Source organism: Myotis nattereri (assembly GCF_964212035.1).
Source record: "Myotis nattereri genome assembly, chromosome: 4".
NCBI classification, from domain to species: Eukaryota; Metazoa; Chordata; class Mammalia; order Chiroptera; family Vespertilionidae; genus Myotis; species Myotis nattereri.
Genome location: NC_138079.1, coordinates 37,594,314 through 37,717,344, shown reverse-complemented (window position 1 = coordinate 37,717,344; position 123,031 = coordinate 37,594,314). Strand labels below are relative to the sequence as shown.

The window sequence follows — 123,031 nt, the reverse complement described above, 5'->3', positions numbered from 1 at the left end:
CATAGATGGCAAATCCCAACTCCCGATGAGCCAACTCAGCAACACAAAACGTAAGACAACACACACCTGAACTTTTGCCACTTTTGTATTTTATTGTGGAACTGCGGTGTTTTTTTTTTTCTTTTACATCAAATATCCTCAATGGAAGAGGGGATATTGCACACAAATATCATAAAAGCACTACATATTACTTCCACTGGAAACTAATTTTCTACATTAGATATGACTGGATAGGATAGAAGTGATGCAGGATTATAAGACATAATACCATACACAGCTGCAGACTGACACAAACACCATTCAGAACAAGAGAGAGGAGGGGGAGGTGCCTCTCTGCCAGGCTCAAGACCACCTCATTCCAGGGCCAGGAAGAGAAGGGCTGCCTTCCGCACGCACGCAGGTGCCCCGGACCTGGCCCTGGGCAGGGTGTTCCCGAAAGGGCAGATGGTCTGGATGCCTCATCTCGATGGTCCGGCTCTGGGAGCTCCGAACGAGTGCAGAGAAGCTATTTTCCCCCTTCCTTTGCAGTTTTTGATGCTGCCTTTTAAATCAAGAAAGTCACAGATTTTTTAAAATAGCAAATCGTTTTAATACCAGGTGAATAACCTAATTGCTTTCAAAGAAATGCTCATCCTTAGGCTGCTTTTGGTGTGTTGTTCAGTTGGTTAGAAGATAAAAGCTTACAGTTCCTTTCAAATGGAAGCAGGATCTTTTCTTCTACATCTGAAGCGCAAGAAAAATAAGGTTATTAAACCTAACTCACAACGTCATCACTGAGCAAGAACCTCCTGTGACAGACAGGTGACTAAGAGAAGCAAGAAAAGCAATTCAGAATCATAGAACAGCTCCCGAGAGCTGAAATTTGGTAATACAGGAACAATGGAAGGTGGTAAAATTTCCAATTAACAAATGATTTAACCTTATTAAATGACTATTGAAAAGCTTCTAAACTGCATAAGCTATTGGAGACACTTAAAACATTCATATACACTGGGGAAACCATTCACTATGATATGTAAGGTTAAGAAAAAAAATTTTTTTTTAACTCCATGGAAAATGGTGTTTGGGGAGGGGGGTCAGTCATTGTATCCAGTCCCACAAGGCTGAGAAAGCATGCACGAGGGTTGGGTTTTGAGAAAGGGGATAGAATTAGTTAAAATTGAAAATGGAGGGTCATCTCTAACATTTAGTCTCTGTAGAATTTTGCTTAAGAATACTACCAAAAAGGTCATGATCATGAGTGCTAGCTCGATGGAATCCCATCACTTAAAGAGTATAAATTCCTTCCACTCAAATATCCCATGTACACAATTGGATCAAGTAACCGACATGAATACAGCTCCTAGAAGTCTGTGTCAATCTTTAGCTCTCACCATGAATGTACATGGTACATTGTGATGGCTCATGCTAAACTAATTGTGTATTTATGGAATCAGCAAAATTAGGTTAGTCACCCAGGTAGAGAAGGTTTCTGGAAGGACAGGAGCAACCTGTAATGCAAATATTGGTTTTCCTGGTAGACTTGGGCTCTGTGGTCATCACTGAGAACAATGAATGGAGAAAGGTACTGATATTTCATAGGGAAAAGACCAGCTGTATATTTTTACAAAGACCAGCTTGTATATGTTTCCCTTAAATCCCAAAACAAAATTAGAAAAAAAAGGAGTGGGATAGAATCATTATAATTGAAGATTGGTTATAATTCTCCTAAAATGTTTGTGTATTTTAAAAGCAAAATAATGTACATGTTAAATAAATTTAGTTTGAGAAATTGGAGAATAATTCCATCTTCTATCAAAGAAAAGTCAACCAGAGGTCTGGATTTGGCAAGAAGACTGGGAATCTATTCCTGTTCCCATGCATTATGTGGGCTAACTCAACCCCCAATCATTAAATAATTGTCCTGGGTATCTTAGGTTGTCTCATTAAATAAGTTTGAAGCAGATGAGTTTATGCTCAATTAAATTCATTTTTGTCACAATGAGTTTTCCATCGTGCGGTAATTTTTTGTACCCTTAATGTGTTGTTATTAAGGACTTGGGGGGGAAATGGAGTAATAAATAAAAGCTGCATTTCTAGAGAAACCTAAAAAAAATAGAATATTAATTTTTCTTAAAAAAATTAAACATTTGAAAATGTAATTCACAGCATTAAGTAGACTGCATAGGTCCTCAGTGAATGGACCCTGAAGAAGCATTGTTTAAACCCTCATAGTAGTTAGCAGTGCAAAACATACACTTATCAGACAAAAATAAACTAAAATGTTACTTTTGAAATAAATAAAATGAGGTCATTGTTCACTACTCCGTAGATCTCAGAATCTGCGGGAAACGCCACATGACAGAGCACAGCACAGTCGTCACTGAGAAGTTTGCCACACCAGAACACCGGGTGATGGATCTGTCACTCGAAACCTGACGTCAGTTTGAATCATGATCTGGCTTCCCAGATTCATAGTTCAATGATGGGAATGATCTCTGAACTCTACACGATGAACAGTAGGAGTTGGGAATTCATTTGTTTTCAATGTATTGTTTTTTATTTATTTTTTCCAGAAAAATCCCAAAGCAAATTTTCGCTAGGGTTCTTTGAACTTGTCTTGGCTCTTTTACCTCATGGTTGAAGATCTTGAAAGAAGAATGTAGGATATCACTGGGTGATGCAGAAGCCTGGAAAAGTAGCCTACCACGCCATTCTCCCCACTCTCAAATAGCACATACTCAGATTTTTATGTTATGGGAAGCAGGGTGGGAGGGATCACTTCCTGGCAGTTGTGTGTTTTAATAAATATTATCACTGCAATATCAGACTTCAATCTCACCAGAACTTCAAAAAACATTATTCATTTTGTCTTACGAAACACTTAAAAAAAAAACCTGTCACTTGAAAATTTTCTTTGTATTTTCCTGCAAATGAAAACATTTATTTAAAAGTTCTTCTATGAAAGGTCCTGACATAGCAAAAAAAAAAAAAAAAAAATCTTCTGTACACTTGTTCCCATAATTATACTGAACTTAACAAAAAATAAAGAAAAAAAAAGCCAATGTAAGACAAAGGAAAGTAAATACTGTACACTTGCTGAAAACCTCTTCCACCATATGATTCAGTTTTCCCAGTTCTGATCATAGAAGCCACTTCAATCCTGAACTTGCAGTAGTAAAGAAGCTATTAAAGGCTCAACGTGTTTGGCTGAGGGGCCGCAGGGGCACTGAGGTGGTAAACCACACACATGACTCAGCATCAAACTGTTGCACCAATCAGATTGGCTTCTAGTACCCCCCACACCCGCACACACATGCTCCTGTAACTGGAGTAGCTATAATCCTACACGGATGTTTTATACGCTTGCTGTCTCGCATTAAAAAATAATAAGTGCATCAAGTATCTTTGTACATTCAAGTCACTTTCTAAGGCAAATTGTCTACTGTATGTACTCCCAACTGCTTTGGTATTTGCTTGTTGATTGGGGTGGAGTTGGTTGTTTCCGCATGCAGGTTAATTGACTCAGAGTGGACTAAGTGGGTACACAGATGCTGGGAGCATGCCTTAGACCAATCTACTCGTGTGTTGGAAGAGTCAAAGTTCCGAATGGGGTTCAAAGTGTGTCCAATCTACACTCACTACGTTATGTCGTGTGCAGCCTTCAAACTGAAGGAGCTTAATTAAAGCATGAAAAGCTCACATGCCCTCATAACAAGTTTTGCTCTTTTTGTGTTCTTCCTGCCAGCTTGTTTTAGAAAATTAAGACCCTTTTTGATGACTCAGACTGCCACAAGTTGAAAACTTTGCATATAGAGACTACAGAATATAAACTGCCTAAGAAAATGCAGACCAAATTATTGGTTATTTTCTCTTCCTTACCCCACCCTGTTCTCCCTTTCCCTCCTCTGGGTATCTCACCAGCCCTCTCTACCATTATATCTCCTTCCCTTGCATTCTTTTTCTTTCTCATTCTCTCTCTCTCCTGCATTCTCTCTCTCTTCCTCTCTCTTTCTCTTGCTTTCTCTCTCTCTCTCTAAGACAAATGCCTCTACCTAGCAGAAGTCAGTTGAGTTTGCTAGTGCGTGAATTCCAAATGTTCAGCAGAGATGAACTAGGGTAGGTCATTTTGCAGTAACTTGAACCCTATTGTGGGAATACTGTTACTTCCCTTAGCAATCAGCAAAAACTGAGAAATACCAGTGACTTGCACCACCATGACACAGCATAGCGTTTGGCAGGTAACAGTTCAGTGACTTATTTAGATGAATTGACTTTTTAGAAAAAGTAGTTTCAAACTGAAGAGTTTCTGGAAACAAAGTTCAAATCCTGTGGTGTGGCTGGCCTTGGTCTTTACAGTTCGATCTTGCATGCGGGGAAGGATTCATCTTGCATAACCACGGTGCTGCTGCTTGCTAGAACCATGATGTTGAGGTCTTGCTGTTTCTCATGTGTCTCCTGGTACCATTCCCTCATCACCTCGGAGTCATGAGTTGGGATCAGCGTCACCTGCAGGGAGAGAGCAAAATCACTGATTGAGGGCAGAGCTAGAAATCAGATAAAAAAAATAGAACAACAATAAGGTATTAATCAATTAGAGAGAAGAAGGGTAAAGAAAGGAAAATTTTATATTTTCCTCAAGAAATGCAAAGGACTTTTCTTCAACTGACATTTTCTATGAACCAGAATAAAGCTGCAAGAAAATATCAAGATTTTGGGGGGAAGTTGAAGACTGGAACCAAAGGCAACTAATGACCAGTCAGTCAATCGGTTCATCTATATTCATTATCAATTTCTCAATTCTTTAGTGTTAAAGGAAGAAGTGCTTCCGTTAAGGAGGAATTTCTGTATTTCCTTTAACACACTTGGTGAATTTTGCATCAAGGACAATGCATATTTAATGCAAGGAGCTTTGGTTATTATTGCAGCTCAAAGCTTTCTACTGTGTGTAACTAACATTTTGTCCTGAGAACAAAAATTTGTATCTTTAATTTGTGGGGGAGGGGGGAGAGTGATAGAGGAGTGATATGGGTGGGTGGATGGGTGGGTTTGAATAGTAAAAAAAATTCCATCCAGAATTCATTAAGAGGCCACTGGTGCTTCTTGATTAGATTTCGTATGATTAACTAACAAACAAATCTATTTACTATTATGCAAATACAGTTTACTAGGTGACTTTGCAGACAAGTAAAACTTAGATAAGCGAAGATCACAGCCAAAATAATAGAGTGGTCCGTGGCCAGCCATGTTGGTGAGGTGGGAATATCCTGTTGGCGACCATCTTTAGCAATGCCCCTCCTGTAGAATTTCACATGGACAGCTACTTTTCTACTTGGCCACACTGCTAGCTTTGGTCTATTCATGAAACACAAGGGAGTAAAGACAATTCCTTAGCAATTCTCACACAGAAATATGACCACTGTGATTCATGCATGCTTACTCTTGGTTTATTAGCAGGAAGGACAAGTAATCTTCAGCCCATTTGGCAGGTAAATGAATTACGCCTGCCTTAGTTAGGGTGGGAAAGTGGCTTTCCTCCCAGGACATGGCTGTTACTGGTAGCAAGAATAATATTTTAGACTATCTTCTGTGTGTGAAATCCACTCTGTCCTCAGGATATTTCACGTGTGACAGACCGTGAGCACTACACGTGGATCCACAATCACAACGATGCCTCCTTACACACGACTCCTTCCCTCTGCCCTGGGCACAGCTCCACAGGCTGTGCAGACACTGTCCTGGAGCTCTTACCTGCATGTTGCTGCCCCACTGGGCCTTCCCTTCCAACAGGGCATCCAGGACAGCCCGGCTGGGCTCCTCGGCAGCAGGGTCATTCCCACTCACCACGTAGTAGGACGACCTCACTCTCTTGAAAAATTCAACATCAACATTCTTACTATTGCTGTGGTTGGGAATATAGCACAGGTCCAAGTACACAGGCGGGCCTGGAGGCACAGCTGAGGGCTTGGTTGTCTTGGTGGTCCCTGGTCCTTTGGCAAATAGACAAAGAGAAAGCCAGGGTCACAGGAAAGCGAAGAGACCCCCAGACCCAGGACACCTCCCCTACTCATCCACAAGAAGGTCCACAGGACGTGCACAGGGAGATTGGGCATCTCCCTCTCTCTGGTAGAGGGCATTTTAGCCCTGGCATTTAACCATTTTGATCTGCATTTGGTAAACCACAGTTAAGCAAAGTTAGTAATCCATGTTAGGAACTCATTTGAAAGCAATATTGCCCATAGCTGAATATTATACCCTAACATTTGACCTAGAACCTGGTTTAGATCTTAACTTTGTATGATTTCCAAGGCCCTCAGCACCTCAACTTCATTCATAAACTGTTGAAAGGTCACTTTCCTTAGCACAATACTCTCAAAAGTGAGACACTTCTCCCTAGGCAAGGCGGGATACCAAACTTAGTGAGAGGAAGGTTCAGAAAGACGAGGCTTTCTCTAGCCAATCAGGACATACCAAACTGGTGAAAGGGGTATCTGGTTGCCAGAATTCCCAGTCTCAAGTCAAAAAAGCCTGGGCAAAGTGAAGATTCAAATGAACCCCAGAGTTTCTTGGCATCTTGTTAGGTGAGCTGGCTTCCTGACTTGTTCTGGTCAGAAGGTTTAAACGTTTTGAAACATTAATAGAACTAGCATTCTAAGGCAATGATTCCTCACCCTGGCTGCATAATTAGAATCAACTAATACTTATTAGTACTTAATTCTTCATACTGATGTCCAGGCCCCACACCCCAAAGTCTAACTTAATGGGGCTGGGGTGGAGGCCTGGGCACCACCATCTTTTAAAAGCACCCCAGGTAATTCTAATGTGCAGCTGGTTTGAGACCGCTGCTAAGTCATTCTACATATTTAATCCTATTTCCTTTCTCCATAGGATGTTTAAAGACGGTCACCCGGAGTCAAAACCACCAGTGAACTCCATCAACTGTCCAGTTTCATTTTTAAGGTTTTGGGGGAGTGGTGAGAATCAGCCAAGCTGATATCTGGATACACTGACTCATTTTAGTCATCTGAGCTGAAAGCCCTCAAATATCCACGTGTAGACCTCCCAAAGACTCTGACTTACAGCAGAAGTTTGTGAGGTACAGGTTTTTTAATAATTAAAAATGCCTGGCCCTAGCTGGTTTGGCTCAATGGGTAGAACATCGACCTGCACACTGAAGGGTCCCAGGTTCAATTCCGGTCAAGGCACATGCCTGGGTTGCAGGCTCAATCCCCAGTAGGGGTGTGCAGGAAGCAGCCAATCAATGATTCTCTGTCATCATTAAAGTTTCAATCTCTCTTTCCCTCTGCCTTCCTCTCTGAAATCAAATATATATATATATATATATATATATATATATATTAAAATACCTACAATTTCCCCTTGTACACTAAATTGCTACCATCAACACCCAATGAATGTCACTCATACAGAAGCACAAACTGAGGGAACTGACAGAAGTTTACCCAGGTTTGTTTTAAAAATCAATTAATAGTGCAATTTTGTCTTTTTAGAGATCTGTTAGAAAAGCATCTTCATGCTACAAAAATGAAGCCATCTGAGACCTGTTCCATCAAAAACCCAGGTATTGCTGAGAACTTGATAAATCTGAGAATTAAGACCAAAACATGAATGATCAGAAGTCAGGCATATTGCTCCTGCCATGTGCAATTTAATCCAAAATAGAATTCTGAGTCTCAGTTAGCAAGACTGTGAGGTAAGGGGGGTATAAGAAGAGCCTTTGATGCTCTTCTCTCAATTTGTTCAGAATACCCACTGGCTGACTGAAATTATGGTATTTGTTGGCCAATAAGAAAACAGCATTGTCTTTAATGGAGATGTAGCTCTAGCTTGGTGATTTTTTTTAATTAAAAATTTTATAATTTTAATTTTAAAATGTTATAATTTAAAAAATTTTTAATTAAAAATATTAAATCTAAATCTTGGGCCTATAGTGGACATTCCAGGGTTGGCTTGGAACTCTAGTTCTCCATAGGCCTTTGGGAACTCTGTCACCTGAGCTTCATTCTGGGGCCAGCATGGCTGAAGCCATTGCCAACACCATCTTCCAAAAGAGCCTGAAACACTTCCTTGGTTCTGAAGACTTAGAACAAAGCTGCAGTAGCTGTGTTGCAGAATGAGCTGCTCTGGGCCATATACTGAGCTGTCCCCAAGCTTTCGGACAACATTGGGCTGAGATTGATACCTTCAGGCAGAAGAGATAGTAAAGGGGAGAACACCCAGTTGTGCTCCCTCGTCTTCCCAGTACAAAGTCAAACGGAAAGCCAAAGGCTCCAGTTAAAAGTGAGATGGCTGTGGGATGCCAGCACCTTCCACCTACCTGCAGTTGCAGTCTTGACTGATTTGGATGCGGAGGCATTGGCAGCATTCTTGGTCTCCTTGTCTTTCTCTTCCCCACGTGCAGCTTTGACCTCAGGTGTGGTGGTAGGTTTTGTTGCTTTTTCCACTGATTCCTTCTTCTTAGGAGAAGCCACTCTGGACACCTTATCTGAGGATTCTTTCAAGCCCCCTGGTTTGGGTGAAGCTGCAGAGGGCTTGGACTTCCCATCACTCTTTTTGACAGGCGAAGATGACTTGGTCTTTGTACCTGGCTTTTTGGTTTTGGTCTTCTCTTTCAGGTCTTTCTTCAGAGCTTTCCCCAGGTTCTGCTCATTGGCCAAGGCCTCTGGGTCCATCATGGACACATCAGGGTGGCGTGGAGAAGGGCTGCGGTCCTGCATGGGGGCTGGAGGTGGGTCCATGTGTTTGTATGTGACGGTTTTGTCTGTGGGGATGGTTTCTGATTCATCTTCAGAGTCAATATTTGCATCAGCTGTGATGGAGGGGCACTCTTCAGTCTCTGGCGGGACATCGGAGTCAGTCTGAGATGGGGCCGACTCGCTGACTGAGGTGGGAGGGGTTTCATCACATTGTCGCCCCTGTGGCTTTCCTCCTGGAGGCGGTGGGGCCCCCCCTGATTGGGTGAGGGGCCTCTCGGATTCTTCAGTTGGCTCTTCACTGGCAAACCACTCGAGAGGATTGGGATTAATGAAGGAGGGTGACAGCTCTGTCTTGGGATGTTTGTATTCACAGGAGGACACAAGGCATAAGTCAACATCCTGGCGGGCCTCCGAGGGGGACTTCTCTGTAGTGTAGCACTGGTCTGAAGTCTCATAGGAATATGTATTCCCCTGGGGGGTTCTAGTGATTTTCTCTGAAGTCTCATAACAGTATGTGGAAGCATCAGGGGTTCGTGTAGTTTTTGTAGATGTCTCATAGGTGTAACTTTCAGACTCAGGGAAACTGGAAATTTTCTCAGTGGTCTCATAAGAGTAGCTGGAATCTCCAGGTGTGTTGCCACCATCTTCAGAGTCATCATAGCCATTGCTGATGTCATCCAGCAGTCTACTAGACCTCTCAGTCTTTTCGTAGCTATACCCACTCAGTTCAGGGGTTCTTGTTGTCTTCTCACTTATCTCATAAGAGTACCCACCCTCTTCGGGGGCCCGTGTGGTCTTTTCAGTAATTTCATAGGCAAAGCCACCATCTTCTGGAGTCTTGGTGGTTTTCTCAATGGTCTCATAGGAATAGCCACTGTCACTTGGGGCTTTAGTGGTTCTCTCTGTCTTCTCATAGTAATAGCCACCCTTATCTGGGGTTCGGGTGGGTTTCTCATAAGACTCGTAGGGGTAGCCTTCTTTATCTGGGGAACTACTTGTTTTCTCAGGCTTCTGGTAGGCATAGCTGAAGTCACCAGGTGTCTTCCCTCCATTGTCCTTCTCCACACCAGGTGTGGTCAAATCTCTATTCAAGGCTAGATGGCGTTGCATCGTATCAAATAGCATCGAGGCACGGAAGCCATAGGGCTCTGTGGATGTTGCTTCCATTGATGGAGGAGCAGAAGTATCGTAAGCTGCTATGTTCTCTTTGACTGCAGAGGTAGAATCTGAAAAACTAGGTGAATATAAAGGAGAGGACTCTCTTGGGGTGAGTGGAGAAATATCGGATTTTGGTGATAAAGTCTCTCCTTCCAGATTTCGCACTCTTTCAGAGGTGAGTGAGGCATATAAGGATATATCTCTGGGAGGAACAACATCAGATAGAGTATCTTCTTGGAGAGGAGAAGCTATCTGAGAAGGGGTATGCGCAGAAGAGGTGGATGGGGAGGCCTCGACCTGAGACACTGAGATGAGCTCTGAAAGATCATTATCTTGGGTGTAGGATGGCTCCTCCATTGGTGCTATCTTATGTGATAAACTAGAGTCCTGCATGTCAGAAGGACTGTAGTCCACCTCAGTTGGCCCATTTTCAGTGATGTGAAGCACACTTGCACCCATTGTAGGGTGATCTGGAGACTGTCGACTAAAGTCCATTGCAAGGGAGTGCTCAGGAGATTCTTGACCAAATTCAATAGACATCGAGGATTGTTCAGACCTATGATCTTGAACTGGTGTCCTGGATTTGGCTGTTTTAGGGGAAAAGTCTGGTGGAGAAATAGACATTGGTCTTGGGCATTCTTCTTTAGATGGAGACATTTCTGTTTCCTGAAAAGTGGTAGGCGTTTGCACGACAGACACGGAAAGGGAGTCGTCTACTTCTGTGGAATGGGGGGAACCAACCTCAGCATGCAAAGAAGGAGACACGTCATCTGTTGTTGGCTCTGGAAATGAGCTTGTAGCCACGGAAGCTGTGGAGACTGAGGCCACACCCTCCATATGAGAGTATGTGTCTTCCGCTACACCTTCATCAACAGGAGTAGCTGACTTGTCTGAAACAGTACCTTCAGAAATGGACATCTTAGTGTCTTCTTTAAAAGATCCAAACTGACTGACATCTATTTGTGTAGGAGAAACATCTCCTCCTAACTTTCTTTCATCTAAAGCCAGTCCTGATTGAGAGCTCATGGTTTCAACATTGTCAGTTTTCTTTTGTTGACCAAAGTCTTCCTTTATTGGTATAAAATCTGTGCTTTTCCCTTGCTGTTTGTCTTGGAAGAGACCAGTGGAAGTCATGTCAGAAACTGGACTTATTTGGTCTGGAAAGCCTTGTTTTCCATTCTTTCCTTCAAAGGGGCTTTCAGTGTATCTACTAGGAGCCTTGTGATCAGCACTCAGAAAACTTTCATATGCAGACTCGGATCCAATTAGGGGAGGGCTCCGTAAAGGAGACAAGACTTTTTCAATAGGAGACTCCGAGTCAGGAACAGGTTCATCCATGGGGCTTATGGAAGCCCTTTCATTCTCATCTTTGGCTTCATTGAATTCAAAGCTCACTGGAACTGCTGATGATTTTTCAATGACTTCTGTGGGAAGGTGACTGGTTTTCTCATCAGTGGGAGACTGGTAGTAAGGTGTGTGGCCAGCACTGCCAGTCACAGACTGAGATGGAGACACCACTTCCAGGGTCTTATCCTCGGGACTAGCACAATGTTCTTCAGCTACTTCTTGGGTCACTTCAGGAGACACTGGGACTGCTTTTGTCTTTGCTGAGACTTTAATCTCATTGGGTGTCAGAGAAAAGTTCACACTACGTTCACCCAGGGGGGTCTTTTCTAGGGGTGATGGTGGAGACGGGCTCAGGGATGGGCTCTTGGGTGGACTAAGTTTTTCATCTGAAACTGCTGAAACAGTGTCTTTGATCACCAACGTGGCTTTCCTGTCTTTCTCTTCAGCACAGTAAGCATCACGTAGAACAGATTTGCTAAATTTGTCTTCCTCCATGGATGAAGGTGGTGAGATGGTGGAGGCTGAAGCATTGTAATCTTTCCCATCAGTGGCATCTGTTTTTGACCCTTCAGATAATCCATTGAGTGATGTGACAGCAGGTTTGGTGTATTCCTGAGAATACAGCAAAGACTCGTATTTGGTGATGTTTACAAATTCTTGAGATGGGGATTCTGTCTCCTCATTGTTGGTCTCATCACTCATCACATCGCGAGGAGTAGACATCTCATCCATTGGAGTGGGCTCACTGGATATCTCAATGGTAGACTGAGTGTAGCCAGAGGTGGCAGTGAATTCTTCAGGCTGATCTTCTCGATTCTCCTCATCAGAAGCAGTGGCCTCACTTTCCGAGCCTCCAGGCAAAGTCTCATCCTGAATTGTAGATGCAGGTTCCTGGGCAGGAGACTGGGCTCCCTGTTGCTTGGTTGAAGTGGTAAGGAATCCATACTGATCCTCAGCACCACTAGCCTCCGCAGCCTTGTCAACCACAGCCATCACATAATCTTCAGCTTCAGCTTTTTCGGGCTCATATTCTTCCTCTCTGGCATCCTCAGCTTTGTCCTCCTCCTCCTCCTCCTCCTCCTCAGATTGTTCAGCCTCTCCTTTCTCCACTGCCTCATCCATGTCTTCTTCTGCTCGGTCATCACCACTGGCCACAGACTCCCTCTTCTCCTTGATGTGTGCATCTGCCTCAGCCTTGGCACTTTCCTCCTCCTCCATGAGGCTGTGCTTGGAGGTGCTCACACACACATTTTCTTCACCATCCTCTTCTGGCTCCTCAGCCTCTTCAGTTTCTGCCTTCTCTTCATAGTCTCCAGTCTCTGAAGATTCTTCAAAACCTGCTCCTTCATCTTCAAATTTTTCTATGTCCTCCACCCCTTGCTTCTCAACTGGCTCCAGCTCCTCTGGTGTTTGCTCACATTCACCCTCCCCTTCGGTGGTGGTGATTCCCTCATCAGGGGACTCGGCAGAACCTTTGACTTCTGTCTCTTTTTGAATGACATAGGCTTCGACTGGCTCAGTTGCCTTCAGTTTCTCTTCATCTTCAATCAGCCCCAGCTGAGGCTTGATGTCTTTTGCTACATTGACCTCTTCAGCCTTTAGTTCTTCAAAGTCCTTGGTTAGATCCTCAGGGGATGACATAAGGGACCTCTCAGCTTCCAGTTCTTTGGCAGGGCCAGTGGCTGCTATTCCAGCTGCTGCCACCACGGCCGCTGCAGTGGCCACAGTGCCAATGGCTGCCGCTGCAGCCTCTGTTGTCTTGCCTTCCTTCTTAATGACTTTAATTTTCCCCTTCTCCTTTGGCTTCCCGGCAGCAAGAGAATCTTTCTTGGCAGATTCTTCCTTCTTAGGTACTTTTGGTTTTAATGCAGCTGGTTTCTTTGCTTCAGATAGAGGAGTAGATGATTTCTTTACATCTTTAGGAAGTTTCTTAATTTCTTTTTTGGGTTCCTTTTCTTCCTTTTTCATTTCTTTCTTGTCTTCCTTCTTAACTTCCTTCTTGGCTTCCTTCAGGGGTGTTTCCTTCTTAACCTCTTTCTTGGGTTCTTTTTTCTCTTCTTTCTTGATTTCTTTTTTGACTTCCTTTTTCACTTCTTCCTTTTTTGGTTTTTCCTCCTTCTTGATAAGTGTTTTGTCCTCCTTTTTAGCCACTTCTTTCTTTGGCTTTTCCTTCTCCTCTTTCTTCTCTTCAGACTTAACTTTTGTTTCCTTTTTCACCACCTTCTCCTTAGTGACTTTGGGTTTGACATCTGTGGCTTGCTTTTCAGCCACCTCGGCTTTCACCAGAGGCTGTTCTTCTTTGATAGGCACCTCCTTTTCGGTCACTGGAGGTTTGGTCTCTGTTTTTACTGGCTTGTCTTTTTTCACTGTTACCTTTTCTTTGCTTTCCATCTTGGGTGGCTTTTCCACGTGATTTGCTTTTGTGACCTCAGGAGTTTCTTCTTTAGACTCCTTTCGCACAGATTTGCTGGCAAGTGGTTTTGTGGCTGGCTTCAGACTTTCTCGGCTTTCAGCCCTCTGTTTCAGTTTTACTTGTTTCACAGCAGGAGCAGCCACCTGGCCAGTTAGATCCTTCTGGGTGGCCAGTGGCTGTTTCAGGAAGTCTAAATGTTTGAGCTTTTCCAGTCCCTCCAGAATATTGTATTGGGTGCTGTTTCCAGGAAACAGGACTCGGATGATTTTCTCTGCAGGGTTTGCTGGATGCCATACGATCAAAGACGAGACTGAGGTTAAGTAGGAAATTGGGATATCTATCTCTTGACCATTAGGCAGCATAAATTCAGCCTTGTCTTTGTTGGTGCCAGTCCACTGCTGCATAAAATACTGCATTTCCTTGCTGCTCTTGACTGGGTTAAGCACATACATCTCAAGTTTACCAACTCCCATTTTTTGGAAAAGAATGACAGGATCAATGGTGTTGCCTACGCTTCTGAACAGAGGTTCTGGTTTCATGGACAATTTGTTTAGGTACTGGAGAGTGAAGCAAGCTTCTTCTATGCTTCTCTTCATCTTGATGTTTGGCTCTGGGTTTTTCAGATTTTCTGGGACATTGAGAAATACAACTCCTAAATCAGGGGAGATGAGGTTTTTCATCCAGTCACTGTTGGTGGTGGAGCCTTGGGACTGTTCTTCCTCAAGCTCTGCGATTTTCCGCTGCAGCATGCTGTTTATTCCAGGCAAATTGTCATCCCCAATGTGGGTGAGCAGGATGGAGTCTACGCGGTCCAAGTGTCGGATGAGCTTCCAGAAGCAGGATTTTCTTTCTGACCCTCCATTGATGAGCATATTGAACCCATTCACTGCAAACAAGGCAGAATCACCTCTCCCTCCTGGAAAAATGTAGCAACAGGGCTTGGAGAGCTTTAGAAAGCCACCCGATGTGGGGGGTTCCAGGATATCAAAGGGAGATGGGACTTCCACTGATTCTGAGAGATACTCGGTGAACTCGGAAAGTCCTTCCATTTCTGGCAATATAGAAGCTGAGTTGAGTTTAATATTGATGAAGTCTTGGAGATTGTGTCTGTCAAGGTTGGAGTTCTTCCAGTCCCCTTCTTCAGGGCAGAAGAGGGTTAAACTAGCTTTGTTGGCAGGATGGGTGGTACTCAGTAATTCCCCAATCTGGGATTTAAAAAAATAATAAACAAAGAAAGAAAAGGCTTAAGTGAATGTTATCACTGATCCACCATCTCCATGTATTACTAGATATTATAGGATCATTGGATGAACCAAGGACTGACTTCAGGGATGCTGGTTGTTTAAATTCTGAAACATTTCCACAATGGTAGGTGAACAGCCTCCATCCTGACCACCCCACACACTGCTCCCATATGCCTCAACCACCTCCCAGAACACCTCTACATAATCTTTCTTGTGCAGCAGGAGAACTCCAGAACTCTGGTCCAGTTCTAAGACCAGTGACCATTTGGAAGATCAGGGCCTGTGCTACAGTGGTGATGAAATACTTCGATATTACAGTGGGGCAAGCAGGAGGCAGCCTTTCCCTTCCTCTCTGAAGAATAAATATGGGGAAGGCTATGTGAGTCATTTCACCACTGATATAAAATATTTTCTTTTATTCTGCTGGGCTTGGCAAAAAGGCCTGATTGATACATTGAATGAATTTAGTTTTGGTTCACTTATTGTTGTCTACTTTTAGAATTTTGTAGGTGTAAAAGAAAAAAGTTTGGTGTGCTTTCTTCCCCTCCGCCCCCTCGGGAGACAAGGAAGTTATGGATTGCTCCTTATTACAAAAAATATTAGTCCTGGCATCAGTTCACACTATTTAAAATATCAGTGGTTTTGCCTGGCTGTGATGGCTCAGTGGATTGAGCATCATCCCATGGACCAAGAGGTCCTGGGTTCAATTTCCCATCAAGGCACATGCCTGATTTACAGGCTTGATCCCCAACAGGGGCATGCAGGAGGCAACCGATCAATGAGTATCTCTCATCATTGATGTTTCTATCTCTCTCCCCCTCTCCCTTCCTCTTCAAAAATCAATAAAAATATTTAAAAAATATATCAGTGGTTCATCCAGCAGATTCTCTACAAATATAAATACTTTTATTGAAGCCGTGATGATGAAAGCAACTGGGCCATTATACAGCAAGCATCCCAATTTATCCCCATTTACTCATGTTTTAACCCAAAGTGAGACATTCTACTCTCTCACAATTCCTGTTCTTTTCAGGGCAAGCTGGGTATGAGTGGCTAAGATCAAATGTGGCTTAAAAAGGTGAAAGGATTAAGAAGTACAAATTCGTAGTTACAAAATAGTCACCGGGATGTAAATAAAGTGCAGCATAGGGAATATAGTCAATAATATTGTAATAACTATGTATGGTGCCAGGTGGGTGCTGGGGGGAGGGGGCACTTTGAAAAGTATATGATTATCTAACCACTATGCTGTACATCTGAAACTAATACAGAATAATACTGAGTGCAAATAGTAATTTAAAAATATTATTTTAAGAAAAGAAATAGTTGACCATAAATCAGAAAAAAAATTGGGGGCTCAAATGTTTTTTTAACACATTGTTTAATACTTCCCATAGGACAGGAGTGCAGAAGAGCAAATTGTGACCAAAACAGAGATTGTGGTTCATTGAAAATGTATTTTTGTCTCATTCCATATTATGGCCATATGTTTCATGGTCTTAGCTTACTAAGTAGTAAGGGAGAATCATGCCATAAACTCCGGTCTTCTTTTGGCTACAGCAAAGCTCATAAGTCAGCCCAGAGATTCAAAAAGAGCTCCTGACCTTGAAGGCAAATTATGAAGGGCAAAGCAAAGATTCCATGTGGTCCAGGCATCCTTGAGCCAGCAGGTCTGAACTCTCACCTTCTAGTTTTAGATTGATTTCCTCTGTCTCATACAACCTTCTGGATACCAATATTTGAGGCTACCAGTGCATGTGCACAGAGTAATTTATAGAATCTGATTTTTTCTACCTAAGATTGCAGTAAAATAGCCATTTTTGTTTTGTTATGTCTATTTGTCCCACATTTCATATGAAGGGTCTCAAAATAGCAAAATAATAAATCTTTGATTTTGCTGTTTCCTCTGATTTGATCATCTCCTATAAAAAGGATAGGAATCAACTATTTTGGAAGCTAAGAAAACTGAGAAAGTCAAAGGTAACCATCGTGACTAATTGTTGCTCAAATTATTTTTTGGCCAAAGCAAACATGAACACTATATATGGTTTCTTGTCCAATAATTAGCATAAACCTTTATCACCACCACTATAGCACAATTAGGAGTCTCTCAATCCTAATTTTCATACAGAGAACATGCAAACTATTCGTGTTTTATAATACATTTTAGAGGAGAAATCTAGACTAACTCACCTGCTGACTCTTCTTTTTTTTTCAACTGCTGACTCTTTAACAGTGAAATTTTAAATTTTCGTCTATTTTAATTTTTGAAATTCCACCCTTACTAAAGGGTGTGGCAGCCCAAGGGTTTGATCCTGCTGTGTGTAGGAGGTATTCAATCACTAGCTCTTTTTATAAGATTTGTAATCACCAAGTTCAAAGAGTAGGTAAAAAGACTCGAGGAATACCTCCCACCTTCTATCTTTTCACCTCTATCCAGACAGCCTATAAAACGAAGGAAATGACCCCAAAAGAAAACAAGGTTGCAGAGAATGCTGAGGAAGTCGAGGACAATGAAAAACAGCAAAGAGGCTGGTGAATGGGAAACTATGATTTATGGGAGAAACAGAAAAAAAAAAGTCAGCATTGCTGGACAAGTTTCTTTTCAGAGAGGGAAAACTCCATCTCTCTGAAGCAGCAGTGGCAGGATGAAACAAGAATGCAGAGACTGAGCAGAGCCCTTCACGAAGGAGAGATGAATGGACTAGGTAAAAAGGAACAACTACTGCAGCAAGTGTGTCAAACTCAAAGGCTAATACGGGCCAAATAAACGAGGCATGTGGCCCGCAGGCCGTGAGTTTGACATGCTTATTATACTACAGACTTGGAGCTACACAGAGGAAATGAACTCCCTGCTTCCCCCTGAGCAGCCTCCAGGCCTCTACACCAACATACACTCCAGAGACCAAGCACCTCAAGGCAAAGGCTGGGTCTTACAAGTGTCCAGCCCATAGTGGCACTCAATCAGCATTCACTCAATTATCAGATGAGAGCCATAAGGAGGATCCAACAAGCGAGCAGTGGCAAGGGAACTTGTGACTAGGTCTTAGACTAGGAAACTGAGGCTTCTAAGAGATTGGAATCATCATCAAAGTAAATGGGAGCTATTATAGCCAATATGCGAAAAGTTCCTGAATAGGAGGAAACACATGTTGTATCTCTCTGTATCATAGTTACCTATGTTTCCCCAGCATATCATCAGCTTCAACAGATGTTCCTTGAACTGCACTGAACTTGATCAATTCAATACGTGCTGTCCTGGAGTGGACACTTGAGAAGTGACGTGAGCCTGCTCATACTTCTCAAGCACACTGATTGCTACCCTCCCCTTGTTCTTACAAAAATGGATGAGAGACATGACTGGAAGAAATATTGCTCAGGGCAAAGATAGTCTTTTTGTCCATTTCTTTTTCTAATTAAATGCAGGCATACTGGAAAAGGACAGAAAATAGAAGAAATAAATTACTTTAGTGCAGATAATATTAATGAAATATGATTTGAATTTCTAAGCCATGGCCTCCTAACTGCATTTCCTTTTTTGATTAGGTTACTTGCTTGGCTAATGAGGAAATACAGCGGACTGCGTATCTCTGCAAGACATTTAACAGGATTTCTGAACAGTGTGATAGCAAAATCAGGTGGATTTGTATGAAGCTATATATACAGTGCTGCTTAGTGTCAACCTGGGAAGAGGTTTATGGTGGGCTGCCTCAGGGCTCAGTTATGTCATGTCGTGTATTGACCTGGATAAAAATGAATACATGATTATCAAATCTGTGATGGCATGAAAATGAGAGGCATGGCAAAATGTGGGATGGCAGAGTTCAGACAGTTACAAAAGCTCTGGACGTTAGGATGATGATGGCTAAGTCAACTGTAACAGGGTGGTGTTCTAAAGGGATAAATGTGGGGTCCAATAAACCAGCTGGCTAAAGTGCAGGATTTGGAGATGTGGCTTAACAATATCCATAGAAAGGACTCGGGGATGTTATTTGACAGTCAAATGGATTTAAATAAAGCTACAGAAGCTTAAACTTCAAGGCCCCTCACTGGCATGGGCGCCTCCAAAAGCCTTGTAATTGTATATTAACAATTTTGTTTTTTTCTTAAAAGGAGTTCCCAAATCATGTAATTACAGAGCTCCTCAAAGCCTACACCCTCTCCCCATTGATATTTAATTGTGGATGGTAACAGTCAAAAATTACTTTTAGACTTACTTAATAGAGCACTGTATTGAAAACTATAGTCATCGGCTCTCACAACACACCTGGTCAATGACCCCCGGAGTATATGGTGTCCAGGGTGAGTCATGGCATTTTAGAGAAACTAGACCATAAACAAATAAGCAAACAAATTGAAAGAGGTCGCCTTACTGGCTCCTTCTTCTTGGCCTTAACCTCTCTTCTAATACACTGCTCCTTCTAAATTACTTTATCTATTTTCTCATATGCTGATGGCTACCAAATTAACATATCCAGCCCAACTCTTAGTTCTCTGAGCTCTGGGCTCATATATCCAAGTTGGCGTCTGATAACACCAAGGCACTAAAGCATGACCAAGACTGAACTCCTGAATTTTCCCCATACCCACTCCATCTTCCCTTCCTACCAATGAAACAAGTTTGAAGGACAGTGACCAGGGAATACAGGGAATCTTTAATATCTTGGTTTATGTAGAACAGTGGGTGGAACCGAAAATGATTATTAATCTGGAAGAAAAAAAAATTGGCATTGCCAGTGAAGAGTGTCTAAGACAGTGTCAGGTGGAATAGGGATTACAGTTCTTCCTTGAAGATACAATGAGACAAATAAGGAAAAACTTTCTAACAGAGAATGAAAAATGTCCCCAGGAGATGATGATTTCACCATCCTTGGATTTCAGGAAGTGGTAGGTTAGCCAAATGACTGTTTTAACTCTGAATTCTGATTTGGAAGTTGACCTCCAATGACTAAGACTCCCAAAACCTGAAGCTCAAAATGCACTGATAATTCTATTTTTAAGTCCTTTTTTAAAAAAACTATTCTCATCCAAAAATGTGTCATTTTTGTTTTTCCAAAACTGTGTTTCTGATTTCTCTGGAGTGATAAGTAGATATCAAGGAGTGGATAAAAGGAAAAGCACTGGACCTTTAAGGTCCCTTTGTTAGTGAGTCATTCTATACTCAAGCCCTTTTTCCAATGCAACCACAGGCAATCATAGCTCTAACAGGCTGGTCACCACTGGTCCTCTCCAGTGATTTTCAACCCACTTTAGCTGTAGCAGCCTTTCTTCAAAGTCTACAATGCCAAAGGAATAAAGGCCGAGTTGCTCTGGTTGTGGCAAGAGGGAGAGTGAATTCTACCCAACATTCTCCCCTTCTCTTGTCTTCCCCCACCAGCCCACTGATGTAGTCTGTTAGGGAGAACTCCAAAGATCCTTTTGTGTTGAACATAACTGTCTCCAAAATAATTGGTGGTGTTATGGGGCAAGCAGAGGAGACTATGGCAGAGCCTCTGGCCTAAAGGACACCTGGCTGAGCATAAGAAAGGTGTATGCCCTTCAGAGCCCATCCCAGTGACTGCAAATCCTGGGAATCTGCCCTTACACAGAACTTACATTCTTCATTTAAATCTGGTTCTTTTTCTTTGGTAATTAGGGGTAAATTCTAATATGTGCAGAGCCTATTGTGCTAAAATTCTACTTTGTGGGCTAATAAAAAAACGATTTAAGCAGCAACTTCATAACACTATGCCTTATTTAAAGAGAGAGAGGGATATTATTTGGGGTCAGATGGATGAAGTATGATACCTGCTTATTTAAGATTTGGGCAATGACAAACCCTTTTCTTTACATTCATCCTTTGTTCAATTTTATGGCAAAGACAAACCAATGACATGGGATAGAAGCCAGCCACCAGAAACTAATTGCAGAACTGCTAAGGTATGCAGGGGAGGTGCCCATGCATATATATGAGCTGAGCGTCAGGCTGAACTCAGGCCAGTGTACCACCCACCCGTGCTATTAGGCCACTGGGCAATTTCCAGGCCTCTACAGCTCTCTCTCTTCGCCGGGGCAAGGCGCTGATAATGTGTGCAACCTCTGACTTACCAGACAAACGCCCTCAGGCACAACATGCACTGGAGAACTCAATCTTGCAAAAGATTCTGACAGTTTTGAGGTGGCAGGTAGAGTGAGAATTGTAGTTCTAGATTGGAATTTCAGTGCAATGAACAAAAGCCTTTCCACTGTGTGGGTGCCATAGATATGCCTTAGAGGAAGACAGATCACAGCCTCTGGAGAAAGACAGGGCCCTGTGACCCCCTCTCACTGTGAGGAGCCAGGACTGTCTGCCTCCGGACCCAGATGACAACGATAAGTAACATGTTCCTTTTCATTTTGCTAGCCCTTCTCTCCCAGTGGGTGGGGAGTGAAACATGGTTCTGTCATCTGCCAAGTCTTTTTATAGAAGACTCCAGGTGAGCCAGATGAAGCTGGGCAGTTTATTTACAGCTCTTGCCAGTGATGAAAAGTACACAGAGACCTCTCTGTGAAGCGCAGCCTCAGGAAGATTAAATGCAGAAAGACAGATGGCCCTTCACGACACCCAGGAGGCCGAGAGGCCGCCATCTCAGGAAGTTCTCAGGAAGATGGTTTTAAATAGATGTGATAACTCCTCCTGTCAGCACATCCCTCAACCCTCCAAGTGGAAATCTGCTATCAGCTGCGGGCAGGCCCCAACCTGCTGCGGTGACAGCCCTGAACGTGTCTGTAACGACTATAAACAAATAAACACATTGAAAGAGGCACATTCTTTTGGAAAGAGAAGTTGCCCAGCCAGGATAAATTCTCCAGCAGACATAACCAAATCAAAATCTTCACTCGCGTTTTCCCAAATTCCATTATCATCATCTAGCTTTCAATACCTCACAAGTATCGTCCTTGAATAAGATACACGCATCAGAAATATTAAAGACCCAGCTTCAGTCCAGCTTCTTCAACCCTCTTTTTCTTGGAGCATGAATGTGAACCATGAACCAAGAATCTGCCCAATTTTCCTACTTGTAGCCCTTCCTTGAGCCCTCTCTTTTGGGGGCTGTTCAAACAGCCCAAGTTCAAACATTGGGACTAGGCATTAAAAGTAAAAGAAATCAGAAATAATGAGATCAGGGAAAGGAAGTTCAAGCACTGAAAGAGATCAGGGCGGTTAAATCCTACCAAAAGTCCAAGGGATTTTTGGAATATTCTTTCAGAAAACAGGAAACCCGGGTTTTCTTTTGGTTCATTTCAAACGTTTCCATCTTTTTTGCCATCCGTAAAATGTTGACTGTTCCAACACCCCTCCATCTGTATCTCCGGCCATTAAGAATGCTTCCGATTAATTATAGATGAGTGCTCTAAATTCTTTTGGTGATGAGTCACGGTTTTGCTTATTTCAAAGGAGATGTGACATTCCCTCCCCTTCTTCTAGCTCCCCTGAGTGCTTTCAAAGAGCAGCCTGAAGCTACAACAGTAACAAAGCAATTATAAAGCTTAGATACTCCAGACAGGAGCCCACCTCTTGATCGGTGAAAATTTCTATGAAGTTCTGGAAGGAGAAAGAGCCGGACTGGAGAATGAGCTCTCCAGTATTTTCAAAGCACTGCCCCGTCAGCACGAGCAGCTTGTGTCGGGCAGCGTCGGTGATCATCAAGCGCACCTGAAACAAAGCACAGGCAGCAGGAGTCACAGCAGCTCCCACGTCCCACCTTAGGACAGGGCTAGCCCTGCGAATGCTAGCCCTGTCCTGAGGTTATTACCAACAAAAACCATTCGTTCCCTGGTTATTCACTTCCCTCCTGGGGAGTTGGACAGAGCCAGTGACTATGGTCACCAGATCGCCCGTGACCGCGATTTTCCAGGTCTGGCTACAACCAAGACAGTAGCGGTGGCTGGCCTTCTCCCCTAGTTTCCTTGTCTCTTTCAAAGCAGCCTCCATAGCTGGTGATGATTTGTCCCACAGCTGTGTCTGCTAGCAGCACGTGGTCTGCGCCTTAGGAACATCTCACAGGCTGAGTCACCGAGTACAGTCCAGGTCCCAGCATGGCTGCCTCAGAAAACAGGTTTCCAACTAAGGTCCCAAGTCAGCCCCTCCCATGCAGGATCCCCTTCCTTCCAAGCCACACACCAAACACACAGCTCCCAATGCAGCCTACAGTGGCATCAGCCAGGTACCTAACCTTGAACATCAACAAAAGGCTGCCCCTGAACGGAACCTTTTCAATAGGACTGTAAATGGTTGCACTAAAGAACTCTCTGAACTTGAGGTGGCAGGTCGCCAGCCTGTGTCCTGTAGCAGAAATGCTGCTCTAAGCCCCAAGGTAATCATTCTATGCCCATTCGCGCAGGGGGGGACACAAAGGTAAACAGGCCACGAGGACCCACTGCCCCCAACACCCCCCAGTCGAATCAAGGAAACGCACCTGTGCTGAACTAATTATTCCAGCTCCACCTGTTCCATAAGCAAGCCTGAATTCCTTAAAGAATTCCCTATTTTTTCCCTTTTCCATGTCTCACAGATGTCTGGCTGGGTATACAGCTTTTTTCAAATTATATTTCACTTCCTGATTCTGTTAGAGAGAGAGAGATAGCCCATCACTTGCCTCAACTTTGTACCTTAATAGATTGTCAGAAAGATCCAAGAGGACCTGCTAATCTGAAGCAGGAGGAAATGGGATCAAGACAGGCTACATAATGCCCAGCCAGTGTGGCTCAGTGTTTGAACGTCCACCTATGAACTAGGAGGTCAGGGTTCGATTCCTGCTCAGGGCACATGCCCAGATTTTGGGCTCTATCCCCAGTAGGGGGCATGCAGGAGGTAGCCAATCAATGATTCTCTCTCAGCGCTGATGTTTATATCTCTCTCTCCCTTTCCCTTCCTCTCTAAAATAAACAAAAAACATATTTTAAAAAAACAAAAACAGGCTTCATAATGATAGCCAAAAAGGGGAAACAACCCAAACCCATCAACTGATCAACAGATAAGCAAACTGTGGCATATCCACACAATGGAAGAGTACTCAGCCATAAGACGAAATGAAGTACTGATATAAGCTACAATGTGGATGAATCTTGAAAACATTATGCTAAATGAAATAAGCCAGGCACAACGGGCCACATATTGTATGATTCCCATTACCCAAAATATTTAGAATAGGTAAACCCATAGAGGCAAAAAGTAGGTTAATGTTTGCCTACAGCTGGGGGGAATGGGGAGTAACTGCTAATGGGTTCAGGGTTTTTGGGGGGTGATATTCTGAAATTAATGGGGATAGTTGCACAACTTTGTGAACATACTAAAACCCACCAACTCACACACTTTCAAAGCATGAATTTCATGGTTGTAAAATACCTCGATTTAAATTTTAAAAAGGTTGCTGAACTGGTTTGGCTCAGTGGATGGAGCATCGGCCTGCGGACTGAAGGGTCCCAGGTTCGATTCCGGTCAAGGGCATGTACCTTGGTTGTGGGCACATCCCCAGTAGGGGGTGTGCAGGAGGCAGCTGATCGACCTCTCTCATAGATGTTTCTAACTCTCTATCCCTCTCCCTTCTTCTCTGTAAAAAATCAATAAAATATATATTTAAATTTTAAAAAGGCTATAATCACAGAGATGCTCAAAGCATGGCAGAAGAGACTCTTCAGGTAATGCAGTCCCTCCCCCTCCCCAGGGCCTATAGCTACCTCAATGTCCAAGAAGCAACTCAATAAAGGAAACAGTAAATGAAGATACACTAAGTCCTCTGGCTTAGGTCCCCAGAGATTCTTGGCTTCAGCCAAGTTCATACCGTATAGTGGTCTCTGAAATAATCTGTTACTCTCTCTGGCAAAAATTTCATATGATGGAAACAGTACTATTATTCATCAGAATAGTCAGTTTATATATCAGTTCTTATGTGCCATGCTGTGTTCTAACTGCTTCACATTTCTAAGCAGCACACTAAACATGCAAATTAAATGTAAGCACTGTACAATCTCCATTTCACAGAGGTGGCCAGGGAGGCCACCAGCGAATGAGTGGAAGAACCCAGGCATCGGCACCACGGCCCCGCTCCTTACTGCATGTCCCCTGCCTCTGGACAGTGATAAGGGGTCGGGCAGGATGGATCTGAAGGGGCTCGCATCTGAGATGCTGTTCTTTCTCAAATTTGGGTCCTGATGTCCCAGCCTGAGGGCTTGCCATCTATGCCCCCTGCTGCACCCTAGCAGAGTCCGTCCCAGCAGCACACCCTCCATGTACACACAAGAGTTCTACCCACTAGCCTCAATGAGATATTCCAGTTCCAGAACAGTCTTCCACTTTGTCCTTATTGGGAAGGGCAGTCTGGGGTGGTGCTGACACAGAGAACCAGCCACTGATGGGATGGACCCAGCATCCTGGACCAAGAACTTTCCTCTCCCCTCTCCCTCTCCGGCCACCTGCCCCAGTGCCTCCGGTAGGCTGGGTCCTGCAGCTGTGTGAGGCCCTGCCCAGACCCCGCAGAGCTGAATGCCCACCTCAGTGCTGACGGCTTCGTCTGACGGGTTGATAAGGACCACCGTTTCTAACACGTCACTTCGGTGATGAAGGATCTTTTGTCCTGCGGGCACAAAAACACAGACAAAAGAGGAGACCTTTAGCTTTTCCGGATTAAAACCGCCCCACCAGCTTCTGGGGCGGCTGAAGCATTTCTGCTTCTGACGAGGCACCCGCAGCAGGATTCTCCACGTCGTCTCGGGAAACACAATCAGTGTTACGAAACAAGAGTGTGCAGGCCCCGGCAGGTTCCTCCAGGAACGGGGTCCGTGTGGTCTGGGGCTCCTCAGGCTCTCATCACCCCTTCGTTTCCCAGGTTGATCGCCAGGCTGCCTGTGGGTTAATGGCAATTTTCATCTGAGACAGGGTTGGATGCCAGGAAAACTCAACGGGGCTCTCGACATTTCCTTTCTCATGGTAATTGGGGATGTTTCTGTGTATCAGCCTTTCTTCTGGTGAGAACGGTGCTGAGATTAATTAGGAGCCTTATTGTGAAATGAATGACATTCAGAAACCTGGGCTCACAATTAGCCCAACAAGCAGAATGGCTGTCTGAGGCAGGCTTACAGTCTGCTGGGGTATTCATTCATTAATTCTCTTGCTCATAGAAAAGTGGAGAAACTGGGAGAAAATGAAAAGTGGAGAACAACTCTCCTGCTGGACAGGGAACAACACAGCAAGGTGCTGTGGGAAGGAGGAAGCCTGTTGAAGGGGGGCTGGAATTCTGCCGTGTTTGTGACTCCGCATCCCCGACGACTTCCCACACCTTAGAGGTTTTAGGGCATCCTGTGGCGGAAACCACCTCCAGCCGAAGTATACTGGGGCCTATGGATGACCTACAAAGGCTCCCCCTCCTTGGACAATGAGATGAAAATGATCAGGCGACGTGTAGCCAGAGTGGGTGATATATGCTCTGCCAATCGATGAGGGACAAAGAAAGACATGTGAGAGGGAGCCACATGGTTGGGAGGGGAGACAAGAACATGTGTGCTGATTAAAGTATAAGAAAACTTGGATAAATGGGAGGAAATGGAATAGAATCTGAGGGAGAGAGATACCAAAGGAGAGATATATACAAGAAGAGAGAATGACCAAAAAGCAACTGTTTTCCAGGAAAATTATTGGGTGTTTCTTCTAAAAGCTAAAATAGAACTACTATATGACCTAGCTATTCCACTCCTAGGTGAATTGTAGTGGGAATTTGAACAGATACTTGTATGGGAATGTTCATTGCAGCATTATTCACAATAGCCAAAAGGTGGAGACAACCAATGACCACCTATGGTTGAAACAACATATGGTATACCCAACCAACGGAATATTATTCAGCCATGAAAAGGAATGAAGTTCTGATACATACAACAACAAGGATGAACCCTTAAAATACAATGCTAAATGAAGCCAGACACAGAGGGACAAGTACTGTATAATGTCACTTACATGTCTAGAATAAGCAAATTCATAGCATCAGAGAGCAAATTAGAAGTTACCAGAGGCTGGGAGAGAGGGACTGGAGAGTTACTGCTTAATGGGTACAGAGTTTCTGTTTGAGGTGATGAAAAAACTTTGGAAATAGAGGTGATGGTTACACAACATTGTGAATGTAATTAATGCCACTAAATTGTACATTTAAAGATGATTAAAATGACAAACTTTATGTTTCCTATATATTTTACCAGAACTTAAAAAATTAATAATGTAATAATGCCAAAACCTATGAAATGGTACACTTTACACGGGTGAATTGTACGGTATGCAAATCTCAATAAAGAGGTTACAGGAAAAAAAGCAGTGCAGGGTACACAGCTTAGTTAGGGCTTTTCCCCTTCATCTCATCAGGGACTAGCACGCTGTGGAAACGGCAGCATGATGAAATACCACCACTGCATCATCAAGCCTGTCCCTCCCACTGTCTTCTCTTTCCTAACAGTAACATTTCCCAGTGGCCCCCGCATTAGACATGGAAGAAGCCCAAACTAAACAATAATGATGCCAGGCACTGTTCTAAGCACTGCACTTGTACCAGTTCATTTAATCCCCAGGAGAGCTCACGAATTGAGGAACCAGGTCCCCTTTTACGATAAGGACAATGAAGTCTACAATTAACTAGCCCAAAGTCACACAACGAGCAAGTGGTGGAGGCAGGACCCGAACAGGGCACAGGCGTTAAATGCCAAGGAAGAGCTAGGGAAAATCCAGAGGAATAAAATCAGAAATGTGCTTAAAGAAGCAAGAAGCATCAGGAGAAGAATATTAGCAAAAAGAAAAAGTGGCAGGACACCCCCATAAAAGAGGGTACATTTAAGAGAAGGTGTATGATCCTTTACTCCCAATGCCTGAAAATACAGAAACCCCAAAACAGAGCAATGTCACACAATTTGGGCAGGCGAAGGACTGAGCCTCAAGAAAAAGAATTCAACTCAGACATAGGAGAGAACGCCCATGTGTGAATGCCAGAGTCGATAATTTGCTGGACATCGCTTTTTGGCTTGGGTGCTTTTGCTTTTACAACCATATGCATTTAGAGCTCACGCAAAAGAAGATCCAACTGAATAAGCAAACGATAAAATGACAACCAGCGAAACACAGCAAACTGTCTCCTTTCTAAGTCCTCCCATCAGTGGCCTCCGTGAAACAAACAAAGACTTCGGGGGCTTCTAAGGCACTGAGTTGAGACAAAATTCAGCAAAAGCTTAAGACTCAGGAGAAATGAAAGGTCGTTTCCTTGATCAAACTGTGGACCTGTTTTCAGGCAGCAGAATGCCACAGTGTGAGGGCACTGCGAGAACCCCCAAAGCAGGCTGGGCTCCTTCCCCCAGAGATGGTAAAGGACGCAGAGCTGCCTTCTTTCCTAAGCGATGTCCACCCGCCCCAGCTGCTCACTGCATCCTTCCAGATGCACATCTAAGCCACAACCCAGCCAGCCCGAGCCTTGGCCCACCCAGCCTGCCCTTTCTCGGACACTCCCTGGCAGGGGACGTCTTACCATCCACAAGGTCCTTTCCTCTGTGGCTTCATCACTTCCAAACAAAACAGATGCCATGTGACAGTGGCTGTGACCTCCACTCCTTCCCAGTCAATTTCCAGACCTGCTTGCGCAGGATTTCAACTGAGGACGTTCTTTCTGTCCAACTTTGGAAACACTGACACAGACGTGCACCGAAATACCCTGGCTGCTCCTTCAACAAAAGCCTTTTTATAGGATTGAATTTGAATGAAGGAGGGGATTTAGAGAGAGAGAGAGAGACAAGCTTCAAGCTCTTGTCACAGCCCAACTGTTGGCCAGATTCTTCTCCCAGCAACGTAACCAGGGGCCGGGTCTTCCTGGCATCGGGCAAACCCAGGGCCTGCCGGAGGGGCCGGGGCGCTGTGCCCCCATCCCCGCGTCCCCACGGGATGCCAGCTCCTCTGGCAGGAGGCTGCTCTGAGCTCTGGCTGCCGCGACGCTTACAAAGTTGCATATTTGGGGAATGTTTCACACTGGGAAGCGGGCCAGGCATTCTGAAGAGAGGCCGCCTGCCACCCCCGCCTGAAAAGGTCTCATTCAATTGCTTCAAAGAATAAGTTCCCAGGAAAGAAAGACAAGCCGGTTGCAGCGCTCTCTCCACCATTACAGATCGCATGCTACAGAAACAGCTTGCGGGGGAACCATCAGGCAGCCCCACGAATAGGTAACTCCCCTCAGCACTGGTCTGAGGGAGGCAAAAGCCGGGGTTTGAGATGGAATGACTGTCATCATTGCTTTGATAAGATAGGCTTTGAGGGCCCCCCACAAATTCAGTGTAATTGTGAAGGCTCCATCCGGGGGAGGGGCAGGGGGGGGGATGTTATGTGACACAGAAAAAGGGGTCTGCTCCACCTTAGAAACAACAGAGGATGGTCGGGGACCCCCTGAGGCAGCAGGGTCCTTGGAGACAATGAGACTTTTGTCGATATACTCGAAAAGGCCATGCTTGAAACTCAATAAGCCTGTTATTGCTGCGACTTTTTTTTTCCTTTTGAATATTGAATCTGTCTTTTAAGGTTGGGCTATTCTAGTGGCTTATGTTTTACTATATTCAGGTGACTTTGAAATCTCTTAAAACAAAATGTCATTTTTTAGGTATATAATTTTTAGGATGCTTATGGGGTCTCTTCACAGTTTTATATGCATTTAATCTAGTCTCCCTCTCTCCCTCTCTCTCCCTCCTGGTTTAGGAAGACGCTGACCACGGCTGGATTCAAAGTCACCCGGTCCTGAGGCACAGCCACAACCAAACCTCCGTAAACTTGGCATCTTCTCTCTTACACAGCTGACGCTTCTCTCCCACACCCATCAGCCCGGAACACAGTGCTGAGGCGGCTATAACATCGCTGCCGGGGCCAGAGCAACACCCAAAACTGTCAGCCCAGTTAGGCAGCTGCTGGATGAAGCAGCCTGGCCCAACAGAGAGAATGCTGGACCAAACGCTGCAGCTGCGCTGAGAAAGGGGGAAAGCCCTTGACGAAGATAATAGCTAGTAAAGCTAAATGAAACCTTTTAAACTGTCTTCCAGTGAACGATAACTCTGTATGTCTTAAGGATAAATATTTAATTTCTATTCCCATTAGTGATCACAATCCAGAAGTTTATTTCTATAACTCCCTTTGCCTGCAAAATGAATACATTGCAACATAATCCAGAAATGGGAATTGAAGAAAGAAAGCCTTCGGTATGTATTCAGTATGGAAGGGAGAAGATGAGGGAGATTCTGAGTCATTCATGTGGATGGAGGTGACCAGAACTGAGTCATGGCTGGGCCTCCAGCAGAAGGGCCCTCGCACCCACCAACCTCTGCCCCCAACTCCCGCCGCTGCCCCATCTTCACCCACCGCCTTTGCCCAGGTGGAACCAGAGTGGATTCTTTCTGGAAAAGGCATCTGACATTGTGACTCAGCATTAGAAAGCTTCCAATGTAAAGAAGCAGAAATCTTTGGGTTAAAGAAGTTTCTAGAGTTAGAAAGGGAAATGTGTGGGGTAATGAAGGACTAGGATTATTTAGCTAAAAGTAAGGGTTGGTAGACCAAGAAAAGGCCAGAAGCACAAAATGTCCTAACATTAAAGTCTGTCGTCACTGGGAGGAAAGGAGAGAGGGAGGGAGGGAGGGAGGGAGGGAGGGAGGGAGGGAGGGAGGGAGGGAGGGAGGGAGGGAGAGAGGGAGGGAAGGAGGGAAGGAGGGAGGGAGGGAGGGAGGGAAGGAGGGAGGGAGGGAGGGAGAGAGGGAGGGAGGGAGGGAAAGAAAATGAGAGCAGTGAGAGTTCTTCAACTCTGCATCTTCATCAAAGTGGATTTGCAAAGAGGAAACATCTCACCTCCAATCCCACATGCAATAAACACTCCCCAAGCTAAATTCAGATAAATGGATAAAAGCAAGAAATGAAAAGTCCTCAGTGCTGGAACTAAACATTAATTACCAGCAACTCTCCCAGCAGCTTTTCATAACAGCCTCTCGTTTGTAATAACACCAGGCCTCCTTTCAGCAGGAATCCACATAATAATGTCAAGCAAGTGTGCTAAGAGGTGGGGCAAGTTTGAAGAGAACGGGTGCTGGTGTGGAGGGAGGGGAGTCACCCGCATCAGCAGTTTTGTAGTGAAGCTCTCTTCTTCAGGACCCTCACAGATGCCCCTCCATCCCTCTCAACCAAGGCCAGGCCCAGAGCAGGCCCTGGCCCAGCCCCCGCCTCGGGACAAGGTCTGCCAGGCTCCTGGAGGGCAGGAGCAAGTCAGAAAGCCTCACAAGCAGCACCACGGCCTGTTCCCAAGAACCTGCATGGTCTCCCTGCCTCCTTCTATCCCACCTCTTCATTTCTAAGCAAGAAAAACAGAGAGACCGACAGGGGAGCATGGCTTTGGGAGACCACAATCAGCAGGTCTTTCCCAGGTGCCCAGAGTGAGGGCTCAGAGGGGGGACCGGGTGGAAGGCGGAGGAGCCTGGCCTCACAGAAGCCTCCCCTTGTTCCCTGGCACAAGAAATCACTCCAGACGTGGTGGAGGAATGACCATGAGGCAGGACTAGACAACTCAGCCCCTGGCGTGTGCGAGAAAACTCCGGTGCTGGGAGACTTGGCATCTCCTGGTGACACGGGTCCCCAAAGACCAGGTGGCGGCAGAGAACACGAAAGTCAGCTGTTACCTGAGACTGTACAGATGCCCGCTCCAGGGAGGTAAAACTCCTGGCTGGAGGGAGTTTGATTCCCCACCCTCCGGCCCTCCCACACATCAAAATCAACTTGTTACCTGTCACATCTGTCTGTTCTTGCAGCTCTGAGCCTGAGGCTGGAAAAAGGGCCCCTCCTAAGCTGTCCCAGAGGCAGCAAGGGACATGGGTAGAAAGACCACAGAAACACGCTGGTTTTCAGGTCACACACACATGTTGGAGCACCTTCCATGTGCCTGCACTATCCTACCTGGATCAAAATTATATAGGGTGTCCCAAAACTCACGCAAGATTTGAATTTTGCGTGAGCATTAACAACAACAACAAAGAAAAGCCTAATTTTACTTGGTTTATTGAATCAGATTCTAATATCTGTTGCCCTTTTATTTCAATCCCTTCAATTTGATAAGCATTACCAAGTACCAATTATGGCCCAGGAGCAGGGACAATGAAGACCACGGCTTTGCGCATGTGCCAGCAAAGCCGTGGAGGCCATTTACCCGATGTGCTATTCTATACATAACCCTATACTGTATACTTTATGAATCAATAAAAAATTTACAATTTTTAATTATAAATCTGTGTTTTCTATCAAAATTACTTCTTGCGTGAATTTTGGGACACCCTATAGCTAGGTGCCAGGTGAATGTATGGCGGTGTTTACTAAGGGCTCCTCATTCTCTGAACTCCAGGCAGCCCATTGTTAAGAACATAGCAGGAAACCCTTACACATATAGAGAGCATTTTATCCTTGGATCGTACCTCATTTAATCCTCCTCACTTTCCTGTGAAGTGGTGGGGACAAGTAATATTATCTCCTCTTCATGGACCAAAGTTCTAGTGACTTGCTCGAGGCCTCGCAGGCTGAGAGCAGAACGTGGCCAGTCATGACCAAGGCTGAGACACTATTCTTTTCTCCATCTTTTCCTGATTAAAATTAAGGTTTTCATCCAAAATCAGGGTTTTCAAGGTGTGAGGCCAAGATTCCCCTTTGTAAGAGGTAAACACGCAGCCAGGTCAGCCACTGGTCAGCCAACACTGGTCAGCCAATGCTGGTCAGCCAATGCTGCTGAATCGCTGCCCGCTCCACGGGCACGCGGGCCTCCCACACGCACCGAGGCCAATTCTCTCTTTGTTTCGGCTGAACAATCAGAGCCCAGTTCTCTCCCACTTTCCCCCTGATATTCCTGGAAATGGCGTTTCTTTTCTGTTGGAAATAAATTTTGTTGTTTCTGCATTTGTTTCATCTCTGATGTATGTCCCTGCTTGTCACATAGCTCTCCAAATGTTTAATGCTTGTTTTTTCAAGAGAATAAGATCAGGAGACTTTGTAAAAAAAAAAAAAAAAAAAAAAAAAAAAAAAAAAAAAAACAACAACAAAAAAACACCACCTTTTGAATGTAATAAGTTGATCATTGCTTGGGAATTAAACTTTTTTTTTTTTTTTTTACCTTAGATGTCTTTTTGTTACAGAGAATTTAGTTGCTATTGAATTTGCACCTACCCCTATTTTTCTCTCTATTTCCTGGAGTTAACTAGTTTTCCTTTTTGTTGTCATTGGTTAGTTTTTTTACGTGTCTGCTAGTGCTTCCACCCCATCCTTCCCTTGGTTTCTCTGCCATCTTCTGATTTATATTTCTCTGTCTTGTAGATGCCCAGAAAAGCAAACAACTAAATACCCCAGACTTCCAAGGTTCTCTCCTTGTCTTGAATGTGTTCACTACAGGCAGAGACAAACTGAGCCTTCACGTGACAGGCGGGGCGGCCTTGCTCCTGGTGGTACACGGAGGCTCATTTTGCATTTCACATCCCCTCCCGGTCCAACTGCTCACCCCAGGAGAACTTGTCGGGGGTGGGATGCCAGGTGACAATAGGTCTGATTCCTTTCGCAGGGTTCTCATCGCACCGTCTTTCTAAATCCTCTCTTCAGGGTTTTCCTACTGCCTAATCTATTCTCTCATGTTCTCCTCCCCCCACCCCCTTTGTAAAGTCCTCAAGGCAGAGGAATGAGAACCCAGGCCTACAAGGGTTAGCATGGAAGAGAGTGGAAAAAAGAAGCTTCAGAGAATGTTTTTAATCTCACGGGTCTTCTTCTGCCTTTCTAAGTGATGCTGTATTTCCTGTTTGTTAAGATGATGTGGATTATTTACAAAGGCCACAGTTTCCTGGAGTTGAATTCAGGCAAATTACTGCTACCTTCATAAACCGGTATTGGAGATTAAAACATGAATGCGATGCTCTCCCTGTCTTGGAGAAAAGACAGTTTAATGGGGAGACCTAAGAGTTTTGACAGTCTCTAATTTGGGAAATGCAAGTCAGAAGTAGTGTTTGATACACAGTGAAAGCTCAGTCAATATTTGATAAAGGAATGAATAATAAACATGGCTAAGATATATTGAATACCTGCCCTGGGTCAGGCCCTGGCCTATGTTCTTGATGTGCGGTTATCGCATTTAATTTGCACATTAAGCCCATATGGAGGGCACTAGTCCCATCTTCCAGATGAGGAAAACGAGGCATAAGGCAGTTAGGCGACTGCTCAAGAAAGTACGTAGTGAAGCTAGGATGGAAGCCCAGGTGGTCAGTGCCCAGAGCCCAGGCTCTTGGTTAATACGCCATTTTAAAAGGGAGGATGGTGGACAGATGAGAATGAGTTTGGTTTGGGGCACATTGAGTTTGAGGTCCCTGTGGAAGATTCAGGTGGCTCTGCCCAGTAGGCAGGCAGAAGTGTGGGTCCGCTGCTGGGCAGGAGGTTGGGCCAGAGGCACAGCTCTGGGAGGCATCAGCGTATTTTCAGGTGATGCTCTAGGTCTAGGAGAACACAGAAAGAGCCTTTTCCTGAGAACAGTCTTGGGAAACACCATTATTTAAAGGATGGGCAGCCCTGGCCGGTGTGTGGCTCAGTTGGTTGGGCATTGTTCTGTGCACCAAAGGGTCTCCAGTTCGATTCCTGATCAGGTCAGTCATGTCACATGCCTGGATATCGGGCTTGATCCCCAGTAGGGGGCATACAGGAGGCAGCCAATCAATGTTTCACTCTCACACCAATGTTTCTCACTCTCCCTTCCTCTCTCTCTAAAAATCAATTGAAAACATTAAAAAATAAATAAAAGATGGGCAAAAGCCAGGGAAAGCCCATGAAGGTGATGGAGAAAAGCATGAGAGAAATAATGGTGCCACGCCTTCTTTGCTCACCTTCACCCCCAGCCCCAGGTGACCTAGAACCTCAGTGCTGTCCTGATTTGCAAGCTTAACCCACCTTTGCATACAGGAGAGTGGAGGCAGAATATTCCAAAGACATTATCTAATCCAATACTCACTTTGACCTACACGTCCACTGCTCTGATACAGTGCTTAGCCTGTGGGCGTGGCTTTATTTCCTGTCTGGGAGACATCTGCCTGGTTTAAGAAAAAGACTGTAGGCTGGCAGTTCTCAGAACGTAATATATGACCAATGTCACCCAGTAAATTTAATAAAAGAACATAATATGCCCCACAACCACCTGAGCTACTCACTAAAAGTGCAGATAAAGGAATGGTCACCCTCAGAAGGTCTGTCTGATTCAGGAGGTGGGGTTGGGGCCTGAGGCTGCATGTCTGCAATCTCTCAGTGATATCGATGGTTCTGGTGCCTTCTTTGAGAAGCCAGACGGGGTAGATGATGAATACGCTACTGATCAATAACAACATGGCAAGTCACCTTATTTAAAATCATCCTCACGTTGTTTTTATGTGATGCTATCCTAGTGTCTGAACATACTGCTAGAATTATTTCCCTTGGGAACAATGTGGTCATTAAGGGCTCACACAACTTTTCCCGGTAAGTATCGATTCTCTAATTATTTGACAGTTTTATCTGACATTTAATTTGCCATCAAACTCCAGCCATTGATCAAATCCAGACAAACGGCTGACCTTTCCTCCTCCTCTGTTAATGTTCAGAACCAAATCATCACACTACTCACCCTCAAAGCCAGCTGCCTTAAAAACAAAAGTCAAATGAATCCCTTTGGTACTGGCTATTGAAAAGGAAACAGGAAAAGAAAAATACAAACAGCTATCATAACCAATATCATACCTGGTATCTATTAGTTACCAGCCCCTTGGAAGCCCTTGGCCCTTGGCCAGAGAAAAATGTCATGAGTTGGTTTTTCCCCAGTAAAGTCCCAAGGGGGCAATGCTACCCAATAGTGGCCGAGTCAGTATAGGGCACCGCAACCAGCTGGGTGAGCTGCCAGGAAGGGGCTTCCTAGGGTCGAGATCCTGCCCCGGGAGGAGGAGGCTCAAGGGACCTGAGGTCTGGTCTTAGCTGAAGTGGGGCCTCACTGCCACCATCTGTAACATGTAATGGAAGGCAGATGGATACTCGGGTCCTGTGTTGGGGCCGGTATGAGTAAGTCTGGTCATGTCTTTAAAGTATTTGGCATAAAGCCTTAGCCCCGCCCAAAGGAGCTGTGATTTTTTTTTTCATTTTAGTTTTGTTTATTTATATATTGCCTTATTCAGCAGGGGGAGGTGGAGATGGCTCATTTGCACATACTGACGGAATCAGCACGTGTACTAGTATATTTGCACTTTCCACACTTTGCCCGTGTTGGTCATGGCTGGGTGCTTGGGCTGCCCAGAAAAGTATGCACAGTCCTCACGGATCTGGGGCTCCCCTACGCTAGTGCCAAAGGGCAAATCAACCCACATCCGGGCCCAGGCCCAATTCCTCTTTATGTCCCTGTTCTTTGCTCTCAGTTATGTGTATTGTCTGTTGACCCAGAGTGAAGTTCCACTTACAGCCTTCCACCTACAGGCTTGCAGGTGTTGATGGTTTTGCGAAATAGGACAACTGAAAATATGGATACCCCGTAGCTACACACAAACACCCACTCAGTTTCTAAGTAGGATTTAAGTAGATTGAAATTCAGCTTATAGAAGTGAGTAAATCAGGAATCGACTTTTAGGATCTGAAAAAATATATGCCTGTGTCATCATTAGCAGGAAGTCCACTGTCATACATAAGTAAAATGAAACACTGTTTAGCTCTTTTTATGTGATTAGGACCAAAAAAAAGGTCCGAAAGTGTTAAGAATTGTTTGTGTTTGTTTGTTTGTTTTCACAAGTACATTGAATTTTGCTTCTGGTCATTTGGCCCCTCTTATGATTCCTCAAAGAATTAAAAAGGGGCATTTATGAGGAAGGTTTCATTTTGATTTTATATTCAATTACAAGGTCTTCATAAGGTCACCATCAATGGCATGCCACAGCATATCCCCCGTACCACACTTGATCCTTTCCGGGAGCCTGTGGGTGAATGACTACATCTGCAGAGTTAGGAAAATTTGATGTAGGAAGCAAGGGATAAGTACAGAGCCACATAATTACTTAATGTTTACTTAACAAGCAGAGATATGTTTCTGACAGATTCAATCAACTCTGACTAAGGGGCATTTTCAAGACATTGAGAGATGTGTTCTGCACCATCAGATGTAACTCTCCTGAGAACAAAGGTCCAAAACCAATGATGCAGAAGTGATTCAGGCAAGCAGGCAAGTAAATTCTTCCCTCCTCTATCTTCTTCAGAAGATTGAAATTTTGATTTAGAATGAGTTTAGAGAGGAAGGCTCTAACTGGAAATTCTGGGAAAATCTGCTCTTGCAAATATCTGCAGATTTTCATTTCCATGAGAATAGATTCTCCTAAGAAAATCAGCATGCACAATACCATGTTCTACATTCCTATCTTGCATTATTCTCTATTGGTTATTCTTTATGTATTTATACACTTGGGATACATGCAATTACCCATACGTATGTTAAGCAAAGTTCTTATGATGCTTTATTCTTTGCTCTCTCACAAATAAAATAATGTGTTTTGTCCTAGCAAAAATGCTAACAGATAAGGAAGGTGGCTCTGGAGAATGGACTAACTCAGGTTCCACTGATGAAGTTCTGGAGTATGACTGAAAGAAAGAACATTTGATTCTGCTCCAGAAAGCAACACTGAACGCGTTCCCATTTATTTTGGAGTAGATAGAGGCTGTCACTGGAGAAGCTAGAAAGGTGAGGCAGCACACTAAGTTGTAGAGGACAGTCCCAATTCGCTTTAAACTCAGATATCAGGAAAATGCATGGATTCAAAATTAACGGTTGGAGAGGCAAGAGTGAAGCCATCCTGAGCCCTGGTTGGCTCAGGGCATCGGAGGAACAGCAAGAGTTGGACAAGGATGGGAGTCAAAGAGAGGTGAGCAGTGCTTGACTTGGTATCTGAAGTCCAGTGGTCCAACAAGAGAAGAATCTAACCCTGCTCCCCATTGCCAGCTCCTTCAAGGACAAAAGGACCCCAAACCAAGGACACTGTGATGTGGGTTCTGGGTCAGGTTTGAAGCTTAAATTTATGTCCTTTTTTTCCTCACAATTCTTAAATGACATAAGCTGATGCTTTAATGTGTTTTTTCTATTGTTCTGGAAAATATCTGCATTGCCTTCCTATCAGGTCCAATCAAATCCATTATGAAATTTCCTAAGCATCTCATGTCTATAAAATTGCTTTCAAGAGTAAATTACATCTTTTTTTAATTATAACAAAATTAAGGGTTATCAAGGTAAAGATAAGAAGTCCACTTAGCAATACTTCCACCCTTGGGATTTTGATGTCAAAATTGAAAATATATCTCTCTCCCTTGGCCCATTTTTTTTCAATATAAAATGTCTGTGCACTTAGATAAGCTTTATTAGAAAAAACATTATTTTAATATGTTAGTCTGTTTTTATTTGATTTAAAGAATAACAGTTGTGCAAGGGTAGCAAATGGAACACTAGAGTTATATGATTTGACAGGTAGAATAGAAAAATAGTCTGAGTGAGTCTTTCCTACTAATGGATGATTATGTTAAGTGGGATCAATTCTGTGCCCTCCTCAGTTTGCATCTGAGTCTCTTTTTTTTTTAGTCGTCACCCAATGATACGTTGAGAGAAAGACAGAGAGAGAGAGAGAGATCGGTTGCCTCCAGCAGGCGCCCTGACTGGGGATTGAACCGACAACCTAGATATGTGCAGTGACCAGGAATCGAACCCGCATGGGATGATTCTCCAACCAACTGATCCATCTGGCCAGGGTTGCATCTGAGTCTTATGGTGTCTTGTCCAGAAAAGCAGGGAAAGAACCAGCTCACACTTTCTTATTAATATTTACTGGAAGCTCTAGTAACTATCCTGGGCTTTCGTCTTGCTAACTTTTTATTCTTTCTAGAGGTGAAATTTTGCTTCTAGTTTAAAAAAAAAATCCAACTAATCAATTTCAGACTATGGGACAGACGCTGGATCACACAGGAGACCACAGCCTCTGCTCTCTTCTTTCCCATAGGCCCGCATGGAAGAGAGGTGCTGAGCTAGCAGCGTCCTAAGCCATTTTGTAAATTCAGATGCTGTGTTGCCCTTTGTTCCTCCTCTTTTTTTTTTCTTTTCTTTTTTGTAATGTCTACATTTTGGCATTTCTGCATGGCCTCTTTGGTTTCAGAGCTTTACAACCGAGCATTTCCCATTGGAAAAAAAGGGGGGGGGGGGGGAATATAGCAATTAGCATACATTATGTAGCTGCACCACACTAGTGTCCTCGCAAACAAGTCTTTGTGACAGGCAAGGCGGCCCTGTTTTGTCTTGTTTCTGGCGGGCCTCGCCCTGCTCACAGCCTTCAATTGCCAACTAGCGATGCCGCCCCTTCCCTTCCTCTGCTCCTGCTTTCCCAGCCCCTGCCAGCTTTACTGGCTCCAAGTATTTAATGAGTTTTTAATTCAGTTTTGGCTCTGGAACCCAGCCAGCTACTGCTGCCTGGGGCTCGCATTTCCCTTTACACATTACCAGAGGACAGCCGTAAAGACAAGTGCTGTCACTATTGGACTTTTCCCGGGAGGATTCGCTTGGCCTCAGGTTATCACAAGGTCTTGCTGACTGCAGACAGCGGAGGAGCTGAAGGCAGTCCCCGCAGAGCCGCAGGGACAATGGGAGAGGCACCTCTGGGTGCTCGGAAGCAATTTCTAGGGAGTGAACACCGCTCTGTAACTGCTGGGCGTCAGTCCAGCAGGAGAGAGAGAACCAGACCACACTTGCATGCATGTTTACACCCAGGTGCCCTTCATATAACAAGACCCTGGCATGCTCTCCACCACAATTCCAATGGCCGATTGTCTCCTCTCAGGCACTGGAGAGGGGTCCACATGCTGTCCTCACCTCCCGGGACTCTCGTGTGGATCATGAAACGGTAGTCTCCTGGTAAGGAGGCTCTGTAGAAGCCACAGAAGCTATTACTCTGGGAGAAGATGTTAGGAAAACTCTCCGAGACTTAAAGTGCTGGGACATAGCTCATAAATTACGCACTGTTCCCTACATTAGCCAAACCATAGCCAGGATGTTTCAATCTATCTACACAGTCTTTCTGGGCATTTGCGCATGCTGTTCCCTCTGCCTGGAACACCTGTCCCCATTATTTACTTGGCTGCCTACTGATACTTCAGGTCTTGGTGTGACAGATCACCTCTGGGGAGTCTTCCCAGAATGCCTTGTGCCCAGAGCAGCTGGCACTCACTGCTATGGTCGCAAACACCACACTGAGCTGCTGCACATGGCCAGCACTGAGGCCTCTGATGTCAGAAATCAGGTTTTGAGAGGGAAGCTGTTGCTTCCTTACAGATGGGTGTTTGGCATTTATTTATTATTCATCAGTGGAGATGGCTAACAAAGTCTCCCGAGTTGAAACTGTAGTTCCAGGTTTTGAGAAGAGCACAGTCATATTGATTGGATAATGGATGCAGAATGATTGAAAGGAGGCTTTGCAAATGCGGCAGACGGGAATAAGAACTGATTTAGACTAAAAGCTATAGTCAGATATTTTAAAATAGCAGCATAAATGTATCCCACACAAGCTATGATTCTACCTATTCATAAACACCGGTACCTGATTCAATCTAGTCATTAAATAAATGACTGTATTTTACCTAAACACATGGGTTTTACATCCAATCAACCGATAATTTAAGGCACTTGAGAGCCATGGCACATTCCCAAAGACTGCTACACAGGGTTGGTTATCTCATGAGGTAGTGAGCCCCCCAGCTGTGGAGGTGGACAGGAAACCAGGAGCTGGTGGCACCTGTCAGCAGTTCTAGAATGGTGGTTTCTGGTCTTGGCTGAGCATCAAAAGCACTGGGTGTTCGTTAAAACTATATATGGCCGTGCCCGGCCTGGACCTACTGAATCCGAATCTCTAGAGCCAGAGTTGAAGCCTGTGATTTAAAATCTCCAGTGACGATTCCGATCACCAGGAAGATTTGGGAACCTCTGTTCTAGCAACCCCTGTTAAACCTAAATTTCAGTGATTTATAACTGCATTTGACATTGCAATAAGCAACTCCTCCGACAAGATTCCTCTTACCAATATGTCAACATAGTGATCTCTAAGATTTGAAATGTGAGCTCATCATAAGGGACATTCACAAGTTAGAAAACAGGAAAAGAAAGGCTAAGTGACTTGACCAAAGTCACACAGCAAGATAATGGCAGAAGCAGGAATAAGGCGTGGCTAGCCCGACACACAAGCCTTTTCCTCCCTCAAAGGACTGCAGATTCCGAGGTGGCTCCTAGAGGCCCTTGTGACCTCACAGCTCCACGACCCAGCTGCCTTCACCCATGAAGTGATATCATCTCAAGTGACATAAAAGGTGTCTTTGAATGTTCACCTAGATATTTCTTAGATTCCTTGTTAGAAGCCAAAGATGGGCTACCAGAGAAGTAGTGTAATTTAATTCCTAACTTTCCTTTTTGAGTCAGTGATGGCAGAAATCTGGAATACCATCCACTTAGGCTAAAACTGTTGGCATAGAGATGGTCACACATTCTCCCTTCTTTTAAAAAAAGGATTAGAAGCAGGGAATTCTAATCTAACACAGAATGTCTGGGAAGTTGCCACTCTTTCAGCTCTCCTAGGTTTTGCTTTTGCAGGAACTCCTCGTGGCAAACTCTGAAGGATGGAGTTAATGAAAATCCTCATACATTGCACTGGAAGCCTTCGCCGCGGCAGCATAATCACCCGAGCAGCACTCGCTGTGCTGCAGCTAACATCCCACCCCTGTGCACTCATAAAAGGTCTCCAAGTGCAGTGGGAAGTATTTTTTAATGACCATGATTTAATATTTCCTAAGTCCTTACTGTGTTGGTTCCCTCACAATACATATAAATAGCAAAGCCTGTGGGCTCTGCTGAGGTGATAGAATCTAAGGAAGGAAACAAGAATGCTGTGAACAGCCTCGTATTTCTTTAGAAATAGTTCAGAAGCATGGCCACAATATAATACATGTAACTTCAGGAAGTCAGAGAGCTTTTGCTTTTTGGTTTTTTGTTTTGTGTTGTTAACTTTCTATTTTTAATGACATTTTCCTTTTCTTTAGCACCATTTTATTTTCATCTTTCCTCAAGAAGTAAGAGATGAGAGGTGTGGGGGTCGGGTAGAAGATGCCCTGCCCATCACGTCATGGCCTCCCATCAAAGATTTCCCAAGTTAGACACCACAAAAAGATCTCAGAGGACATGAAAAGATCTTTAAATTGTCATGTTGACAATGAATTCATAGGGGAAAAATACTTCTACCTCTACTTATGGTTCTTCCCTTTCTCCCCAATTCAGACACTCATTGTGTCAATCATATTAGTTTTGCCAAGAGACTCACTGTATCCTTGATCACAGAATATCAGGTATTAAGTTCCGTAGAATCAGTCCAATGCCTTGGCATATCATATGGCGTGACACTGTCTGCAGTGCTGTCCCAGACTCGAAGGCCCTTTCACTCCCGGTGATGATAAGTTAGTACTAGTTCATCACAAGGCCCCTGGCCTAGCTGTCAATTCTGGTTTTTCCAACACCTATTTTTCATCCCACCATCAGCAGAGCCTACGTGGGAACTGAGAGCAGAAATCACTAGGGGTAGAAAAGAAGGGCAGAGGAGGCCAGGAGCATCACCATTCCTCTTCACTAACTGCAACTTAGCCTGTTCGTCCGTCCATCTGCCAGACTCCTGGCTGTGGCAGCAAGAGGCCCTATCAGTTGAGAAGAGTCTCAGAGAGAGAAGCATTTTTAGTTCACTGGTCCCTTCACTGTAACACCAATACTAGTACTAGCAGGAACCACACAGCCACCATTTACTGACTGTTTGCTATGTGTATTTTGTGGATTACATTAAATCTAATCCTCAACAAGAGCTCTATGACTGACTTCATTGTATGTTCAGAACTACATGGAGAAACTGGGTATACAGAAATTAAGTGATTGGTCCAAAGCCATGGCTGAGTGAAAAAGCTGGGATTCAAACCAAGTGCACCTGACAATGAAGTTCATCTTCTCTCCTCAGCCCCTTTGGTACCACCATGTCAAACACTCTGGCCAGATCAGGGCTAGGCTCTTCTCTGTCCTCAGACCCAGACTGAAATTCTTGAAGGTGGAGATACTAACATCTGAGAGAGAAGCAATATGTTCTCCCCAAGGCCCAGGAGCACCATTCACTATCCACGGGATGTAAATGGTGTGCTCTGGAGTGAAGACACCCAGATATGTGCTCCACAGTCTCTCTGGCCTATAAAATCCCCAACTCTCTCTGGGCCTAAGGCTAGACTTACTCGTCCATCCACGTACCACTGCAAGGCCCAGGACCCATGAGCACTAACTTAATTCTGTGGTCAGTCTGGCTTGCTCTTGAAGATCTCCAGGGACAAAGATTCTACAACAACCTCTAGCAAGTCACCAGAGGATTCTGGCCCCTGAGGTGGACAGGGCAGAAGTCCTCCTGTTTGCCAATTTCCCACTTTCTGAGAATCATGAGATTTCTTAAAAACCTTGAGGTTTCCTATAGACTTGTCTCAGGAATAGAACTAGCCCTGTTCACTTCACAACAGACTTAAAAGAGTACAGTCTAGAATAAAATGGTTGCATTGTGAGGCCACTGAATTGATATAAAAGAAGGCACCACAAAACAATCCAGCCACACGAACATTTATGAACCCTCTTCCATGAAGAGATTACACAAAAAGCGGGGGTTGGGGTTTGCGGGGGGGGGGGGGGATGGGGGGGGGGGATGGGGAGGCGGGAGAGAGAGATTATTTCTAAACAGTGTAATCAGTCAGGCTATTCCCAGCCTACACTCAATTCCTAGACAATAGTCATGGTTGCTAAAATAACTTCAGCTATTTCTAGCCTACCAAAATAAATATAGGCTCCAAGAAAAGTATAACGTAGTACAAGACTGATACTATTGCTCTTGATTAAAGATGTTATGTTCTCTTCAGAGTCTTTTCAAAAATAGCTGAGGAGTGGCTACAGGAAGTTTTTGTCGTGGTTTGGGGGAGGGGGGGGTAGTTCTGAACACACAACTGATCACCCGCTTTTCCCCTGTCCCTAATCCACAATACCATCTTCTTTCCCCCTGCTTCCAAAGTCCCATTTATAGCTCAAAATGAAAAGCAAAATACAAAGAAGATAAATAAATGGATAAAATCTTCCCTTGCTTAGTTCAAAAACATGTTTGCCCTTCTCCACCAAGTCTACAACAGTCATCCCATGTTGACTCTAGAAGACACCACAGAAATACAAGGCAATAGAGAAGGAGCAATTCGGGTATAATCCTGATGGTGCTCCATCCTCTACCAGGTGAAAGTGTTCTTTCATGTGGACAGAGGTTGCATGTGCCCCACTTCTCAAGTTTAAACAACCACAAGTAAGGCCTGGGTCTCACACTGTGGAAAACTCTTTGTGAATTTGGTCTGAAACTGTAGGGCCCCTGAAATCCCTCCTGAAGCTTCACTAATGTCCCTTTCTTTATCTCCATCATTCAATGACTAGATCCATCAATGTCAAACTTTAATAAACATTAAGAGTCTGGGAGGTACTTCTTCCTGCAGGCCATAAGCTAAATCACTGGGATATTGCTGTTTATCAACAATATAACACAATATGTCAACTTAAACAAATAATTTCGTATATACAGCCAAGCTAGGAGATGGCCTGTCGTTAATTACTTGCCAGCCCTTAGGAAGTGAGCACTTAGCAATACTCTTTATTGTGTTAACATAGCCTAGCTGCCTTTTCAGGAGCTTCCAGATGCCGAGTACATTTTTTCCAGTCTTAACTGCATACGACCCCTTCTCTCCTAGAGGCAGTGAAGGAAGCTATGGAGACAGACAGACCTGAGTTCAAATCCTGACACTGCAAATTGCTAGCTATGACCTTGGAAAGATTATTTAATTTCTCTGATCCTCAGGTTCCTCATCAGTGAATGAGTTGGACAGGACCCACACCTGGTAGGGCTGCAGTGAAGATTAAATGAGGTCTGGCTCATAAAGGGCCTGGCATGTGGGTGCTCAATAAATGGGTGTAGCTTTAATTACTATAATAATTAAACTGGATATAGTGCCCAAATCCCAAACTTCCTGCATAAATGAACCCTTTCAAAATCAAAGTGTAGACACTTATATAAAACCTCCCTGACCCATAGCCCTCTCCTCCTCTTGAAGATGCCATGATTGTCTCCGTTCAATGTCCCCACCCATCAGCAAACTGCGTGGCCATGAGAGTCCCAGAGCAAAACCAGCACAGGTGCTCTGTCCCACCTCAATCGAACCTGTTCTCTTCCTCTTTCATTTCTATGTGCACCAGTTTGGGATCTCATTAGGAAATCACCAAAATTCTAAGTTTTCATTGCTTTACCAATCAACACACTGGTGATCCTCTCCAAATAAGTCATCCCAAAACCACATAACTAACCCACCACTGATAACTTCCTCCATTCAGCCACATGACATTTCCCTGGTGTCTCCACTGCTGATGTCTGTAAGGGCATTTGGTCACATTTTCTAAAAACCTCTTTCTTTTTTCCAGTTGCTTTAATTATCTAAATAGTTGTGTGACATTAAGACATTTAAGGTTCATTTAGTTTTGCATCAGTTTAGAATTTCCCACTATCCCTTACTAACACATCTATACTATAATAGAAATCAGAGGGAAAAGAATACTAATAGCTAGCATTTAGTACCTGCCTTTTATGTGCAAGACATTGTTGAAAATGCTTTGCATATATTATTTCCTTTGCCACTGTCACTTCCCATAGTCCAGAAGCAATTACTGGAAGGTTGGGTTTTTGCTTCTCCAGCAACAATCCATTAGGGGATGGCCATGAATTTTATCAGGCAGGTATGGGCTGTCTAGTCATTTTTTCCACTTTCAGGGACCAAGATAAATAATTCCCTTTAGGCTCTGCTGCCCCCAGACCCTCCCTTCATCCCTATAATCAATGATGTCTTCCCTAATCAGTCCCTAGGGGGCACGTGGGAGCCCAAAGCTGTCTGTCCCCAGGAATCCCATCTCCATCTGTCCCTTGGCTCCCACTGTCTGTGACCCACAGCTGCAGCTGCTGACCTGTTTTGCTGCTATTTGCATTTCAAATACGTTAATAAAAGCAATGGACCAAATAATAAATTGGATAACAAAGGCCCTTGATGAACCCACAGTACCACAGAAAAGCAACTCATGATACTTTATATACATACAGGGCCTCTCAGCTGATTGTCTCAGTATTTTTACTAGTATAAGTACTGCCCTCTCAATGCAGAGTGAAAAATAACATCTTTGGGTAGGAAAACTAAGTCATGACAGATATTTTTTTTAAAAGTACTGATTTGCATATGGTTATAATTAAAGTCAGTGATTCACTCATACATCTGTTTAACACACATTTACTAAGCACTCACTAAGCACTGGTCACTGGGCCCCCGGCCATCAGGGTGGATGCCGGGAGCTGACAATGCATTGTTCTATTCAAGTAACCCTACAAGTGGTTAGGAGCTGGGAAGGCTGCAGGTCTGGTCCATGATACACATAGCTTCTCAGCTCTGACTCATAAGCTCTCCCTGGGTCCCAGTCTCCTCATCTGTAAAGGGGGCATAGATGGGGAGGCAATTTAAGCCTTTTTCATAAATTGGCTCTTTACTATACATAACATGGGATTACCACTCTCTAGCAGTTTAACATTCTAGTCAGTGAGGACAGGTTTTTTGTATATAAAATATTTAGGAAATAATATATGCTAATATATAATCAAATGCTAAGACAGTGAAGGGACAGTGTGTAAGGACATGGATTCACTTCTAATTCAACAGAATGTCCCGCCTTCCATTTCTACTCTCTTTAGAAAAATACCTCATCTGCTAACCAACCCGGAGTCTAGAATAATAGAGGCTTTGGAGCACTCTGATAGCATTCAAAAATTTGCAGTGCAGCTGAATTTGTCAGGGCAAAATTCCCCAGATAAAAGATTCCCAATTTAGAAGCCGCTCTCAAGATGGGCAGAGATTGACAGGAACGATTAGGGTGCCTGTTCACAGTGCAAGAGGAATACGCCAAAGGGAAGGAGTGAGAAAGCTCAGTACCTACTGGAACCCACAGGATCACCAGTGGATCTAAGCAGCTTCCAATTCCCCAAATCTGGTCACACAGAATGGTACGCTTGCTAGGCCTGGAAGTCTTGTTCTATAAGCACCTCTCCATCTGGTAGGGTGTTTATTTATTCAGGAAAACCCTGGTTGGCAAAGTTCATGAGCTCAGCTGGGCAGGATGCTGAGCACAGCTGAATGGATAAGCCTCACTGCTCCAACATTTCCCCCTGACTCTCGCCGGCCCCTGGCCATCTGTATTGGCCAAGTTAGCTACAAGTTGTCAAACCTCCCTTCCTGTTGTATAGACACTACCTCTGTGTCTGTTTACAAATAGATAAAGTTGTTAACAGCAAACTGGAATGGGACCAGAAACATTCAATTGGTCCAAAAATCCGTCAGCCTAACATACACTTGCAGGAAAGTCACTAAGTCTGTGTGGCAAAACACGGGCCCGCAATGGGGCCATCCAGATTCCTTGTCCTAAATCCTGACCCCTCTGCTCCTGAGAATGTCTCATGTCCACGTGATTCCTGAAGAACCTGATGGTGTCACATCCACTGAGACAGACACACAAGCACGAGCTAGGAATAGGAGGCAAGTAATAAAGGAAATGAATCCCCCAGTGGAAGCAAAAGCAAAACAATAAACGTAATAATAATTCCAGTACACTGTTTTGTTTTGCTGCTGTTTAATACAGGAGAGATTGCAAGGCATTTTAATCTAGAACTGCTTCCTAACTACAGTTCCAACCTGCAAATTTTGGTCAGAATTGTGTTTTGAAGATCATCTTGTCAACCTAAAGAAAAGAGGGTTTTTTTAAAGTGCAATAGCACAAGGTTTGGGGAGGGATTCTGTGCAGCATGCTGTCCATAAGTCCCATCGCTGAGCCAAGCTGATCTGAGGTGTCTAAACAAAGGGACAGGGACCCCTCTCTCTCCTGGTTTGATGGCCTGCAGAAGGGAACCCAGAGAATAAAAAGGGGAAAGTAGATTGAATCTGACGTCTCCACAGGTTTGTATTCCTAAGTGCCTATCTTATTTATCTGCCCCACCACCACCACCCAAAGCCACACCCCCCCACACACACACACTGCGTGTGGTCCCGCCAGGATCCAATTCCAACCTATCGTTACAAATTACCACCACACTGACTCTAGGCCTCAATTCTGCTTGTCTTCACTTTACTTTTGAGTAAGAGTATAATGGAAGATTAGTACCCACAGAAATGGCAAAATACTATTGCTTCTAACAAATATTTCCAAATTTGAGCCAATTAAAAGACCTTCACATGACTAAACTTCAGGGAGTGATTCTTGTCAAGTCAAATGTATCCTGCAAGTCTGAGAAATAGTTTCCAGCAGGGCAGATGACACGGGGTTGGCACATCCACGCCCCTTCCCGGCTCCCTGGTGTGAGAACTCGGCCACGGTGAGAGGCATAGCCTGCTGCTGTGTAACAGAGCAAAGCTAACATGTGGCCTCATGTGTGCACATGGGAAGGAAAGAAAGGCAAATCTGTGCAAAGAGACTCAGCAAACATGTATCTGAGGCCAATACAAAGTAATTCAGCAAATACTTGTCTATCGTCTGGTCAGAATTCATAAAGCCAGACGCCAGACCTAGCCAGAGTGCAATTTCCTGACTAAATTTTGTTTTCTTATACTTACTCTTGGGACCCTGGACAGCCTTCTTCTCAGACTTCAGATGGCCTTGGTTTCCTTGTGGTTCCTCTCGTGGAACCACGTGGCTACTTCCTCCTACAGCAAGACCAGCTGGCGGCCCAGCGTCCACACTGCAGCCACACTACAGTGGGGCCTTGACTTACGAGTTTAATTCGTTCCGAGTCCGAGCTCGTTAACTCAAATTACTCTATCAACTCAATGCAAAAAATCAGCCAGCTGGTATCTCAAAAAACTCGTTAGTCGGGACACTCGCAAGTCAAGGCCCCACTGTACTTTCAAAAGCCCAGCTGTAGAGTGTTCTCACTCAAAATGATATTTTTCAACAAAAGCTATTTAAACACACACACACACACACACACACACACACACACCTAGTTGATTTATAATGTCATAAAAAATAGCATAGAAATCTAAATTTTTTCTGTAAGTCTACATTTCTTTTTTTTTATTATTAAAAAAGCAACTCAATCTTGACCGAATGGCTTTTTCCTACCTGAAAAACAAGGGACCCTGGGTTTAAGCCAGCCACATGCCGCAGCTTTGGGAGCCCACCCACATGAGCAGCAAGACCACACTCGTGTCAGTCTCACAAAGACAGTTCTTCTCAGCTTCTAACAAATGATGAGATTAAATGCATGCCTACTGTAGGCCGTGTGGACGACACCGATGAAGCAGCAGCTAGCATTCATCTATAATCACCTTCCCTCCAAAACAGTCATTATTATTCATCTTTCATCTTCCCTTTCATTTCTACACATACCTTTTTCACATAGTTGAGGGCAGACTAGAAACACAATTTTGTGGTCCTGCTTTCTTCACTTAATGTTCTCTCATAAATGACTTCCCCACGTTAACCCAAAACTTTGCCAACACAAGGTTTAATGACGGCCTGAGTCCACGGTGCACCAGTTCCACAGTTCACCCAACCAGACACCAACCACTGACAGGAGGGTGCAACAAGGTCACGGATGTTCGGTTAATGCCACAAGATGGCCTAAGGGGACAAAATCAGTTCTCTCTGGCTTTAAGGTCCTCCTCACTGGTAAATTAGGCAGAGGAGGTTGTTCCAGAACATTTGGGTCCATTTTGGCTTATGGCCAGTTAATAATGTTTAGAATAAAATGCCAGTCACCACCAAAGGAAACATTCAACCATAAGAGAAGAGAATGCAAATTAAGTGCCCTGGGTAATATGGGAATAAAATCTTAAATGTATCCTAACTCAGTAATTAGTTTTTAACAGCAATTTCAACCCTTTTCATCTAATGGCACACATCATAAACTAATTACTAAAATTCTGTAGCATACCAAAAAAAATCTATTATTTTTTTGCCAATCTGAAAAAAAAAATAGGTATAATTTTGATTAATTCACACAGGACGGCTATTGTCATGTTGGCTGTTGTCATTTTTGTATTTGACAATCTAAGGGGAAAGAGGTCAGTGCCCACAAGTAAATAGTCAGGTATCGTATGTTTTAAAAATTCTTGTGGCACACCAGTTGAAAATCACTGGTGTGCAATAAAATAAATATAGCAGAAACCAAAACCTAGAAAACTATGGTGTTGTTTTAACAAGCCAGCCTGCTTGTGCTGCACACTAAGTCAACACATTCATTTTCGTAAAAACTAAGTGGGAATAAATATCAGCCCAATATTAAGACTGGGTGAAAACCTAGGATGTAAAAGATGCAGGAATGGCTTAGGCCTAGCTTCTCTATTCAGGAAGATGGGATCCTACATGATGTACTTACTCAGATACACACACACACACACACACACACACACACACACACACACAACCAACCAAATCCTAAAATAAACTTAATTCTGCTAAGATTTTCCTCCCCGTGGTGCACTCACGTGGCTATAATATTGCGGGGGAGCGGGGGGGGACGACAAACACACACAGAAAAACCAGCTTTTTAGAATACTAGTATTTTTAAATTCTTATTTGAATTTCATTTTCCTTATTTCATCCCTTCTGGCTATTGGGTGTATCTAGAACTATAAAACAGATCATGTATTATAGAAATCTACACTTGAAATCTATATCATCTTATTTAACCAATGTTACCCAATAAAAAAAAAAAAGAGAGAAGACTTTTCTTTTGCTTGGCCTATTGCCAAGCAAAGAAATGCAGATCATCCCATTTTCAGTCCCAACCCTCTCGTCTCCATGGATCTGAATAAAAGTACAGAGGAGTACCTGGAGAGGACAGAAGCATCCCCACTGAGCAAACAGACTCTGTCCAGAGGGTGCCCTGGGAGACTTTCAACTACCTGTTGGGAAAATCAGGTCTCCAATCTTGGGAGGCTGGACCATGGTCTTACTAACAAGCTAACAATCGTCAACAAGGGCAACAAACCACCAACACTTCGTGTCCAGTGTAGTGTTCATCAGATTTTGAAATAAGGGAATTAGATTTTACTTACCACCTCTCCTATAGCTCAACATGCGTTAGTAGTACACTTTTCCAATAGGGGATAACCCATTTGGTGAGAAACAGGACATTTCTTTTGAGCTAATTTGAAGGAAGAGTGATGCTTAAGACCTCAGGGGTCATTTACTGCTTCTTGACCATGTAGCTTTCTGAAGTCCAGAAAGAGCAGAAACCATCAGGGTGACATTGAGGATAGGTGGCTGGATCCTGTCTTTTCAAGAAGGGACTAGCAAATTCCTCCCTTTGTGTGCTCCTCTTCTGCAGGTCTCCTCTGGTCTCTGTGCCGGGAGGGTTTGGGGCGCCCTCTGAACCCCCAGGGGACAGGAAGGAGAACTTTAAGGAGCCCCATGCAGCCTCAGGATAAAATAGAAAATTCCAAGAAATAAAGTTTCAGAAATGCCTTAACTAAGCAGGATGTGTTCTTTGGTTCCATAGCAGCATTGTAAAAGAAGTGTTCTATGAAATACTGTAATTTGTATTTTAAAAACCTTCATACCCCTCATGACTACCATAAAAATTATAATTAACATGGATCATTTGCTAAAAACTGGGTAACATCTTTATAACCAATTGTTCTTAAATTTAAGGAAATTTTCCAATTCCCTAACTTAGATGATTTTCCCTCCTCTGTAGCCAAGACAAGTTTTGAAACCACTGTCCTGCCGTCCACTTTGCATAGACTCCTTTTAATTCTCACGTTACCTTTTCATTTGGGTCCAGTAAGATGGCTTTGTTTTCAGTCTATAAACCTGCAGCGAAGATAGCAAACTGGATCCTCCTCTGGTTCACTTTGCAGTCGGCAGGGTTTCCCAGGCAACAGCCACCAACCCCAGTCCATCACATAGTCACCAATTTTCTCCCTTGAAACCTCTCCCGAGCCCTCCCCTCCCAGCTGGCCATCTGCACCACACCACTAATCTCCGGTCCGCCGTGGGAGGAAGGGATGGGCAGCCCTGGGGAGGACACGTGAATACTAGCCTATTAATCCCCAGCCAGTGTCCTCTGTGGCCCTCACCCTGGGCTTCCGAGGACTGAGCAGCTGTGTCAGGGGCCTGCCTTTGCCTCTCAGGCATCTCCCACCTTTTCCTTTTTTATCACTAAAAATAATTCTTCCAGTAATTCAGATTCCTTGCAACTAAAGAGCTAAGAGCAAGTGACGGGGCACAGGTTGTCTTCAAGATGTTGGCCCCATGACAAGGACGTGCCTTTCGGCTCCAGCTTTCTTGGGAAAGGTGCAATCAGTATGGATTTTAGACTTTACTCTTTTTCTACTGTTAGACATTTTTTGTTTGTTTTTATTTTTTTTTATCATTTACATTATACCGTTTTGTATTAGTTTCAGGTGTACAACATAGTTGTTCGACACTGATATACTTTACAAAGTGTTCCCCTGATATTTCCAGTACCCACCCGGCACCATGCATAGTTAATATAGAAACTATATTCTCTGTGCTCTACTTTACTCCTTTTTTAAAGAAAATATATTCTTCCAACAGCTAAGTAAGAGAGTCTCCTTTAGCACATCCCATTGCCAATTAGGCTCTGCTTTCAAATAAAGGTTTAGGTGCCCAAGAAAGGGGCCGATGCTGCACATGAAAAGCTTGTAGTTCCTGTGCTTGGGGGGCCCGGACCGACAAGGTCCTCAGAAGCTCTGTCCGGGGATACAGGTGCTCTTTAACTAAAGAATGCTTTCCACTGGCAATCGCGGGTCTTCAGAATTGAGTAGTGGGCTCTGGAGCCTGGCTGCTGGTGTCTGAACCTAACCCCCACCACTCACTGGCTGTGTGACCTAAGGCAGGCTACTTCACCTCTCTGGGCCCCAGTTTCCTCATGGTTAAATGGTGATGATAACAGTACCTCCATCTTAGGAGGCTGTGAGGATTGAATTAGTAAAGTCCTTAGAACAGTGCCAGGCACACGGTGAACGTTCAGCAAGTGTTAGCTATTATTATTATTGTTAGGTCTCATCGAGAATGCAGATGAAGGCAGGCAAGCTTCATGGAGGAAAGGGGAACAAACCTGGACTCAGAGTCACCAGCTCTGCCTGAGAAAGGCAAAGATTCTCCCCTAGAATATGATTCATCACAGAAATCCCTGGAAAGGTGGCCTGCCTGAAATTATTTTTCGATTTAATGAAAAAAGCAATTGAGTCCAAGTTAGATGAGCGGGGTGACTGTGAGATTCAGCCCTGGGGCACTGTTCAGATTTTGGCTCTGGTGTCATGCTGAGCTGAAATGAATTGATTTAAATGAGTTAATGCAAAATACAACCTTCCTCTTTGCAACTGGTATTGCAAGGGTTTCTGAAACAGCTCAACTGAACCAGCTCCTTTCTTGTCAGAGAGACTGTCTCCTTCAGAAAGAAGAGTGTACATTTAGTTTATGTAGCTTTTCCCAGTGAGTCCCTGATTTCACCTCTGTCTTTACCCAGCTTAGCCTTTCTCAGGATTCCTGGCAAATTGCCCACATTTCTGGGTCTGACTTCACTGCTGAATGGAATTTAATGGATTTGGCTGGTTCATTACTGGGTCCATGTGGAACAATGTAGAATCATGCTTCATGCATAATAAATAAATGACATTTCTAAAACAATAGGGATGAATATATCTTCCATCTAGAGCAAGGCCTTCTAAGTACTCCACTGGGCAGCATCATAATTAGCTAGTGATTTAGAACAACTCAAACTCCCATCAGCATTGCCTTATGATTCAGGGAAACCCACCAACACCCTCTGCCTCTTGGAGGAGATGCTTGAAGTCTGAATGAAATACTGTCAGGTGAAATTAGGCCACTTCTGAGTTGTGCAACATTCCCCTTCAAAATCTTGCTGATTATACAAACACTGGATAATTACACTGATTCGTGCACTATATTCCATCAGAATGACAAAGCACCCCGTTTCACTCTGCTAATGAAAAGCAGCAAGCAGTTCAGACCAACCATCCATCAGGAGACAAAAAGCACTCATTCACAGTAATGACAGGTGCGCAACAATGGAAATGGGATTTTTTAAGAGTATGTGGGCTGCTGCCAAAAATTAAAATCATCTTATGTTCAATATCATTCTCTTTCTTTGTGTTCCTCTGAGGTTTAGTATTTCCTTTCGGCAGAGAAATAAAAAGGTTGATGCAAGAGATCTCAAATTCCCAGGAGGATCTTGCTTTAATGTCATAGTGTGTTGGTGAACGTTTGCAACTGGGGTTTCCATCATTTTCTTTTGTGGCCATGCCCTCCCGCTTCAACAGTCCAGTGGGTAAATCTGCACAAGGGTAGTTCTCAAAAAATGTTAATAAACTGAGCTGAGAAGGGAATTTGTCCTAGACAGTACCCCCCACAGCTGTAACAAACGTGATCTGCACCGACACAAAAAGTAATTCACAGGCAGATGAGAGATAGGCAGGGATGGACGGGCCTCTCAAACCACGCACAAGTGGCAACAGTCTCCAGCAGCTCAGATGGCTAACAGAAAAGAGGGATTTGTGTTCCAGCTGTAAGAAGGAATGTATTCTAGGGCCTCTCCCACACAGCCTCTTCTCACACATTTCTAGTCATGGCCTAGGCTATGGCACAGAAACATTACTTGGCTCGTTTTTGCCTCTAGCATCCAAAAAAGCACTATCTGAAAGATCCAAGCATAACACATCATGTGTTCAGAAGTTCTTTATCCAGCAGTTCAACTAAGACATTCAGCCCAGAATCCAGTAAAAAAAAAAAAAAGGGGGGGGGGGGGAGAAGGCCCCAAAATAGATAGCACTAAGTCAAACGCTAAAGCTGAAGGACCGTATTTCAGGAAGATCCTTCCAAGTTTATGGCACAGGACCTCTTTTTTCTCCAATAGACAGCAGGTCTAATAGGCTTAGCTGCAGAGTTCTGAATCTATTACAAATTCAAAAGAACAAAATAGAAGGGGTTTGAACAGTGCTCCCCTCAAGTTCATGTCTGCACAGAACCTCAGAATGTGACCTTATTTGGAAATAGGGTCTTTGCAGACATAGTTACAATGAAGTCATATCAGATGAGGGTGGGCCCGACTCCAAAGACTGGTGTCCTTATAAGAACAGAAAACAGACAGAGGGAGAGCAGACCATGTGACGACGGAGACAGATTTTGGAGTGATAAACCAAGATAAACCAGATATTGGCGTCTACAAGCCAAGGAATGCCAAGGAGTGCCGGCAACACCAGGCGAGCGGGGAGAGAAGCGTGGACCAGATCCTTCCTCAGAGCCCCCAGAAGCAATCAGCCTACTGACATATTGATTTCAGGCTTCTAGCTTCCAGAAGCATGAAAGAATAGTTTCTGCTGTTTTAAGCCACCGGTTTGTAATTCTTTTCACTCCAGCAGCAACTCTAGGAAATTAATATGAACGTGTATTAAGTAATTTAGAAATAAACATCCTACAGCACCATAACAAGAGAGGAAACCAAACGGACACGTTTTCTAAAAGTCACATGAATTGAAACACCGTACCTGGGACCAATAGGACACTAAAGGCATAGTAACACCATCCAACTGTGGACGTTTCTAATGGTCTCTTTGCATTGGTTTTTCAAGGACTGGACTCTGTTCAAGTGTTCAAACAAGGCCTCACTGCACAGCCTCACCCCATAGCCCTAAAAGGGAAATGTATTGTTTGCTCCTTGGTTTGCACTAAACATTCTCTTTTATATTTAGCGTCTCAACATGGCCGTGTATTCTATTGTTACTAAATTCTCAGATCTAATATTTTACATTTTATGTTTTGGGAATCCTGGTCAAACGACACAGCTGATCTCTGGTTTGTGCAAAGATTTTTCTACACTTAGTATTTCTTCCTATAGCAACTGCACATACACCCCTACATACACTTGAAGAACACAAGAATCCTCTAGAACAGTGGTTTTCAAACTGTGGGTCACGACCCCTTTGGGGGTCGAACGACCCTTTCACAGGGTCGCCTAAGACCATCAGAAAACACATATATAATTACATATTGTTTTGTGATTAATCACTATGCTTTAATTATGTTCAATTTGTAACAATGAAATTGGGGGTCACCACAACATGAGGAACTGTATTAAAGGGTCGCGGCATTAGGGATGTTGAGAACCACTGCTCTAGAACTCTACCACACTGACACCAAAGCAGTACAACTTTTCACTATGGATTAACACAAGAACCAGAACATCTTATTTCTAAAGGATGAACTATGAAGTTGGGCTTAGAATTATTATATTATGTCTTCAAATCACTTAAAAACTCTAGGCCTCACTCCACATTCCCACCCACCTATTAAGTAAGAAAGAGAAAACAAAAATCATAAGTTAAAAATGTATAAATATAGGCGGTAGCCCTTATAAAATGGCCCCTAACAACTCTAATTTAGTGTTTGGTTCTCTGCCTGAACACCATGTGCTGAAATCAGTTTACTGGGGTTTGGTTTGTTTTTGTTTTTTTCATTGGAACTTATGCTGGGAAATTTCTCTTGTTCCACTTGGGGAGCACTGCTTTTCCCCAAGAAATCATTTTCTTCTTATTTCAAGTCTCTTTAGCTTAAAAAGCCCTAAGTCTTCTCAAATCATCTTTGAAAATGAGAGGTGCACTTTATGTTACTACTTTTAGAATGCTCTTCTTAAGGTTCAATATTATATCTGTTTCCATGTGGTTATTTCTCAGTTCGCTCCAGTATCCCTGCTTAGAAAGGCCCAGGCAGCTTCCCCGCCTCTAGCCTGGCCAATAGGTTTCAGGTTAAACCCCTCCTCCCGGCCTAAGGAGAGGAAGCCGCTGTGGAGAGAGGCAGACCTTCCCTTCACAATCCCATCCGCACCCTCAGCCGCGCCCACTCCCCCTCACCCCCCATCCCAGTCCTGATTTAAGAGGCACTTAAATCACTGCCCTTCACCTTGGCTTTAAGAGGTCCAATTTGCCCTTCGCACTGCCCGCCCACCTAGGAGGTGGGAGGGATAGGCTGGGGGGTGGGGGGAGGAAGGGGAGACACGTGAGCCTAGGGAAGGTGGCCCCGCCTCTAAGCCAGCCCCCACTGCTGTCACTAACTCTCCAGGTCATGGAGCCAAGGCGGAGGGGGGAAGCAAACTGTTGCTGGTGGGCCCCACAGGTCCCCTTGGCTTTTGCACTGTCAGCATTTTAGGATTTAGTGCTGGGGCTATGTTCTAGAAGTAATAAAAACTACCCATTTGCAGAAACACGTGGCAGGCTTTCTGGCCCCGCAGCCTCAGCTGGGAGACACAGGCAGACGGTGTCTCATCACAGAGGGCTTCCTCCTCTGTGGCAGTCAAGACACAGGGGGTAGTCAGCCAGAAACAGAGCAAGTGATGGATCCGCTGTCACCCTCAAGATAACCCAGAATGAAGGTGGAAACGAAGGGGCATTTTCTTTTTCTCTTTTAACCAAGCTTCTTAGTAACATGATATGATTGCCGTAGGCTTTTCTTTCTTTTCTCTCTCTCTTTTTTTTTTTAAACCATAATCCTCTTACAAACCAAACATAAAATAGAGCCTCAATACCTCTCCATATAAGGAGTCTCCAGAAAGGCTGATTCCACCCCTTGTTTCTTGGGCTCGATGGAGAAAGTCATTCTAGGGCACTTCCAAGCTTTCTGAGTCATGCAATGAGGGGACAGCTCACACACAGCAGGGCCTACCCTTTCCAAGCCCAGGCTGGCCATGAGTGAGAGCGGTCACTCTGGCTGCTGGTCCCTGCTCCATGTGTTAATGATTTCAAGAGAACCATTCAACCCAAAGGCAGGACTGGTCTGCACGTAAAATGCCTGCACAAAGGCTCTGAATTCAGATCTTTTCATATATTTATCACAGGGCATCAAAAGCCTGTTTTAGAAATTAAAGGCTTGTGGCTACTGAGTCCTGTTCAAGTACCTCCAAGCACTCAAGTCCTGGAGCACTGGGTGACAAGTGTTCAGCCCTGTGGGTCCTGCTCTGAGGCACGTCATGGTTACCAGCACCAATGGCAGATCAAAGGCAGAGAGAGGAAAGAAGCAGGAAGCAGGAGAAGAGCGAGTTGCAACAAGTGTGGGAGGTACATGGTGGGAATGAATCCCTGGGGTGCAGGGTGCTACAATCTCCCCTGGCCCGGGTGATGCTCCAGAAGTCACAGACAGACACCAGAAGAAGCGCCAGTCTTGCTTAATTATGAGACTGTGGGCATCTCTAGTACGGAGTGGCCCAGGAGGCGGGCGGGAATCGGGCAGTGCACTGTCCCCGCCCCCACGGCTGCTGCCTAGAGTGTTTTATTGTGCGGTCATCCTTTCGATCACAAACACCCATACACAGATTGGGACTGAGACAAAAAGGGAAAGAACAAGATGGACATGAGAACCAAACCCAGGCCCACTTAGGGCTGGGACTTCTATTTCCAGGTTGTCTAAACGTCGATAGCAATTTCATTCATCTGCGCAGTGTCATGTGATCACTTTCATAAGCACAATTTCACCTGTTTTCAGATGCATTCTTCTTACTTGAAAATTATTGGAGATGTGTAAGTCTTCTTTTTAACATGTTCTTCCTATTATTTATATCTTTGCTCCGGTCACAAGGACCTTAATATAGAAAGGATCTATTTTTCTTTCTTGTTTCTCTGCAAAGAAATTTGTCAGTGATATTTAATAGATCTCAAGGATATTTGATGATTTTTCTCTTCATTCTGGTTACCTCTTCAAAAACTCTATACCAGTGTTCTTCAAAATGAGGTGTGCGGTCCTTTAGTGTGGCATGAAATCCAATCAGTGAGTCACAACCAGTATTTTTTTAATAGAATAGAATGACATTGAAGAGGAAATGTCATAACACATTGCAGACAGTAAGGACAGGTAGTTGTTTTGTGAGACCTTTGTTTCAATTTTATTTGTGTGCATGGGCCACCATATATTTTTTATACTGTGGTTAAGGTAAGTTTATAAAACATTCCTGTACAGTACATCTCGGAATAAAAGTTAGCTTGGAGGTTAAACAATAAAACCCCCTGAACTGGGTGCTTCTTATGTATCAGTGCCCCTAAAGTCTCAACCACTGATGGAGGGAAAATTATCTTGATAATTACGAACTTGAATTTTTATGTAGGAAAAATATACATTGTTAAAGTACTAGTATACACCAGCTTTGTTCATATTCCATGGCATATCTCTGCTTTCATTTTGGGATCTCCAAGAGAATTAAAATGCCTTTCTTAGGTCATGGTAACTTATTACTCCAAAAGTGACAGGACCAGGATGACATCAGATGCATGAGATCCAAGGGTGTGACCCAGGAGCCTCATTGTTAGCTGGATACCCCTCACCCCGAGGGGCTTGAAACTGTACCAGAATGTCAGACTGCACGAAAGAATAAACATCCAGCCCTGGAAGAAAACTCACACTTCAGGAAGTTTGGTGACTTGCCCAAGGTGAAGTACAAAATGTATTAGCAGAGCGACCGGAATGACAACCAGGCTTCCAGGGCCAGCTCCAATGCCATGCACTTTGATAGAGATTGAACATGGAGGCACAGACTGACCCTAGAGGTTCCCAGAGCTGGAGATAAGAGATCACCGAATTTTCATCTCCATTGGCTGTGTTATGTATCTCCTCTAACCTCCTTAACTCAAACTGACATCTGTGGCTTTTCATGCCATGTCATTATCCCACTACATGCTAGTTTGAGGTTTCTGAGGTTAGTATTTATGAGAGCTTTTCAACCTCTGACTCAAATGAGCTCTATTTTCCCCAGACATATAACTTACTTTGGAACTCATTTCCATGAGAAATACAAAAGCAATAGTGATTCATGTCTCTGATGCTAGGCTTACCATTTTGAAAACGCTCAAACTTTTATCTGGCTGTAAAAAATGTGTGCTCACTGTATAAAATGTAAAAAAATAGAAAAAAAATTAAAATAGCTGTTGACTTGTTGACTTATTACTTAGCAATAACTCAGATTAAGCTGTGGGTGTATTTTGTCTATTAATATATAAAAAATATTTTGGTACAAAATTGTGATCAAACTGAAAAAATACTTTCATATACCCTGCCCTTTTCACTGAACACATCAGTAAAGAATTTTTAAGTATGTGCTTTATAATGTGGTTTAAATATTACATCCTATTGATAAATCATTATTTATTACACTATTCACTATTTTTGAGAACTCTGTTTTTACCATTTTCACACATATAAATAACATAGCAGTAAGCATCTTTTTACATAGTTGTTTGTACATATTTCTGCTTCTTTCCATAGAATAAATTCCCAGTAGGTAATTACTGGGTCAAAGTGTGTAAACATTATTAAGATTCTTGATATATATTGAAAAATTCCATTCTAGAAAGGTTGTTTATATCCAAATAGTAGAATGCCTATCTTGTCCTCTACCAATCATGAGTACTATCATTTTTAAAGCCTTATTTATATGTAAAAACTTGTATCTTGTTGTGTTCATTTACATTTCATAAATGATAGATTAAACATTTTTATATGTTTTAGTTTATTTGCCTTAAAAATATTTTTATTGATTTCAGAGAGGAAGGGAGAGGGACAGAGAGATAGAAACATCAATGATCAGAGAGAATCATTGATTGGCTGCCTCCTGCACTCTCCCTACTGGGGATCTAGCCCACAACCAGGGCATTTTCAACCACTGAGACAGGCCAGGCTGGGCTATTGACCATTTTTTAATCTCTCACTCTCTCCCTGACCTGCTTCCTGCCCAGCTGTGTGTGTGTGTGTGTGTGTGTGTGTGTGTGTGTGTGTGTGTGAGACTGTGTATCTATGTATGTATGTGTAAACTGAATGTTCACATCTATACCCATTTCTCTACTGAAATGTTAAGGTTAACTTATTTATTTGTAAGACTTTTTTATATAATAAGGATATAAACTTTTGACTGGGCAAATACTTTGGGAATCACTTTTAATTATATAACAATGCAAAGTGACAAGATGCATTGGTTTTTACATTGTCACCAGCATAGCAATAATTCATGCCACCTGCTGGTAAAATAAAACAAAACAGATGATAAAATCTTCATATTTCCAAGATAGGATGCAAAGTTAGTTCTTTTTCCATGCTGATTTTATTAAGAGTTTGGAAATAAAGAATGATTGATTGGAGTTATTTATGATATTTCATACACATTGATCCTATGACTAAGAACTTTGTTCTCATTTAAATATCTTTACTTAAATGGACAAAAAAAATCTTTGACTAATATTAGACATTATTAAGATAAAGCAAAGTTTAGTGCTGAATCTCAGAGCCATTTCTGGTGCCAATTTTGTACACGGGTATGTGTACCTTGTTATAAAGAATCGTAAGAATTGAAAACACAAACTTAACAATCAGATGAATTTACTTTTACAACAAGCTTTAAAAAAAAAAAAGAAAAGAAAAAAGAGACATCTTCAAACCAGAGTCTCTCCTAGACACTAATATGCACTAAGTTGTAGATCATTTAAAATCCATACAGACCAGGTAAATTAAGGGAAGATGCTGCCAGTTACAGACCAGAAAGTGTTCATAATTCAACTGGAAAATGTGGCTTAATGTGTGGCTTACATAAAGCGACAGTTGTGGAACACGTTTGTTGCCTGTATGTCCCTAGTAAACTGATCCAGGAAATACAATCCACTCAAAGGTTCTACACAAACAGGCTGTCAAGATGATCAACTAGGTATAGCGACAGGGTCAATAGGTCATTGATTTCACTCATATTCATGGAGGTCAACAGCCGAGCTACAGCATCTATCACTGATTGGTCCGACAACCCCAGGAAGATAAATGGAATAGCTGCTTTGTAAAAAGCTATCCTAATGAATGAACTGAACTGGCTTATGGCACTGTGAATTATTACACAGCTCTTGAGAGTTCTGATGTAAACAAAAATGTCAATCACACCAATAGCCATGCTGACTTATGTGCCACAGACACAGCCTGCAGTGACAGTGAAAGCACGGTGTCCAGTGGGTGGAGAAGATGCAGAAATTGGCATCTCTCTACAGCTTGTAATGGCCAAATACAAAACACTCAAAACTGACCTCACACATTTTTAATAAAATAAATGTTTATGTTGTCCTAGCCCCCAAAAAAAGAAGATTCACATATTGTTCACTCATCTTAACCTCTGGACAAGATTTTCCTTATAGACTGACTTGGACCCAGTAGACAAAAATGTTTAAATTTGTAGTTTATAATCAGGGAGAGTACCAAAAACACACACAACAAATACTCTAACTGCAGGGGAAGAAAGGGGTTGGCCAACAATCAAGTCGAGAAAACAAAAGATAAGGCCAGATCTGATTTGAGACAGGATCTGACAGGGGTACAAGTAAAACAATTATGTTCCCCCCTCCCCCCATGAAAGCAAATGAGAACGTCTCCCTTTTCCTACCGTCTTGTCTATGAGGTCTTGGTGGGGTTGGTGGAGAACAGATATTAAATGATCCCAGAGAAACAAACCTACAGATGAGGACAAGCCTTGGATTGTAGTACTAAGCTGAAAGCTGGGAGAGAATACAATTGAGCCACTGGGACCATGACCCAACTGCCCCATCAGCCGCCTGGGAAAAGAGCACCTGGCCATCTAAAGACAGAAATTTCAGCTCCAAAGCAACTGCAATGTCCTAGTGGTAATGCGTTTCCTATGAATTGCATTCACATTCAGGTAACTTGTAAGAAACCTGTCCTGTAATTCAGAAAAACCAAGAAGCGCTGGAGATGGGTGTGGATGAAACAATGGCAATGATTCATGAAGTCGGGAGAGAACTTGGGAAGCTCAAAGAGAGCACGTTTGTACAGACACACCTAGTGCAGTACCTGGCACTTCACACAGCAGGTAGGTGCTCAGTGCAAGTTAGTGCTCCCCTCCTCGTTCCACTTGAAGGCACCAGGGCAGGCGGTTCAGATGGTCGAGTCCTTTCTAGAACACACACGGAGCTTGGCACACCCAGGTCTCCTTCCAGCCAGGCAATGGGACACACTGACCTTCAAGAATTACAACTGAAGCCTTTTGGTCAAATTTAGATGTGATATATATACCTCAATACCAAGTGTGATTCAGTATCTTACTTCTAAATAGCATTCTAATAAGCAACTATCAGCTAGGTACTTGGACCTGAAAACTCAGGCGAGGAAAGAGAAATAACTGACTAGGTACCTTTCAAGGCAAAACAAAGATGAAATGGAAAGGCTCCAAGGCAACCTGGATGGAAAATGATCACCCGGCAAGAGGACCTGATTCGGTTTGGATTCATCCTTCTTCACAGGATAACTCTGTTCCAAAGAGACTGGGTGCTAAGAAAAGCTTGGTGTACAAATATAGAGAACTGTGAAACATAAAGGTTTGAAAATCTCCCAGGAAAAATCTGGGGGACTTAAAAAAAAAAAAATCCATCCAGTGCTCTGGCAAAATCATAGAAGACTGAAATTCCAGAGCCCATCTAACCCAGGGACCCTCCATCTTGTGGCTTCTGGTCCACTCCCCAGGGAAGGAATCTAGGCCGAAAGAGCAGCTTCCCTTATCTGTGTCTGCAAGAATGACAGAAACGGGAGAGAAAAAGGAAAGAGACGAGGTTGCCACCTTCCCTCACTGGAGTAATTATAAGGTCACCTCCGAACACTAGCCTGCTTTCTGCTAGAGTTTTTGGATATGAAAAACAGCAACCAATAGGGACCAGGCACAACCCTATGGGATGTGGTCACTATTGCTTTAACTCCACTGTACAGATGAACAAACTGAGGTTCAGAGCCATTCAAACTGCGCTCACAAAGCTAACTAAAAGTTCGAGCTGGTATCTAAACCCAGCTTTTCTGAGGCAGAGTGCCTGGTATATTGCTCCAAAGGACGACAGGACTCCTTTTCCCCAAGGTACTCTGATCAAGGTACTCTCCCTATATTTATTTTTATTGGAAGAGTTGGAATTGATTGATAAAAATTATGTTCTTCTATGGACTCAGCGCTGAGGCCTCCCTGATGTATTATTGCTGTTATTATTTTTATATGGGAAGGGAACAAAGAGCTTTACCCTGAGAGGCAAGGAATGAGACTGTAAGACAGACTCTGTCAATGCCATTATGAAAAGGGAAAGGTTTCAGAGGCTGATGGACCAGCCGCCTGCAGTGGCCACGGTCTTTGCTTTCCTTTTTCAGAGACATTTTCTGCAGCAGGGCCCAGGCACTCTGGGCTTTGAGAAGAAGGATATTCTGCTTTTGTAAGAAAGGGAGCAGATTTCCCAGGCATGCTTTGTGTCCCAGACTCTTTCACTAATTGAGAGAGTGGCACGACAGAGCACATGTCCATTCACACAGCCAGCACACGTCTGCTTCTGCCTTCTCATGTTTTTCTCTTTTCTTTTCTTTTTTTTAAATTTCTCCTATGAAGACAACAGTTCCTGCTAACAAAATGAAGTAAAAAGCAAATTCTTCTTAATGAAAATAAAAATGTCAATAGGATATCTTTCTTCATGCTAATCCCCTACTTGACATGCAATGACATCATTCCACAGAAGCTGGGGACAAATGTAACATCCACTGTAATTACAGGCTTAATATGCAGGGTAAGGGAGGTGGCTGTGAGGTGCAGGCCAGCGCTTCCTAATGGGCCCTCCCTGGGAATACAAACGGACCCACCAAAGCGGTGGTGGACTCTTGCTGTGACAATCCTAAAGGAAGCAGAAATCAAAGCACTACCTTCGCCATGAATTCAGGTTTGATTTTCTGATGCAAACTTTATATCCCTAAGTGACCATTTAAATAAAATTGCATTTTCTTTTTCAATCAAATAGTGTCAACAAGAGACATGTGCACACATAAAACTCTCACTCACAAACATGCAGAAACTAAAGGTTTGGAAAGAAAGCTGTAATTCATAAGGTTTTCATCCAGTGGCAATAAGAATGAACGTGGCACTTCCTTTAGCAGAAGCTAGAAGGTGGGGGAAGGGAATATCTACAATACCCTAAAGAGGCATTTATTTATGTAAACTTTTGAAATCTGTAAAGTCCTGATTAGATAAATGGAAATATTTGGCTTTAAGGAACTTCAAGTACAAAAAAAAAACAAAACGATAATGCTATAAACCAGGGGTCCTCAAACTACAGCCCGCGGGCCACATGCAAATACAAATGTATTTGTTCCCGTTTTGTTTTTTTACTTCAAAATAAGATATGTGCAGTGAGCATAGGAATTTGTTCATAGTTTTTTTTAAACTATAGTCCGGCCCTCTGACAGTCTGAGGGACAGTGAACTAGCCCCCTGTTTAAAAAATTTGAGGACCCCTGCTATAAACCATGAGTCTGAACAAAGTAGGGTTGAATAATACCGCAGATTTTATAGAGCAGCAACTGTTGCAGGTCATTTGAAGATTACAAGATGAATCAGCTTTTCCTGCTTGGCTAATGTTTCTTATTCATTTCCTTGAACAGGAGGTTAAAAGCATTAATCATTAACAAAGATTCCCTTCTTGTTATTTTTTTTAAAAAGCACTTTTACTTAAAAATCTTTTTTCAAAAAGATAACATATTTGGTAAAGGAAACTATTTATAGTACAAAATATCTGCACATTTACAATAAGAATGGTATGCTATTTACCATGGAACCAATCGATTTTATGGGAGAATCTGTGTTACTCAAATGACATGTGTGATTCTCTCTTAAAGACATTTTGAAGTGTATCCACGATGCCAAAATGGCACTACATTCCATAAGGATCACAGATTTTCACAAATAAAGATGACATTTCATTATTATTTTGAGTTGGAATGAGGAAGCCTGGTGGGTTAAATATGGTAGCAGAACAGAAGAACCTAATATATCCTTAACCAACTTTATGAATTTCTGAAATATTTATAAAAATGCACAAAACCAGAAAAACTGACTATGGTGATTAAGAGTAAAAAGATGGTCATATGCTGAAAAGTGGAGGGTAGAGGAGTTCGGCAGGGGGAGAGCCAGAGTGGCCAAAAAACTCATAGACACAGACAACAGCCTTGTGATTACCAGAGGGGAATGGGTGAGCGGGGAGGTAAAAAAGGGTAAAGGGAGGATAAATGGCGCCGGAAAGAGACTCAACTTGGGGTGGTGAGCACACAATACAATATACAGATGATGTATTATAGAATTGTACACCTGAAACCTATATAATTTTATTAACCAAGGTCACCCCAATAAATGCAATAAAAATTAAAAAATAAATTGCAGGAAAGACAAAATGCAACAGCAGTATTTAAATCTGCACCCGAGGCATTAAAAAGCAGAACCAACACTGCAGAACACTGACAGTGACGTGCAGGCCAGATGAGAGGCACTCTACCCCAGAACATGGGAAAAAAATCAAAGGGAAAGTGATGAGACAGAGGATGAGCATAAAAACGAGTTTGAGTATAAGATTTATACATGTTTTAAAATTTATTGTTGAAAGTATTACAGATGTCTCCCCTTTTGTCCCCCATTGCCCACCCCTACCCAGTCCCACCCCACGTCAGGCCTTCACCACCCTATTGTCTGTGTCCATGGGCAATGCATATATGTTTTTTGGTTAATCATATTTTTAAGATTGAAATCAGAACCACAGGAACAGAAACAATGAAAAGGATATAAATAGAAAAGAACTTTGCTACCTGAAAAAACCATCAAGGTATGCAGACTAAAATGGTTCAGAGCATTTTGGGGGGGGGAGGGGGGGGGAAGTAATGAGAAATATTTAAATCTCCACATTTCTTTACAACATATTTTAATTTCAGATAAGAGGAGAGTAGCCAAGAGTTGGGAGTGAGCAAATGACTGAGAAAGTTCATCTACATGCAATTAAATTTTTAACATCTTCACATAAAATCCTAAATGGAACAAGAAAGTCAGTCCTGTGTTAGATTAATAGTGAAGCCAGATTTTAGTTTTTCCAGTAAAAAGCACAGGTTTCAAATAATATAATAGGGTATCTGCTTCAGTCACATCCTCCAAAAATGAAGTATTTTTCTGTGTAAAAGTTGAGATTTTAGATACATCACCAAGTTGGGCCAAGAGATATCAATGCCATGGAAGAGAGAGAGTGGACATTTAAACCAGGAGGTAATTGACAAATGACAATTGATCAGAGATGTGATGCAAGAAAGCTGCTTATAAATTGTCTTGAAAAAAGACAGCATCGGAAAGAGATGACTGGCCTACCAGAGCCTCAACAATCACCAGTGAATATCTGTGAAGCAGACCCAAGGAAGATGTTGGGAAGAAGAAACTGAATCTCTAAGCACCATGTACATAGGAGATGTTCCAGAGGGACTCGGGAACCAGTTAGGTTACAGCACAAACCTTCGAATTCTAATCCAGAATTGGTTGCTTCATTCCTCTATCGCTGGGATTTTTGTAGACCAGCAAATTTATAATTAATCCTATGCCTTTAAGAGGCCAATGAAAATTCAGATAGTTCCCTTTTATATTCATTCTTAACTCAGAGCAAAGTAGTGGAATCCTTATAAGAATGATGATATCTTCATAGAAATATTTTTAAACCATGTCTGTTTCATTGTTCCTATTTCCTAAGAAATGTGCTACTATAACCGCACATTGATCCCTGTGAAATTCAAGAAATATCTGTATACTCTAGAACCTATGAAACTAAGCAAAATTGCTACTATTGCATTAAAAGGGAAACATACAGTGTCCAATGTCTTAAAAATAAAATAAGTGTTTGTCACAAATCTGAGCTCTACAGTTCTCTCACTTTTCCCCTTACTAGGTCAGTTTCCTCTTTTATATCCTTATTTAGCTCCATATTCTCTTTCCTGGTACTTAGCACAGACTGTGAAACATATTCGTATGACAATCTAATTAATGTCTGCCCCCTTACCTTGACTGAGCGCTCCATGGGAGACCATGTAGGGACTGTAGATTATTGATTTTACTCATTATTGTTAACCTCAGTATTTGACACAGTACCAGATCCCCTAAGACAAGCAATACATATTTGTTTAATGAATAGATTGAGTGTATATGTTTTAATTCATTATTCAGCCAAGCAAGTAATTTTAGCCTATGAATTCCAAAAATCTTCATACAGATACCACATCATGGCTTTGCACATTAGCGCTGCTTATCAACTTGGCATGGAAACCATTTTTTAAAAATACTAAAATGACTCTTTCACTATGTGTTGATGTTATATCACAGAATATTAAAGACAAAAGGAACCTTAGAGATAATAAAACTGAAGTTCATAAATGGTAAGTAATTTGTCCACAATAGCACAAATCTACTTAGCAGTAGAAGTGGGATTCGAGCATAGGTTTTCTACCCGACCCTCAACCTCCAAGGGTCTGGGCACTGCTTCTCAACACACTGGCTCTTCACAGAACTTCTAGGTTGCCAAGTCTCTGAAAGTGATTGGTAGTTTGTAAAGAAACATTTTACCACACCTCAAAGTTTAAAGGAAATTTGTAATTTAAAAAATGGTTTGAAATACAACCACTGCAAGTTTTCAGATTTCTTATGCATATTATTTTTAAACCCAATAATACTTTCTCAAAGCTGTAACACCTCATCATTCATTGTCATACGTGTACTAGTACCATGTGCCAGGCGCTGTTCTAAGACTCTTTCCCAAGGGACAGTAGCCCAAGACTTCCTTAGTTCTATGGTTAATAGATAATTGCATTATTTTGTTCTTATCATGCAGTTGCAATTGGGAAAAAGCCATTTCTGAAAAGTTAGAATCCTGAAAATTTTAAAAATCGAGCCCTATGATTCAAGCTCTTCCTTTGGTCTTCATTTTTCTCATTTGAAGTAGGTTTTTGCTTGGTTGGTTGTTTTTTCTTTTCCTTCTTTTTAAGATGTAAGTTGGAACTTTTTTGGGGGGTGGGGACCCCAAGTAGTTTAATATTTTTTTAATATTGATTTTTTACAGAGAGGAAGGGAGAGAGAGAGAGAGTTAGAAACATCGATGAGAGAGAAACATCGATCAGCTGCCTCCTGCACACTCCCTACTGGGGATGTGCCCCCAACCAAGGTACATGCCCCTGACCAGAATCGAACCTGGGACCCTTGAGTCCGCAAGCTGACGTTCTATCCACTGAGCCAAACCAGTTAGGGCTAGTTTAATATTTTTGATGAGTCTGCCTACCATGCATAGAAAATCCATTTGTTGGCTAAAGGATTCCAGCAACAGAAATTTCTTTCTGATGATGGAATCATATTTCTGGACAAGCCTGGAGTGAGTCAATTTGTCAAATTATTTAATTTATATTTATATGCTGAAATGTTATTCCAGAGACTACAAATAGTCTCTGTTCTATGTATAAAACAAAAGTAAGACACAGTATAATATGTATAACTAATACATAATATAATACTTCTTTAAAAAGAAGACTCCGATATCATTAGATGTTTTAAAATAACCCAAACCAGCATTTTTTGCAGAAAAGAAGGCTGTGATTGGAGAATAGAGAGGACGTATTAGAAAAAAGGGGGAAGAAGAAGGAAAAAGAAACAGAAGGGAAATGGATGACATTAGCTGGGGAAAAGGTATGAGTGATACAGGTGAGAAAACAATGGAAAGGAGGTACACTCACATAAAATTACCTTTTTCACCAACAGACATTTACTTGGATTTCTAATGCTTCTTTAATAAGGAAGATGTTTTTGAAATACTATAAAAGCTAAGTCACTTATACACATATAATTATATATGTGCATGTAAATGTCTACACAATTTTAGCCATATAACCTATTCTTAGGATCTAACGCTATTCTGCACAATTTTAGATTACAGGCAATACGCCTTTCAAGATAACCTTAATTCTCATTTCTTTTATCACTTGGTTGGTTTTCTGTGTTTATTAGCTCATTAGGAGGCTAGACAATGCATGGAGAAAACAATTATCTATTTTTTAAAATATGTCTTCACATGCAAGAGATAATAGAAAGCAGAATGGAAAAATGATTAGGACTTAGAAGTAGAGTGTACTGGTAGTATATGCAACAGAATAAAGTGGGCTAATGCATATTTTGCAAACTCTTCAGATGTTTTTTTTTTAACTATCCAGACCAGGGGTCCTCAAACTTTTTAAACAGGGGGCCAGTTCACTGTCCCTCAGACCGTTTGAGGGCCGGACTATAGTTTTAAAAAAAAACTATGAACAAATTCCTATGCACACTGCACATATCTTATTTTGAAGTAAAAAAACAAAACGGGAACAAATACAATATTTGTATTTGCATGTGGCCCGCAGGCCGTAGTTTGAGGACCCCTGATCCAGACGATTGTCATCATTATTCTCTCCACACTTCCCTTCTTTCTTTTTAGCAGTCTTGAGTTCTTTTGCAGTATATAGAATGAATGACTCATTTTCTGGAGCAATAGTGAGAGACATCCATTGTCCTAGATAGAAATACAATCACATTAATAAAATTGAGATGGCTATTGGCCAACACAATATAAAGGGTTTGCCCATATTGTTTCAGCAGTAAGAACTCATCTCTAATCAGTATGCCCCCTTTCTGACAGTCTTGTTACCACTGGCCTTCATAAAGAGGACCTGAGACACAGGGGACTCTCCTCCTCAATCAGCCACGGAAGACTAAATTAGATTGTTCTGAGTTTGGGTTCAAGTAGGTGGTAAAGTGTTCTCTTGTGTGAGTGCATCTGTCTTGGCCCGTGCTTCAATAAAATGCTAATATTTGCCCAAGGAGTGCAATATCTCTTTTGTAAAAACTCCCTTTGAAAATATTCCTCTATTTGGGAGAAAGAAGGAATAACAGATTTCTAAGTGCATGTGTTCTATCAATAGTTTAAATATAACATGGACTAACGTATAAATTTGGTTTAGCAATTCTACGTCAATTCTAGATAAAATCAAGTTGTTCGTATAAAAGGACTATATCACTGAATTCTAAAACTTCAAAAAAATAATAATCCCACATGGAAATTATTGGCAACTCCCTACTTGATTAACAAGACCACCATATTTCTCATCCATAGAGATACTATCTACTATCATTAATGTTATTGTACATAGATTATTTCACTTTGGTTTTTAGAAAACTCTGTTAAGTTTGCTGTAAAAATAACGTTACATATATGTTTTAGTGATTGAATTAAACATTTTTTTGCAAATATGATCAAATTGGGGATAGGACAAATTGAAATTGTCACCTTAAAGGTATTAGATCCCAACAATCATATGATGTATTACCATAAAAATCACTTTTCTTTCCGGATAATAGTGCAAGTTGTACACTGTCAGTAATAATGTGATGTGAGCATTGCTCCCCAAGGGCATTCAGATCTGCCTGTTCTCGCTTGTTAAACTACATTGCAGTAATTGGGTGTTCACAGGACAAGATATGCACAGCTGCTCATGCTTATTAAAATGTAGGCCATTCTCATGGGCCACACGAATGCTGTGCCTGGCACCTGTAACACAGTCAGCCTGTAGACGATCCCCAGAACCCATGAAATTTCACCTTCAGTCTCTTTCTAAGGATCTGTGACTAAGTAGCTAATCTGAGGCTCCATGCAGCACCAAACGTCCATGTGGAAATTCTAATTATAATGGGAAAAATGCAGCTATTTCCTGTTTGGCATTAGGTAGATAAAACACATGAATTTGAGTTTTCAAATACTTTCCATGCAAGTGTTTGTCATTGTACAAACACCGTTAAGTTTCATCTGGTTTGGTTTGTCTGCAAGGTAGAGACAGAAGGAAAAGGCTAAGGACCAAGAACTCCCAAACCAGGAAAACAGACTGAGGGTCATAAAGCTGTGCATGTTCCCCCAAAATGTATAATTCTATCAAACGGAACAGGCAGGTTTTCTAAACTAAATTCTCTCATTGGTACTGTAAAACCTAGTTGAAAACCCATTTCAAGCTAAACAGAATAGGACAAGTCCCCTTCTCATGTCAGTGATGAGGGGCAAGTTAGTAAAAATTCATGGACTCATAGAACACAGAGTGTAGCATAAGTAAGTTTACAGTTGGGAGTATGCAAGACAGTTTATTGTGTTATTATTTATTAATTATGGTATTATTTTCCATACAGACAACTGAAAACCTACTTTTGCCCCATCCTGTATAAACTGGAGGAGGCTCAGAGATCATTTAGTCCAGCGGTTCTCAACCTGTGGGCCGCGACCCCTTTGAGGGTCGAACGACCCTTTCACAGGGTCGCCTAAGACCATCGGGAAACACATATATAATTACATATTGTTTTTGTGATTAATCACTATGCTTTAATTATGTTCAATTTGTAACAATGAAATTGGGGGTCACCACAACATGAGGAACTGTATTAAAGGGTCACAGCATTAGGAAGGTTGAGAACCACTGATTTAGTCCAGCCTGTGTTCTAAAGAAAGTGGCGGTGGAAGTGACTAGTCAAATAGGTTAAGAAAATGTATGGTTATATAAAATTAAACAAGTGTATTTGTATGCAGTTACCTACTTTATGACTCCTCAAAGAATATGACCTTGTGTGCGCAGTTCCAGATTTATTTCACAATGGAATTCTTTCCCACTGACTATCTATTAATGTTTTACAGAACTAGTGGCTAGCAGAACAACGTTTCAGGTACCCTGATCAGTCTAAGCCCTTCATTTTGCAGAAGAGAAAAGGCCTCTTAGCAACTTTTCAGGGGGCTACCTGGGCAACAAGAGTCTCTGGTGGGCCCAGAGCTGTTGCATTAGATCAGGCCTCCAGGACTCTGGAGAGGGGAGGAGCCTGGGAAGCAGCTCACAACACAGTGCCCTCCCTGCTTCCCAAGCTGCAGGAACAGCTGAATCAGAGCTCTCCAATGTGTCCATTCTAGCCTCAGGGCAGTGATACAATCACTTCAGGTTTATTTCCATAAAACCTTTCACTTTCACAATCTCTCCCACGTGTCTTCCGACTGCCAATGGACACTGTTCCAGCACTCAGAGATGAAGACAATCTTGAAATCAAACCTATACATTCGTTTCAGCAGTTTTGTGCTCACATGCTTTCAGAGAGCATGAATCCTTAAAATAGCAAGCCAGTCTCCTCATAAGTCAAGTAAAGCGCTTAACACAAAATGTAGCTCCAAACTACGAAATCATTAATTCTGTTTGGATCCAAAATTCCTTGGTCACGAAGAGAATCCAGTGCTTAATTTGTGCTGATAATATGATGCTAGTGACTATTTTTATGTATGTGCATTTTTAAAATAGCCCGAGCAAACAGAATTTACAGAAGTCTCCTCCTACAAAATTCTCATTTGACACATATTATACACTAATTTTTTCTGTTATCTTATTTCCATGCTCAGTTGTAAACAACTCTCAGGCCAGGACTACTTAGACATCTAATGGCCTGCCGAGCTAGGAACTAGACCGTGTCTTGCTATAGGAACTACTACATAAATACTTAATGGCAGATTGGGGCTGATAATAGGGCACCTTCTAAAAAGATATACCATATACTGTGAAAAGATTATCTCCTACCAAATGAATTAGAAGATAAGGTATGCCTTCCTTTTCTCTTTCTCCTCCTCCTCCTTCTCTTTCTTTCTCCCTCTCTCTCTCTCTCTCTCTCTCTCTCTCTCTCCCCCCCCCCCGCCCCCCCCCTCCCCCATTTGTTTTGCAGGTCTTTCACAAACATCAAAACCTCTAGGTGACCATTCAGAAGGCAGAGAGCAGCTACTCCAAATGACTCAGGAGCTCCACATGCACCAAGAGTGCTGCTGGCTTGGGTTGCAGAATTTGCTCCATCTTTAGTCTTAGTGCTATCAAGTGAACTTCCCCAAATGTGACATTTCCATGGACTGACATTTCGGGAACACAAAAGCAAACTGTGTAGGGAGCAGCGTCCTTGGGGCAGGTGCACTGGGATGTGTGTGTTCCCTCGGGGCACCAGCTGTTCCTTCCCCAGGCCATTCCTGTGTGATGCAAACAAGGAAATCTGTGAACTTGGTCCACAGCCTCCAGTGAAACCTGTTTGATTTAGAAGGGGCTGGCAAAGTGCCGGTTTAGAGGACTTTCTATACCAAGGCAGTCCTCGGAATGTTCATTTTTATCTTAACCCCTCAGACAATTAAACCCACAAGACACTGTTTAGAAGCAAACTCAGTTGGAGTCTCTAAAATGAGGGGTGATACAACTGCGGCATAACCAATAAAGCACCACCTTCCCCAGGTCTTTTTTGTTCATTTTTAATTAGATACTTTTATTTTTAAATCATGTGTAGACTCTCTTGTTGCGTTTTCTGTAATCAATTATCTCATCAGTCCTGAGTAATTGCAGCTCTTTAACATAAGTTGGGATAGTTTATTAAAATAACATTATTTTTGTCTTGTGTTTATGTGAGTTTCTCCAGTCCCTGTGGTCATTTCTAAGTGTACTTCCCCAGGGGCACTTCTTTCTTTCTCACATTTTTCAATGACCAAAGAAATCTGACTTCCCAGCAATAGAAATTACCCTAAGGTCACAACAAAGAAAACAAAGGCATAAGCCCTGGAGTATGGTGTTTGGGGAAACTTGATGGTTGCCTGGGTAGCATTTAATTAGTCCTGGGTTGCGGCTGAGGGTGGGGGTGCTGGTACCTGGGTAACCTTTGTCACTACCACTAAATCTGTGGTTGAACAATCAAACTGTAATGCTTGTTATGATTTCTATTCTCACTCATCCTTTTCTTTAGGAATTTCAGTAAATATAAATCTCTTCTCTTCTCTCCTCTCTTTCACACACACACACCAATTTGTAAATTAAGAAAACACTCAGTGTTTTTTAAAGCTGTGAAATTTTTCCAACTGAATTATAAACAGTGGGACACCTTATTCTTTAACCTATCCTTTTACAATTACTTGCTTATTAATAAGCATTCAAAAATAGTACTTGACATTTTAAAAAGGAAATCTCTCAGTTTACGCTTTATCCCTCCTTCCACCATTATTTCTAGCATGCCTTCATAAATGCTGAACAAACTGCCCCAGAGAGAAGCATGCAAAACCGGACAGTAAAGAGTAAAGGGACTGTACTTGCTAGGTGGTTTGCTGATATTGAGTGCTATAAAACACACACACACACACACACACACACACCAAAAAAAAAAAAAACAACAACAACAAAAAAAAAAACCCGTACTAGCAAAAACCATGGGCTCTCTTTGGTTTCTGCAATGAAGACAAAAGCTGCCCTGGGTTGGCAGTGTTAGAAGCTGTTCTGTAATGCACTTAGTTGGATTTAATGGCAAATTACTGACATCCCCCCCAAATGGTTACTGGGCCCAGGCAGCCAATTTTCTGCCACCTTCCTGCCTGTGCGTGTCTATGCTGAGTGGCTCCACAGTGCCCATTAGGAACAGCTTGAGAGCCATTACAGTCGGTAGGGTAAAACATCCGTTTTACTACAAAAAAAAAAAAAAGTGAGATGAGTAGGTATTTCTAGGGTGGTCTGAACAAGCCATCAACAGCCCCAAGGAATGAAGGCACCTGAGTGGCAATGAAACACTGTTATTCCTTTTTGTTGGCCAAACCTGCATCAGAAAAAAATACATCGGTGTGTGAGGATCTCTGGATATAAAGAATCCCCAACGTTTCAAAGTTGTGCAAAATGTAAACCCTGCAGGAATTACGCCTTGTGTAGCACACACTATAAATTCTCATTCTTCTCTTGGAAAGTTTAGCCCTTTCATCCTTCCAAAGGCATTCAGTTGGGGGTGAGCAGGCAGTTTACCGAGGAATGAATGGGAGCACTGGGGCAGGAGCGGCTGCTGATTGCTTCCCCCCTCCCCCCCTCCCCCCCCAACTGCAGCCCACAGGCTGGGGAAGCTGAGGGCAGAGGGCAAGTGTAAGAAAGGCGAGTGATTTGCATGAAAATGGGAGTCTCCTTCCCAGGCGGGCGGCATTGACCTCAAGGGATGCTAAACAGAGGTCTGGTTACTTCAACACAGATAATGCTCTCGATTTATCATTTTCTTCTAATACTGGGATTCCTTCCATAACCTTAGATGACAACGCCATGAGAAACAGTGAGCTGAGCGGTGTTGGCAGGTGCCTGTACCCGTGTGTGTGCACCTAAGAGAGAAAACATGAGGATCAAGTTCCCTCTGAAATCGCAGGTTCCTTGAGGGTTAAGTCAGCCTCTAGGATGCAACCGAACATGCATTTGTGTGCTTTGTTGTTAAAGGATGGGAGCTGGGCTGAAAACACGTTCATTACTCCCTGATCTCCATTAGAGCAGCTAATGCATTCTAGGCACATACTATTAGGCTATAACTCTGTACACCGACAGACTAAACATACAAGTCTAGACAGAGAAAGGAGACGACTGAAAATAGTCTTAGATCTCTGCTTACAGGCGTTTCAGCATTTCCTTATCATTCTACTGGCAAATAGCATAAAACCTGGCCTCATTAATGTCAAAGGGAGTAGAGGATTCGCATGACTTAAATTCAAGGGTCTTGATTTGAATTCTCCACTAGAAAACAAACTTCAGGCCAGATAGTTTTAGCAGTCACTCAGCACAAATCTGACCGTGCTCAGCTGTGGTTTGTTTATCTTCTAGAAAAAAGGCCTGGGTTCTTAAACAGAACCACCCATGTACACATTACAAAATCAATCACATTGTAGGAAGCTTTGTGTGAACGGGATCTAGGAGTTTTATAAAGCCAGTGACAAAATGTAAACATGCCAAGGTCTTACTATTTATTCAGTTGCCTAAAAAAATAAACCACCAGAAATCTTGGTTTCTTAAAACTGGCAAAGTCTACAGTCACTTGCTGATTGGAGAGAACAGAAGAAAGAATCGTGTGGTAGAATGGAGTGGAAGAAGTTGCAAGGGAACAGAGTATGTGACCCCAAATACGCCACTTTGGCACGTGGAATTTCTTGAGCGGAAGGCAAGATCCCACGGATTCAAGAAAAACTTTTACTTTTCCCTTAACTACCTGGGAGAATTTAATTAGGGGGCCTGGCTCATAGAAAGAGCTATTAACAAAGATAACTTTTACTTGAATGACCTACCTGTATGGCAGGGCAAACATCTAATTACCAAATGTCTGCTCTTATTGTCCTATAAATTACCCTCCTCCTCTTTGAAGCTCCAGGCCTTTATTGCATTAGTTGGGGGGTTGGGGGGGGGGCGCGGGGGGCGCATAAAACCCTCACCAACCCAACTTGCCCTTCCTTGGGTCTCTGTGAGGTTAAATTTGTTTTTCTCCTGTTAATCTGTCTTTGTCAATTTAGCTAATAGAACAGCTAACAGAACCTATAAAGGTAGATGAACATATTTTCCTCCCCTACACATGAATAGATTATCACAGTGAGAAAGCAGACTGGCACTCTCACCCACATCAGCACCCTCCCATGGGCACCAACAGGACCATTTTGAAATGAGTTTTGACCCTGCTCTATGGTTTACTATGCCAGCACCTTAGCGTTACGGCTCCTTTTTGCTCTCACATCCAAAGGACCTTCCTAAACTCAGTCATGGAATGTTGCTGCCCCCTACACACAATCAGCAGCCACGTTCCTTCTGATCATGCTGAAGGCAATTGTTTCTCTGAGAAACATCTTTAATTCAAACTTTAATATCATTACAAAAAGGAAGTTAGCCTATATCTAAATCCAGTATTTCCCATAGATAATAATAATCACCAAATATACAAGTCAAATAGATATTCAATAAGGGAGACAATTTTAACACTAGCTCGCATTTATTGTTTTACTATGTGACAAGCACTGTTTCAAGATCTTTACATGCATTAATTCATTTGATCCTCATGAAAATTCTGAGATATTATAAATCCGTTTTATAAGCTGAGGCATAAAATGATTAAGTGACTTGTCCAAGATCCTACAGCAAATGATTGTCAGAGCGAGGATCCAGAATCTGCACTCTTAATCACTATGCTATGTTGCTGGTGAGGATTTGAATTCTCAAAATGTTTTAATTATTTTAATAGGCAGAAGACACAATGATGGAAAAGAGAGTATTAAAATTAATTTTCCTTCTGGTATCCCTTGTCCTGGGAATGGTTTGTGTTTGTTTGTTGTTTTGAAATGATGTTTGTCTAACACTAATAATCATGGGGCACTTCTTATAATCCCTAGGAGACATCCTGCTTTATTGTTATATGTAGATGACAATAAAAGTTAAATTAGGGGAAGAATCAAATAGGAATGGAGAATGAAGCATGGTACCTAACTCTACTCTCATGGTAAGACTTATAAAAATGATATTCATCCAACATAATTAAGATACAAAAAACATGCTATATGTGTAAATAAAACTTTTAGGACAGTATTTGAATTCATAAATATAAGCAAACATAAGACTGTCGCTCTGTTTTGAAAAGATTCAAGTATTCAACATTCACTGGAGTGGAAGCCTGAGGAGTGTTGGTGAAGGAAGGCCTCACGTTTCCTCTCACAATGACTGGTCTTGCTGGAGCCCAGCCTAGATGTGGCCAGGAATGGTTTTACATCGGGGCAACTCAGCAGAGACCTGCTTTGCCCTGATGTACTTTGGGCACACAGCAGATGTTTGTTGAAGGATTTTTAGGGAAGGCAATGTTGCAACAGGATTTGGAAAATAAGGTTGCCTTCGATGACTGACCATCCCAAGAATCAAAGTATGCCAGAGCTGGTCAGATCCAAGGGCACACATCCTAGAGAACGGGGGGAGGGGTACCTACAACCTCACCATTCATACCATGCGACCCCCACTTATGCAGAGAAAGCATCATAGTCCAGGTTCCTGCTTAAAGGATATTTGTTCAAGATGACTAAACCTTTCAGGGTAGTCTTGAACGAGACCTGCAATCCTAAAGAAATAGGCAAAATGAACTTCAAAACCACGTTTAAAAACTAGTACATTAGGCTGTGTTTCTGGTGAGGATTTGGATTCTCAAAATGTTTTAATTATTTTAATAGGCAGAAGACACAATGATGGAAAAGAGAGTATTAAAATTCATTTTCCTACATGAGCTGTTAGGTGCATTTGAGGCAATCACCAGTCTTTTATAAGCCATCTCTAGACACAGCACCCAGCACAGCACTGATACAAGTAGGTAGGTAACCAGCCCTTACTGTAGGTGACAGGAAAAGAAGGGAGAATGGTACATTAGGCTAACGTGGTGGTTTGGGGGAGACTTGACCTTCCTAGTCCACTAGAGTGGACTAGGTCTTTGGTCCAAAAACAGTTAATTCTTTAGTAATTCTTGCAGCCTTGCATTTTGCAATACACAGCTGTCATAAAGTCAATCCAAGTATGAATGAACACAATGGGAATCACAGGCTTTGTTTACACCCTCCCTCCCAAACAAAACAAAAGAAGTAGTCTTACAAACAGTCATAGTAAGAAAGCCAGAACAACCTACAGAGAACGGATAATAAAAGCTTGAATTTACATTTTGAAACATACTTGTTGGAAAAGGGTACTTCCCTTATTTTCCTTTTTGTGAGATGATTTTAAAAGCTATGGAGATGTGCAAGACACAAAAATACAATACAGTAACAATGAGAGAAACACATACTGTACCTTTACTTCAGCAAACCATGTGCCATCTGATAATTCCAGGATCATATCTCGCTTTTCTCAATACAAAGAGCTGATTTTGCAAGTGGCTTTGCAGCAGATTTAACTTTTAATGAGCCAATTCCTGCTATGTTTTTCTTAGCACATTTACACGATTCCATGTTTTGGGTCCACAATTCATTTGCTAACTAGAATACATAGAAGTTTATTCTAATATCAAACTCAAAGAGAAGAACTGGGTCTGTCTCATGGGCATACTGCTGCAGTCAAATGTGATTCATAAAGGCACTGACATTCTGTAAGTGGTTTCAAATCTCAGTCTGGACAAGGCTAATTGAACATGATGTGGTCAGTCAAAAAGAGGCTGAACCCATTCCTGATTTTATATCAATGCCAATAAAATTAGCAATCATACAACAAAATCATGTAGACAGAAAAGAATATGCTCTACTCTATTTTACATAAAATTTAAGTGATATTCAAGAAATAAAATGGAATATAGTAGCTATGAATGATCAATGGCAGAGCTTTGGAGAAAATCATCCCAGGTTTGGAGTCCTTATGGGCCAGCAATTCTGCTCATAATCCTAAATGTAACCAACTGAGAGAAATATGGGTCACTGTTCTCAAGAGGAAGATAAGATGAGTGAGTCCAACTACATCTCAGGCCTAGAGGTCAGAGTGAGGCAAGAGAGTAAGAAGCTAGGAAAATCCTTTGGCAAGTGGCATGAGGAAACTGAGACAGACAGCGAAACAGATGGCTGAGCAATTTAGAGCAAGCTAACAAATCCCAAGATCTCATTTTTCCTAACCAAGGACACTTAGGATCAAATAATTTACACATTCGAGACCAAGCTGGGATAGACTGGCCTCAGTCCCAGTCCCTTTCCAGTGACATTCTTTGAAGGTGAAACTGACCAGAGAATGACCCTGGTCCCTCTATATCAGCGGTTCTCAACCTGTGGGTCGTGACCACTTTGGAGGTTGAAAGACCCTTTCACAGGGGTCACCTAAGACCATCCTGCATATCAGATATTTACATTATGATTCATAAAAGTAGCAACATTACAGTTATGAAGTAGCAATGAAAATAATTTTATTGTTGGGTCACAACATGAGGAACTGTATTTAAAGGGCCAGAAGTTTGAGAACCACTGCTCTATATGCTTATTTTGTTGCATCAACATGTCAAAGAACACACCTGGAAAGCCGATGAATATTCTATTGCGATCCTCCCCTAAAATTCCCATCTTTAGAAAACAGATAAAAACCCTTAAGGCAAAGGACCCAGTGTGTGCTCGCCCTTGGACATGCACATGCCTTCCTGCACCACCACCCCCACCCCCACACCCCCCCCTCTGCCCCCCACAATCTTTCCTCAGGTGTGTATCTTTGCTTTATTTCTAAGCTCTAAAAGTTCCCAGGACACTTACAATCAGGGGAGCAGCAGGCAACAGCAGCTCATCCTGAGCAACACCCGGAATCTTTCTGCAAGGGCCCTCTTTTTGCCTCTATAACTTGTTTCCTGAGTCCACATCACCCAGCTGACTCACTGCTGCCTCTTTCTAAAGGACCAAGGCAGCTCTGCCTAGGCTCACTCCTGTTGCTCTGATCTTGCCTCTTCTGTCTTAAGCCTTTCCTTTGTTTCACTGTCCCCAGCTTTAATAAACATACCTCAAAATCACTGGGACTCGTATCGTGAAATATTTCCTGCATGAAGTCAAGAACCCACACATTCCAGACTGTGCCAGGGCAGACCTGCCTCAGTCCTGGTCCCTTTTCAGTGACTGGTTATTGGGAGCATCTTCACATATGAAAAATTTTTGTGTCCTTACCTTTAATTTCCTGTAGCACTCTTTATTCATTTCTGAAAGAAAGGCTATTTTAACAGCAATTGCAACCTCAGACTCTTTTACCTCTATTAAGAAAAGTGTATGATATTTCAAGGATGAAATTATGATGTATATTTTATTTTGAAATGCAGATGTTTCCTTTTTCTTGGGAGGGTGTTGGGTTGTAAGATTCTGGAAGCATCTAATTTATATTCATAGCTTCATTTGAGTAACATTTAAGGTCAGAGTACAGTGAAGTAGCAAAAAATAATAATAATAATTAAAAAATACCCCAGAACTTTAAAAACCTGTAAGAATACACAAAATATATAACCCACACAATAACAACTTAAGCTGACTTTCTTAAAATATGGCTTCTGAGTAACCTAATCTATATATATAAAAGCCCAGTGACCAGAATGGCAGAATGACCAGAACGACCGGAACAACTGGTAACTCTGATGCGCATTGCGGCAGCCAACCAGCCTGATCCGGGCCTGATCTGCCCCCAACACCCCGACCAGGGGTGGGGCCGGCCACCAATAGTCTGCAGCCTCCCACCCCACTGGCCTGGTCCAATGGGCCCCCATTGGAGCAGACCGGCCGGACCCCACTTGTGCACGAATTCATGCACCAGGCCTCTAGTAGATAATAACAAATACAAAGAATCCTTCAGCAATAAGAGAAAGTCTTTTTTGATAACCCAGGCAGAGTTTTCCAGTCAATGGCCTATTTCCCCATCCTTTCAAATTCTAAGTTGACTAATACTAAACCCAAGTCTCACCTGGGACCTCAGGAGAGAATCTTGCAGAGTGTCGAGATACAAAAAGTTTCAGTTCTTGGTCTAAGTTGCATTCAATCAGGTTTGTGTCCCATGATCGGATTCCTAAGGAGGAAAAGGAAAACAGTTGACAGACTTCCAGTTGGTCATTTCAGAATGGTTAGGAAAACATCACTGTGACAAGTCTCAGGCTTTCAGGAAGGATGTGGAAACTCCTTTTCTGAAGAGCTTGGTGATGGGATGCCCACAAGATGGGAGGGCCAGGGAGTTCTCTCCACCAGGCCGCAAAGGAGGGATAACTAGCAATGTGGACTGCACTTCTGTCCCTTGTAAAGTGTAAATGCAGCTTTTCTGCAAGAGTAAAAGAAAACAGTTATTAGGAAAATGACAGGCTTTCCTCCAGTGAGGGAATAGAAAGGACAGAAAGATGGGGAGTTCTGAAGCAGTTAAGAGGCCACCAGACAATCTGGCTTCCCCGTGGTCTACTTGTAAGTGGCAAGAAAATGTAGGATGAGGGTGGGAAAGCCAGCGGCACAGGGGCTGGCATTCGAGTCCAGGCCTTTGCTTTTTAAATGTTCCTGCAGTGTGCCTAAGCATTTTGTGTGCATGTATAGTTTCTTTTCTTTATCCATCCCACTTTTGACCTTAGTTTGTTAACCCCTGGATATCAGTGAAAAGTTTGTGTGATCTTTGATGAAAAGGCTGGATCTCAATCTTCAAGACTTAGCCTGTCTGTCCTCCCAGGCATTTATTTTACCTGCTCAGCTTGGCAAGCAGCTCTTCCATTCACAATTGTTAGTTGTGTTGCATTTTTCTCCTCCAGAGACAAAGAAATATGGCCACTTTTTATACTTCATAAACTTCCTACAGAGTTGGGGGCCATGCACTGTCTATTCCCACAGAAGCTCACTGCTGCCTCTTTCTAAAGGACCAAGGCAGCTCTGCCTAGGCTCACTCCTGTTGCTCTGATCTTGCCTCTTCTGTCTTAAGCCTTTCCTTTGTTTCACTGTCCCCAGCTTTAATAAACATACCTCAAAATCACTGGACTAGTATCGTGAAATATTTCCTGCATGAAGTCAAGAACCCACACATTCAGACTGTGCCGGGGCAGACCTGCCTCAGTCCTGGTCCTTTGTCACTAGGCTGGAAGCTGGGGTGAGAGGATACCCGGGCAAGGACGGCTGTTGCCCTCCCTCCCTGTCTCCTCCTTCTTGCCCCTCTGCCCTCCTCTCTCCTGCCCTCCCAAAGGAGATGCAGAGAGGAGCCCAGAGGACATCAGAGAAGGGAAATCTGAGGAGCAAGCCAGCGTCAACTGAGGAACCACAAAACTCTGGAGTGGGTATGTGTTTTATATATTTTTATATTTCCCCAAATAACTAGATGGCTCATGGGAGAGCCAGTGTATAGTATCCATAATTGTACCTTTGCACGGGCATACTTAACTGCCAGGAACAAATCTCTGGAACTACAATCATTTACTACATACCTACTAAGGGCAGGGCTTGAAAGTAGGTATATCACAGCTAGTGAATTATCATTTTTGCTGGTCATTAGTCGGGTGCACAGACTTGGAAGTACATACAGGAGTGCGTTATTTAAATACACCTCTAAATCCTAAATGCATATTTGCATTTATTCCCATTTATCTCTTGTTCATTCTTCCTATCTTGCAAAGAATCAAGGTAGATTAGATTAGATAGGTGGAAAGGAAGGAAGGAAGGAAGGAAGGAAGGAAGGAAGGTCACCCAGGCAAAAGATATAATTATGGATACGATATACTGGCTCTACCATGAGCCATCTAGTTATTTGGGGAAATATAAAAACATATAAAAATATTAGAAAGAATACACACACATTACAAAATATTCTGGGCACTCAGTTGACTATACATCAAAAATATCTTCAGCCCTAGCCAGTGTTGCTAAGTGGTTAGAACATTGGCCTGCACACTGAAGGGTCTCGGGTTTAAGTCCCAGTCAAGGGCACCCAAAAAAATATGTATATGTATTCAGATTATACACCAAACACTTTTTCAACTATGAAGAATATTTCCCAATAGATGTATGTCCACTATAGGGAGGGAGAAATTTCTCCACAGTAATCCGTGGGAATAATTCAGGTATGAAAGAGTTAACATTCGTAAAGAGAGGCTGAATTATAAGGGAGAATTTTATGAGTCTCCCTGGAAACATTATCAGTCTCAGTTTGCATTTGTGCTAATGGAGTATTTAAATTTTAACAAGAAAGGCATGTTGAGATATCGAGGATCTTTTTAGTGCAGAAATGATAAATGGATTTTTTTTGTTTCACAGAGAGCTTGACAGGTTGAGGGGTCTGAATTCATTAGAATATTTTACTTCAATCTAAACATACACTATTTACTCATCTAGTGTGAAAAATTGAGGAGTCCTGTCTGAGCTGCTTAATTAGTAATTGTTGATTGGATTCTTTGTGCTCAGGTCTGAGCTCTACTTTGTCTTCTGGCTTGTCAAGTTGGGTCAATAAGTTAATAATGAGACATATGTATTGAAATTAAATTCATACAATTTTTCTGCCTTTGTTCTGAGTAATGTCCAACGTGCTACACCATTTGAATGACTTCATCTAGGGTTAGACGTAGACTTGCTCTTACATTGTTGCTTGCCATTTTTCTGTTGGCCTCAATTAACTTGTCATGACATGTGCAATGAAATCCTTGTGTTATATTTCATAAAGTTCCTGGTTATATGATCTGTAATTTAGCAATGGAAAAAGTATGAAATAATAGAAAAACCGTTTAGTAATTTTTAAATTATACTAGTAAACAGCTGCTTAAAAAATTTTCTATTTTAATTCACCCAATGAAACTAAAAAATTAAGATTCTCTTTTCAAGGGAGCAATTTCTAGCCAAATTATTTCTTAGCAATGCATAATCACTACTACCACTTATAAAGGTTATAATGGATTTATTGGTTATTTTAGTTAGGAAATTTTTGGAGTTATACCACTTTCTATACCAATTTTAGAAATAAAATACTTTGGAATTATTTTGTACCTTTTAATGAATAATATCAGTAAAGAGAAATAGTATTTCTCAATGAAGGTTCATGCTGCATTTAGTAGATTACATATCTTCCCTTTGTGTCTAAGAGGAAGCCACTAGTGGGCCCTCTAAAGCTTGTAGGACAAAAAAATATGTATCTTCTTTGGCCCTTCCCACATTCTCCCCTGAATTCAGAGAGGGAATAGTAGAGTGCTGGCTTTCAAAAGCAGGTCATCCTGGTCTCTGATGGGTTGTACAGAAGCCAAGATAAATTCCTGGCCCTTTTCTGATAACTCCCCCCACCCCCCCACCCCCGCCCCGCCAGGAAGCAACAGGTCAAGCTCTTCCCTGAGGCTTTGCTACTCCAACACTCCATGGAGACTGTGCTCCTTACTGGCTTACCCAAGTGGGGGCAAAACAGTAACTCCATCCTTTGGAGGAGACAAACCTCCACTTTTTAAACTATGACCAGGCACCCTGAGAACTCTCCCACCTGATCTGGAAGGAGTGCCATCACTCTGTCACCAGTTCTCCAGTCACAGAGATCAGAGGGTAACAAAGGATCTTTCTCTCTCAGCTCTCCTACCTCAGCGGGTAGTAGTGCACAAAGGGCAGGCTAGAGTGCACATGAAGTTTTAGGTGGAAAAAGAAGAAAAGGCTGTACGTATGTGTATGTGTGTGTATGTATGTGTGTGTATGGGGGGTGGGGGGGGGGGGTCACTGTCATCACAGGAGAAGTCAAAGTGAACAATGAGGAGCCAGGTTCCCTAACTTTATACTGGTTAGATCCGGCCAAGTTTATCGGTCATGCAAGCATTCCGCAGGATTCTTTCATGAAACCAACAATTTTAAAAAAACACCTTCCATCTAAAGGCTAAAAGCTATATTCCTAAAAGAGGCAGTAGACTGAAGAAAGCAGAAGCTCATGACCATGCATTCCATGTTGAAATGGCCCGTGTGTTCTATCTGACAGTTACTTGGGCCTTTGACAAGTTGATTTTCCTCCATGAGCTTCAGTTACTCCCTCTGAGAAACTGGCTTTTCAATATTTTCTACAAGTATCTCAGTGATGAATCTGTACCCCTAAGATTCTGCTTGTAAAACAATGCTAAAAAGTGATCAAGTCAGGTTGGTATCATAAACTAAAGAAACAAAATTAAAACAAAGGAAAGGCTAAATTCAAGGTTTTATTTCTCAGATAAAAGTTGTCCTATTTTTTTCCTTGACCTAACCTTTGATTTACTTTCTTCCTTTTCTTTAACCCACAACGTGACGTTCATAATACATATTTTATGTATCATGCTAACAACATCTTACATTCGGAGCTCATCGTTTTCAAACATTGATGATAAATAATATTAGTAAATATCACAAACAAAAGAAGTGATTTATAATAATTTATTTTATTGGTCTAAAAGTTATAACTTATTTAAAAAGTAAGCTTTCGGACAAGATTAACAATGAATCATCAATTGAATGACCTTAAATATGGGAAATGGCTTACATTTCAGCATGAATCATAGAACCTTTAGATACCATTAAGCAGTGCAAGCAGAAATCCATCTGCCTTCTGACTTTGAAAAGTATAAATACGAATATAATAAATTTAACACTCTCTAACATTTCTTTTAATTCCCACCGTGTGTTGATTTTTTTCCCTGTTGAAATAAAATGAAAACCAAACCCCAATTTTCCTGGGTTCTTAACTCTATTAGCCATCTTAGACTGAAAATATTCAATTAAGATAACCAATGTATTAGCTAAAGTTGCATCTAAAAATTCAAGGCTGCCCTTGCCGGTTTGGCTCAGTGGACAGAGTGTTGACCCACAGACTGAAGAGCCCTGGGTTCGATTCCGGGCATGTACCTTGGTTGTGGGCTTGATCCTTGTCCCTGGTCGGGCCCATGTGGGAGGCAACCAATTAATGTGTCTCTCTCACATGGATGTTTTTCTCTCTCTGTCTCTCCCCTTCCCTTCCACTCTCTCCACAAAATCAATGGGAAAATATCCTGTGGTGAGGATTAACAAAAGAAAATTTAAAAAATAAATAAAAATCCAGGGCAATAGACGTTACACAGTAGACGTATCTTTTTATGAACAAATCTTGCTGATTCCCAATGCTACCCAGAGGAAGGTTACACTCTTTAATAGTAATTGAAGGCATTAAACTGACGGCATTCCTTTGAAACAATAAAATGAAGCAGTGACAATTCCTTTCACAAGGCTTCAGTTTGCAAGGCATGGATGCAGGTAGTCTATGTCCTAAAATAAACTGGAGGAGTGGGGGCCCTGCTAAAACGGGATGGTTGTTAAGTTCATGTTGGGGACCAGTTAGAGAGGGGTGCAAAAAAGGTTCCAAGAAGCTGTAGGTGGTGGTAACGACAATGATTTGGCATAAAGTCCTGCATGACAAATGAAATAAATCTAGACCAATCGGAGGAAAGACTATTGTTTCAAACTTGAGATGAAATGACCAAACCTTACATTTTCCTTCTTGAATACAACTGAGTGACGATCTCTCTTCCTTGGTTTCAAGAAGCATTTACTCAGCATCCACGTCGGGATGTTTCAGGCCTGTTGATTTACCGCATTACCACCATCTCTCTACAGATTGATTTTCTAGGCTTCCTCAATAATCGGATGGGAGGGGGATAACAAATTAATTAATTTAATTAAATAAATAAATAATCGGATGGCAAAAATCCAAGTCACCAGGGTCTCCAAACCCATAGAGCACCAGTTGAGGTGGGAGGGCGAACAGGAAGCCAGAGTGACAGATGCTGAGCTGCTTTCCCAGCCTGCAGCACACAATCAGAGCCACAGCCCCTGGAGCATCTCCATCTTGCTTCACTCGGCACGGCCCATAGGCACCAGCAGCCACAGCGGTGGTATCAGAGTGACCTCTGGAGGAGGCCCAGCTGGGGCCCGAAGGCCGAGGCAGCAGCGTGTCAGGCCTGGGGAAACGGAGCTGGCCTGTCCTGTTGCTAAGTCATCTCACACTGTCGGAAAAGCTATGGGACCACTTAGCACTGGAAGGCCCTGAAGCCTGAGCTGCATCCGAGACCCCAGGGCTCAGGAGAGCAATCTCCAGAGGGAAGCAGCATCTGGTACTGTGTGTAAGGAAATGGCTCTGCGACTCACTTGGTTGATTCTTAATGGGATCAATACAGCCATTTCGGAGTTTCATGCAAAACCTGACCAAATTAGGGAATGAAAACTCAGGAAGGCACGGTGATTGGGAAGGGAACGTGAGGGGTCTTCTGGGATTCCAGAAATGTCGGGTTCTTGCTCTGGAAAACACAGGTGTTTCCTGTGAAAATTTTGTGAAAATTCACCGAGTTCCTCATCTATGATACTTGCCTTTTCCTCTCTGTATACCACGTCATTAAAAATGTTTAAAAATGTAAAGAAAATGTCAGGAAGACAAACCTGAACTTTATCACACTAAGTGCTAGTAGTGTAAAAAAGAGGACATGTGTGTCCTTAAATGTGTCTATTTTATCTTCAAACGGAAGCAGCTTGAATGAACCCCGGAGGAATGAGATACTGAAAGGATGATCAGCTGAGTAACAAAGCAGGGAGATAATTATGGTGGGAAGGTGATTTCTGAACCACCTCCCTGCATGGGCGCAGCCCACAAGTGGATGACTATACAAAGGCAAGCTCTGGACACTGCTGTTTGATCTCCCTCTGAGGTCAGCCTGCCCTGCACTAAGGGCCAGAAACCCAGTGCTGCTGCAGGGGTAGCACTTCTGTCACCAGCGGTGTGACCTTGAGCCGGTGCCCTCATCCTTCCTGCCTTTCTGGGCCCTCATCTCTAAAATGGGGCTGATGGCCCCTCTCCTGGCACCACCTCGGATGGTTATGAAAATTTTATAGACAGAAAAGCACCTCTTAAAAGTATCATTATCCCCTGGCAATGGTGCTGACACATACACACACAAAACAAAGCATTTTTTTAAAAGCCATAGTCATTGATTCATAAAGAGCCACACCCAAAGTCAGTACATGTGAAATTTTCCAAGGAGATAATGTGCAAATACACTAAATTAGAACAGCTCAGATTAAAAGCTCATAGTTTGAAAATAAGGGTTATTGAGATGTTCGAATAAGGCATATCACTATTGAAATCTTTTATTCTTGATGTTTCCCCCCGATTAAAATAGTCTTAATTCTGCTCACTTTTTCTTTTTCTTTTTTTCCTTTTTTAGCTGAAAGGGAAAATCTGTGCCTTAAAGTTAAACAAAAGAACCAGGTCTACAACTCCAGTCCCCACCCTGCAGCCTTTTGTTCTGGGGACAGCCAAATGCAGAGGCAAATGACTGACAATCGTTTATTTTCTCATCTAAAATAAGGTTTTTCTTTTGGCTTTTGGGGGGGGGGGGGGCGGGGGCGGGGACGGGGAACTGGGGCTGGGAGAACGCCCTTTGTCCGCCCCGGGCTGCCGTAGAGACCGCACTGCGGACTGCACCACGCCCACCCGCCGGTGTCTCCTGGCAGAAAAGCTCCAGCCGAACCCCCAGAGAAAAGAGCGCGGGCTGGGGCTGCGGGGGGACCCGGCGACCTCCGTCGGGGGCGAGGGGACGTCTGGGACGCCGGGGATGAAGGGAAACGCAGAGACCAGGGCTGCCAACCGGGGACTTGGAGCACAACAAAGCTGGGCTCAGGGAGAGGTGGGGGCACGCAGCACCCCCGAGCCCGAGGCCCCGGCGGGCTGAGCCCGAAGGGGGCGCCGCAGTGCGGAGGCAGGTGGAAGCACTGCGGCAGCCCTGGTGGGGCTGAGGGGCAGGGCGGTCCGCGTGCCCGAGGCGGCGCCCGTGGGACCCTCACGGCCACGCCTGGGGTCCCCGGCGAACCGCTATTCGGCCTCTGCAGAGCGCGCACCCGGAGAGGCGCTGGCCCTGCTCGCCCCCCCCCCCCACTTGCCCTCCAAGCCATCACTCTGGAGGTTGAGACTTTTAAAATAAGAAGCCCCACCCCACAACTTGGGGTCCCATTGTCCTTTCTCCAAGCTGTAACCAAGGTCCCAGGGGCGGTAACTAGGCAGGCGCCGTCAGGGAATGAAGTGCAAGCGGCTCTCCATCTGCGTCCTGGGGGAGGCGGGGGGACGGGGGGTGGGGGGGGCACGGGCGTGGCTATAGGACTAGCCTAGTCATTCCAAGGAAAGAAAAGATCCGAAGGTTGTAAGCCAGAGAAAGGCAATTCTCAGGGGCCGAGGTAGCTGTGCTGAGGATGATTCCCACGCGGGCCCTGGCACATGGTGCTTCAACCTCGGGTCGGGCGGGGATGGGGGTGTCCATTATTTTGTGGGGTGAGAGAGGGGTCGAAAGGAGCGTTTGCATAAGCCCCCCACCCACCCACCCACCCCTTGCTTCCTGTTACAGCGGCTGGATTGTGGCCTCTGCTCCTCTGACACCTGCATTTCATTTAGCGGGAGAGGCGGTGGCTAGCTCGGATCTGCAGACCCAGCCTGGGGGCAGATCCCTCAAGGTTAGGAGACTCCCACTGGGTCTCAAATCAAATTCACATGATTCTCTGAAATTAGCTCACAAAACAGTCCGGACCGTGTGCGGGGAAGTGGCGGGGAGAGGTGGGTGCGGGGCGCGCCCGCAGAAGAGGGTGGCCGCTGCGCCCTGGGTGGGGTCGCGTTTGTGCGTCTCCCCGAGCGCATCCCGAGGGGGCGCGGGGCCTCTTACCGAGCTCAATGTTGCCTATGGCGCGTCGCAGGTGTTCCTCGGTCACTATCTCGCCGACAACCACCAGCAGGTAGAACTTGCTGTCGAGGAAGCGATGCGACAGGCTGGGCGAAGTGGACGCCGCCGGGTTGGCGGTGCTGCCGGACAGCTCAGGCTCCGCGGCTTCCACCACCACGGTCGCCATCCTGCCGGCCCGCTAAGCCTCGGCGAGGTGCCCCGCTCCGGCTGCTCCTCGCCTCTGCCGCAGGAGAAAGGATTATCTCGGAAGGTGCCGTCCCCGCTCCGCCCCCTGCGTCCTCCCTCCTCCTGGCGCGGTGCGCCGCCTCCGCCTCCGCCCTCTCCTGGAGCGGGAGGCGGAGCGGAGTTGGGAGTGAGAGCGGGAGGGGCGGCGCCGCTTTTATATGGAGACCAGGCTAGGAGCGGAGGAGGAAGAGGAGGAGGAAAGGACCACCCGGCACATCCTCACGCGGTGGCTGCCTCCTCTCCAGCAGCCGTTGGCCCCGGGGCTGATGTCATCTGCAGCAAATCATCTCACTCGCGGCCCGGAAGCTGGAGGGACGAGGTGTGCGGACAATGGTCAGGGCCGGGCCGACAGTCAAAGGGTTGGGGAAACCGAAGGACCCGGGTTGCGGTTGTGAAAACGACCCAACCTACATCCCCCAGACCGCCCCCCACCCCACCCCGTTCGTGCTGGAGAACGGGATGGTTTTCCGTATGCAGAATGGGGATGTTGATCTTGTCCAAGCTGCACAAGTCAGGCCTCTGCCTGGTGGCCTGTGATGAAGCCAGGTTCTCAGGAGCTATGATAGCATAGCGGGCATGGTGTTCAAGGTACCCCGCCCAGCAAGACAGAACCTATCTTTTCTTTGGCCTTGTGGAATTAGGGAGACATACAGGACTTACCATTATTCAAGAATACATCACTTAAAGAATACATCAAAAAATGCAAAAACTAAACCTATTGTTCAGGGTTTGGACCTTACTCTGCAAGGCCCAGTGATGAAAATATCCTGGCTTTGTGGTATTCACAGGAAATGAAAGGAATACAGATGCATTAGCCTACATACAGATTTCTTTTCTTAAAAATGTGCTGAACAGATAGTATCGGGCATAACAGAGAATAAAGAGAAGATACTGTCTCTATCCAGCAGGATTGCAGTAACTATAATGTACTTTTCAGCTCCTTAGGGAACACACAAGCCAAATTATTTCATGTGACAATGATGTCTTATAAAATATATGAAGCATTGGGAATTTTGATTGCCTTTGTCTATGTTTAGAAGAACTCATAAAAATGTTTTCTAAAGGCAGCCCATCTACAGCCATTTTCACAAACATATTGAATATAGCTTCTGTCCCAGGAAAGGGGTGGTGGTGATAAGGAAGGAACAAAACGTCAAACATGGTACCATCATAAAAAGCTGAGGGATTAGAGGCTTAAGAAAGAGGAGTGGGCGGAAATTAGAGCAGTCAATACAGATTTAATACTAGAATGCATGTTAGTTTAAAAAAATCAACTGGATATGCTAAGGTTTCCAAAATAGTTTGTTGCCTTAGGTATTAACAACCATGACTTATTGGTGATAAACTTTTTGCTCTGAGCTGCTTGCTGAAACCCTGGCAGAGGAGACATGTGGACAGCCAAAGGCTATGGCCCCATCCTGCATACAGGCCAGCCTGTCAGTGGGGAATACCTAAGATAACTGTCTGGCCCACAGCACTTGGGACCTGTGACAGGCTTGCTGGTGAGGTGCATTCACCAGTGAACAGTGACAAAGAGTTTCCAAGTTAAGTGGTAACAGATTCTGTCTTGGTCACAAGAAGGCATTTGGTTGCTGTTAGAGAAGTGAAGCCAGCACCAGAGACCATAACGGGGAGGAGTTATGGTGAGGAACACTGTTTTCCAAGTCAGCCATTGGAGGTCAATGTCTTCTAGTGCTTATGTTCCATTTCTCTAAACCACTACCACTTTTATTTATGTATTGGTTTTCTTTAGCTCTATTTCTTTTACTTAATTTTATTTTTGTTGTTTTTAATATATTTTTATTGATTTCAGAGAGGAAGGGAGAGGGAAAGAGAGATAGAAACATCAATGATGAGAGAGAATCATTGATTGGCTGCCTCCTGAACACCCTCCACTGGGGATTGAGCCTGAAACCTGAGCATGTGCCTGACCGGAATCAAACTGTGACCTTCTGGTTCATAGGTCAACGCTCAACCACTGAGCTATACCTGCCCGGCAGGGGAATGCAGTTTTAAAGTCACTTGAATTAATTCTGTTATATATGAATATGAATAATTAGGTTTATTTGTTTTGTTACATTTTCAGTTTTTATGAATTGATTTTTAAAAAATATATATTTATTGATTTTAGAGAGGAAGGGAGAGGGATAGAGAGATAGAAACATCAAATATGAGAGAGAATCATTGATCCGCTGCCTCCTGCATGCCCCCTACTGGGGATCAAGCCTGCAATCCAGGCATGTGTACCCTTGGTCAGAATCAAACCTGGGACCCTTCAGTCCACAGGCTGACTCTTTATCCACTGAGCCAAACCAGCTAGGGCTGAATTGATTTTTTGTATTTAATTTTGCTTTACTATTATGTAAAATATGTGTTTTCAAGGTCAAATCTACGAAACAATTGTATTCAGAGAACTCCAGTCTCTATCCCTTTCTCTTCCACCCTGTTCCCTGACTTCCTATAAATAACTCTTTTTCCTTGGCTTACTTGGTGTTCCATTTTTAAAATGTTTATTTTTTAGGTAAACGGCAGCACATCCAGTATACACACTGTTTCCATTTTGCTTTAACAAATATCCTGGAAATAACTTCTTAATTACATGAAGTTAATATTTCCTATTCCTTTTTATAGCTGCATATTAACCCATTGTCTTTATTTACTGTAATTTACTTAATCGGTCTATTATTGATTGGCATTATTGAGTTATATCTAGTTCGATATCTATTATAAACTAGAAGTGGTTATAACTATTGTTTTGTTCCTGCGCAGCACCAATCGTCACCTGACTGGAATCAGCATATCCACATTCCATCCATGCTTCACACCACAAGGAAGGTGATCTTTTCCGACCTGGTTATGTCACCTCACCTCAGTAAAAATTAAACTCTGAGTCCCACAAAGTCTCTGCAAGTCCCACAAAGTCTGGCCCCTGTTTATCTCCTCAACTTTATCTAGCACTCCATTGATTTTTAGTTTTCAGCTTCAGCCGCACTGAACTTATATCAGGCCATGCATCCTTCCAACGCAAGACCTTTCTCCATACTCTTCCCCCGCCCCTGCCCCCCTCCCCACAAGAGCACTGACTAGTTAACTTCACCTGTTAATGTCTACTTGTCCTGCAGATAACACCTCAGCCATCCTTCCCTAGGGAAGCCTCACCAGATCAGTTAACCTTTTTATATGCACTTTTAGCCCCATGCTCCACTTCTTATTTGTAGCACTTAGCATTATTGCAATTTTATATTCTTATATGTAATTACTAGAGGCCTGGTGCATGGCCTGCAGGGGTTGGGCCAGACTGGCTCTCTGACATCCCCTGAGGGGTCCTGGATTGTGAGAGGGTGGTTCTCGGGTGACACCCCGGAATAGGGCTCCCTCCTCTCTGGTTCCGAATATGTCACCCGAGAACCACAGCTGCCAAGTCACCGCAGCTCAGCAGCTCCTGTGTTGAGTGTCTGCCCCTTGGTGGTCAGTGTGCATCATAGCTACTGTTAGGTTGGCCAGTCGCTTAGGCTTTTATATATATAGATTAAGATTTGTCTATCTTCACTGCCGAACGCTCTGCTCTAGAAGACCAGAACCATGTCTATCTATCCACACTCATATATACTCACCAGCTCATCTGAGAATTCCAAGTGCCCAGAATACACATTGATTGGTTGCCTCCCACACTCGCCCCTACAGGGCAGGGATCGAACCTGCAACCCAGGTACGTGCCCTTGACTTGGGTATCAAACCTGAGATCCTTCAGTGCTTGGACCGATGCCCTAAACACCTAACCACACTGGCCAGAGCAAGCATTTTTATTTGCTTTTATTTATTTTTTAACTAACTGCATTTTTTCCTTAAAATATGCCCCCCCCTTTTTTTTTTATTGGGCTGTTGGTTTTATGTTCGTTGATTTGTAGGAACTTCTCTGTCTCTCTCTCTTTTTTTAGAAACTCTGTGTACAAGTTTATGGTGAACATATGTTCCCATCTCTTTTGGTTATATTCCCAGGAGTGGAATTGATGGATCATATAATAACTCTATGTTTAACTTTTTTGAGAAACTGCTGTAGAATCTATTTATATAGCCTTTTTACCAGTATATGGTGCTCTGTCTGTTAAGTTTGTATCCATTTATGATGTCTTTGACCATATAAAATATTAAATAAGTATATTATAAGGTTAAACCAATATTCTTCATTTATAAATTATTGGGGGTTGTCCTGCTTCGGAATGATCTTTTACACAAAACCTTAAAACTATTCTAATAATTTTACAGTTTTGTTCAAGTGAGAGAGTACTTAATTCAGACGATCAATAAAGGTTCATTCATAGAGAAAGAAATATTTGAAATTTTCTTGGAAGAATTTTTTATCAATAAGCAAGAAATAGAGAAAGAGCAATCTACAAGAAAATGGCGTAAGCTAAACAACCAGAAGACCTATACTGAGTCTATTCTTGAAAACAGCTTACTCCTCCCTTCTTTAATGCACAGATGCAGCTCACTGAACACACTGTGCCCTGCTTTTGTCACTTAAGATATCTCGAGCCCTAGCTCGTTTGGCTCAGTGGATAGAGCATCGGCTTGCAGACCAAAGGGTCCTGGGTTCGATTGTGGTCAAGGACATGTACCTTGGTTGCAGGCCCCTCCCCAGCCCAGGCCCTGGTCAGGGCATGTACAGGAGGCAATCAATCAATGTGTTTCTCTCACATCAATGTTTCCCTCTCTCTTCCACTCTTTCTAAAAGATCAATGGAAAAATGTCCTCAGGTGAGGATTAACAACAACAAAAAAAGATATCTTTGAAATATTTCCATAATTGTCATAAAAAGCATTCCCATTCCTTTTGACCTATGCACCAAATCCCATTGTGTGCAAATATAATTTGTCAGTCTTCTATTTTTATCACTCCTCTATTGGTGATTTCTTCCAATCTTTTGACAATATAAACAATGTACAGTAAATAAGGTTCTATATATGTCATTTCCCATAGGTTAGAAAATAACCATAGGCCCTAATCGGTTTGGCTCAGTGGATAGAGCGTCGGCCTGTGGACTGAAGGGTCCCAGGTTTGATTCTGGTCAAGGGCATGTAACTTGGTTGCAGGCACATCCTTGGTAGGGGGTGTGCAGGAGGCAGCTGATCAATGTTTCTCTCTATCCCTCTCCCTTCCTCTCTGTTAAAAAATCAATAAAATATATATTGTTTTAAAAAAGAAAGAAAAAGCATTTTTTTAAAAAGAAACCATAGGATAAATTCCTTGCAAAATTACTGAGTCAAAGGATATCCATGTTTGTAATTTTGGTAGAGGTTGAAATTTACCCCCTGTAGGTATTGTACCAGTAGGGACTTTGACCAGTAATATAGGATTAGGCTTCTGATTTCTTACAAAATAAATATTTTCAAACTTTTTGATTTTTGCAAGTTTAATTTCAGTTGCATTTCTCTTATTGTAAGTGAGGCTGTCTGACTCCATCTATATTTTCTTTTCTGTGAACTTTTTATATTTTTTGCCCATTTTCCCATTGGACTGCTAGTATTTTTCTTTCATTGATTTGAATGTATTCTTTATACATTAGGGAACTTAGCCTTCTTCTTTAATATGACTTACAAATATTTTTTTTTTCTCAGGTTGGCATTTGTTTTTTCATTTTGTAAATTGTAGATTTTGCTGTGGGAGATATTTTTTTATGTAGTTAATTTTAGCTATTGTTTCATTTGCGGTTTATGGATTTGTGTTATAATTAGAAAGATCTTTGTCATTCTGAGGTTATGTAAGAAAAAAAAATTCTCCCAGAGTTTATCTAGTACTTTTAAGACTTCATGTTTAATATTTCGGATTTATCCAAATGAAGGCTGTGAAATATGGATCCACTTATTGTTTTTCCAGTTCCACAGTTGCTGCTAGAAGACTTTGCAGAATTTTTTAATGATTTGCTAACTTATCTTTCTACCCAGTAGATTTTGAAATGTGTCAGAGCAGAAACTTCCATTTCATGTCTTCATCCCCTCACCCACTCTGCCCTTAAATCCACCTCAACGTCAGCCTCAAGCTTCATCTAGTGTCCGGCAAAGAAACACTTCTTACTACTGCACTTCCTGACTGCCAGGCAGGTAGGATTCTTTCTGCCTGAGCTGAGGCGAGGCCTACCTAGGGAGTGGCTGAAAATGAGCCTGGGAGGTTTTCAACCAGTGCCTTTTTATTAGGCTCAGGCTCTTATGAAGTACAAATGCCAAATGAGTCATACCGACACAGGCAGAGGATGGCATCCTGAGGGGAAGAGGATTACAGTGGAAATGGCCAAGCCGCTGGAGCCGGAGCTTCTCAGCTGGCACTGCCGGCAAGCAGCCACTACCCCAGCGCACAGCAAAGCAATGACAAGCCAGGCTTGTGCAAGGTGGAAAGCTGCAGACGCGAATGTAGGCTGCTTTCCCGGGCCACGGACAGCCCCCAGCGACAACATTTTCTAAACAGGAAGCCATTGTGGAGTCCAGCCAGCTCGCAGGAAGGGAATCCATTGCTCCATAGTGGAGGTGCTCTGGGTTGGAGGCAGGGGGTCCTGTGCCAGGACTCTGGAGAAAGCATCTGGAGGGCACCAGGCCGGGAGAAGTGGCTCACGGGTCCTCTGTTGAGCACTAGCAGCGCCAGCTGAGCCCTGGCAATCTGCCTCACAGTTCTAGGCCCCAGGAGGGCACTGAGAGTTGGCTCCTGGCTCAGGTTAGTCAGGAAAGTAACATGCGCACATACAAATATGGTGTAAGACAGCAGAAAGGAAAGCCCCAGAGGGTCCGTGCTGCTCAAAGGAGTGTGGAGGGAGAAGCAGGTGCGCCCAGCCTGGGGGACCAGGAACACTGGGAAGGAGGAGGTGACAAAGAAGCCTCCAGCAGCCTTGAGAGTGCTCAGCTTTCGGGGAGGGGAGGAGCTGAGGGCCGCTTCATGAGGCTAATAGGAAGAAAGTGGGTGGAGTAGTGTGGTAGACACAACAACGGCCCCCGAAAACAGCCATGGCCTACTCCCTGGAATCTGTGAGTACATTACTTTTCCTGGCAAAGGGGGCTTTGCAGATGTGATTAAGTCACAGATTTTGAGATGGGGAGTTTACCTCGGTAGACGCAGTATAGGGTCCTTAATAAGAGGGAGATAGGAATGTTTGAGTTAGAGGAGATGTGATGATGCACGAGAGCTGTGATGAGGTGAGAAGAAGAGAGACAGGGAGATACTGAAATGTGAAGGTTCACTGATGGCTCTGAAGATGGCGGGAGAGGCCATCAGCCAAGGAATGTGGGCGCCCCTAGAAGCTTGTAAAGGCAAGGAAGGAAACTCTGCCAACACCTAGGACTTCTGACCCCTAGAACTGTAAAATGATAAATTTATGTAGTTTTCAGCTACTAAATTTGTGGTAATTTATTAACACAGGTGGGTAAGACACTTTGAAAGACATAACTCCTTGGGTAATTCTTTCTGGGAAGTTGCCATGTAGCCTGGCATTCTGGATGGCTGTGCCCAATCCCATCCCACATCCTGGGCTGGGTTACCGGCAGAATTGGGCAGAAACAGACGAAGGATTGGGAGTGCTTGTGGAGCTGCCTGACTCTACACTTCTCATATTTGTGCTCAGGGAGCACAGTCAGGGTACATGGTATTCACCCTGTAATAGGTCGGGGCTGGGCAAGAACATCCAAAAACCCGTGGGATTTAAAGTTCCTATACCATTAAAGTTGCCTTTTAGAAAACTGTGGGCAATTTCTCTTGAATCCCATGCTCAGTAAGTATCTGATTTCTCGTTAGATGGTATTTCAAGTTTTGCCATTTCTGAAAGGAGCTTGGTTCTCTTTAGAATTCTATAGTTGCTTATGGGTTAGTTACTTCAGAGATGGATTCTTTTTGTGTGTACATGTGAGCACCTTAAAAAAAAAAAGTAATAGGAAAAAGGGAAATCATGTGCAGATGACCAGATGAAAATAAAGGCTTCCAAGTTGGTATCAGAGATAATCATGTATTTGGTCGCTCACACAATCATTCAGTCAGTGCGTCCTAACGAGCACCTACCATGTACCAGATGCTGTAGTAGTTCCTACAAGGAACTGACAATGATGAGAAAAGCAGACTTGGTCCCTACCCTTATCGAGCATACTTTCCAGAGGGGAGCAGTACAGGTATGGGAAACCAAGGAAAATGGAGAATGGCATTTGAAAACACTCTTTAGAGGAGAATAAAGGAAGGTTCGCTGGACAAAAATGCAGCTGAGAGGGTTGTGAAGTGGGATGAGGCGCCATCTTGAATGCCCTTGAACCACCGTTCCTCCTTCCACACCAGGGAGTGGGAAGCCGGCCACTGGTGAACATGACATAAGAAAGATTGAACTGGCAATAAAGCGTGGGCAGCACGTGTCAGAACTAAAGGAGCGTGGGGTGATGACCAGAACCGTGCCTGTGTCTCCGGGTATGTGTACCATCCTCACAGTGTGTGGCAGGCTTCAGGAACATTGCATCTGAATTCTCATGCTTCCATCTCCCAAAATACAAACCCAGCAGGGAACGGTTATTACCAACCATCCCTGACAGACATTATTGCAACCTTGAGGAAACATGCCTAGATGGCCATTTCTCCACCTTCTAAACCAGGGGTCCTCAAACTTTTTAAACAGGGGGCCAGTTCACTGTCTCTCAGACCATTAAGGGCCGGACTATAGTTTTAAAAAAAACTATGAACAAATTCCTATGCACATATCTTATTTTGAAGTAAAAAAACAAAACGGGAACAAATACAATATTTGTATTTGCATGTGGCCTGCGGGCCATAGTTTGAGGACCCCTGTTCTAAACCATATGCTCTCCTGTGATAAATATAAAAATCAACTGCCCTGAACACATTTGAAACTTCAAAATACACTCACCATCAGGATTAAAAACAAACCAAAGCAAAGCAAGGGAAGTTGTACAAGAAGGTTCGGATCAGATCTGGAAAGGGATTGACTTCAATCACAAAGGCACACGGTGTGGAAATGGGGGAGAGGATGCCACCCAGGTCATGTTAACATGAAGGCCACTGGACAGTCTCTGAGCTGAGACCGAGAGCCACTGCCGGCCTCACTGCCCTCAGGGAGATGCTCCCAGGAAGTGGTGATTGACAGTGAGGAATTTGGACCGGTATTTGTGTATCTGACTTCTCATCCTAAATAATAACTATTAAATATTCAATCAACATATTTGATAGAAAAAATGCTACGCTGCCAAAATACAGCAGATAGGAGAATGAGCTCAAGGACAGCAAGAGGAACTACCTTTGGATTATTAATCTTGTATCCCTACCTTCCTCTATGCCACTCCGTGTACTCTCAGAGCTTCCCAAGGAACATGGCTTTTTATGGAGACTGAGTAAACAAATAAATAAAAGTTTTCTTGAAATAGGGTTTCGGTTTCCTGTTTCTTGCTCTTTCCCTCTCTCCTCACTGTGAGACACTTGGCAACTGCTGAGCACGTGCTTCAGAAGAGATTTGGCTCCTGCGGTCAGAATTTTCTGCCCTTTAACCCAAATCCCCGCTCTTCCCAGGGACGCCACTCATGGCCCCACTGTCCCTGAATCGGGGTGGAATCAGCAGAGATGCCAGTCCCATCCGGAAGCTGTCTGAGTCCCGGCTGATGCATTTCTCCTGGGCACTGGTTATGCCCCATCCTTTCCCCTTCTGTGGCCTCTTGTGTCTAGGCGCAGTCCCTGATGTCCTTTTGAATCTCTTTCTTCCCATCCTTGACCCCTAAGCACATTTTCCGAAATGACTTCTTTTCTCAACATTTCCCCGTGGTTCTGAAGTTAGCCTGTGTCCCCTCCCCTCCGAATTTCCCTTTGGCCCTAGTGCACTGGGAGTTAAGCCAACTGGCCATGCTGGTGCTCAGACTGCACTGCTGGTTCCGGATCACCCCCTTTCTGAAGGCTTTTGCCTCTGTTCATGTTTTTATCCTTATTTTATTTGGCTTCTGATAAAACTTCCCCTGACCCTGCCCTTAACCAGCTCTCCCTCCACTTTGGGAAGGAGAATTGATTAATTTTATTTCACAATGTCTTTCAAACACGCTTACAATCTAATCACAGAAAAGTTCACATTAGTAGAGTGAACAGCAAAGTAAATGTTGCAAGAAGTGTCCCTCTCATCCGGAGATGGAAAATGTAGTCTTTGGAAGGGAGTAACCAACCCCTGCAGCTGACTGGTTACAAATAGTGGCTCTGAGTTCATTCTGGTTCTTGGATTCAACAGCTGAAATGGCCATGGGCAAGTTGCTAAACCTCTCTGTGCCTTATTTTTCTTATCTCTAAAGTGGGGTGATAATAGTACTTATTTCAAAGGTGCATTGAATGACATTGAAAAATAACTGAAGTGCTTAGCGCAGTGCCAAGCACGTAGTAGGCACTCTATAGACATCAACTATCGTTAGAGGGGATACTGAGAGCATCTCTTCTGTTAACTCAGCACCTTCTGGCAAGCCTTGGGCAGGAGGGCTGAATTCTCTTAAACTCATTTAGCACTGGACTGGATCCAGTCCCCTGATGTGACTAAGTCCCCACTGTGTGAGTGTAGCTTTAGAGTTTCCCTGTCACCAGCCCATACTTGGAAGCTATTTCTAGATTGCATATTCCATCCAGCCACAGAGAGAGTGAGCAAACGATATTTTCCAAGCTTCTGTGTTGATCACGGTTCAGTAGAGTCTAACCTATTTGATAAGTTTCAAGCCACCTTAGATTTCTTATGGGTTCTGTATTTGGATCTTTCATTAAATTCAGCACACTGTGGTCATCACCGATTTTCTCCCTGAAATAACCGTGACTTATCTGTGTCCCGTTTTTCTACATCCCTGTTTTGGACCTTCAGTGTTGTTTTTACTTTCTTGCGATGTTGTTCAATAGTACAGGAATTCGGCCTAAAAGACTTGCTATTTTTCAGGAATAGTTTTCATCTCAAAGAAAAGCAGAAAGTATCTTTTGCCTCTAGGGTTTATTTATACTCTAAATAGAACTCCATTTTTAGGAAATGCTTCTTACTGAACCTATGTATTCTGTCTAAAATAACCTTAGTATTGCTGATTTTTATAGGCTCCTGAAAACAATATAAAAAGCTATTTAAAAGCCTGTTGAGCATGTGCTTTAGTTTTATCAGAAGCTTGTTAGTGTAAAAGCTTCAGAAGGCCGGGGCAGACGGAGGGGAGGGTCTGAGAGCCATGTCTGGCTAATTCAGTGCATATTCATGGTACTATGTCCAGTCTGCCTCAGAGGAGTCTCTCAATATGTGCTTGTTGAATGGATATGTGCAAGATTAAAGACTGATCCTTCTATTTTTTTAAAAAAATTTATACTTGAATATTTTGCATTACTTATTCCTCTGACAACCTTGTGAACTAAGAGTAAACAGGAAGCTTTTTTAGATGAATTGGGCTGTCCCAGGGTCCAGGAGTGTCCAGAGATAGTTAATACTTCTGCCGGCAGCTTCGTGCTTGTCCGATTTGTTGAATTCCAGATGCATATTCACTGGAGAAATTATTCAGTGCAGAAATGTTAGAAGCTATAAATATACAGAGTCTAATCAAGTCCAGAGGAATTAAAAATCTAACACTACGTCAGTAAAGCCCCCACTGGAAAGTCAATGGGTTGATTAGGAAAAATTTATAAGATACAAGAAAGATGATTAAATCTGAGCTAATAATACGTTTGACATTTTTATAGAAATAGTCTGTGTACATGGCAAAGGAGTTCACCAGTTTTATTAACCTCATTATTCAGTATGTTAAGTTTACAAAAATCTAGAAAGCTTATAACAGTAATTAAGCAGGGAAATGTGACAAATCAGAGTGTCTAAGTAAGCTGGGAGGCATTGGGCTAAGTGATTTTAACCACCCGGCAGAGATATTTTTCAGTGGAAGGAAGAAAGAGAGGAAGGGAGGGAGGGAGGGAGGGAGGGAGGGAGGGAGGAAGAAAGGAAGGAAGGAAGGAAGGAAGGAAGGAAGGAAGGAAGGAAGGAAGGGAGGAAGGAAGGAATTTGGATATGGAATGGAAGAAGGGGAATAATTTGATTTGCTTCCAGCCATGGAGTTATCTCTTTTCACCCCATCTTGTCTACAACCCACAGCCTTAATGACTGGCTTAGTTTTAATTACATGGAAAGACATCCTGGAAGGCCATTTTCTTGGGCTGTGATTGATTGGATGGACTGGAGTGTGGCTATGGCCACCTGCTTGCTCTAGCCATTCATCTTCTGTTTCACTCTCCATAGAGAACCCCCAGGCTCCCTCCACCAGAAAACAAAACAGACCAGAGTGGTGGGGATATGAGAGAACCCATCCTGGAGTCCGGTTCTATTCCTTCCTTTTGCATTTCATAAAGTGTATTCTACAGGACGCGCATCCCAAAAGGTTTTCCGTGAAAGGAGGACTTCAGAGAGCTTGTGGTCCTGTGCTGAGAATCAGACAAGTGCACAGGGTGATAAAAGAACCTTGGAGCAAAGGCAAAATGGGGGTTCAGAAATGGGGGTTCAGAAGGCTCCAAATATTGGCAGTTCAGAAAAGGCTTCACAGATGAGGCAGTGTAGAGAAGAGCTTTGATAGGTGCTCATCTTCAAAAGCCTGAGATAGGCATTTAGGGAGGGTGTTGAAGGCACAGGGACATTTGGAAGCAAGTAGGCACACGTGGCTGGATGTAGAGGTCATGCAGGGGACAGTGAAAGAGGACCATGGACAGGTAAGTGGCAGCCCTAACACAGCGAGGCTTACATGCCAGATTGAGACAGTTGGCTGAATTCTGTGGATAATGAGCAGCCATTGAAGGTTTTTCGGTAGGAGAGTGACTTAATGGGAGCCCTGCTGTAGGAATGGCGGGAAGCTAAGAGAGCTACGGTGAGGATATGTCAGAGGAGACAAGGGGAAGAAAGGATGCTAAGTAATATTCTATTTGAATAGAAGTCAAGAGGAATGGTAATGAGACCCTATGCAGAGGGCATTAATAACCCATCAGGGGCTCCTTAGGGCCCAGGCTTGCCATGGGTTGTCTGCTACCAATCTCTTCAGCCCAATATCTCACCATTCTTGTGCCTCTCAGAAGTTTCTTTAAACCCTTGAATGTGTTATGCTCTCTCTCAGCTCCAAGCTTTTGCATTTTCTGTCCCCTTCCCCTAAAATAATGAAGAAGATGACGATGATAATGATAGCTGGCAATTATATAGTGCTTACTAAGCTCTGTCACTGTTGTATGTGGTTTCTTTTCCAGAGAAACCCTCATGTTTTAGATGGTGGTGTGCTTTCCCTTACCTTCCATTGGGGGCTGGTGCCAAAATTGAGATTGCAAGCTTGGGGCTTCTAGCCATGCTAATATTTTTGAGGTGAACACCTAATCATAATTGAATTTTATTAGAAAGTTAAAAGACTGCTAGTCTGTGTTTTGGGGTGTATGTTTCCGTGTCTGCCTATTTTTAGAACAATTACAACAATACTAAAAACGACCAGGAAATGATTTCACCACATTGTGGTACCTAAATGCCATGTTGTCATCTGTTTTGTTCACCTTTGTCTGTACCCACAGCATATAAAACGGTTTCTGGCATATAGTAAGGGCCTGATATATCTGTTGAATGCTTGGAAAGCTGAATGAGTGAGTGAGTGAGTTGATAAATTAATGGCATTTCCATAGAGATATGGAAGTCAGCTCCTAACCCTTTGCTCTGCCTCTTTTTCTTCCCTAGTCAAACCCATCAAGACTACAGCTGCCCACTCATAATGTGGACTTTTCTTCTGTGGTCTTCTTTGAGGGTCACAGAGAATATGGAAGGACAAGAGTAATGACCTCAGGACAACACCAATGTCCCTGCCTCCTCCCCGTGCCTGGTCCTCCCTTGCCCAGGATGTGGGGGGACAGGTGAAATGCTCTGCAGAATGGGCTCTGGGTGCGAGGAAGAGCAGTGCTTCACATGCCTTGTGGCCAGCTTTGGCTGGTGAAGGTAATTCTCAGAGTCTAATTCTAAGGCACTCTAATGGAGATTTGAACTTAGGGGACACAGCCTCTGCGATCCTGGGTTTTGTGGACAGAACCCTATAGGCCAACAGTCTACTTTATGAGCCCAGAGTTTCAGGTTTCAAGTGTTTTACCAGGTGATGGTGAGAGTTGTGAGTCACCATGGCTACAGACACTTGAAGTTGAAGACAGAGCATGACCGAGTAGGTAAAGGGAGCAGGGGCTTAGAGATGGGGCCAAGGCATGTGAGAAAGAGAAGTTCTCAACTCCGTCCGTTATCAACTTCCTGCAGAAACTCACCAAACAGCGGGCACGCATCCTTCCGTGCATTTGAGAATTTTAACTCAGAAGGAGCCAGTGTTGCTCATATATTTTTATCTTACATACCCAAGTTAGAGTTATGATTACAATGAAACTGAAAAGATAATTTCCTTTCCAGTGCTGGATGGGGAGAAATATAGCAGTGATTGATTGGAAGTAGAAGTTGGGAAAAGGTTATTGAATTCAAAGGAATATTCTTACATGGGAAAATGTCAGTTTTAACATGGCACTAATTCACTTGTTCACTTTAATAAAATAGAAAATAGTAAATAGTCACTTTCAGAGAAAACCAGTTTCAATATTCTTGATATATATTCTCCCTAACTTGAGTGTGTGTTAGAGTGTGTTGCATAAATATTTGTTATTCTATTTTTGGATAGAATTTTCCATTTTGAAAATAGAATCATGTGTATATGCTATTTTATGCCAAAATGGATATAGATTCTGTGGATCTGAAGCTTATAAAATTTCGGTGTCTTCTTTAATAAAATGTTTCACAATTATGAATATAAACAGGGCCTTGGAAGGGGCCGTCCCGAAATTTAAGCTTCATTATCATTGCAGTAAATGTCCCTCTCTACGCCTTGGTTTCCCCCCCACACACAAACCCTTGACAAAACATGGTAAACATCCCTAATTACTTTCTCATGTCCACACGAGGCACCGAGCATAGCTCCATTCAGTAAGCACACATTGAACACCCCATGTGTGCCTGGCACTGGGACGACCCCACAGGGGAGCTGGGTGCTTGGCCTCAGCTCTTATTCATAAAGGAATCATGGCAGACAGGCAATGTGGCCCCTTGGCTGGTGTCTCCCAATGGCCTGTGCACAACCCAGTTACTTCACAAACTCCTAAAAGTGAGTCATGTGAGGAGCACCACACAGCATGTTCTTCTCACTTAGAACCCAACCTAACAGCTCGTCCTGGTCGTGTATTTCAAGTGAAACTTCACACTGCGTCTCGGGAAGAGACGTTGTCCACCTGCTGCCACTTCCCACAGCCACGCTGACGTTTTCCCCGATAGCACAGGTGCCAGGAGTCATGATTCGGCTGCTGGAGCAGGGTCCTGAGGTCTATCAAAAAGAGATGTTGCCATGTCAGTGACATAGTGTTGCTCCAAAAAGGGGGCAAATGGATTTGAAGACTATAATTACAGTTCAAATATTGTTTAAAGTGAGTCACTAGAGCTTCAGTTTGAATCTTTAGAAAGCAATTAATCCGGATTAGAAGGCAATTAATCCTTCTCTACTGCATTGGAAATGCCCACCACGAGGCAACAGGAGCGTTATCCCAGTCGAGTGCAGTGGCAAACAGAGCAGATGTCAGATGTGTTTTCTGTTTTTGCACATTAACTATAGCACTTTGAAAGCAACTGTTAGCCCTGGCCCTGGCCGGTGTGGCTCAGCAGGGGCTGAGGAGTAGTGGAGTCTGAACCTGTGAAAGGTGGCTGCTCGGCCCTTCTGGACAGATATCACTGTCCTCTGGAGGACACTTATTTGCAGCAGCTCACATAGCCCTGATGCTGAGAGAAATGGTTTCAAACATGAATCTCCACACAGCAGATGCAAACAACAAACTTTTTTTTTTTAAAAAAATCTGACCTTTGATATCGAAAAGTCCCATGAAAAATAGGAAATCAGGACTGCAAACATCTTCGTTAGTTAAGGGGAGGGTCTCTTTGAGGATAGATATAAGAGCTCTGTAATTGCTCCCGTTCTGTTTCGTGGATGTGGTGGTGAAGTTCTGTTCCCGTGACATCCTAACTGTCTAAAATAAACAGCAGAAGTGACAGTGTCAATGGGAAATAAAAGACATTTCAGTTCATTAATAACTGGACCGTGGTAAAAATAGGCACTTAGAAGCCACAGCTAAAATGTGCGCTCGAACGCCTGTGCTTGTGGGAGGAAATGGGTGCTGTGGCTGATATGTGAAAACTCTTCGGAGGCACTGGTTCTCTCGAGAGCCCCCTCAGGCCTGAGGCTCTTCTAAATGTCCCCTTATTTCATGGCTTCTCGGGATTGCTCAGAGGCTAACATGATGCCTTTGTTAGGCACCGTACAAAAAAAAAAAAAAAAGGAAAGAAAATCCCTGCTCCCTCTTCCCAACACCCCAGTATCAGCTGCCGAGTAAGACATCTGATTACCAGATGTTGATATGAACGCAGAAACTGATATTCGTGGCGATTCGTTGCTTGTCATTTCTTTCAGTGAGAATGTAGGTACCATTCCTACACAGTTGAAGTTGAGAGGCTGCAGATCAAGGCAAGGCCTTGTGGGGAAAATATGAAAGTTGAAGAAGAAAGAATCTTTTAAAAAGCTCCAATATTCTGCATAACATGAGCAACACGCTTCTATTTGTAGCCCAGGCACTTCTTGAGCAAATCGTTCCACTTTCACACTTCAGAGTCCTCACTGGGAAAAGGAGGTAAAAATAATCCTCTTTGCAGGGCAGTTGTGAGGATTAAATGGGATAATCAATGCCTATAAAATGCATAGTCATTTATGACACAGAGAAAATGCTCAAAACTTAATATGGGGAAATTAAGGATGAAACAAAGTGTAAAGTTCCTAGTAGCCTTGCCTTGGGAGAAGACAATTAGATCAGGGATGAGATCACATTTTATTTATCCAAGGGCTCACCTGAAAACTAAATGGAAACGCTGGCAAGAGGGTGATTGTGCTGCTCTGATGGTCCCATCGGTTCTCGGGAAAATGGTCCCCACGCGCAGCCGTATCTCCTGAGCGAGCCCCTCCTCCCCATTTAATAACGGAGCCTGCCTTGTTTACCCGCAGCTCCCTGACCCGCTCTCATCTAGGTTCTCCCAGAGTTGATTTGTATCCAACACAACTGTAATCGACACCGTTATCACACCATAAAACCCAAGGTCACATGAAGGTGAGGATGAGCTAAGGAATCTATTCCATTCAATGAAAATAATATAAGTAAATCATCTTGATAAAAAAAAAAACAGTTATAGGAAAACACATAAATTCTAGCCTCGCCTCAGTCCTTCCATGTGATTTGGTGACTTGCTTCCCTTCCTTGAGGCACCCTGGCCTTCCCTTGCCTGAGGCAGGAGTCCTCTTTTGTCTCCCACGACAACAATGGGGAGCGCTCTGCCTGGAAAATACTCAGGGAGCCATATCACACCTATAATGAGAACAGGATGGATTACAATCCAATCATTTCTTAAAAGGCACTTCAAGGCAGGAGGCTGCTGCTATTAGGTTCATGGGCTGCAAGTTTCCTTCCCCTGAGAAAAGGGAAGCCTGAGCACCGTGAGTGGTGAGGATGGGACTCCTGTCCTTGCTCATGTGCTAACAGGCACCTATCAGAAAGGGAAAAGGTCCTGTTTGGACTTTTTATTTATTTTTTACATTTTATATTTTTAAATATATTTTTATTGATTTTTTAGAGAGAGAGGAAGGCAGAGGGATAGCTCGATACAGGCATCGATGAGAGAGGAAGTCATCACTTGGCTGCCTCCTGCATGGCCTCCCACTGGGGATCAAGTCTGCAAGCCACCTGGGCCTGTGCCCTGACCAGGAACTGAACCAGCAGCTTCTTGGGTCCTTGGTTCCTGGGTCGCTGAGCCACGGCAGCCAGGCGGTTTGGATCTTTTAAAGGCCCTCTAAGACAACTGGCAGTCATGTTAAGATCAACAGCCCTTCCACAAGTACTGTGTTCTTTGAGCTGATGGGATTGATATCCTGCAGACAACACCAAGCCCAGGTCCACAGACCCAGAAACATAGTGCACAGGTAAATGTTGCAGAGTTCTGGCTCCTCTGGGCTGTGAAGACAGGCGAGCCAGCTCACACAGGGTTAATTGGCTTGTGAGATACCTAGATTGTCTGAATTACCTAGAACAATCCAAACTAGGTATCATCCAGATAATCTTGCTTTGCCCTTCTGTTGCCTAGGAAAAGCCTACCTGTTCCAGAATTCCTTTCAACCCCAATCTCTCTAACAAGGTTGAGCCTAATGACCTCCTGAATGTAACAGTCCCTTTCATTTGTAAATACCAGCAATATAGAGACTAATATCTTATTATTCTTTCTTATTATATCCCATATCTTATTAAAGGTATAATATGCATTATATATCTATAGAGATATTTAAATCTATCTATTTATTATATATTATATATAACTTTATATAACTATATTACATCTTATTAGACTTTTATTGTATACTAAGCACTTTCACATGTGTTTGTGAAAGACTTTAGAAGCATAGCATTATCTGTGTTGTAATGGCCCCTAAATATTTATGTGCATAGCCACAGTTTAAGGGTGTCTCAAGGGTCTTGTAGTTTGTTTGAAAAGCTGTTTTAAATTAACGCAGCAGAAGGCCCATATAACAAGATAAACAGACCGTAGTCCACCTCTGATCAGCCATGCCCCAGAAAGATAACAGTTACATAAATAAATATTTCACACCAGCGTTAGTTCTACTCGCTTCTTCCGGCACTGCTCAGGGCGGCTTCAGGTTTTGGCTTTCCACAGCACTTTCTGCTGAACAGCTCAGCAAGGAGTTCGGCTAGGGGCTCCTTTTAAGGGCCAGTATCTTCTGTAATCCCCTGACTGCAGCCTTCTGGCTAATGGGGGACTTTGGATAAGGCCTCTAGTCCTGGGGCAGCCAGATAGGGTTATCTTTCCAAATAGTTGGGATTCATCATTATCTGTTGGCTTTGAAAGGATTTTTCATTTCTTTGTGGCCTTGTGCTCCAGGATCTCGGGTGCCTCTGGCAACAGGAACTTAAGATTCCTCTTTTCCCATTAGGAATGTAGGTGAGAAAAATGACAAGGAGGACAGTTTTATCTGTGTGACTAGACATGTGACAAAATGTCTCTCTCTGTGCATTTGCATTCGTGCAGGAGGTTTCTTAACAATGTAATATCCTTACGTGGGGACAGAATCCAAGGCGTTTAATATTGCTATTATTTTTGCCTAAGTGACCTCAGCTAGCAAAATTTGGTGAAATATCTCTAGTTTTGAGGAGAGGTATTCCTAGAAATATTCCAGCAGGAAAAAAAAGTATTAGTTTTCCATTTTTAGTGAGCATGTGTCCCTGTTTTACTCATGGCTCTTAAAGGGCCACAAAAAATTTTAACCTCGAGCAAAAAAATATGCCTCCCAACACAATTTAGAAAAAGGAGGCACTACCTAGAGCAGTGGTTCTCAACCTTCCTAATGCCTCGACCCTTTAATACAGTTCCTCATGTTGTGGTGACCCCCCCAACCATAACATTATTTTCATTGCTACTTCATAACTGTAATTTTGCTACTGTTATGAATCATAATGTAAATATCTGATATGCAGGATGTATTTAGGCGACCCCTGTGAAAGGGTCGTTTGACCCCCAAAGGGTTGCGACCCACAGGTTGAGAACCGCTGATCTAGAGGGAAGATGGCGTAAGTGGTATAGACCCCCACCTCTGCTCACAGCTCTCCTGCGTGGGGAGCTGGCAGCAACATCCGGACGAGGAATTCAAGTTTGCCAAAGTTATTGCAATAGTGCTGTGCCTTCATTTAAGAAAAAGGTAACAAGAAATTAAAAACCTAATCATAAAAACTGATGTTGCAAAACATATAAGTGCACATTATGTTACCACTGTATTTTTCATTTTGCAAAAGAATTTGGCATCTGGATATCGTATAGTATGTTTTCCTAGCACTGCGGTCGGCAAACTGCAGCTCGCAAGCCACATGCCACAAAATACCGACTTCTGCGCTTGGGCCACGAAGTTTCAATCGCACTGTACATGCGCACCCGCATGTGGTATTTTGTGGAAGAGCCACACTCAAGGGGCCAAAGAGCTGCATGTGGCTCGCGAGCCACAGTTTGCCAACCACTGTCCTAGCACAATGAAAACTGCATTCAATTCCTTTTTTTAAAAAAAATACGTTTTTATTGATTTCAGTGAGAGACAGGAAGGGAGAGAGAGAGAGAGATAGAAACATTGATGAGCAAGAAATATCAATTGTCTGCCTCCTGCATGCCCCTGTTGGGGATAGAACCCAAAACCCAGGCATGTGCCCTGACTGGGAATCGAACCCATGATCTCTTGGTGCATGGGTCCATGCTCAACCACTGAACCACACCAGTCAGGCAAAACTACATTTAACATTCTTATAAAATGTTTCACACACAATGTTATTGGAGGACATATTGTCTAAAGTTTAAAATATATCCTATATAATCCTATATAATAAAGAGGTAATATTCAAAATGACTGTCATGCCCTTGCACAAGACGGCCACTCCCATGTGGTCAAAAGATTGCCGCTACAAGATGGCTGGCAGGGGAGGGCAGTTAGGGGCGACCAGGCCAGCAGGGGAGGGAGGGCAGTTGCGGGAGACCAGGCCTGCAGTGGAGGGCAGTTGGGGCGACCGGGCTGGCAGGGGAGGGCAGTTGGGGGCAATCAGGCTGGCAGGTGAGCAGTTAGGCGTCGATCAGGCTGGCAGGTGAGTGGTTAGGGGGTGATCAGGCTGGCAGGCAGAAGTGGTTAGGGGCAATCAGGTAGGCAGGCAGGCGAACAGTTGGGAGCCAGCAGTCCTGGATTGTGAGAGGGATGTCCAACTGCCTGTTTAGGCCAGGGATCGGGCCTAAACGGGCAGTCGGACATCCCCTGAGGGGTCCTAGATTGGAGAGGGTGCAGGCTGGGCTGAGGGACACCCCCCCCCCCCCAGTGGACAAATTTTGTGCACTGGGCCTTTAGTGTGTGTGTGTGTGTGTGTGTATATATATATATATATATATGTATCTATATATATATATATATATATATATATATTTGCTATTTATATGTTTTATATACATATTGATAGGTGACATTTTTATTATTTATGCAAACACTGCATACAAAGCATTATTCCAAATTTTAAGTAACATAATTGACCATCTATAAGGTTGTATTTCATGAGCAATGCAGAAAAATGCCCCATGTTCTAGTAAAATGAATCTCCCCACATTAGACAAAGTCTACTTAACCTCTACACCAGGATTGACTTACCGGATGGATCCGCAGTGAGCATTAGTGCTCTGCTAACAATGTCCTCAAGAGCACCTGGCATTGATCTGCTTGGGTTCCAGCTCAGTAACCCCAGCTGCTCCCAGCATCCAGGAGAAGATGCTGATTAAGCAAAGAAGGAACAGGCGAAGGGGACCAGTCTTTGCCTGTTCACTCAGGATGGCTTAGGTGACCCTCAACAACAGCAACAAAAACTGCACAGCCAGCCTGCCTGTGGAGAGCAGTGGAAGAATGAATGCTGAATTTAAAAAAAAATAAAAAAATAAAAAGAATGAACGCTGGATAGCACTGTGGGGATCACACTGAAGGCCACAGTATCAGCACCTGACCCAGGCCTGCATTTACCTCTGGTCCCTCTTACTGCAGACCTGTAGGGAGCAGCTATAGGGGTAAGCCTCGGACTGACCTGTTGGCAAAGCCACAAACAAGTCCCAGCTTAGAGAGCACAGTCCTCTTAGCATAATTAGGCTTGACCTTGTGGTACTCCCTAGATCTTATCTGGGTAGCTAATGGGCTGAGGGAGGTGCAGCAAGTGCTGCCAAAACAAGTGAAACTCACAAGAACATTGTAACTATGGTGACCACTACCTTGTTTACCTCTGGCTATAAAATAAAGGCTCAGCTTGCCTCTGGATCTCTCTCTGTGGCCTCAGCCAGGTACAGGAGGATCCACCTAGACCCAGCTTATTCTCTTTGTCTGTCTTTTCTTCATCCTTCACCACCCTCCCTCAGGCTTGAGGAACCCTTGGCTGAGCTGGCTCAGCCCATGTGGCGCCCAACTCAGGACCTGAGTTCGGGGGAACTTCAGTTGTCAGGTGAAAGGACGCTCCAGTGAAGCACATGCCGAAAACCAAAAGGAAGGTAAGGAGTGAAGTTTAGTAATAACTAGATGTAAAACATGGGCAATTCAGGATTGCAGGAAAAGAATGTATACGTATCCATGCTTAAGTCCGGGGCTGTTCTGTAGGGTATCAACAGCTTTTCGATTTGTTGGATTTTGTAAGTAAAACCTGCCCGTGGTTTCCTGAGGAAGGAAAGGTAAATGTAGAGACATGGGAGAGGTAGGAAAACAACTTAGAGATCGTTATATAGGGAACCTTCCAGGGGAAGTGTTTTTGCCTTTGTTATCTCAGTCAGAAATCTTTGGAAGGTGGGCATTCTGGAGACCTCCATGTGCTGCTGTTCTACCACACTGGCGTCTCAGTGTCCCCATCTGTGCACGGACAGGACTCAGCTCACAGAGTTGTTGTGATGATCAAAGGAATTGGCGCCTGCAAGTGTTTAGTATAATGCCTGGCACAGGGTTGCCATTCACAAACGCTCTCTGCTGTGGAGCTTTGATCCTTGGTCTCTGAGCGGATGATGCAGGGCTACATCCAGAGCCAACGGGATCCCAAGGGATGGAAGCAATAGGAGCTTCTCAGACACCCTTGCTGATTTGCCTCAGTTTCTCTACAAAGGGGTGGGAGAATGTGGGGACTCCTTTCAATTTGACTAGAAGCCTCCGAGGGCTGAAGTATCTACTGTGCTTTCTTTCTAAGGCCAGCACCTGCGATCTACTATGTTAGGCTTCACTGTTTCATACCTCAAAACATTTCTTTAAATGTTTTGAGCTGAGTATTTGTTCTTTGTTTTGTATAGGACAGCATTAACGGGGAAATGAATACATGCATATTCCCAAGCAATTAACTGGCTTGTGAAAATGGATACAAACAAACCCAGAAAGGTAATGCATTTTACGCTTAAAATGTGCCTGCTTATTGATTTAAGAGGGCACACATTGCATTATTGCCCTGTTATTGGGAAGCCTAGAGACATACATCTAAAACTAGAACCACGGTTTATTGAATGATTACTATCCGCAGCCTTTGTAAATACGAGCCTTTTCTTTCCCTCTAAGTGGTTGGATCTGGAGAGATGCTGAGCCTGAGGAGTCTCACGTCTTATTGGTGTGACAGGCTCTATCTCAAGAGGTGTTTACTGCTGTGGTAGATGAAGAGCACCTTTCTTTAAGTGTTCGCAGCAGATCTAACAACTGGCTGTCTTCATCCTCCTTAAAAAAATGTGTGAAATCCAAAGCTAACGTCCTAAAGTCCAAAGGACTGACATGGATGCCTTGTTTCCTAACTGGTGGTTCCTGCCTCTGCTCTTGGGGTAAGGAACTGCTGGCTCTCTCCCTCAGAGGTTAGGGTGGGGGCTGTTTCTCCTACCAACTGTGCTTCTTGGTTTCATGTCTTTTCCTACTTCTGCTCCCACTTAGAACCCCTCCAGTCTACCCTATCTCTGCAACCCAGACATCATCTGGAAGCCACAGTTCAGCATCCCTGCAGCAGAAGAGAATTGGGGGTGGGGGTGAGGAGGGGAGGGGCGGCGTTATAGCCTCCTGATGTGCCTTTACCTGGGCTTGGGATCCAGCGCTTTCCTAACGAGGATGTGCACTGCGGCCATAGCGTGTTTGGGTGAGTGGTGGTGTTCTGGGCCATTTTCTGGATAGGGCACCTTTAGTGAAAGAGGCGACGGGTGGCCAACCTCCTCAGTGCGTGGACAGTCACACCGGGAAGGGCTGCCCAACGCCAACAGCATCCCCATTGCTTCTAGACGCTTACAGACTTTTCCTGTCACTCTTCTTTCAGTCATAGGCCTCTCTTCCTTTATCTAAGACTGACCTCTAAGTAAGGCCCCTGACCCCTCATGTTAGAAGCCCCTCCCAGCTCCATTTCCACCAGAGGCCTACGGTGAGCTCCCGGTGTGGTCGTGTTAACTCTGTAATCTCAGCATCCAGTTTGGGCAAGATCCAACTATAACTGGACCTCTTGCTGAAGACATTATCACTTATGGGCACAGAATGAAAGCAGCACTGAGGGACATCTGACTCTAGTGTCTGAGTCCCTAAGCCTCTCTTGCTGGTGCTGTCCCCTCTAACCCCTGACCTCTGACCTCTACCCACTGCCTGACCAGCTGCTCGCTTATTTCCGACATAGCTGATGGTTACATCCGCTCAGACCTTAGCATGATTCCCACTTCTGGCCTCTTGACCCCAGTCCTATTGGTGTGAACACCCTTTTCTCTACCAGTGGAGACTTTCTCTGCCTAGACTCCAAGTTTACCATTCTGAGTTCGGGTGAGAAATACTGCCCTGGTTACCTCTGAGTGGAAGAGTTACAGATGGTTTTTGTTTTCTCCTAGTTACATGATTCTAATTTTATTTTTCTAACAATAGGCACACATAGTGTTGTACCCTCTCCCCTTTGTCTTTATTTATTTTTTCTTTAATTACATAAGGTCTATAGGAATACATTTTTGTTATTTAAAAAAACAACACAGAAGTATTTAGAGTAAAAGACAATCATCCCACATGTCCCCAACCCCCATTCAATTTATCCTCTCCAGAATTTTTCAAGTGGTGCATATCATTCCATAACTTTTCTATGCATTTACCTATAAATATATGCATACGTCAGTTATAAACTTGGGGGCGGGGAGGGAATGAAGATTAACAAATGGTTATTTCTTGACAATTGCGCGGCTCACTATCTTGGTTAGCCTCTATTATCAACTATCTATCCTGAGGTTCTTTCTCTCTCAGTTCAAGTTCCTACTCTGTCTTCTTAGGGCCTGATTGTCCTATTCTGGACCTGTCCTCCTGGCCACCCTCCATCCTAGCCACTGCTTCTCTGTATGCTAGCACATCTGATGGATCTTTCCCTGCTCGTGTCACTACCAGACTCCTTTCTAAGGAGGAAGCCAGAAGTCAGAGGTTCTAGTATTAGACAGTAACATATAGGTAGTTAGCCCCATCTTCCTCTGGGTGTCTCAGAATTATATCTTATGAAATACTTAACACAATTTGTATTTCATCATATACTCTCTGCAGCGTGGTGCCTCAATCCTAACAAGTTTCAGGGGAAATGAAATACATTTTTACCACAACCTTTTACAACTTACAAATCATAAAACGATATGGTCAGTTTTTCATCCCCAAGGCAGACATTGTCCCCTTAGGTACATAGTTGAACATCTGATATGTGGAAAAATCCAACTGAGAGCAGCAGCTAAAAATAGAACTCAGAGATGCAATGAGTCATGGCCTAAATGAACAAATACATTAAATAATATATTAAATAAAACAAACTCGCCAAAGGAACATTGAGGCTGGCTTAAGTAATCTCCCGCATCTCAGGATGTAGATGTTAAAGGGGCTCCGAGGTATTGGGGATCATGAACACTTTTAGGTAACTTTATTATTTGCATAGTTTTGTTTTTCCTCCTAAGGACATGATCTGCCCCTTCCCCCAGCACACACTTATTTCAGTCCTAAAGTAAAGCTTGGTTCAGACAGATGTTGTTTTTTCCTTAAATGGCGATAAACCTATCTCAGATATAAACAACCTGGCTCTGTGGACTGAGCAAGACAGTCACATCTATGCTAATCCCCGATCAGCCATGTGCTTGCCCCCTGGGTGACCTTCCAGTAAGACCAGCCTCCCTGCTCTTCTTTGGTTACTTTGAGACAGTAACATTAGCGTGCTCTTCTGTCCTCCCTGCTGCCACCGGGTAGACTAACAAATGAAAACATGGGAAAGCTGTTTGCAAAAAGGAAGTCCTTGGTGATGCAGTCATGATTGAAAGAGACAGGTCAGCTCAGACAGGAAGCTCTAAATCCTGACTCTGGCTCCATCCCCAGTCACAGAACCCAGTCACCCCAAGCTGGGTTTCAGGCTCTGTGCTTGCAGTTGGGGGAAAAAACGGAGCTGAAACAGTCCATCTAGCTGGGCAGACCTGACTAAACCGCGTGAAAAACCAGACAACAGGATCAGGGAATGACTAGTGTCACCACCAAGTGTCACAGGATGTAATTTCCGTACTTGGAGTTTAAAATTTCTCCTCTGCAAGATTTCCCACCTCCCCAGGCCCTGTGCCTTCCCTGTACAATGCTTGTACATAGGTAGCATTTTATTCCAGTCCACTTGTACTGCTATTGTCTCATATGTGCTTGTCATCATATGTGCTTGTCTCCCACTTGTGAGAGAGAGTCACAGGTATGATAATATCTAACAATTCATGGACATGTCTCTCTCTCTCTCTCTCTCTCTCTCTCTCTCTCTCTCTCTTCTCTCTCTTCTCTCTCTCCTTTGAAATGTAATGCGTATACCAACCATACAATTCACCCTCTTAAAGTAAAAAACTCAATGGTTTTTAGTGTATTCACAGAGTTGTGAAACCATTACCACAATCAATTTTAGAATATTTTCATCACTCCCAGAAGAAACACTGTATCCTTTAGATTTTTTTTTTTTTAGATATAATTTTTATTGATTTCAGAGAGGAAGGGAGAGGGAGAGAGAGATAGAAACATCACTGATGAGAGAGAATCATTGATCGGCTGCCTCTTGCATGCCCCCTACTGGGGATCAAGCCCGCAACCCAGGCATGTGACCGGAATCGAACCTGGGACCCTTCAGTCTGCAGGCCGATGCGCTATCCGCTGATTTTAACCTCCAATCCTTCCAGCCATAGGCAACCACTAATCTTCTTTCTGTCTCTATGGATTTGCCTATTCTGGACATCTCATATAAATGGAACCACACAATTTGCAGTTCTTTGTGTCTGGCTTCTTTCGTGTAGCATAACGTTATCAAGGTTCATTCATGTTGTAGCATGTATCAACCTTCATTCCTTTTCATGGCTGAATACTATTTCATTGCATGGATATGCAACATTTTATTTATTCATTCATCAGATAATGGGCATTTGCATTGGCTTTACTTCTTCGCTATTATGGATAATGCTGCTATGAATATTTGCATTCAAGTGTTTGTGTAGATACATATTTTCATTTTTCTTGGGTATATAGCTGTTATCCAACTCAAGGGATTGACCACTTGGGGTGCTCTATCAAAAAATGAGACATGGTTGTCACAAGGTAGTTTTATTTACCTGAAGAAAGTAAAGGATACAGGACCCATATCCAAAGCTCTGTTTCCCCAAAGGGACACTTAGCCATTGCTCATATTTACTATTTGGTCAACCACATGTTGATTTCAGTTGGATACACTTATTGGGTTGAGTTCCTGTCAAACTCATCCTGTTTACAGCTGGTGTGCAACATTTTAACTTTTAGCAAGAATAGCATTTAGTAGGAATGGCCCCGACCTTGAGACCCTTGCCCTAGCTAACATAGCTAGGAGTAGAATTGCTGGTCAAATGGTAGCTCTGGGTTTAACTTTTTGAGGAACTGCCAGCCTGTTTTTCAAAGTGGCTGTGCCATTTTGTGCTCCCATCAGCTGTGTAGGAGAGTTCTGACTTCTCCACGTCCTTGCCACAATTGTTATTATCTGACTTTTGTATTCTAGTCGCTCTAGTGAGTATGAACTAGCATCTCATGATGGTTTTGATTTACAGTTCCCTGATGGCTAATGATATTGGGCATTTTTTCATGTGTTGAATGGCCATTTGTATATCTTCCTTGGAGAAATGTCTATTCAAATCCTTTGCTCTATTTATATTTTTATTATTGAGTTGTAAGAGTTCTTTATATTTTTTATAAGTTCCTTATCAGATATATGATTTGCAAATATTTTCTCAGTTGCAAATCATATATCATATCAGATATATGATTTGCAAATATTCTCAGTTGTCTTTTTTACTTTTTTAATAGTATCCTTTGAAGCACAGAAGTTTTTAATTTTGATGACATTCAATTTGTCTATTTTTTTCTTTTTTGTTCCATGTGCTTTTGATGTCATATTGTAAAACTCCACTGCCAAATTCAAGGTCATAAAATTTACCTTTATGTTTTCTCCTAAGAGTTTTATAGTTTTAGCTCTTACCTTTAGATCTTTGATCCATTTTGAGTTAATCTTTGTATATGGTTATAATGATCTCTTAACACATGACTGTTAACTGTCTATTTATTATAAAATCAAAAGAAAGTTCAAGCTGAATTTTGTCATCTAGTAATTATTCAACAAGCATTTATTAAGGGTCTACTGTGTGCCGGGTAGTTGAGACACAAGAGCGGGCAGAACGGGTGAACCTTGCTCTTCCTCTACGCTCAGTGTATGGGAGAAACCGATAGCAGCATTACCCCTCAAGCAGCAGCAAGTGCTACAATGAGAAAGTAAAGGTAGTTTTAAAAGGTTTCAGCCTGGGGATCCGATATAGTCGGGAAGGGAGGGAAGACAGTGATCTGAGGGGGAACAAAAGGGAGATAGGCAAGTGTCCGGTGAAGGTTGGAAAGAATGTTCTCACCAAAAGAAACAGCACTGAGTGTGAGAGAGGGGGATGGGAAGAGACAAAATTAGAGATGTAGGCAAGGGACAGAGTAAGCAAGATTATTTATTAAACACTGCCTATCGGCCAAGTGTTGTAAACTCGTTTATAAGCTGCATTTTTTTTAAAAAAAGTTTTCATTTCAACCATAAGAGATGAGGTCATTATGCATTTCTTGAATGAGGAAACATAGCTCAGAGAGGTTATGTGACTATTAGGCCTATCCAGCTAGCACGTGGCAGAGTCAGGACACAAACCCAGGGCAATGTAAGTCTACGCCCTGCTCTTATGGGCCCGATACATTGCCTCTGCTCAGAACTGGGACAGGGACCTCTGAGGTTTAGATTTAGGAAGAGCAACCTTCATTGAGATATTTTAGTAAAGAAGCCTGAAGAACTAGTCTGGGAGAAAGAGACCAGAGTGCAAACAAATAGAGCCGGAGTCTCTTGGCCATGAAGTGCGAATGTGACAGCTGCCCTACAGGTCGTTAGGGAAAAGCCTCTCCCTCATTGTCAGTAACCCAAACTTATTTGTCACTCCTATGCATGGAAGTATTCTCAGACAAAGCTCTCAGAGTCCCAGGGCCTCAGCTTGGTGGTCACAGTGCTTCTCTGGAGCTGTTGATGTGAGATCATTCTCTGTTCCTCCAAGGAATTCAAAATCTGACCTGCAACACTGATTCTTCTGGTAAAAAAAAAAAACACACAACAACAAACACCCAACACAATAAATTGTTAAAGGGCAGGATTGCCCATGTGGATGCAATGAGTCTGAACTCTGGAGGATCCTGGAGAAGACAGACACAGCAGGAAACTCTAGACTCAGATGAAATTTCCCACCTGATTACCCAGAAGCAAGCAGGCTGGCGCAGCTGTACAGCCAGCCGTTAGGGCAGCCAAGTACCGCCTTCTCTGCAAGTTGCAGGCTTTTAGCTTTCGGATTCTGTCCAGCTGGAAGCTCGGGCAGGGATGATAAAGCAGAGCTACAGCAAAGCTTTATGTAAAGCAATCTGCTAAAAGCAGACAGGAAGGTCGCTTGTCTCAGACGACAATGCTTCTTGAGGTTTCTGTGCACCTCTCCCAGCTTCCTCTGCTTATCTGTGAGCTTGGAAATGAGACTAGGGATAAACTGGCTGCAGCGATGAGCTTTCACTCTTTGAGTGTGTGGCTGAGAGCAAGGACACTTGCTGCTCCTGGAACTGGCCCTCACTACCTCGTTCCTTTATTCTAGCTCTTATTTTATGCTTTATTGCATCTTGCATTGCCAGGGGCAGTGTCACCATCTCAAAACATCCACAAGGGCCAGGCAAGTCCCATAAGTGACCGAAATGGGCTCAGAGTTAGGCAAGAGAGAGCAATATAAAATGAAAAGAAAAGGAAAGGAAATAAAACAAAACAAAACAAAACAACAAAAAAACCCTCCAGAGAAACTAGCAATTCCCCCTCTAGAAGGGGCAGCAGCTAGCTCCTCAGCCCCAATTCATTGTTGCCATGCAAAATTTGGGTCCCTGTTGACAGATCTTACCTTTTATTTATTTATTTATTTTTCAGGCCAATCAGAAATCCTGAGTCTTATCGGACATTTCTGTATTCTATCTAAAGTAGCGTGGGAACCAGGCACATTGAAGGGCAGATCCAGCCTCACAGGCTACCTGCTGGCAACCTCTGCAGAAGAGCATGGGCCTTGAGAGCACACACTCGGCATCCAATGAGCTAAATTTGCATTGTGAACTAACAGGAGACCTTGACTAATTATCTCATCTTTTATCACCATCATCAATTAAGAATTCACTCATTGAGATGTTTTGAGAAATGAAATGTGCTTAGCACAATGCCTACCTTATAGTAAACTCTCAACAAAGACTATTTCTATTCTACCTTGATTTCCTTTGAAAAGACAATTCTCCATCCTTGAAGAGCAGGTTTGCAAAGACTCCTACTGCTGAAAACTGCCCAGCAACAGGCCCTGCTGGGAGTGGTGAACACTGCAAGCTCAGAGGAGCAGCCACTGGCTTTCCTGCAGCTCATTCAAGGCTAGAAACCCAGCCCTCCCCCACCAGGCATGCCCAGAAACTATAGATCCTGCCTTAATTACCAGCAATTAAGCTGGCTTCAGCCTGCAATACAGGATCAGGTCCCAAAAGGTGGCCTCCTGAGGCCCTTACAGGAACAAGGCACAGCCCTTCTGGAGCCTCCTCCACCCCAACCATTTATTTAGCCCCTGCACTTCCCCCTCCCCCACCCAAACCTCCCTGCCATCGGAAACACCCTGAGCCAGGGAAATCTGAAAGACTGGCCAGGGATCCTCCCTTAGCCGCCTTCTAAACCTCCGCATCCAGACAGCAGTTCTCAAGGGCAAACCACAGCTCTCAAGATTCTCTTTGGATTGCACAATGAAAGATGGAGGTCCCTGTCTTTTCCCAGTACATTTTCTTCATTTGCTAAAATACGTTTGTAAGAGGGAATTTTCTTACAATCGGGAACGAACTAATACATTCACTCAAGTGGAAAAGAAAATTGGGAAAAGAAAAATTAGAGATCTCGTATGAGAGAAAGGCAGAGTAGCAATAATGGCAAGCGTATTTCTTTAGAGAAAGGCCCTCTCTATAGATGCTGAGTGAGGCCGTTTTGGGGGGTAGGGAATGCAGGGGAAGGTAAGTCATCCAGACAGTTCTCCAGACACATCCTGGTCTCACCTGTTCAGACCTTAGATAGCATATTGATGAGGACCTCGAGCCTCAGGCTTAGAGGCAGACTTTGGTAAAAGCACCTTCTAAATCTGAAGTGCTCTCAGACACAGGCAGGTAGGGGGTGCTTGGAGAAAGGAAGCCAGTTTTCCCGTCCCCTTAGAGCTCTGCCTCTGACTCAGGCAGAAACAGCTAGGAGAGTCCTCTTTCCCTGCTTTCCTTTGCTGCCTGGGCCTCATGGCTGCTCTTCCTAGCCCCCCCGGGGAGACTGCGCATGTGGCCCACACCTGCTCTTGGCTCTGGGGCCCGGAGGCCAGATGAAGTTGGTGCTCAGGGCAGCTGAGCCACCTCCATCTGAGACCCAAGGTTACAATGAGCCTCTGGGAGGGCGAGGCAGGAACTTCCATGCTCTCCACCACACAGATGGCTTTGTTCTATTTACAGATCAGGAGTCAGTGGCATTTTGCAATTCACTAGTTCAGTAGTTATTAATGTCTGTCAGCCCAGTTAAAAAACACACACTTAATTAGAATTTAACAGAGTTTTAAAATGAATATTT

The 123,031-nt window shown here is 43.3% G+C and overlaps 1 protein-coding gene across 1 annotated transcript; it reads right to left on the bottom strand.

Moving 5' to 3' along the window:
• Positions 1–2,551: 2,551 nt before the first annotated feature.
• On the bottom strand, positions 2,552–91,436 carry MAP1B (microtubule associated protein 1B). Its single transcript, XM_081090042.1, has 7 exons — positions 90,935–91,436; positions 82,219–82,320; positions 25,371–25,453; positions 22,393–22,533; positions 8,318–14,819; positions 5,731–5,969; positions 2,552–4,488 (listed from the first exon to the last, which is right to left on the bottom strand). Exons 1-7 carry the CDS (start codon positions 91,116–91,118, stop codon positions 4,333–4,335), a joined length of 7,407 nt encoding a protein of 2,468 aa, XP_080946168.1. The 5' UTR covers positions 91,119–91,436; the 3' UTR covers positions 2,552–4,332.
• Between the last annotated feature and the right edge of the window lie 31,595 nt (positions 91,437–123,031).

Bases quoted from the DNA above. Each gene is read 5' to 3' on its own strand.
- MAP1B (XM_081090042.1), bottom strand. From the start codon at position 91,118: ATGGCGACCGTGGTGGTGGAAGCCGCGGAGCCTGAGCTGTCCGGCAGC. The intron at 82,321-90,934 runs GTAAGAGGCCCC...TTTCCTCCTTAG, and splicing joins CATAGGCAACATTGAGCTCG to GAATCCGATCATGGGACACA. The intron at 4,489-5,730 runs GTAAGAGCTCCA...CTCTCCCTGCAG, and splicing joins AGTGGGGCAGCAACATGCAG to GTGACGCTGATCCCAACTCA.